General features: G+C 36.9%; 1 long non-coding RNA gene across 5 annotated transcripts; it reads left to right on the top strand.

Moving 5' to 3' along the window:
• The first annotated feature begins 47,155 nt into the window (after positions 1–47,155).
• LOC114673797 (uncharacterized) lies at positions 47,156–141,966 on the top strand. 5 transcript variants are annotated; one of them, XR_003724605.2, is made up of 5 exons: positions 47,156–47,314; positions 64,817–64,924; positions 71,346–71,470; positions 89,240–89,364; positions 92,737–95,932. It is a non-coding gene; the product is annotated as an uncharacterized LOC114673797 (long non-coding RNA). The 5 variants fall into 5 exon arrangements; XR_013408295.1 differs by lacking the exons at positions 64,817–64,924; positions 92,737–95,932 and adding an exon at positions 139,019–141,966; XR_013408296.1 differs by lacking the exon at positions 64,817–64,924 and having other exon boundaries at positions 89,244–89,364.
• Positions 141,967–144,179: the final 2,213 nt, after the last annotated feature.

The raw sequence follows: 144,179 nt of genomic DNA, 5'->3' as shown, positions 1-144,179 counted from the left end.
AGAACCTCAGTTTTAAACAATTAAGATGGGTGATAAAAATCATGGCCTGCTGAGTGTCTCTATAATCACCAGAAATGCAGCTAGTCTTCAGACCCCACGGCCAAAATTCTGTCCTCACAGGAGGAGCTAACGCTAGGCCAGCCGCTTCCTGTCTGCATGGACATTTGTTCTTTCCTCAAAAACAAGATCTTGCAAGTGTCTTTTCACTTCATTATACCCAGAGTGTCAAAGCCATCAGGAAATGCTCAGACTCACCAACCACCTGTAATGGAAGCATCTGGACTAAGGTCTGGTCCTGTTGGGTTTGTGACCACATACTGATTGCTGTGACTTGAGTTTGCTTTTTAATTATAATTAATGTTAAGAATAAACCCTTGAGGACTAGAAAGTGGGTTTTCTTGGCTTTCAACACTGCTTCTTATAACTGAGATAAAGCCTTAATTTCTTTTCTCTCCTCTAAAGCAGTGTTTCCAATTCCTGAATTTCTACATTTTTAAGTTGTCTACCCACTGCTTTTTTTCCTCACTGCTTAAGGACCTTTATCTAATGTCCCTCTCAATACATCTTGAGAGAATTTTAGAGTCACCAAACCTATGCCTTTTTGTTACCTATTTGAAACAAGTTGCCTGGGCTTATTGTAGATACTTTTTTCCCATGAATAGTCAATATAGGGAAAGCTTTTCTTAACTTTTTCTAATAATCAGTGCTATACATTTTGGCCATATTATATAGTGGGCTACCTCCAATTGTTTCAAACTTCTCAAATTATTTATGCAATTCTGTCATAGGGCGAACCGCCAAATTGAGTTTCAGCCTAGAATGCCAGTGGGTTCTTGGCTTGCGCAGGAATTCAAGAGTGATTCGACAGGGAAAAGTGAAAGCAAGTCTATTAAGAAAGTAAAGGAATAAAAAGATGGCTAGTCCAAAGGTGGAGTACCCCTGCGGGCTGTTGGTTGGCTGATTTTTTAGTTATTTCTTGATTATATGCTAAACAAGGGGTAGTTTGTTCATGAGTTTTCTGCGAAAGGGGCAGGGGATTCCCAAAACTGAGGACTCCCTTCCTTTTCAGACCATACAGGGTAACTTCCAGATCTTGTCATGGCATTTGTAAACTTTCATGGCGCTGGTGGGCGTTTTCTTTACCATGCTAATGTATTATAATTAGTGTATAATGAGCAGTGAGGACAGCTAGAGGTTGCTTTTGTCACCATCTTGGTTTTTGTGGGTTTTGGACAGCTTCTTTACCACATCCTGTTTTATCATATGGGGGTCTCTGTGACCCATTTCTCGAGAAAGAAGTACTGTGGAACTCCTATCTCAATTATAATCAAGATAAGTGGAGCTATGTAGGTTTTCATGTGTGGCTGATACTGGTTGTGACTTTAAACCTATTAGGCATATTTTTTAAATCTATAAAATGGGGATTCAAAACTGTAATGCCTTTCATCAACTGGGCCAAAGGTGTATAGAATCTGGTAGCAGCTAGCACAGGGATACAGTCCTGCCAGGACTGACTGCCTTTCCACAGCTTAGGTCAACCACTCAGGCTCTCCATCTGCTTGTTCTTTCTCCTGCTGGGTTTTGGCGCCCTCTTTCCTTAGCGTAACCACTAATTGTTGCCATTTCTTTGTCATTCATTCCTTTCTTCACTTCTTTCTAAAGAGATCCTAAGCACCAAATACAGTAGAACAGTGCTAATAACAGTAACTTATTTTCAAGATTTCCCCCTAAATGCCAGCATTTCACTAGGCCCCTTCTCCTAAAGATAAATTATTTGGTAAAAAGTGATATAGAATGGTAACTGAAGTAAAATTATAGATCCACCACATGAGATTGAAGGCATAATTTGGAACAGATTCTTTCTGGATTAGGCATGATTTTATACACTGCAAGACCGAGTCACGTTAGATTTTCATTAGGACCATGATATACTTTCTCCTTTGTTTGTGCAAAGCTTATTTTTATGACTCTTATAGTAATTGCCTCTCTATTCACATATTAGTACAAATTTAAATATTATTTGGAGCTCAAAATGTAAATGAAGCTTGTAGATAAGGGGTCCCCAACCCACTGTTCATCCATGGCCTGTTAGGAACTGGTTGCACAGCAGGTGAGCAGCAGATGAAGGAGCATTGCCGCCTGAACTCTGCCTCCTGTCAGACCAGTGCAGCATTAGACTCTCATAGCATTAGTTTCCTTATGCTAAGGAAAGAGGACGCCTTTTGTGAACTGCACATTCAAGGGATCTAGGGTGCACGCTCCTTATGAGAATCTAACTAATATGCCTGATAATCTCAGGAGGAACAGTTTCATCCCGGACACCATCCCCCCATGAAACTGGTTCCTGGTGCCAAAAATGTTGGGGACCACAACTGTAGACTATACGATAAATTTCTGACCAAGAAGGCCCTAAAGTTCCTATCAGTTTCACTAAACTTTACATGGGTTTCTTCCAGACTATACGTACCCTGGCCTTCTTTTTCTTAGAGCATTGACTTTAGACTAAACTTTTTTTTTTTTTTTTTTTTGAGACAGAGTCTCTCTCTGTCACCCAGGATGGAGTATAGTGGCGTGATCTCGGCTTACTGCAACCTCCACCTCCTGGGTTGAAGTGAGTCTCCTGCCTCAGCCTCCTGAAGAGCTGGGACTACAGGCATGCACTACCACACCTGGCTAATTTTTGTATTTTTAGTAGAGATGGGGTTTCACCATATTGGCCAGGCTGGTCTCGAACTCCTGATCCTATGATTTGCCCACCTCAGCCTCCCAAAGCACTGGGATTACAGGCATGAGCTGCTGCACCCAACCTAGAAAAAACATTTTTTTTTTTTTTTTTGGAGATGGAGTCTTAATCTGTCACCCAGGCTGGAGTGCAGTGGCACGATCTTGGCTCACTGCAAGCTTAGCCTCCCAGGTTCACGCCATTCTCCTGTCTCAGCCTCCCGAGGAGCTGGGACTACAGGTGCCTACCACCACGCCAGCTAATCTTTTTGTGTTTTTAGTAGAGATGGGGTTTCACCATGTTAGCCAGAATGGTCTCAATCTCCTGACCTCGTGATCCGCCCGCCTCGGCCTCCCAAAGTGCTGGGATTACAGAAGTGAGCCACTGCGCCCAGCCAGAATAAACTTTTAATAGTAAATTCTCTCTCTGCCTATTTAAGATGTAAATCTTCTACAACCCAAGAGTGTCTTTCTCTTGAACCTAGGAGCTAACTCTTGGAAATGTAATCATCAGAAATCATTGGGCCCCTGTCTCTGTGGGAGAATGAGTGCCCAACCTCCCTAAGTGACAATTAGCAAACCAAGGTAGCCTAATCACACTGACCAAACCACCCACTTAGGTGATCTAGTCCTTTCCTACCAGCTTACTCCAGTGCTTACAAGGACTCCTGCCTTTTCTTTTGGTGGAGCTGAGTTCAGCCTCTTTTCCCTGTTAAAACAGTATTGATCCCTCTTGCAATACCCTTGAATAAAGTCTTTTGTGCCTGTTTAATTCCATCTGGTATAATTTTTCCTTAACATGTAAAAAGGAAATAATATGGAAAAGGTTAGAATATGCTAGAATATATCATGGCTTTCTTTTCTTTGCTGTAAGTACATTTATAAGCATTTTTGTCATTGAACCAGCAAGAGGGATAATGATGATGACTGAATTAGCATTGATTTGGACATCAGGATAGACGAGGCAGACGAGCACTCACAGAACAAATGGTACTTACATGGTTTGACAAGCTTTTCTACTGGATTAAATATATGACCATTCAGGGAGTTCTCACAGCCATACCATAAGATTCTGCAGCAAGGTGCTATGCATGGCAAAGAAAATGCAGCTGTAACATGATGAGTGATTACTCCAGTCTTTGGCACAATCCCTTCCTTGAACAAAAGTGTGCTGAAGATTTTGATGAGTAGAAGAAAGGTTAAAGACTGTCTCTATTAGTTAGTTTTCACACAGCTAATGAAGACATATCCGAGACTGGGTGATTTATAATGGAAAGGGGTTTAATGCATTCACAGTTTTACATGGCTGGGGAGGCCTCACAATCATGGTGGAAGGGCAGCAAGGAGCAGAGTCATGTCTTACATGGTGGCAGGCAAGAGTGTGTGCAGGGGAACTCTCCTTTTTAAAACCATCAGATCTCATGAGAATTATCACTATCATGAGAATAGCATGGGAAAGATCCACCCCCATAATTCAATTACCTCCCACCAGGTCCCTCCCATGACACATGGGAATTATGGGAGCTACAATTCGAGATGAGATTTGGGTGGGGACACAGCCAGACAATATCATTGTCCTGTGATCCTATATAATTTTCTTAATTTTATATATGATTGGTTGCATACAGCACAATTTTCACTATCTTTTTATGTGATTTTTGTTTTAGCACATATTGATTGAAAAATACTTCAACTTCATGAAAACATGACAAATATTTTTTCGTAAATAGATTATTTTGATGTATCAGATTATGGAGGGTTATTTCTGTATTCTTACAAAATTTTATTATAGTTGCCAAAGATTTTGATTTGGGACTCTTCTGATGTCTTCGGACATTTTAGTCTAAATAAATGGTTTATCGTAGTGCACCAGATTTGTATACATATGTAACAGGACTACTTTTAAGCTTCCAGAATCCACTTTCAGAAAAAAAAAAGTTCCAACCATGTATTCACAGGATTGTCAATCCAGAGGTAAGGCCTCCCTCCACTCAGAAACACCCAGCTGGAGGAGGCACAAGGAGAGAACAAACACAAGCCCTTAGCTTTCCAAAGATAATAAAAGTGAATATTTTAAAAGGCAAGCTTTAAGCCAAGTGATAACTGATATTATCCAGAATTTCATTAGCCAACTCCTAACTTCATATAACAGTACTTTACAGAAGCTCCTGTTAGGAAAACTGATTATTGTATTTGTTTTTCTTTAAATATGCAGATGCAGTTAAGGGTCATGCACGGAGTTTATTATGCTAAATTTCTATCACTTCTAAGAATCTAAGTTTAGCCACGAGCAGTTCATAATTGGCATTGCCAAAAGACAAAATCTCACTTAGAAAAAGCGAGAAGCCCTTTGTTCCTTAAAAATTAAAGTAATATGAAATGTAAAATATCACAGTACTGTTGAGAAAAAAAAATAGCAAAATTCCTGGAATAGATCAGCCAAACATAATTGAGTTATTAAGAAACCATTTGAGAATGTATAGATGAAAAGCCATATTTTGTTCCATCTCCAAAGCTTTGCGGTGTATCTGAGACATCTAAATTGCTTTTATTAATATATATTAAATGTATTATTTTAGGAAGTATGATGGACTAATTGCCTAACAAAGTAAGTGAGTCCTATGAGCATGCTATGCAAATGATTTTATAAAAGGTCATTTTTACTAGCAACTGTGGTCAAATCAAATATGCAATTTCTGAAATGATGCGGCACATAATGTGCTGATACATTCAAATACTGTGGATATTAAACCCAAGAAAGCCTATTTTAGGAAGCTAAGTATAAATTAAATGAATCTGAGCTATGTGTAATATACTAAGCGTTCACTTCACACATGTTTATTGATGATGTACTGAGCGGTCAGCCTTGGAGAGGGCACAGTCACCTCCCTTGCTTATTCAGGACTTTTAAGCCACAGAGTGCTTTATTTCCAGACCATCCAGTGCCTGCTCAATAAGTAACTGCTACTGTGCCTGAAGAAATATTTGTAGAACATATACTAGGTACAGGACACTGTTCTACAATTTGAGAATACAATGGTGAAAGAAAAAGATAAACAAGTTTTCTACTCTCTGGAAACTATCCTCCAGTAGGAAAGACAAACCATAAACAAACAAAGAAATAAATGGGATCTCCTCAAACAGCTTTAAGCAAGGTAGGAGGGTAGAATGACCTTTGTTTCAGTGGAGTTCAGTTCAGTTTCCCTCCCCTGTTGCAATAGTCTTGACCCCTGTCACAATAACTGTGAAAACGTCTTCCTTGCCTCTGTGTGGAAAACATTTAATAGAAGGATTGAGAAAACTTCTTGGAGCTAAAACTAACCAACCAGGAGCCAAACAAAAATTTCATTTCAAACAGAAAGAGCTGATACAAAAGCCCCTTGCCCTGAGGCCATTTTTAATGTAAATATTTTCCATAGATAAATAACCATGCTGCAGACCTGAGGTGTTTCCTATTGCTCATCAAAAGATGTCCAAACCCAGTGACAAATGGACTAGAGTTGGACAGCAAATATGCTGCGTTTGGCCAGGACAACAGTTGGCTGTTGTTTTGGCTGTTAGTTTTGTTTTATTATTTCAGTCCAACAATCAAAGTTGTGAAATTTCAAACTAAAATCCAGATTTCTGACTTTTCTTTAGAAACCAGAACACCTGGAGTCTTGGGATCAGAATTGCAGCACAGCAGGCATCGGCTGGAGCTGGGGGCCATTGTGCATCTTAGATGAGGTGTGAAGCTTAGGATCACCTTGGCGGTTATTTGGTCACTTTCCTCTTTGGCACCAGCGCTGAGGCCAAAGTTCAGTTGCCATTTCTCTTCATTTTCATGCCATTGGTTTTCCCTGTCACTATATTTCCATCAAAGTAAGGAAAGAAAAGTTAGGTTTACAGAACTATGTGTTTCAAGAAAAATGGTAGCAAAATATATAAACCAGTCCTTATGTCAGCTGAATACAATTCAGCCTTTCATTTATATTTTTTCCTGGTACTATTAGGCATATGAGTTTGAGATACTTGAACTAGGGTGTTAAAAATCAAGAGCATGGCATGTTAGTGACCTTGATTGTGGTGATTGTCTCACAAGGTCTATCTGTCTATCTATCTGTCTAAAACTATTATGTTGTACACCTTAAAAGCAATTTTAAACAATCAGTTATACCTTCATAAAGTTGGGGGAAAATCGAGATGCTTTGAAATTGCTTTTTAGAAAAATAAAATAGAATAATTGCATTAGTCAGCCTGCTACTGTGGGACAAGCATGGGTGTCTGGATGATTTGAACTTGAGTCTCAGTTTCAACATTTAACTAGCATTATCATGAGCCAGTTAAATACTCCTCTCTTCTTCAGTTTCCTCATCTGTAAATAGATTGATTTGGATGCATAATAATCAGCCTTGTCACATTATTCTCAGAATAAATGAGTTAACCTACAAGTACATAGTACATGAGGGACACTCAATTTATGTAAAATACTCCTAATTACATGTACTAATTTGTGGCCTGGGAGATGAGCAATCAGCAAAATGACTCACCACACCTGAGTTGTATCAGGAGTTCTCATAAGGCTGTTAGAAAGGGAAGAGACTGGGGAAAGCATAACATCCTTCAGTGCACAGTGTCTGCTCGCTGTGAGCTGTCTTCTTTACTCTCATTATTATTAGAACAATCTTTTAATGTTGTAGGTTAGCCCCGTTTTACAGACAAGAAAGAGGAGGTATAAGACAGGTAACTTGCCAAGGTCACACAGGAATAAGAGAAAGAAAGATGCACATATGCAAGCCTTTCATAGCCCCTTCCCTTTTTATCACCTCCAGCTAGAATAAACATAGAGCTAATGTATAACCCCCTTGCACCATAGAAATAAAAGCATTTCTAGATTACTGGCTTTGTCATACTTGGGCATGCATAAGAATCATTTGCAGAGCTCATTAAAAATCTCCTACTGCCAGGGACGGTCATTCAGTGGACGGTCCATCCATTTCATTTTGAGGGGCACCAGTGAATTGTCTTTCTGGTCTCATAAACTAGTATTTAATTGAAAATAGTAGAATACGTTGAAGAATTCCAAATGGTACCTGAAGGTAAGACACTGAATAAGAATGGATAGAACATAAGCTTCTAATGTCCCGGACATTTTAAAATTGTCTCAGGTAGTCTTTTAATTAGGGTAGTGTTCAGAGGACAGACAAGATTTAGCGTGAAATTTAACTAAAATAATTAAATCTCAATGAAAAATCTGGATCATGCTTTGTTCATTGTCTGCAGTAAGACATTTTTAGGTAGTTTGCTTATTCAAGTATAGAATGAGTATGTTTAATTTCATACTAAAATATTAATACTTAGAATATTTCTTAATTACACCTTACATACATACACCATACATACAAACCATTCACATTTAAAGGTGAATAATTTTGACATACTTCAACGTGAAGTGAGAGTCTTTCCTGTATCCACTACCAGTTTCATTGTATCTTTCCTGGTGAAAACACTGAGAAGACTCATTAGAGAAAACAGAAGACACTACAAGAAATTACTGTGGATACAAAGAGAAGTAAAACTGAGTCTCTATCTTCTTCCTTATTTTTTAGATAAAATTAATTGTAGGACCTAAAATGTAAGTGCTGCCGTGACATCTTTGAGTTACATAGCACCAAAGGCTGATTCACGAGCTCCCGGCTCTTGCCAAATATTCCCATCACTCCTTGGGAAAGACTCCCACCCAGGTAGTCTCCCTGTCAGCCAGAACAGCTGTCCCGGACCTTGTCCTCGACCTCATGGGTTTTACTTCCCTGTCAGCCCACAATATTATTCAAACAACTGATTTCATTCTCCCATGAGAACCAGAAGACACCCCACCCACCAGTTACTACAAAGCCTGCCTCCCACAGCCCTGTTGTTTCCCTTTGCTTCTGAGTATGAACCCCCGTGTGGCCCTGTGTGGTGTGAAATGTCCTCCTACCTGGGGCCATTACGGGTATAGCTAATGAATGTAATGCCGCCAACATCATCTGTGCGGTGCTGGGTGTTGCGTGTTTGGCCTTCTTGTATTATTTAGCGCAAGAATCTCTCCCTCACCAACAGGGTGAATAGGGTAGACGAGACATAGCGCACCTAGAAACCTCAAAGTCTTCAAGCATTTACTTAGTGTTTAAATGTCTTTTCTCTCTGTGATTAGCCTGATGTGAAACTTTATTTTTACCTAGTGTAGAACATAAGAAATAATGATTTCTCTTTGAAGTCAAAACACCTGAATTTGAATTCCACTTCTGCTATTTTCTTACAGTGCTTGAGAAAAGTTACTAAGCTTTAGCTTTCTCATCAATAAAACGTCATTTTTCTGATGTAGTGTTGTGAAGAAAGTTATGTATGATACTGTACATTAAATATTTAGTGCACGTCTTTGGTTGGGAGGATTAGATAATAAACATCAAACACTTAGCACAGTTCCTACAACCTAGTAAGAGGTAAAAACCAGTAAGTATGTTTCCTTTTTTTTTTTTTTTTTTTTGCCTTTTTGAGACAAGGTCTCATTCTGTTGCCCAAGCTGCAGTGCAGTGGCATGATCATGGTTCACTGCAGCCTTGATCTCCCGGGCTCAAGCAATCCTCCCACCTCAGCATCCTAAGTAGCTGGCACTATAGGTATGTGCCACCACACTTGGCTAATTTTTTTTGTATTTTTTGTAGAGACAGGGTTTTGCCATGTTGCCAGGCTGGTCTCCAACTCCTGGACTCAAATCTGTCTGCCTCAGCCTCCCAAAGTGCTGGGATTACAGATGTAAGCCATGGCACTGGCCCAAAGCCAGTAATAACCTTTTCAGGACAAACAGGAAAGTGTAACCAAGATGAAAATGAATGCCAGTCATTGTGCATCACTGTCCTGGCTCAGGCAGGTGTGAGCACTACTTGGCATCTGGGCTTTCCAAAGCTCGGGGCCCATGGGAACTGGAGGAGGAAGTTCCCACCAAGCAAAGTGGTTCAGGCACCTAGGAAGACTTGGGGTTGCCAAGACAAGGAAAGCAGATGGGTAATACTGGTTGAAAAACGAGGGCCCTGGGTCAATTTCAGAAGAGTTAGATGCCAAGATGTCTAACATGGAGACCACGAAGATCATGTGCATGGCTATGAGGATCGGCACCAGGTCGACTGCAGACAATTCATCTGAAAGCTGTTGTCCCAAAAATCTTCCTACCTAATAATAAACCAACCCGTATATTCTTTAATCCATTTCGTATTTGATACATTAAATGTTTTTAAGTAGTCTTCCTTCATTGTTATTCTGTCTTTGGCTTTTTTTTTATATATAGCCATAAATGAATGTAATATATTATATCTAAAATAATCCAGAAACCTCGGGGACTATTTTCAAATTTCTACTGTGATGATTAATACTCCAGTGCTCAGCTTTGGCTATAAAGGTGCTTTTTTAATTCCTGTATTTAGAATCATTTCTTACATTCTGAGAAATGGCATTACTAGGTCAATAATTAGGAAGATTTAAATTTTTAAATTTGATTATTTTCCACAGTAGTTCAATGTGTATACCCATTAGTAATAGATAATATTACTTGCTTAACCAAATTTGAACTGGATTTCTTAATATTGCTTCAAATGTTTTTTGTTCAATTGATTTCCTTTGTTATTAATAAGTGGATGGAGTTTTAAATTTACTTTTATAATAAATGTACTTTCTCATTTATGAATTGGCTGCCCAGGTCGTTTGATTCTTTATTAGCTTAAAGGGTCTTAGTGTTTTGGCATCAATAGGAATAGGCTCTTTTTATAGTGAAAGATATGATATTTGTTGCAAAGAGTTTCTTCAGTCTGTAGTTTATCTTTTGTTTTCAATTCTGTATTTTTGTCTTTTTGAAATAAAAATCATACACAAGTTTTAAAGGGTTATGGAACCAAATAGTCCACTTTTTTCTATGTGTGCTTGCAGTACTTTTAAACTAAGAAAGTCTACCATCCGGAGATCGGACAAATACTTGATGTATTATTCAGTTTTTTAGGATTTAGTTTTTAAACTTCTTATAATGCATTAGCAATCTATTTTTTCATGTTGTGTGAGGTTGAGGGTTCTAATTTCTGGCTTGGTATTTATCAGATAAAGGATCTTAATTTATAACTCTAAATTCTTTTATCTTTTTAATCCCTAGAGTCTTCACTTTCCCCATGGCTAAGTAGGAAAAGAGATAAAAGGTTACAGATATGAATGTGAAAGACTGATTGTTGTTTTCCTAATTAACGTGGACCGAGAGTCTGTGAGAGAGAATGACTTTCTTTGAATGTTTTCACAGTCCCCTTAATAACATGACTTTTGGTTGTTTGTATCAAATTAAGGCAGAAATGACTTAGACAAATTGGCCCAAACATACTTAAAGTACTCATAATTAGGCAAAATAGTAAATAAATAAATAAATAAATAAAGGAACATAGAGACTCTCAAGGTTTACTAGAATCTATCACCTGTGAAAGGTAAATATGAATATATGGCTTTTAGATTATTAGAAAAAGTAGAAGCACACTTCTTTTTAAGAGAAATTGTGTATGGAATTTTGGCAGAAAACAGACTTTATCTGGCCAAATGTGGGGCATTTGGCTGTGAGACTGGACAGAAAGTGATCTTAACAAAGGGTTTTGGCATGAATTAAACAGAGCTGGAAGGAACAGGTTTCTGTGGCCATTCTTTGTAAGGTCAACAGGACTGCAGTTCTAGGCAAAACAATCCATCAGAACCAATGAGGGAGGACTCATGCAGAAGCTCAAGTTCAGAGGGGTCTCAAATGCCTTCACGGTGTATGGAGAAGATACAGAAGGCCAGGGCCTTGACCATAAACCACACTAGTTCCCCAAGCTCTTTCTCCAGTGGCTTCTGCTTGTATCTTTTGGCAGAAAAGTACATGAGGGTTGAGAGCAGAGAGGGAGATAGCAGAACTGGGAAGCCAAGACACAAACAGCGTTGCTAAGTGGTATAAAAGGAGCAGAAAGAGGGCAAGAATGAGGCTGGGACACTTAGGGAGACTTGTATAGCATTTCAAACATGTTTTTGTTCATCTACTTGTTTTCTTGCTTATTTGCTTGTATATTTGTTTATCTGTACCTAGGTAGCAAGCATTATGTTCAGAACCAAAGATAAATAAGCCTAAATATTCTGAACCTTCATCCATTCACCGAATATTCACTTAGGTTCTATTATGGGCCATCACCCTTTTTAGGAGTTTGAGATACATGCAGGAACAAAACAGACAAGGTCCTCTCCCTTATAGGAACTCTACTTCTCTCTCTCTCTCTCTCAAAATAATTAAAACATAGAAACATAAATGAAAACATATTACATATTCCTGTATTCTCTCCAGGTTTCACAAATGTTAAAATTTTGCATATTTGTTTCAAGTTTTATTTTTAAAAGTTAAATCTTTTATTATAGTTACAGTTAGAGCTGCTTTAACCACTCTCTAATTTCATGTTCCTTCCACTCTTCAGAGAAGTAATTAATTGTCTTGACATTGGCAGTCTTCCAATTTTTAAGAAGTATATTACTACACACATACTTGTTCACGAAAAACTTGTAGTGCAGTTTTATAATTTGAAGATTTTGAAATGATGTTTTAGGTATAAAGTGACAAATTTTTTATACTTCACATCAGGATTTCAGATAATTCATACACACTTATTAAATACCCTCTATGCCACAGGAAATAAACTCTAAGTGCTAGAAAAAAAGTGAAGAAAACAAACTAAAGTCTTTGCACTCATGAAGCTGATATTCTAATAGGATAATAGACGTTGAACAACAAAATATGAAATATTCAATTAAGGCTGCTGTTACAAACTGAATTTTGTACCTCCCAATATACATATGTTGAAGGTCTAACCCTCAAAGTGACAAATATTTAGAGAGATAACTTTTAGGGAGGGAATAAAATTAAGAGAGGTTGTTAGGGTAGGGTTTTGATCCCACAGGACATGTGTGCTTATAAAGAGACACCACCAGATCGTTCTCTCAGACTGAGAGGCCTTGTGAGGACACAGCTAGATGCCACTCATCTGCAAGCCAGGAAGACAGCTCTCACCAGGAATCCAATCTGCCAACACCTTGAGAGGGACTTAGAACCTCCGGATGAGTGAAGGTGTGTATTTCTGTTGTTTAAGCCACCATCCTGTGGTGTTTTGTTATGGCAGTCCAAGCTGACTAATGCAGCTGCTTTATCATTGATAAGTGATAACAAGAAAAATTAAGTTAGGAAAGGGAGAGGAAGTAATAGGGTTCAGATCAGAAGCTGAGATGAAGCATCCAAGGAGGATCCAGGAAGCATCCAAGAAGCTAATCGTGAGGAAAGCTCTGAAGAAAACGAAGGAGCTGGTCATTTGGCTACATGAGCAAACACAGAACTACAAGTTCAAAGACTGAGGCAGAAGCATCCCTGGTACATTCTAGGAAGAGGAGGAGGTCAGGATGGCTGGAGTAGAGGGAAAGAGGGGCAGGGAGGGAAGAGACGGGGCCTGAGAGTAACAGAAGCCAAATCATGTAGAAACCAAGGGAGAGTATTTAAGCAGAAGAATGACAGCATCCAACATTCATTTGAACAAATTGCTGTGAACAGTCCTGTTGAGAAAAGACAGAAAGAACCAAGGGCAGTAGCAGGGAAACCTCTTGTAAAAACTCATTTCAGTAACAAAAGCAAAAGATAATGGTGGCTTCAATCAGACGGGTGGCAGTGGCAGTGGGGCGATGGGAAGTGATCTATTTGGAGATCAATTTTGAAAGATCTAAGCAACTGTCAGAATCGTCTTGGCAGTAAAAGAAGTGAGGAAGACTGCATGGGGAACAGCTTTGAGCTCCCAGGACCCAAAATCCAAGACTTGCAGATGAGATGCTGACTAGATGGGTTGTGAGACAGAGGGGTCTGGAATTTAGGGGGAAGATCTGGCCTGGAGGTGTAACTTTAAGGTCATTAGCACACGGTTGACATTTAGAGCCACAAAAATTGATGAGGTTACTTAAAAAGCAAATGTTGCTTGAAAAGAGAAGTCCAAGGGAAATTTTAGAGATGACCATCAACCAGCAAAGAAGACAGAGACTGGCCAGAAATTTAGGATGAGAACCAGGTGTCACAGCTGGATGTTAAATGAAGAAAAAAGTTTCAAAGGGAAGTCATCAGATGGATAAAATTTATCAATGTTGATACATGTAGATCAAGGCGGTTCTTTTATTTCCCATATATTCTATCATATGAATATAGTCATTTTTATTTATAATATATATTACATAATAATACATGCTTCAGTTATTTATGAGGTTTCACTTTTATCCGTAATGTAGCAATGACCATCTGTGTTCATGAATGATACATGCTTTAGGGTATAAGTAGATGAAAAAATGCTGAGTTGTGGAATACACATCCTCAGCTTTTCTAGGTGTTGTCAAATTGCTTTTCAAAGGGATTGTGCCAATGTATACAGCTACCCGTAGTGTTTGAGAGCTCACATTCTCTCTCATGCTTGTTGTTTTCAATTTATTTTTGACAGATGAATGTGAATTTGTAAAACACCTTTTAACATTTTTAACAGCTTTATTGAGGTATGATTGATATGCAAAGAACTGTCCATATGTAAAGTGTACAATTTGATGAGTTTGGACATATGCAAACACTCATGATACTGTCACCACAATCAAGGTAATAAGCATATCCATCCGCTCCCAAAGCTTCCCTGTGTTCCTTTATTTTTGATTTTTGTTTTTAATTTTTCTTTCTGTGGTAAGAACACTTGAAATCTATCCTTAACACATTTTGAAGTACACTAAGCAGTATTGTTGGTGATAGGCGCAACATTATACAGTAGCTCTCTGGAATATATTCATCTTGCATAATTGAAACTTTATACACACTAAACAATTCCCTATTTTCCTCACCTCTCAGCCGGTGGTAACCACTACTGCATTCTCTGGTTAAGTTTGAGTACTTTAGACACTTCATATTAGTGGAATCGTGCAGTATTTGTCTTTCTGTGACTGACTTATTTCATTTAGTGTAATGTCTGCCAGGCCCATCCATGTTGTCACAAACTGCCTTCATAGCAAAGGAATTAGCAGAATAAAAAGCAACATATGAAAAGGGCAAAAATATTTACAAACCATATATTGCTAAGGAGTTATATTTCCAAAATATATAAGGCATTTAAACAACTCAATAGCTGGAAAAAAAATAAATAAAACAAAACAAATAACCCAAATAAAAATGGGCCAAAGAACTTGAACCAGACATTTCTTTAAAGAAGACATATAAATGGTCAACAGGTATATTTTTAAAATATTAAGCACTACTAATTACAAGGAAAATGCAAATCAAAACTACAATGAGCTATCATTTCACATCCGTTAGGATTGCTACTATATAAAAGAAAGACAAGCATTGACAAAGATGCGAAACAATTTGAACTCTTGTACACTGTTGGTGGGAATGTAAAATGGTGTGGCAGCTATGGATAACAGGATGGAGATTTCTCAAAAAATTAAAATAGAAATATCATATGACCCCGCAATCCCGCTTCTGGTTACATATCCAAAAGAACTGAAGTCTGTGTGTAAGAGAGATATCTGTATTCCCATGTTCATTGAAGTATTATTCACAGAGAGAAATTAGTTGTATAAGGAGAAGATGGAAGATTCGTAGATAAATTTTAAATTTGACAAGAAGTAGAGTGAGTTTTCTACTTGTTAAGCCATTATGTCAAATAATCAATTATTCAGTGCAAATAATCAATTCATGAAAAGAGCATTCTGACCAGCTGTATTTTGACTATAGAAGGCTAGTGGGTAAAGTCCTTTTGTGGAGAGAGGAAAATAAAAAAACACCCAGTAACTTGAAGGAATTCGGAATACCATTGAGCATGCAGTAGAGGTGGTAGCATGTGGCTTTACAGTAGCACTTGTTTGATTTTTCCAAGCTAGTCTCAGCATCCCAAATGAAAGCATGGAAATAGCACACAAAGATTTCCATAGTACTGACGTTTCCTAGGAGGCTCTGAATAGCCGAGGCCCAAAAGAACAAGGAAGTTTACAGGGAAGTGGAGAAGGGATATCCCGGAAATAGCACAAACAAGTAAGGGTATTGCTGCCCCACCAGACTGAATTGTATCCTCCCAAAATGCATATGTTGAAGCTCTAGCACCCAGTGTGACTTATTTGAAGATAGGGCCTAAAAGGATGTAATTAATGTTAAATGAGGTCATAGCATGGTAGGGCCCTGATATGACAGTGTTCTTAGAAGAAAAAGAAGAGACGCAAGGGAGCACTCCTCCCCAACCTCTAGCCCTGCAACGCAAGAAGACAGCCCTCTCCAGACACAGATCCTGCTGGCACCTTGATCCTGGAATTCCAGTCTCCAGAACTATTAGAAAATAAATTTATGTTATTTAGGCCATGCAGTCTATGGCATTTTTTTTAAGGCAGCCTGAATGCACCAAGACATGGGGTAAGGGAAAATGAGGCACCTCCATCTGAGAGGCCTCAGCAAGAATTGTATATCAAAGGAACAGTGAGGTTTCTGTAAAGGGAAAGAGAGAGGCAGTTTTCTCTAAGAAGCTGAAGATGTAGGTCAGTTTGCTTCCCAGGAAAATGAAACTGAGATAACATAGTTTTCTTTACAAAATGTCTCACAATTACTGTTAATATATTTTTATTTTGGAACCCCATGTTATTAAAATATAACTCATAATATTTATAACAGCAATGCTAAAAAGTTTTCCTGTTTGGAATTTTTGTATTTCTAGTAGTTTTTTGTTTTTCCACGGGGTTTCTTAAAATGATTTTTTACATTGTATTTCTACATGACAACATGTGAGCATTTCTGGATGTCATTTCTGCTATTTTCAAGTATGTAACATATTGTGGAAATAGATTTTGGGGGGGTTCCAATAAATGGAAAGTCTCATTCAATTAAAAATGTTACCATATTTTGTTTTCTTGTCACTAATTTTTGGCAGCTTATGTGTTATATAGTAATTTTAATAGAATGAACATCTCTTATAAATCTGGTGATTATTATATCTTGAAGAAAATGTATAGACTTATTTTAGGTCCTTGTTTAACTTTTATTTCAACATAAATATTCATTTTGCTTTTTAAAACAATGGTGATACATGCATAAAAATAAACATACAATAAAAATCTATATAAAATTCAAAACTATCACAACTACCATATTAGCTATCAGTGTTCCAGAAAATGTTTAACTGAGTTGTATGTATGCTGCTGTGATACATGCTAGCTGCCAAGAATGCTAACTCATTACATACTCAGTGGTTCTACAGATATGTTTAAAAGAGAAAATAATCGTGTACACTACTTTTTGTCAACACAGAAATTGAAAGAGATGACATTACTGTCTATGCCAAACCAATCTGAGAATAATCCTTCAACTTACAGAGGTCACAAAACAGCTTTATTCACTGATTTAAATTTTCATCAGCATTCCCATTATTTCTGACCTAGACACATATCTCGAGATGTTTCTAAAAGTTAGTTTTACTACGTTTTCTTTACTCTTAGCAATGATACTCCTGCAACGCTATTCATCTCTTCATAATAAGATAACTTCTATTATTTTTACCGTAATTACAATATTATAGTTTCGAAAGAGCAACTAGTATAAGATCTAGAGAAGAAATATGCATACAACCTCCGAGCATGTATCAGGAATATTTCACTTTGCTAGTGGTTTTAGAACAAGAAATTTCAGTGGTAGATCATCCTACAATGGCCTCTAATGTGATCCATGGCTATAAAAGTATAATAAGTTCTCATAATTTTATGTAGATATGTTTTTCTCATTTAGGAGTTTGGCTTTTACTATCAATCACAATGTAAATACATCCTGTGCGATAAATCTAGTTGCTCTTGAAGAGTTTTAATATTTATCTGCCTGCCTTGTAAATACCTTATCAGAAGCAAGAGCAATAAGATGATCTTGGAAATAAATCTATTTTAATGTGATTTTTTTCGTAATATAAAAATTCGAGAACTTTAAACTCCAAATAAGTAAAGACTGAAGAAAAAGTAATTTAGAATACAGTAATAGCAAATAGGTCACACTAATCATATAAGCAATATTAATTTTAAAAATTTGGGATGTATTTATTTATTCATTTATTTTTTTTAATTTTTTTCTGAGACAGGTTCTCTTCTTTCTCCCAGGCTGGAGTACAGTGGTATGATCATGGCTCACTGTAGCCTTTTCCTCGACCTCCGGGGTTCAAGTGATTCTCCCGCCTCAGCCTCCTGAGTAACTGGCACCAGAAGTGAAAGCCACTACGCTCAGCTAACTTTTTGTATGTTTTGTAGAGATAGGGTTTTGCCATGTTGCCCAAACTGGTCTGGAACTCCAGGGCTCAACTGATCCTCCCACCTTGCACTACCAAAGCGTTAGTATTATAGGAGTGAGCCACTATGCCTGGCCAGAATTTCTCTTTATAAAAAAATAAGAGAGTAAAGACTGATTAAACATTAATTGAATTGTATATCCACAAGCATCCCAAATGGAACACAATTCAAAGTTTTCAGTATTCGTGTTTTTTGTTTTTGTTTTTCTCATATCTTCATTTCAGGCTTTTTCTCTTGTTCTCTTTCAATGAACTAGTACTGATGTAATTAGTGCTCACGGCTTTTTATCAGCAACAGGAATTCCTTTTCACTCCTTTTTGCTTATGTTTCATTTTGCAGGTTGCAGCAAGGTTTTTTGGCTCTTTGCAAAGGGCCTGTCAAAAGCCAAGAGAGCAAAAGACAATGTGGAGATTACAGGCAGGAGACAAGGGCCAAATTTGTTAATAGAACATTTGTATCTTGCTGAGCTGGCTGCCCTTGGAGTGGATGTAGCTAGTGAACCTTGGGTCTACAAAGCAGATGTTCCCTCTCCAGAGAGAAAAGACCACATACCTCCTACTGTTCTGAAAATGAAGATGGGGGATGTCAGAAGACAAGCTCAACAAGCTTTCATATGTTTCCCTTTGCCTTTTCCCACATCTTAAATATCCTAGAGGGCCCAAGGGACATGCCCTTTTATTTCACCACCCCCTACAGAACTGAGATAAATATGGCTACATGAACCTAACTTTAGTGTTAGAGTTCATTTTGTAACATCACTCAGTAATTATAACCTCAAGGGCAGTCCTTCAAGTTAAGAAAGAGCAAACGCTAATCTCGATTTTAAAATTGACAATGATCTTCCCGTTAATATTATTATCATTCTAAAAAGCATGAGGATATAACTCTGCAGTACCCAACTAGATTTAAGGTGCTTAAGTAATGAGGATGCTGAAATGATTACTTTTTTAGTACATATAAAAAGTAGTGTTCTCATGGTCGGTGTTAATTTCTTTATTGCTTTGGGACTACCAGTGAGATATTTCCAGAACTTTCCAGCCCAAGCTAAATAACCTGTCATTTTTATGCAATTGAGGAGAATTTTACACTATGTTTTCTATAAATATATTTTCCTGAATTTTATTATTCTAAGGTGAAAGTCCAATATTTTTAATGATTCTAAATGTAATTTAAAAAAACATTTAAAGCACGATGTTTATCTTAAATTTGTAGTTATCTTACTTTCACTGAGAAGCAACATTTTATTATCCTAAGAAAAGAAATTGTAGGCATTTACTTTGATACAGTTCAAGGCCAGAAAAGAAAGGAAAGTGGTCTGGCTTCCTACACTGTAGGACATAGACCAACAGAGCTACCCACAACCATATTTCCCAAAATATTGGTCAACTCACAAAAATTATTCAACTCATCAACAAAAGTGCTCACCAACTCACAACTGAGACATTTGTCATGTGAGAAAAATCACTGGGAGCACCTTTCCTCCTGGTGCATTGTGAGTTTTTCCCTAGGATTTTAGAAAGTACCCTCTTCAAGTACTCATAGAATTATCATACAACAAAAGTAGACATTAATTAAAATCTCATAAATATATTCCATTTTTGGCATGACTTTTTAAATAAAAGATTAATAAAGCTACCCGTAAGTATCCAGAAAAACTAGCTCTGTATGTTTTCCAAACTTAGCTTATTTTCTTTGTTTCTTTTATTTTAATTATATTTTTAAATATGTCATTTACTGACAGTATTCAAGAAAAAGTAGCGACCAGTTTTAGTATAAAATTTTTTTGTGTATTTTATACTAAATACAAGTACCATCTTTAAAATATGTTATTTGGTAATCATTTGGTAGCTACAGGGTAAAATTAAGTGTAATTTTCCCAGCTCAGCTTTTCACAACTTGCTACTAAGATAAGAGAATTGGCAAAGCATGGAAAGTGATTACCAGCATTTCCATGATTGGCAGGATGTGACAGCTCTGTTCAGTGTTCATCGGGTGACTGGCTTTTGGTTTAACCCAACTGATGGAGTGAGTGCTCATGCTCTATTTCCCCACTGTTGCCACCAGGCTTACTCTTCTTTAGGAAGTCAAGTTCTCTGCCAAGCAGAAAATGAGGAATCCATCTTGCTCTGTGTGGGTACAGCTACTTCTCCACACCCATCAGCACTTTCCCTTTACTCTCAGTTGAAGAGTAAAACTTCCAGAGAGTAAATTTTTATGAAGTAAGCATAGGAGGTAATATTGACTATTGCATTGCAATAATTGTCTCATAAGTAATGAGCTTTTGGTGGTGACAAGAATAAGAGAAGCTCTGAGAAGAATGCCTGTTTTTCCTTTTTTTTTTTTTATTCCCCTGTTCAGAATAAAAAAGATTTAGAAACTGGGAACTGACAATCTTATCATAATCCAGTAGAGCTTACACTTGATAAAATCCTAATAATAGACATTAAAATTATGCTAATAACTGTGCATATTAACTGGATGTCTGGCCAAACCTCTGCCAGGGGATTTTCATTCATCAATGAAATGTCTAGAAAAAGAGATGAAAGCCAAAGTAAATACTTTGTCCACTGGCATGTGCTGAGTCTCGACAAAAGCACCTATCTGGAGATGAGAAAACAAAACAACAATAACCACAAAATAAACAAGAAAGGAACCTGTGTAAGGACACAGGAGAAAAGAAGTGGCAATCATCATCCTAAAAGTAGAGAATACCAAGAACAAGAAATAACAACATTAAAGGGAAAGTACAATCACTTTTGTAGATACATAGGGTGCAAAAAATGCATGAATTCGGTGACGCACATGTGAAAGGAGCATGACAACAGTCTGGTGTGGGTATAAAACAGGATGAATTGAAATGGGCAACTGCTGAGAAAAGTAGGATTAGCAGAAAACTCAAATGCAATGAAAGTCTTAAATGCATATTAAGAGCAGCAGACAGTAAAATTGATTAAAAAATCAAATCAGTGATGAAACAAAAACTTCAATTATTTTTCCAGAATGCAACAAAAATGACCAAGAGATTTAAGGAAGGGGACAGAAGGAAAAAAATAAGATAATAAATGTGGAAGACAAAGTATAGAAGAATAACTTAGGTGCCTTAAGGGGGGGAAACCAATTTGTACATAAGTAAGATCTGAAACAAACAAGCAAACAAAAATCTGAATAAGTCAACTGAAAAGTCACAGTACCATGCTACACATTAAATCAATGAAGAGTCCCACACCTAGACACCCTTTGCAAAATTTTTAATTAAATGGTGAAAGAAAATATTAAAAGAACACCCAGAAAAATGGCTGCCTTCATATTTTTCCTCTGCACTAAAGTGCCAGAAAATGTTGGCATATTATCTAAAATGTTTATAAAGAAAAAGGCTATAACCAAAGAATTTCTTAAGTAGCTGAATTGTCTTTCATTTGTGAAGCTAACAGAAAGACATTATCTGATAGGCGAAATGTGCAAAACATATGAATCACCTGCCCATCTTAGAAACAAATAATGTAAAGATATATTTCAGATCAGACAATGATCAGAATTAGGAATTTAAGAAGGTGTAAATATCAGTAGATACAGTAGAGATGAATTTGCATTTATTTTCCCTTTCTATGAAAAATGACAAGAGAAACTTATTTGAAATATGGACAAATATTTAAGCATAAAGAAATGCATTACAGTATAATTATAGCATAACTTAAAATTGCTGAATATTCAGCAATAGAATAACATGCAACAGGGTAAGTTGATGCTTAATTCTAACGGTAGTGTTTAATTTTATGATGAAATATTTAGAAAGAAGCAGAGTATGAAAGAAATAATCCATGAATTAACAGTGTAAAGAAAAAGCCCATGTAACTTTTATCTATAATACTTCATATCTTTAAAAAGAGATCTGAAGTAAATAATAGAAATAGTGGTTTTTTGAAATTTGGGAGTAATGGATACATAAGTCTGATTGTTATTTTACTATATGTAGTTTCTCTCATTTGTTTTTCAAAAGAAAAAAGATCATAGGCAATAGATGGTAAGAAAAATTTACGAAACTTGTTACATTTGGATTCTGATAGTATGGTTCTTTTTTTCTCTCACTACTTTATACTTTTCATTAGCTTTTCATACTCCCTACAGAAAGAAATACAGTAGGCAAGTGAAAGGAAAATCACCCATCATAGTATATTAGAAAAAAACATAGGCTTAGAAATAAGAGCATTTCAAAACATCCTAATACCCACCAATTATTAGTTAAATGAAACTTAATCTCCTTACCTATTAATTTTTTCATTTATAAAATAAAAGCATTAATTTCTGCTTTCTACAATTATTATGAGGATTAAGTAATAAAATGCTTTGAAGCAATACATCTGTATGAGAAAGATTTCTTTGAATGACTATCTTTTTTTTGAGAGAGAAATTACTTTAACTGTAGATTGGTTTGGTCTGTGGCTCAGAAGCAGAGCAATTGTTCTTTCAGTTATAGTTGTGGTTAAGCCGATGAATGAAGCTCTCCTTAACAGACAGCATTGCCATTTTACTGGGAAGACAGAGTAAAACATCAATTTCATTCTGTGACTTTGGCCATATTAAGGAGAACAATAAGGGCAGAAGCTGAAATTTTGTTGTAGAGGAGGGAGCCCTGGCTTATTCATTAAGGTAGGACAGGGTCGAGAAGAAAGGAAAGGAGAGGACAGGGGAGGGGAGGGGAGGGGAGGAGAGGAGAGGAGAGGAGAAGGGAGGGGAGGGGAGAGGGAGCAGTGAGGTGTTCTAACTTGTCCGGGCAGGCAAGTGGCCAGATCCAGGGGGGCAGCAAGTAACCATCTAGTCATCCGAAGCGGGTCTTCTTTGTCCCCAAAACACAGCTGGACTATATTTCCCAGCCTTTCTGGCAGTGGGATTTGCCAACTCAGCTCAGTTGGACTGAGCTCTGGCTAATAGAATATACGTAGAATGATGTGCATTTTAAAATGATGTGCCCAACGTATAAAACACTCCCAAGCATGATCCTTTATTATCTTTCCTTTCACTAACTTAATACAGATATCCAAGGCAACCCTTGAAGGCAAATGTTGATAAAGGGAGAGCCACAGATGGAAGCAGCCTGGCCCTGATTATTGCAGAAACAAGGTATTTCTACCAAGGAACACTCACTTTGGGTTTTCCATGAGCACAAAATGAACTTTTACATTATAATGGCTGAAACTGCCCTAACGAATCCAGGTTTCCTCATACCTGAAAGCAGCAAGGTGAGTGTGATATTGTGTGTGTGTGTGTGTGTGTGTGTGTGTTTTCGCCCACAATTCTTGGCTTGTAACTCCCATAGACCTTGCTACAGTAAACAGAATGGCTCAGACATTCTCCCACCCTCCTTCACCTGCCCATAACAGGACTCTAATCATAATATGCGTCATACGACCTTTATCGAAGACAGCGTTTCACCCCATACCCTGGAGGAAAAAATGCTACTCAATGAGACCAAGAAGGAACGAAACAGATAAACCTGGCTGGGTTTGGATCAAACCCTTTTTGTCTAATCACATTTCTACATGGCTATCCATGCTTCAATCATGCCTATCCAATTAAGTCTCCATAAAAAGACCCAAGAAGGCTCAGGAGAGCTGAGCATGTGGGTTCTCATAGGACACTGAATAGGAACTCATCCACATGTGGGGAGGGTGGCGTACCCCGACTCCATGAGGAAAGACACTCCTGCGCTTGGAACCCTTCCTGATCTCACCCTATGGATCTCTTCATCTGGCGGTTTATTTGTATCCTTAAAATATCCTTTCTAATAAATCAGTAAAGTATTTCCCTGAGTTCTGTGAGCTCCTCTAGCAAATTAATCAAACCCAAAGAGGGGGTCGTGGGAAACTCAATTTGAAGATGGTTGGTCAGAATTTCCAGAGACCTGGAGCTGTGACCAATGTCTAATGATGTCTACAGGGGTCAGTTTTGGAGACTGAGCCCCGTCTGTGGGATCTGGCAGTATCCTCAGGTAGACAGTGTTGGAACTGAATTGGGGGACACCCAGCTGGTGTCCACTGCAGAATTAATTGCTCACTTGATAGTGGGGAGAAACTTCCCTCCCAGATTCAGTCACAGAAATCTTGTGTTGACTACCACGTTGAGTAAAGTAATAGGGAAAAGCACTTTCGAATTCATCTGAGTTTCTCCAGTGAGGATACAAAGAATGAGGGCCAAAAACCCGTGAGTACAATTATCGAGATGAAACACAATGGGAGCCCTCACAAAGGGCCTCAGAAACAAACGATTTTGAATCAAGGCAGTAGAATGTGAGCAAGGTTTTGGTGCATAGCAGCAGGCATGGAGTGAAGATTTGTTGCTTTAATTGCCTTGCATTGATCCTAAGACAGCATTAGCAGCAAAGACAGAACTGGAAATCAAAATAAGTGTTATGTGATATCTTATTTCATTGGCATAGAAATATGTCCGCATGGTCCCCATTATATGGGAAACAAAATGAAGAAGCTACACAACACAGCCTTTGATTCCCTATTTCCCTTATAGTTACCACTCAGTTCCACTGCTCTTCTCTCCAACCAAACCTCAGGTAGAGGGAATGGTTTACAAATGCCATTTCCCATCATTCCTCCAGGAGTCCTCATCACATGCCTACATAGTATCTGCTGTTACCGTTCCACTACAACCTTGCCTGCAAAGGTGACCAATGACCTTTATAAAGGCAAATCCAGGAGAAAACGTTTAGGCCTCACATTTCTTTCTGTCTCTTTTTTTTTTTTTTTTTTTTTGTAAAATGGAGAGAATTGTAGTGCATTCTTGATAGATTTGCTATAAGGATCAAATGAGATAATGCAGAATTGGTTAGACTGATGCCTGGCACATACTAAAACTCTATTACTATTATTACATTTTCATGCTTTTGCCCTTTTTGCTATTTTTGTTTTGTTCTTTTTGTGTTATGCTTTTTGTTAAAAGATATTTAACAAAATATCTTTTGGCCACACTGGATTTCTCTCTGCTCCTTGATGGGCAAAGTTTTGTTCATTCCCATTGCGCCCACCTTGACACTGTCTGCATGTTCTTTTTTCAGCTTGAAGTGCTTATTCCAATCTCCCTGTTTTCTTTTTATCCTTCTCTTTGAAGAGGTTTTCTTTTATGACTACTTTATCTAAAGTATATCCTCATTTTAATTTTTTATGGTGTCCCATTTTTCTTTTCCTTCATGGCACATAAAACAATTTGTAATTGTTTTGAAACACACACACTCACATCCTTCTATTTAGTGCTTTTCTCTCTCCTTGAACTACATGCTTTATGAAGTTAAGATCTATGGAGGTTTTGTTCACCTAGTACCTAACACAATGCCGGGAACATATTAGGTTGTCAATAAATATTTATTTATGAAGAATGAATACATTAAATAATGTAAGTGCTTTTAGTTCTGGGTTACATTTCAAAGACTATATAGTCAGAGGTGTAGAGAGGGAGAAGTAGGCACTAGACAGCACTTCATATGAACGCATTAATAGAATGTAAATAATTAATATTTAGGTATGATACTTTTTGTAGTAGTTAATAGCTAATTCATATTCAGATAATTATAACGTTTTTAATGTAACAAAGTGTATGCATATAATATTAAATCATCCTATAGTCTTCACAGAATCTTGCTCTAGAAATGATTTCTGCTTAAATGATAAAAGCTCCTTGAAGCCACATCTTAAAATGGTGCCTAGGACAAAGAAATGAAAAAGTAGATGTTCCACACACTGATTAATTAATTAATTAATTAGTTAACAGTTTCCTTGAAGTGGTTAGGTAGCCGTAATTGCTACAATTCTAAGTGACTTTTCTCTAATTCCACAGTTTGATGGAAGCAATTCTGCCAAGTGAAATTGGCTGCAGTTTCTGGCTAAGCTCAGCTTACTTTGATATTTTTGGCTTTTCCCCAAAATATTTATAGTTTCTTTTCACATCCAGTGATTTACTATTCAACCATGGTGCACAGAGGTTAAAAGCACCAACCTTAGTACATATGCAGTGCTGCTGTCACTGTCTTGAACAAAATGTTTTCATTCCATGGGTATGGCAAAGAATTGCCAAGCATCAATTACACGCCCTTTCCTACTTTCATTCCAAACCTATTTTTACTGAGAGTATATTATATACCAGACATTAGAGATGACTTTACTGGGGTCATGGAGAGAGGGATAACCAATGCATCTCCACGGCACACAAAGACTTTGCTACTTTTTAAAATGGCTTATATTACAGACACCTCCTGACTGCCTCTTGAGTTGTTGATTCTATGGCATTAAGAGAGAAGAGTCCAGAATGTTTCTGGTATATAACGTGAAAAATTAAGTAGTAGTGTGATTACCACTATTGATCACAATAGGAAATTCTCTCCCAAAGGATATACATCTGTCTTAGGGAGTATAATGGGAATTGTGGGATGAAGGATCACCTTTACCAGAGAAGAGCCTTGAGGTGAGGGATTACATTTCAACTGAACACGATATCAAGAGGTTTAGGTCTCCTATGGACATGCACAAGTAGTCCCTCAAACAAGGAATTGTAAGAATGATGAAGATTGTCTCTGTATGTGCCACCTTCCCTTTTGCAATCTTCCCTTAACCCATTTCCTTTGACCAAGAGATTCCCAGGACCCAGATACGTCTCTCTCTCTCTCTCTCTCTCTATCAAAAGCCTGAACAATCTGCCATGCAGACACTTAAACTACATCCTCCCCATTGTCGTCATCTTCTGTCTTGGGATTTTTCCATCCTGTTAAATAGTAAACAGGATGGAAAATGTTAAAAACAACCATTGACTAATCAGTTAACTGGCTTTCTAGGTTATAAGTCCTAAGTGGGGAGGGAAAAATGAAGATTCTTAATGCCAAATCTTTATTTTATTCTAATCCTTAAATTTCTCTTCTATTTTCTATCAGTACTAACAGCTTAAGTTTCTTTCGCTCATTTGTTTCATGTGTCCCACAGTAGCAACCTAGACCTTTTAAAAAATAGATTAGGAATCTATATTTTCCACTAATTTTCTAATGTCATTACCCCTTTCAAACTTATAATCTATTTATTGCTTATCTCTCTTCTCATTTTCATTTATTTTCTAATTAACCACATCCAAGCTCTTCTTATTCAATTGCTGATCCCAAACCACACTTTTCAGTTTCAAATTTTTAAAGATGGTTAAACATCTCCTCTCATTCATTTGTTCACTTAGTAATTCATTCACTTAATATTTTGGGGGCATTGGTGTGCCAGAAACTAGAGTTGGTGCTGGGGATGTCATAACTCTGATCCTATTCTAGTGAGTGAAGGAGTTCATAAAGTGTAGAGTATTAATAATAAAAAAGAGACAGCAAACATTGACCTGGTTTGAGATTTTTTTTAAAACCAAGAAAGAAGTCATTTTAAACTTAGGAATACATTTTAAACTTAAAAGAGGTGCATGGATATTTGAGCAATTGCAATGTCAGTTAATTCATATTGGTGAATTCCTGTGCAATCTGGCTTACATTCAAAGAGAAAGTTTTGTTCCGTTTTGTTTTGTTTCCCTGGTATAAGTATATAAAGGGAAGAAAGAGAAAGCAGCAACTGTAAATTTCCTGTCTCATTAAAAAAAAAAAAAAATCCAGTATCCTGCACTAACATCGTTAGATTGGTGGACTGAAGTTTAGGATTCCAAACAAAAAATCTCCACCATTGGCAAGGTGTGGTGGCTCACAGCTGTAATCCTAGCACTTTGGGAAGCCGAGGTGGGCGGATCACGAGGTCAGGAGTTCAAGACTGGCCTGGCCAATGTGGTGAAACCCCGTCTCTACTAAAAATGCAAAATTTAGATGGGCATGATGGCGTGTGCCTGTAATCCCAGCTACTCAGGAGGCTGAGGCAGGAGAATTGCTTGAACTCGGACCCGGGAGGCGGAGGTTACAATAAGCCAAGATCGCACCACTGCACTCCAGCCTGGGCAAAATAATAATAATCAACATCATCATCACCATCATCATCATCATCATCTCTACCCTTGATACTTTTATGGCTCAGATTGAATTCTGGATGACAGCAAGTTCCCAAGGTCCCAGGCAGCATGTGAAACCTCTCCCTAGAGCCCTACAGTGTAATACAGGACACCGATCTAAAGTCTTAGCCTGTCTTATGCCTGGTCTCCTGCTGACAGTAACAGCATGCCTCTGGGGGCCACAGAACTACATCTATAGAAGAAACCAGGGAGTCATTCTGAAGGGCAAGGCCAGCAAACTCACAGAAACTATTGAGGAGCCCGGTAGGGAATGATTGCAAGCTGATAGTGAGTGTGCTTTTCCAGGCATGTAGAAAGGTTTTAGTACTGCAGGTGCAATTACCACTTAGCAAAGAATCAGCACCCTCTTACTGAAATTAGAACACAAAATGAGTCAGGCTAGTGGACAAATTGCGGTATATGGCCCCGCTGTGTTAGTGACCTATATTCACTCTCCAAACTTAGTATGAAGCTCTGTTTTCTGGAGGTAGCAATTTAGTGGGAGGTGGCAAGGAAGATAATGCATTCAAGGGAAGAATAGGGAGCATTCAGCTTTATGATATCTCTTCAGATGTCAAAAAGCCATTTTGGGATACAGTACAATCAACTTCCATCTTTTAACTTTATATTATAATTGGGAGAAGTCAAGTGTGCAAGGATGTGAGTGAGGAATTGGAGACCCCATTAAGATTACAGGAAAGGCATGGCAAAGCAACACATTTAGAACTTTAAATGCCATTAAAAATGGGTGTGAAGAGCATCTAAATGTTCAACACAGAAAATGAAAATGTCTAGTATCAAGAATGCATTTTATGAATAATATGATGTTAAGTTTTTAATGGTTACACTTACAAAGCGCTTATAATTCCTGGAAATTTTTACTTTTCTTAGTCCTTATCTGAATTCCCTTATAAATGGAAATAAGCAGAAAAATTGATTACGAGAGAATTATAAAATGAACTGTAGCTAGGAAAAATGATTAAAATTTTTTTGTCAATTGACTTGTTTACTTGTCTAGACCTTACATATATGCTTCTTCTATGTATAACATTTTGATTTTATTCATTTTTATTTTGTGGGGATAGGAGGTCTTATAACTAGTATGAACATAGCTACAAAATAAATGTAAAAAGAAGATAAAGGGTGGGCATGGTTGTTCACGACTGTAATCCCAGCACTTTAGGAGGTGGAGGCAGGCGGATCACCTGAGGTCAGGAGTTCAAGACCAGCCTGGCCTACATGGTGAAACCCCATCTCTACTAAAACTACAAAAATTAGCCGAGTGTGGTAGCAGGTGGCTGTAAGCCCAGTTACTCAGGAGGCTGAGGCAGAATTGCTTGAACCTGGGAGGCAGAGGTTGCAGTGAGTCGAGAGTTCACCATTGTACTTCAGCCTGGGCAACAAGAGTGAGACTCCATCTCAAAAAAAATTTGAGGAGGTAAAAACACTGAAAAGTAAGGATACTCAAGTTCATGTGTAACTAGAAGTATTTTTGTAAAAGATTAAAAAAAAATTTTAATAATTAAAAAAAATTATTTACTACTATAGGGAAAAAATAAAGTATAAATTTCACCTCATTAAAAAAAACTGGCAGCCTAAGCACCATAGTGAGACCCCGTTTCTTAAAAAAAAACAAAAAACAAAAATATATATATCTATCGCCGGGTGCACACCTGGTAGCAGTCCCAGCTACCCAGGCAGCTGAGGTAGGAGAATCACTTGGGCCCAGCAGTTCAAGGCTGCATTGAGCTATGACTAAACTACTGAACTCCATCTTGGGTGACAGAGTGAAACCTTGTCTCTTAAAAATTAATAATAATCATAATTTATATTAACAGACATGATGATTTTTTGAAACTAGTCTATTTTTCAGAGCATGGAATAAGATTAAATTTTACCTGTTAAACTCATTCAATTCAATACAATAAATAGTCACTAAGCACCATTAAAAAACATTTTAAAGGCCCTTTAGAAATATTCTAGTCTTTCTGATACTAAAAATTTAAAAACTCTTTTGGGAACAAGGAAGTGGTGAGAAATGTGAGCAAGAGGTGTATTCAAGGGGCTATTACAGCAATTAAAAGGGTTCATTTTTATATCACATCTTTAATAATAATGTGCTCAGTTTTCACTTTAGAAATCTAGTCCTTAGGATGTTCACATCCACCAAGAAGTCCAAGTTTCAAGAAGTAAAACATGGCAGACACTGTAAAATCCTCCAGGCTTTAAGGAGCAGGGGCACCAAGAACAAATATATGTGTATATATACACACATACAATTTGGCTATGTATGACATATGAGATCAGCTAGAGTTGCAAAATTTGCATCCTAATTTAGGGATCTTAAAGAGGGCAAAATCTGTGAGAAAATTAAAGAAATAACTAGAGTTATCTCTTTTAGGATACAAGTAGTGAGAGCTGGAAGAACTAAAAGACAACAGAAGCTTGAATGGTATGGTATGGGGTGTGTGTGTGTGTGTGTATGAGAGAGAGAGAGAGAGAGATGCTCTTTTTGTTGTTTCTTTACATTTGTGGTTGAAGAGTGGGCACGTATATACATAGAGAAGATGGAGACCATGGAGGAGGAGATATTGAAAATAAAAATAAAAATGCAAATAATTAAAGTCATACAATCCTGGAGGACAAAGATGTAATGCTATCAAGACCAGGGGTTGAAACATTCATGTTGTCTTGGGGGTGGAACAGTCTGCAGGCAGAGGTTGATCTTTCCTCAGACTAAGGGAGTCATCCTTCCTCCGCTCCTGGGAAGGGGTGGTAAGTGGGTTAAGGCAGTTTGCAGGATGGGGAGGGGCCTGAAAGGAAATAGGCATAAATACAAGGGAAGATTTGGAGTAGAGAGGAATGAGTTGATGAGGTTCATGTGTGATAATCTAAATTCTCTTTTTTCAAGAAGTCAGGGATGTTGAAACTGCCTCTTATTGTGGACTGTAATAAAGAATCAATTTCCTTTTTTTTCTTTGAGATGGAGTTTCACTCTGTCCCCCAGGCTGGAGTGCAGTGGTATGATATCTCGGTTCACTGCAACTTCTACCTCCCAGGTTCAAGTGATTCTTGTGCCTCAGCCTCCTGAGTATATGGGATTATAGGCACCTGCCACCCTGCTAGGCTAATTTTTTTAATAGAGAGGGTGTTTCACCATGTTGGCCACACTGTTCTCAAACTCCTGTCCTCAAGTGCTCCGCCTACCTCGTCCTCCCAAAGTGTTGGCATTACAGGCATGAGCCACCATGACTGATCTAAAGGATCGATTTTGATCTAACTAACTCATTGGCAATATAGGAGACTTAAGCGAGAGAGAGAGAGAGGCTAGTTAAATAAACACTAGATTTGTCTTCATTATTATTTATAACACTACTCTCTTCTTTGGTACATTTCATAAACTACATTGAGTTTCAAAGTCTTCCTCAACCTTCTAATATTTTTCATGTCCCCATAATTTATTTCAGACAATACATCAGTACTTTAAGTGGAAAAAATATATTTGAGTTAATTTTTCAATGAAACATGTTCAAGGTATAAGAGAAAAGAGAAGAAACTAATGTTTATTGCCTTTTTTCAGTAGGAGAGATGAGATTATGGACTAAATTACAATGACAAAATATGATGAGAAAAAACATTAACTTGTTGGAGAATGCTTATTTTTAATAGGATATTTTAATAAATTGAAAAATAATTTCTTAAAGGTATATTGTTCAACTAACCCAAAAGTCACACGAATATATTTTACTCATAAGAACTTGCCTGTCGGCCGGGCACGGTGGCTCACGCCTGTAATCCCAGCACTTTGGGAGGCCGAGGCGGGCGGATCACGAGGTCAGGAGATCAAGACCATCCTGGCTAACACGGAGAAACCCTGTCTCTACTAAAAAATACAAAAAACTAGCCGGGCGTGGTGGGAGAATGGCATGAACCCAGGAGGCAGAGCTTGCAGTGAGCCGAGATCCCGCCACTGCACTCCAGCCTGGGCGACAGAGCGAGACTCCGTCTCAAAAAAAAAAAAAAAAAAAAGCTATGCTTTACCTCAAGAGAAGCAGACCCAGTAGTCTTTCAGAGGCCACCAGCTTGTAAGCTGTAACTGGGCCTAAGGCCAATTGACTAGGGGCTTTCATTAGTCCTGTACTGGGAACACCCATGTTTAGACATAGTGGTGTGTAGTCACGAGACCCCTGACTATATACTTGGTCTTAGTTTCCTAGGGGTCTTGTAACAAAGTACCACAAACTGAGTGACTGACAACAACAGAAATGTATTGTCTCATAGTGTTGGAGGCTAAAAGTCTGAGATCCAGGTGCTGGCAGGGTTGCTTCCTTCTGAGGGATCTGGGGGTGAGATCTGTTTTAGGCCTCTGTCCTCGGCTTGTAGATGGCCATTTCTCTACCCCTGCTCACATCACCTTTCCTTTGTGCGGGTCCCTGTGTCCAGTTCTCCTTTCTATAAAGTCGCCAGTCACACAGGATTAGAGCCCACCCTAATGACCCCTCTTTAATGTTTTCAACCTCAGTTAAAGACCTTATTTCCAAGTAAGGTTACATTCTAAAGTCAAGGCTTGAACATATTAATTTAGGGTGTGGAAAATGAAATTCAATCCACAACTTGATATTATAAGAAACACTGGCTTATGTCTATTATTCCAAGTTATCAAAGTGGCTTGAGAGGGGAAACAAAAACGCTGACATATAGAAGAGAAAGTGAGAAAGATTTTGAGATAAATCCATATTTACTGATCTATAATAAGACACTTGAAGCAGAAGATAAATCAGGAAATGGCAACACAGGCACCTTATTTGGAAATGTAAAGATAGCCAAAAGAAGAACTAAACCTGGACGCCATTAAAAGTGGTTTCCTCTGAAGTCTTGGGCCTGAGTTCTTGAGATAAGGGCACATATCAATTATTTTCATTGGAGATCTTGTTGGGTTATTTCACTTTTTAAAAGTATATATATATTATATACATACTTTTATATATATACACACTATATGTAAAAGTATATACATAATATATACTTTTATGTATATTATATATAATATATACTTTTATATATACTATACATTATACATATATTATGTATTATATACTTTTATATATATACTTAATATAAATATAAATGTATATATAGTAATTTAAAAATTAAACCAAACTTTTAAATCCCTGATGATTTTGAGATCAATTGGCAATATTAAAAAAAATAAGAATAGTCTTGGAAGATCAAGTAAGATGACTTCCCCTGATAAAAACTTCTATGATGTCCCTAGGCAGGTAGTTGGCAATTGATAGTGAAAGATGGGATATCAATAGGACCAGGGAATAAAACTGCCTTTTTTTCACTGACAAAAGTAGTTCCTTGGTAGGTAAGTCTTGTGAGACAGAGTATAAAAATGAAAATATAGTTTCAAGATCAGAGGATAGAGAATGAGGCTGGGAGTATCCTAGATTTTTTTCTCAGATACATTACTCACTTGTTTTGTGATTTTGAACAAAATGCTTAACCTTTACATCTCATTGCAAAAATTTTTCATTGTCTGTATGAGAGAAATACTCCTACCTTCTTTGATGTATAATCTGTTTTCTTCTCAACCATTTTATTTTTAAGTAGTCTATATAATATATATACACACACACATTTATATATATACATATATGTGTGTATATTTTTATATATGTATACACACATATTTTGCTATCAGATGTAATAACATTTTATTGCCATACTAAAATAAATTTTCTTTCCAAAGACTTCTAAAGATCAGAAAAACTCACCCTGCTTCTGACTCGACATGGCAAGGTTCCTGTGTTCTGAGTTGTGAATAAAAGGTGAAAACTCATGGCCCACTAGCAGGAATTAAAGAGCAACCTACTGGTTCTGGATATGAAAGTGTGGCGTAGGAAACAATGTGCAATGACTCTAATTCTAACTGCTAATCAGTTTGAGTGAGTTCCATGTTGATGATGAAGAAAAACAAAACAAACAAATAAACAAATGTGCCCATGCTCAATGAGATTCTACAAAGCCTATTCCTGCAGAGAATTCAGAAATTGAATTTGGAGAAACTCTTTTCAAGTTTTAATGAGCCACCTGCCTCCAGCTATAAAACCCAAAAAGGAAGGAGAGGGAATCTGCTAAACAGGCGATTTGTAGCATTGTATAGCAGGGTCTTTCTGGTGAGGTTATTTATTTATTTTTATAATGTCACTGGCTTTTCAGGGAACAGGAAGTTATGTCTTGAGTCAGTTAATATTTGATCATTGTTTTAAGTGTTATCACTTACTTTTTATTGCATCTTCAACTTAAATATAAAAAATAGAGTGAAACTTATATTTTTATAAAATAGTCATTAAATATTTACTAAATCTTAGTCACCATGGTAGGTGTTGTAGACACCCCCCTCAAAAAAAAGGCAGTTAAGATACAGTGGAAGGTCTTTTCAGGCAGAGAAAACCATCACTATGAATCATTGAAGAGAAAAAAGAAACACAAGGCTTAAATACATTATCCACTTTATGAACATACGGATTGCAAATTTTGTTTTGTACTGTTTTGTTTTGCTATATGTAGGAGGAGCATTCTGACCAAACTGCCATGGGCCCTTTGGAAAGGGAAAAAGAGAAAGCAGGATGTCTATTTCCTCGACGTAAAGAGTGAGCTCGTCTTCCAGGATACAGCTATACTAGTCTTTTGCCATCCTGGTATTATTCAGCTTTCTTAATTCTCTCCATTCTCAGCATAATAGTAAGCCAACCTGTCTCTCATTAATAAGAGAAGGCAACTATCAATGTTAAAAAAATAGAGAGAAGCCTCATTAATTTGGGGAAAAATTAAAGAAAGCAAGCTAAGGTGACTTTTTATGAATTCAATTTTTAGTGGAGTTTTATGACTTTAAAGTACCTCCCAGTAAAAGTAACTTATTCTTTGCTTTGGCCTACAGCTACCACCGATGCTCCTGATAACCTCTTCTCACCAAATTAGGGAGTAAGTTCATCTCAGGAATTTTTCTTTTTGTTATTGTATTGTTTTTGTTTGTTCTGGACAAAAGAGTGACATGGAAAGATGACTCTGCAAAAGATGAGAAGAAACTGATAGCAGTGAAACTCTCAGGTAATTAGATATTTAGGCAATCTGAGCAAGTTAAGTAATTATAGCCTGATCAAATAGGAGCAAATATAGTACACATCATAGGCGAAAACTCATCAGAACCACGTTTGATTTATCCTGTTGCATTTTCTAAAGCACCTAGAAAATACATGCCCCATAAGTAGAAGTGTTACTAACACAGACTGGTTGAGTAAATGAATCCACACCCATGAGAAGAAAAATGCTTGCATACATGACTGAAGGTGTCAAAATGTATAGGACATGGTGGAGGAGCAGCAGTGAGACAATGATAAAAACCAGTTTTAAGTCTGGGTGGCTGTCAGTGTTGGAAGAAGTCATACATCAGAGAAACTATACATTCATTATCAAGACCTGTTCTCATCAATTTTACAATTTGTTGATCATCCTAGATAAGATATCCCATTCTGGGCACTCAAGACCATAGTGCATAAAGAGCCTGCTGCATAGATGAGGTACCTGAAGGATGTATGTAGTTAAATCTGGCAATGTATAGGCACAATCATGAGATTTCCTGGGGAAAGAATGAAGACAGAAGACAGGAGTGAAAGGAAGGAAACGGAAGTAAGAGGATGGGAAGAAATGGAAAGGGCAGAAACTTGAAGAACAATGTCTGTGATGGGTAAGAGTTATATGACTAGTGACTATGTTGGATATTGTCAAAAAAACTTCTTCTCTAACACATCTGAATTATTTTTAAAAATCCCAGGACTTTGGGAGGCCAAGGCAGGAGGATCACTTAAGCCCAGGAGTTGGAGACCAGCCTGGACAACACAGGAAGGCCCCATCTCTACAACAACAACAAAATCCTAGCCAGACACAGGTTGTGGTTCCAGCTACTCAGAAGGATTCCATGAGCCTGGTAGATGGAGGCTGCAGTGAGCCTTGATTGCAAAACAGCACTTCAGCCAGGGGGACAGAGCGAGATCTTGACACACACACACATACACACAGACACACACATTTAATTAATTAATTAATTGTGAGACAGAGTCTCAGTCTGTCGCCCACGCTGGAGTGCAGTGGCACCATTTTGGCTCACTACAACCTCTGCTGCCTGGGTTCAAGCAATTCTCCTGCCTCAGCCTCCTGAGCCGCTGGGATTACAGGTGCCCACCACCGCACCCGGCTAATTTTGTAACTTTAGTAGAGATGGGGTTTCACCATCTTGGCCAGGCTGGTCTGGAACTCCTGACCTCGTGATTCACCCACCTCAGCCTCCCAAAGTGCCGGAATTACAGGTGTGAGCCACCGTGCCCGGCAATAATAAATATTTTAAAAAATAAAAGACTGTTTCTCCCATGTGAAACTACAAAATTGGAATGCTTTCCTTTCCTTTCTCCTAAGAAACATCTCTCATTCTCTTGCTTTGAATAAATAAAAGGGAAATATTTGAACTAATGAGATGATTGATCATTTTAAAGGAAAATTAATGAAATTTCAATTATCAGGCAGAATGATTTTTTAAAAGTAGCATCGACCAACAATGATCTGTTCCTGAAAATTATTGAGCTGTTATGGCATATGCACTTCTTTTACAACAAGATTTTTAAAAATTATTTTTAACTTTTAAGTTCAAGGGTACATGTGCAGGTTCGTTACATAGGTAAACTTGTGTCATGAGGGTTTGTTGTACACATTATTTTATCGCCCAGGTATTAAGCCTAGTACCCATTAGCTATTGTTCCTGATCCTCTCCCTCCTCCCAATCTCCACCCTCCAAAAGGCTCCAGTGTATGTTGTTACACTCTATGTGTCCATTTGTTCTCATCAGTTAGCTCCCACTTATAAGTGAGAGCATGTACTATGTGCTTTTCTCTTTCTGTGTTAGTTTGCTAAGGATAATGGCATCCAGCTCCATCCATGTCCCTGCAAAAGACATGCTCTTGTTCTTATTTATGGTTATGTAGTATTCCATGCTGTATATGTACCCCATTTCCTTTATCCAGTCTATCATCGATGGGCATTTAGGTTGATTCCATGTCTTTGCTATTGTGAATAGTGCTGCAATGAACATACACATGCATATGTCTTTAAAATAGAATACTTTATATTCCTTTGGGTATATACCCAGTAATGTGATTGCTGGGTCAAATAATATTTCTGTCTTTAGGTCTTTGAGGTATCACCACACTGTCTTGCACAATGGGTAGGCACGGGCAAAGATTTAATGAAGATGCCAAAAGCAATTGCAACAAAAATTGACAAATGGGGCATAATTAAATTAAAGAGCTTCTGTACAGCAGAAGAAACTATCAACAGTGTGAACAGTCAACCTATGGAATAGAAGAAAGGTTTTGCAAACTGTGTGTCTGATAAAGGTCTAATATTCAAAGTCTATAAGGAACTTAAATTTACAAGAAATAACCCCATTAAATAGTGGGTAAAGGACATGAACAGATACTTTTCAGAAGAAAACATACATGTGGCCAACAATTATATATATATAAAAAAAGCTCAACATCACTGATCATAGAGAAATGCAAATCAAAACCACAATGAGATACCATCTCATACCAGTCAGAATGGTTATTATCAAAAAGTCAAAAAATCACAGATGTTGGCAAGGTTGTGGAGAAAAGGGAACACTTATACACTGTTGGTGGGTGTATAAATTAGTTCATAACTTACTTTCCTATACATTATATTTGAAACCTAAGCTATTATTTGGCAATACAAATCTTAGATCTCTCTAAAAGTCTAAGCCACCTTATTTTTTAACAGAAGGGTAAAATATTATCAATTTATTTTGGTTTAGGAGATTATTGGAATTAGAGTATTCAAGATTTTATAAATTGTTACATAATGAAGATAATATTTTATAAGATACATAATTTTCATATATTATGTATATACATAAAGATCAGCAGTTAAAAATATTACGTACACAGAATGGGGAGTAGATCTTCAAGGAACTTATATATTAAAAGGTAAAACCATCTGGGAAGTGCTGTGCCCTCGTTAGTAAAGACCAGCCATTATCACATGATAGTGCACACACACATATGAAATAATAAATACCCGTGGGAGACCGAATCCTAGTTACCACCAAGGTAGATGATAGGAAAGTGCGTTCTGTTTTTAAAAGTAGCTCAGGCACTGGCTCTTCTGTCTGATCCCATCTCCCCATAATCCTGAGGTCTGCTTGGTCACTACTGCTCTTCTGCCTTTTAGGCTTCCATATTAAAATGTTCATTTTTTATTATAATCAAGGAAATAACTTCACTGATAAGACAGATCTAATCAAGGATTAGATTTTCTACAGAGTGTCTAATCCTGGGACATGCATACTGTGTACATAATTTAAAAGGAAGAAATATAATGTGAAGCTCTAGTGTCTCATTCTTTGAACAAACAAAACAAAGCTAAATAAGGATCTTAGAACATTAGAGGAAAAAATGTGAGAGATTGGATAATGAATACTTATCTCCTCACCTCTGCCAACATATTTTGTAGCTGAGGTCTCAAAAGGCAAAGAGGCTAAAGCCACCAAGCTAGATAATGGCAAAACCAGCTTGGCATGCTTTGTAGGGGGGTGTGTTTTGGGGGACAGGCATATTTTAAGGCTGGTGAAATATGTAAGGGAAAGGAATCAAGATGTACAAGCTACAGAGCACAACTTTCAAATTATAAAAATAAAGAAAATCCAAATACTTATTTTTTCAATGCTTTAAGTCTTTTGATCTTAAGCTCACTACTATTTCAACTCAATCCTCATACTGTAAAAATATAATCAAAGAAGTATGAATTTCTGTGAGATTTATAGTCCTGCTCTGCCATTAAAATCCTAAACTGTGTAGAAAAAAGCATAGCGGAATAGCCCATATTTTTTTTGAAAGAAACAGATCAAAGAAAGGATAACTCTACACTCTCTTTAATTGCTTCTTATCTCACATGTGTTTTATGCTTTTTTTTTTTTTTCGGTGTGAGAACACTCAGCAGATAGAATCAGTATCCCTGTGACACATTGTTCATTTGCATATTGAGGAAGGAGATTTGGAACTGGAGACAAGCCATAGGGGCAAACAAGCCATTAGAACACCAGGATCCCATTTTCAGGTAAAGGACCTTGCTAATGAAGAGAACTACATGGGATGCCAACAATAACTTAAACAGAATCTTCCAAAAATCCACTCTAAATTTAACTTTCTATATAAAGCCTTCTTCAAAATTTTCCATAACCTATTAAAACATCTTAATGAATATCATATTGAGATGGAAGGAGGTCATTACACTGTGTGGAAAATTTGCATTAACAGCGAAAAAGGTATTGGTCTCTTACTCCTTAGTAACTGTGAGTGATTTCTTATAAATTTTTTTCCCAGTTTTAAGGTGACCTTGCTCTTTTTCTTCCTAATTTATAGTCCCAAGAGGAGGATAGTCCAAAAAATGGTTATAAAAAAATGCTGGTTTTATCAATGTGCTTATTGTAGAACTAGGATTCAAAAAGAGACAAACTCCTTTTACTCTGTAGACTGTTCTTAATGGGGTGATATTGACTTTGGGGGATTATTCTGTTTCAACAAAAACTACAACCATTATGTGTGACATTTGGGGAGTGCTTACAGTGTGCCAGGCTCTGTTCTAAGTGCTGTGCATAAATTAACCCACTTATAACTTGAACAACTCTGTGAGGTCAATGCTAATATTGTCCCCATGCTACATGTATTGGTCAATTCTCATGATGCTATGAAGAAATACCTAAGACTGGGTAATTTATAAAGAAAAGAGGTTTAATTGACTCACAGGTCAGCATGGCTGGGGAGGCTTTAGGAAACTTACAATCATGGTGGAAGGCACCACATCACACATCACACGGCAGTGGAACAGAGAATGAGCGCCAGCAGGGGAAATGCCAGACGCTTATACAACCATCAGATCTCGTGGGAACTCACTCACTCTCACGAGAACAGCACAGGGAAAACCGTCCCCATGATCCAGTTACCTCCCACTAGGTCCCTCCCATGACATGTAGGAATTATGAAGATTATAATTCAGCATGAGATTTGGGTGAGGACACAGCCAAACCATATCACTACACATGAGGAAACTGGGGCAAAGGGAGATCAAATAACTTGCCCATGGTCACATGACTACTGTCTGGTAAAGCAGGATTAAAACTGAGGCAATTTGACTGTTTTCATAAGAATAAGCTAGAATTTAGCTTCTCTTACTGAACAAAACGTAGGTTCCATTGTCCAAGTTGCCATTTGCTCCCAGGTAACCATGAGACATCTGTGAAGAATTTAGCAGCTCAATGGAGTTTATGAATTCTCAAGTACTGAATATTAGAGTTTAAATGTACTCTAGGAATAAGTTTGAAGACCTCATTTTGTAGCTGAAGATTCTGAGAACAGTTATGAAGTTAGCATATAAAAGAACTAAAAGTAACATGGAGAAGTAGAAGTTGTACTCAGGTCGTCTAAATGCTTTTAGTCATTTTCCTTTGAGCATGCTTTGAAGCTTAGAACACTACAAGAGAAGGCTTGAAGCATTCGTATGTTATCACATGTTTGGAAAACTCACTTTTACTGATACAAATATTTTCAATAAATGTAAAGCACTGTACACCAGGCAATAGGTTATGTATTTTTATATACAGTGACTAACTTATTATAATTTTTAATCATTTTACAGGTGACATAGCTACAACATAAATATTACAGAATGGTTTCTGATCTCGTTTAAATCAGAGACTGGCTTTTCTACTTCTCGGCAACCTGCTGTAATGGACGCTGCACTGTCCACTGAGATCCCCCTTCTGCTTCTAACTTTTCCCTCTGAGAGCTGCCTAAGCTAAATGGAGTTTTTTGTTTTGTTTTGTTTTTTTGTTTTTTTGAGACAGAGTCTCGCTCTGTCACCCAGGCTGGAGTGCAGTGGCGCGATCTCAGCTCACTGCAAGCTCCGCCTCCCGGATTCACCCCATTCTCCTGCCTTAGCCTCCTGGAGTAGAAGGGACTACAGGCGCCCGCCACCATGCCCGGCTAATTTTTTGTATTTTTAGTAGAGACGGGGTTTCATCATGTTAGCCAGGATGGTCTCAATCTCTGACCTCGTGATCCACCTGCCTCGGCCTCTCAAAGTGCTGGGATTACAGGCGTGAGCCACCGCGCCCGGCCCTAAATGGAGCTTTTACATCCAAGGCCATGTCCCCTTCCCAAGGGCAGCTCCTATTCAATGTATATACGGGCCAATTTTCAAGGGTTATCTCAACCTTCAGGTACTCAGTGTGATGGCGCGGTTGGCAAAGGCCAGTGACTACATGACCGTCCAACTTCTTGCTTGCTTATCTTGCTGCTTTTACTTTCCTTCACAGGTGTTAATCCCAGAAGCCTTCCCCAGCCAACATCCTGCAGGCTCATCTCTACCTCAGAGTCTGCTTTCATTGAAACTGGACATGTAACATTTAACTATGTGTTTCTTGGAACTAAGAAATCCTTACCAAGCTCTAAGGACAGATCTATTTATAGGTGCAGTGAACATAACTACAAATGCATATAAAGGTATATTTATAAATACGTATCTCTCTCTGCTCATCCATCCCTGGCCCCCATGGACACAGACGCTCATGATCTGAATATCGTTCCTTGGAAGAGATGTACTTGGCAATGGCATTTCATGCTTGTTGTTCTCAGATTGCAATTTGACATTGCTGGCCCCCATGTTTTAATACTTCAGCTGTATTTTGAATTGAAGTTGTGAGGGAGCTAGTTCAGTTTGAAAACATCACGTGCACAATGTTAGTTTCCTGGGGCTGCCATAACAATATATCACACATTGTGTGGCTTAAGACAATGGAAGTGTTCTGGAAACTGGAAGCCTGAAATCAAGGTGTTGAGAGGGGCATGTTCCCTCTGAAGACTCTCAGGAAGAATCCTTCCAGCTTTGGTGGCCCCAAGTGTTCCTAGACTTGTGGCAGCAAAATTCCAATATCGGCCTCCATCTTTGCATTGGCTTCCTTCTATATCTCTGTGTCTTCTTCTCTCCTTAAAAGGATACTAGTCGTTGGATTTAGGGCCCAGGCTAAATCAAGGATGGTTTCAACTCAAGATTGTTAACTAATAATGCCTGTAAAGACCCTACTTCCAAATAAGATCACATTCTGAGGTTCTAAGTAGACATGGATTTCAGGGGACACTACTTAATTCACTACATGAACAAATAAGTTATTCACTACAGCAGCCTCTCACTCTTCTCCAGTAATCCCAGCCTCCCGCACTCCCTAACTGTTCCTGTTGAGAGCATGCTCAGTTTTCCACACAGGCTTCTCCTCCAATACTATCAGAATTTGGGATTTACTTCTCATTAATTTTTGTATCCCTAAAACCCAGTTCACAGAGGTGTATTAGCCAGGGCTCTATGTGAGAACCAAACCAATAGGATGATCAAGTAGGACATAAAGAGATTTATTTCAAGAAATTGGCTTACACAACTGTGGTGGCTGGCAAGTCTGAAATTTGCAGGGCAAGCTGGTAGGCTGGAAACTCCCAGGCAGCAGTTGGCACTGTGGCGCACAGCTGTGAGTTCTTCCTCAGGGAAACCTCAGTTTTGCTCTTAAGACCTTGAACTGATTGGATAGGATTCACCCAGATTATTAATCTTCTTTTTTGTTTAAAAAAAAAAAGTCAACTGATTGTAGATTTTAACGACTTGTACAAAATATCTTCATAGCAACATCCAGGTTAGTGTCTGATTAAATGGGTACCATAGTCTGGCCAAGCTGACTCACAAAACTACCTACCACAGGTGGGGTAGTGTGGTATGGTCTTACCTACTCTATCTGACCCAAGGAAGCTTTATTCGGCAATATTAGAAATTGATCACTTTTCCTTCTAGGCTCTCATGGACATAGTATAAAATTACTTTACTCATTGAAATTTTTAAAAAATAAATATTTTTACTGTTCAAACCTTGAAACTGTGATCTTTTATAGAGCAGATTAACATAAGAATATTCTACAGAGGACAATCCTCAAAACATAAGTTGGGATATACGATATCTTTCTTTATGTTAACCAAAGTTAGGCACATACAAAGAAATCAATTCCTCATTCGACAACTTACCTGAGGTCCCAAACTGATGAACAGGAGAGCCTGGATTTGAACTCATGCCTACTTAATGGTAGAGCTAGAGCTTACTTTGACTTAAGTTCACTAAGCCATTAAGTAGACAGGCCAGGGCTGGATTTCAGTGTTCCTGATTGTCCAATGTTACTTCTCATTTATCACACTAAAGGTGTTTATAATTATGAAATGGAGACAAAAGGGCAGAGTGCCTCCTCTGAAAGAGGATAGACATTATAACCTCCAAGTTATGCTCAGCTTAAAAATGCTATTTTAATTTTAAGCCTATGTTCTTCAAATGCAGTCTATTTAGGTTTATATAGGCTGGTGTGTCTCATGTGATAAATGATAATAGCAGGACAGAAAAATTATGTTCTATGAGAAAATCTAATTACAAACTTAGTTTAAGTAAACTAAATATCAGTCTTATTATGACTGGTAAATATTTACATGAATAATTCAATAAGATACTCATTCTTCTTTTCTAATAAAGCTCAATTCCAAGATAATTTTCTTAGAAGATTTTTAGGGTTCTCTAAAGAAAAAGAATAAGTAGGGTATGTTTCTATATATATGTAATATAGATATAGATAGATTTAGTATAGATACATAGATACTGACATATGAGAGGGGGATTCATTAAGAGAATTGGCTTCCATGGTTATGGAGACCGGGAAGTCCCATAGTCAGCCATCTTTAAGCTGGAGAACCAGAAAAGTGGGTAGTGTGGCTCAGTCCAAGTCTGAAGCCCTCAGAACCAGGGAAGCTGACTGTGAAACTCTCAGTCCAAGGCCAAAGGCCTGAAAACCTAAGGAGCCACTGGGGCAAGTCCAGGAGTCTGAAGGCTGGAGAACATGGAGTTCTGATATCCAAGAAGATAGAGATAGACTATCGGGAGAAGTCTAGATAGACTAGCGGGAGAAGATAGACTCATCCACAGAGGAAAGAGATCAAGTGAGCCAATTCGCCTTTCCCCTGCCTTTTGGTTCTATGCTGGTGCTAGGCTGATTGGGTGGTTCATGCCCTCTCTGGGTAAGGACAGAACTTCCTTATGTAGTCCACTCATTCACTCTTCCCTGGAAACACCCTCACAGACCTACCCCAAAACAATGGTATACCAGCTATCAGGGTTTCCTTTAACCCAGTCAAGGTGATACCTAAAATTAACCATCACAGAAGTGAAATAAAACTATGTCTTAGAAACTAAAACACCAGAGCACCATCACTCAGGTCCTAAATATTTATACATGTGAACATATTTTTACTTGGCATAAAATTTAAAAACTTGAAATACTTCAGCAGGCTTGAACAAGAAAAACTTATTAACAAATCTCAGGCTACTGTAATGTATCTTTCATGGTCAGGTAGCTTTATGAAGCAAATTGAAGTCAACTCTTATCAGCTTGGACATATTTTCATAATTCTTATTTTGTGCCTAATATTCCTTGTTACTCTCCATACTTCTAAAGTTTGACAGCAGTTACTTGAATAATAGTATTAATTATTATCACAAAAAATATTGCCTATAATTTAGTGTAATTACTCAACTCTCTAGTTCTCTGTGAAGCCAATGGGATTTTATTTTATTTTTTAATTATTTATTTATTTTGAGACAGAGTCTCACTGTGTTCCCCAGGCTAGAGTGCAGTGGCACAATCATGGCTCATTGTAGTCTCAACTTCCCGGGCTCAAGAGATCCTATCACTTCAGCTTTTCACGTAGCTAGGAATACAGGTGGGCACCACCATGCCCAGCTAATTTTGCGTGTATGTGTATTTTTTTTGTAGAGATCAGGTTTCACCATGTTTCCCAGGCTGGTCTTGAACTCCTGGACTCAAGCAATCCACTCCCCTTGGCCTTCCAGTGTGCTGGATTATAGGCAGTAGCCACTGTGACCGGCCCAGCAATGGGAATTTCAAGGATCAGCAGGAACAGATTATATCATTCAGAAGTTCTCCCATTCCTTGTGTTCTTCTCTAGTGTACAAGAACTTAACTAATTTTCGTATTTGAAATTGGTCTCCATTGGTGAACAGTCATGTATGTCTAAGAATATTTAATAGCATTTGCTTTCCTGGCACACTTAAGCATTCCACTGAGTCTTATTTTTTTCCCAGAGGTTAACAGCGCCCCCGCCCCCACCCGCCTGCCTTTACAAAATGCTGATTTCTGCTGTGGCAACATAACAGGATAATTATGAATAGGAATGTATATGCACATTATAACAGGGCGTGACAAATTCAGAGATAAAGCATAGAGCTTATCTGAGAGAACAGCATCAGCAAGGGTAATGCATATTTTTCTGTAAGTTCATTTGAATAACGAGGGATTTGGTGCACTTGTGGAATGAATCGTGTTCTCCGCAAATTAATATGTTGAAACCCTAATCCACAATGTGACTGGATTTGGAGATAGGGCCTTTACAAAACTAATTAAGATTAAATGAGGTCAGAAGGGTAGGGCCTTCATCCAATAGGAATGGTGTCCTTATAAGAAGACGAAGAGACACCAGGGCCATGGTTGTGCACAGAGGAAAGGTCATGTGAGGACATGGCAAGAAGGCAACTCCCTGTGAGCCAAGGAGCAGCGTCGCAGGAGAAATCAACCCTTCCCACACACTGATTTTGGATTTTCAGTCTCCAGAATTATCAAAAATACATCTCTATTGTTTAAGCCACACAGCCTACGATATTTTGCTATGGAAGCCTTGGAAAACAACAGTGTATTGTTATTTCAACAGTTTTACGGGTGCACTCAACTGAGTTTGGGGGTTGGAACTGTGGGTGATCTAATAATATCACTGTACTATACTACTAAATCATAAAACCTAGCACGAGCCTAAGTCGCCTCCTCACATGTGTAACACCCATACCTTGGAAAGTGAGCCAAACAGGTATCACACGTTGAAATTCACTTCCAAGAAACAACTGGCTCTTTGTTTCAGTTTTACTTCTGCGAAAGATTTGTTGGTACTCCTTCCTGCATAGCAGTCCAGATGATACCCAAGAGGAAAGAAGTATATGATTACTAAATAGTGACCTAGGTTAAGGAGCACCTGTCTGTCTCGCCAATGCAAAGATACATGATCCAACATAGCTGATTGATGTATGCAAAAGTCAGGGCCATTCCTACAATGGGCAAGTCTGAACAAAACTTGCGAGCGTTCCTTGTCACCTCTAGCATTTTTACACAATTGAAATCCAGCTAAATTTGACAAGATTTTTTAAAATGCACTTTTTAAACTTGAGAATACTTTTATATTTACAGAAGCTGCTCTGACCACGTGTGTAGCAGAGTAAGCCCCAGTTGTCCATGTCATAATTTGTTGCATCAGGCACCTTTTATTGGCATCTTTCCATTCTCTATCTCACTTCCTTATGCTCCTCCCAGTATTCCCTGAGATCATCACTTACATAAACCGCTTGTACTCGAATACTTGTCTCATGGTCATCTGAGGGAAACTAGACTGAGAGAATCACTTAGGGGTGCTGTGAGGATTAAATTAAGTACTACATGAAAAGCATCTGCACCAGTGCTTGATGGTTAATAGTAGCAGCTCAATAAATGTTAATGATCATAATATCATCGACCCCAAGCCCTATGGAGCTGATTTAGACTCTTTCTGCTCCTCTAGCCTACATTATATACTAAAATCAGAACTTACGCATCTCTTTTTCCCTTGCTCATATCTTAATAATAGCCCTCAAGAATTATCCACTGTAACTGGGCCAAGAGCACATAATGATAAACCAAGGAGCAAAAATGTGTCAAAGGACTCAACGTGTTTCCCCAGAGTTCTGGGACTAAATGCGTGTTTCCCCAGAGTTCTGGGACTAAATGCGCATGAACAGCTCACACTGCGCTCACTCCTCTGATGTGGCTCCAGTTCATGAACTTGACAGGGTTCTCCATCAACTTGTGGGGTTGTTTACCCTCCTGAGGAGTTGAAAAGGCAACGTTGTTGAGCTGGGATTTTCAGCATTATAAACTCCGAAAACGCAAGTAAGAAATTATGATTATTCATAATAATTTAACTGTCTAGTCGATTGGTGTAGAAAGAAAGAGCTAAGAGTCCTAAATTTTAGTCTTGGCTCATATTACTGTGTTTATCTTGGGTAAGTCATTGGATTTCCTCTGAGTCTCAGGTTACTCAGGTTAAGATAATAGATAATGAATGCATTTAGCTTTTCTCAAAGCTCTGAAAGCCTATGATTTTTAAAAGACAATAAATGCTGGGAAGCCAAGGTGGGCGTATTGCCTGAGCTCAGGAGTTTGAGACCGGCCTAGGCAACACGGTGAAACCCCACCTCTACTAAAATACTAAAAAAAAAAAAAAAAAAAATTAGCTGGGCGTGGTGGTGTGCGTCTGTAATCCCAGCTACTCGGGAGGCTGAGGCGCGAGAATTGCTTGAACCGGGAGGCAGAGGTTCCAGTGAGCCGAGATTGTGCCACTGCACTCCAGCCTGGGTGACAGAGCGAGACGCCATCTCAAAAAAGTCAATAAATGAATTTTCATGATACACTAACCTGCATGTATGGAGAAGTAAGGAAAAAGAGCTGGCCCAGAGTCAAAGCGTGAGACCACTTTGCAAAAACTGAAGTACTAACTTGCAGATATGAAGTCTGGATTTTATGGAACTCCCACAATTAGGAACTTCATAGGATTCAATATAAATAAAATTTTCTAGATCATGGTACTTTTCATTTGAAAGGTAATTTTAAAAAGTCTGGTAGTTCAGTTCAGAGGCATAGACTGAGCCATTGGCCCAAGCAATGAGTCACTTGCATAGAGTCCCGAGAGCTGCAGAAAGAGGTGCTATATGCAATGATACAAAATATAATATGTTGTATGGGTTATTTGTCCAAAAAATCAATAAATTGCTCTTTTTCATGTTTGTGCATGAAAATACAAAAAGTGAAACTGACTTGAAATAAAAATGAAACACTCGCCTATTTTTGTTGACATAGATAATTAAAGAACAGAATTGACTCAAGCATATAAAATGAGAAGTAAATTGGTTTTTAAAGATTTTTTTCCAACATTTGACAACACAACATATGGCTTTTCATATGCCCTCCCCTCAACTGTGCAAAATTACTAGGTGCCTTTTCTGATCACCTAAGCCTGAAGCCTTAGAGCTAGCTATGCCAACTTCAGGGCCTTCAGAGGACATATGCACATAAGACTAAGGAAAGAAGGGGGCTTCTTATCGAAGGGAGAGTGCACACACCCTCCCCCAACACGGCCACCAACAAGCCTGGCACATTTCACCCACATCTGGCATTTTTTGTTCTCTGCCTTAGACAGTCTACTTATTTTTTTCAACTTTTCCTTCCAGATCTATTCAGTCACCAAAGCTTGTAGCTTTTTATTTCCTGTCTCTCTCTTTCATGCTTTCCTTTCTGTTTTATAGCAATCACTGTAATTATGCCCATATCCCTCAGATTTCCACAACATTCATGTATATGGAATTTTGTTTTTACTAATTTTTCTCTTTGATCAATCCAAGAATGTGTCATCAAATTAATGTTGAAATAACCCTTCAACCATAAGCTCCTGCTAAAAAAATGTGCTAAATTTTCCCATTTCCAACAGGCTGAGCATAGACTTGTTACTGGAGTATTAAGGTTAGTTGTACCCAGGAAGGAAACTGCCCCCAACCCCTCCTTACACTGTACCTTCCAACCAATTAAACTAGTCTTTCCTTCAGGAACATTAAGCTTCTCATCATTGTGGTTTGGCTTATGTTATTAGGCTTTATTTATAATGCTCTTATAGTTCCTCTATGTCACTTATTGAGCTCTTCCCAGCCTACAAGCTCTCTCATATAAAGTATCTTTTTCCAATAAATTTTCCCTTTCTAACATGGCTCAAACTAAATGTTCTCTTATATGATATTCTGCATCATATAGAACCTTTAACTATCATTAATTATCAACAGTAATAATAATATAAATAGTAAATATCGGCTGCATTTCTTATTTTGTATTGTGAATTATTTTTTGAATATGTCTTATATCCTTGTTTCCACACTTACATTATGGTCTCTGAGACTAGATTCTGTTATATTTTCAGATTAGAGAAAAATTTTAACTCAATTTTTATCAACCTGGATAATATGTATACTAACTCTCTTTGCTAGCACTATTAGCAGGCACTAGTAGACACAAATTGTTGGAATTTGTGTCCTAGCAGATTGGTTATCTCATAGATATATGTTAGTGAGATACATATATTTATCAGAAATTTTCAATAAAATATATTTTAAATCACTTTATATATATTTAGAGATTAATAAATTCTACTTATTAAAGGAAATAATATATATACTTACTGAATAATTGCATAGTAAATTTTTGTTATAATAAATAAACCTATTTCCTATTTTGGTAATGGGAATGTTTTAAAATTTACTGTGGTGATGATTGTACAACTCTGTAAATGTACTAAAAATACACACTTAAAACCTGGTGAATTTTATGCATCTAAATTATTCCTCAATAAAACTGTTAAAAATTATATTGTCATGCACACAATAATTTTGCTTCTTAAAGATATTTGTTTAAATTATTTTTAAAATCCAGCAGCCAATATCAACCATCTGAATTCCAGTTTATCATCACCCCATGAAATGTTTATCTGAATTACAGAATATCATATTCACTGCCAATATTATATTTTCCTTTGCATTTCCACAAGATTAAAGTATGCAAGAAATTTTCTATAGAGTTCACAAATTATCATTTATCATATTCTTTGCCGTGGCCATATTGAAAGGAACTGCGAAGAAAATTAGACCAAACTCATGTATATGTTTACACGTACATACATACATGCACGTAATTCAACATGTAGGTTCCATTTGCTTAACTAGGCTTTCATTTGAATCTGCTGTGAAAACACCATGGCAATTTCAGACAGAGCAAGGACAAATCTAGGCCAAAGCCCTCCTTTAACAAACAGCTGTATTGCATAGCAGGCTCATTCGGAATGCCATCCAATTAACACTGAATATTTCTCTCAGTCAATACATCGTTAACTTAATTCCTTTCAAATTGAACTTCCTCTGTTCCAATATTGGCACATTAGGAGTTATTATCATTCTGCTTCTGCTGAATGGTTCTGGTGCAGGACTGTTCAGAACACCCCACTGGTCACCCTCCTATACCCAAAGTATAGTGTCACTAACAGTGCCTCCTGCACCTTAGCAAATGTCAATGTATTCTAAAATAGCACATCATAACTCTCCATGGTTATTATGATAATATGCTGGAAGTAAACCTTTTAATCTAACTAAATAAAACAAATATACTTGTACACACAGTCTGCTTTCATCAATACTCTACATGAACAGAATCTGACTGCTCTAGTCAAGTAGTTTTCTGGGTCTCAGAGTCCTTTTCTATGCCTTTCGGTGCTTACAACTTGCAGTTTTATAATCACATAGTTCATTTAACTCTCCTTTCCCCTTCATAAAATTGTAAGTTTCAGTGCTTGACCGAAGGTGGTGCAATGAAAATGCAAAAGATGAGTTCAAAAGTTGGGTTTTCTTCTCTGATAACACAGACTTGAAACCTCAGGCTCATCACTCTGGATTCTGTTCTCCTCCCCTTTACAATCTGATCAGCAGCCTTTGCTTGCATATTTTCTTCCCAGACTAATTTGACACTGGCTGAGGGTGAATTGGCCTGGAGGGAGTGGTGAAAGAAATAAACAAAGAATAAAATCCAAAAGGAAATGAGGTTTATCTATTCAGTTCCATTTTCACTGATTTTCCTCTCAGTGTTGGACATTTAGATTAGGTCTTCATACCTGGAAGTCGCAGGGGAATAATGATTCTAGCTCAGTTTATGTTTTTTTAATTTTTGATTATTATGGATACATAATAGTAATACATATTTATGGAGTACTTGCGATATTTTGATACAAGCATCCAATCTGCATTGTATTTTGCATTGCATGTGTTTTCAAAATATCACAGTAACAGAGGTATTGGTTACCTCAAACATTTATCGTTTCTTTGTGTTAGGAAAATTCAAATTCTACTTATTTCAGTTATTTTCAAATATACAATAATTATTCTGCTTAACAGGGGTCTGAAGAATCTATTACGGCTTACAGTTAGTGTTTCCCAACATTATACCACCAGAACAGAGGTTGACTTAGGCTTCAAAGAACTTGATTATAAGTGTTTAATTATACCTTAGATAATAAATAATATTTGATGTTTTAAATTCACAGCCATTGTTAATGAAGCGCTGCCAACATTTCAGCAAAAAAGGTGTGTTCGTAGAAAAATAAGCAACATATGTAAGTTACCAATAATATCCATAAGAGCAGCATTATATAATCTAGGTATAGAGAACTTTCAGTATACCACGTATCATTTTCCAAATTACAAGATATAGTAATGAAGCACAACAAAATGATCTTTTGAAATTATTGGATATACTGAAGATTGTCTGTCAAATTAGAAAACATGTAAAAGAAAATGGATGCTTCCTTTTCTTCAATAAAGAACAAATATTTTATACTGCTATATTATTTAGATATGTGACATTGTTTTAAAAGAAAAAACATTCTACAAATTGCAATGGTGTTCACATAAAAAGAATCACGGAAAATTGCATAGTTTGATTGCCTAAAGAAATCAAGTATGAATGACAAAATGAATATACTTGTATTTAATTGGGATATTGTAAAGGTTAATGAAATCAAACAACCTTGAAGGGATATAGGTGATGATTAATATACCACACTGAATTTTTGGATTAATATTAAAAGAAAAGAACCTGATTCATTTCTGTTTTCTCCAATATTCAAACCAAGTGCAACTCCGGGGAATTATTAGAGAGACAAATTAAAACAACAGACGGACTCGCAGTTGCCAGCATAAGAATGTCTTCACAAAGCCTCCTGACAATTTCAGAGATTCTAAGGTGGTCTATTTACTTTCAAATCAAGAGTGCTGCATTTTCTCCTCTTACCAGGCTGTCAATCTCTGAGTTCCCCTTCCCACAAAATAATTTCAAAACACCATGAAAGTATTTTATTGGGATAGAAGAAAAATATGTAGGCGATTACTGTCTCCCAGAATGTGAATCTTCACTGTATTACGTAAAAGCAATTATTTTTAAGAAATACAATTTCAACATGGATTTTAAAGAGCGCATAATCAATTTACTACTCTATCCCACATAACTAAAATACTCTGTTCATTTTTTATGTATCACTGAGTTAAATTAGTCAATCGAAGAATAGCTGTGTTAACACCTGGTTTTGTATAAGTTTTGTCCCTAGAGTTTCAGGTCTACAGATGGGTAATGTTGTTTTCGATACTATTGAAGATATTTTGGATAAATAAATATTTTGATCACTCACTAGTCTAATCCTTACAAGAAAATTTATTCTTTTTTTGATAGAAGGTTTATGCAGATATCCAAAATATATAATGGGAACACTCGTGGATAAAAATGTCTAATTGTATAGCATTTAATTGCACCGATCGTACTGAAAGGTCCATGTAAAGAAGACTATATGTTTATAAAATATATTATCACATTGGGCTCTAAGGATTTCTGCTTCCAGTAATTGAGGAGGGGCTTTTGCAGATGAACCTTCCTTCTGAGAACAACCAGAAAGGATAGAATTTTAAAAAATGTCTCTGAAAGCATTACAGGGGTAAAAAGAGGCTTAAGGGATAACAATCCCAGAAACAAAACATACACAAAGAACTCAACATTTATTACTACTTTTCCCTTTGAGGTGTTTGCTGATTCTCAAGAGGCGACAGACTTTGAGAAGCTGAGCAGAGCTTTCGGCAATGCTATGTGTCTGGGAGTACGCAAAATTTTTAGTATGGCCCACAGAGAAGAAGGGATTCTGAAAAAGGGTCTAGACTCTCAATTAGAACTGATGGAAGATGAGATCTTAAGGCATGGGTAAGCAAATGGATCAGCCTGGACAGAGACTGAAATCCAACTTTAAACCACATCACTTCTTGACTGGATTAAGGAGATGTATTCTTAGCCTAAATAGTTACCAGAAGCAAAACAAAATTCCCTCTAGATAAATCTAACATTATCTCTACATTTTTTTATTAGTTATGTGAGGCACTCAATAAAACTTTTAGTGTATTCCATAAGACATGCTAACAGAATAAATAAAAAAGGAAAAACTCAATAGTAAGAATATAGAAAACATCTTTATATTCATGTTGCCAGATATTAATTTTTAAATAACTATTATTAGTATGCTCAAAATAGAGATGACGTAATAAAAATGTTCTCAGAGAACTGGAAACACTAAAAAAATCAAATGGACATTCTACAAGTATAAAATATAACCTAAATGAAAAATTTATATATGGGTTTAACAGCAAATTAGTCAAAAAACCAGAAGAGCGAATTAGTGAACTGGACAATAAGTAAAGAGAAGATAGAAATGAAACACACGGAGAAAAAAAAGGATGAGATGTAAAGGACACAGTGAAAAGATATAAAATGTGTTTGTTTAGACTCGGGGAAGAGGTGTGAAAGAGAATGGGGAAGATGCAACAGCACAAACTATCTATGATCTTAGAAATCAAGATAAGGATTACTTTGGGAGAATAGGAACTGAAAGAGAGAATGAGAAAGGCTTAGAGTTTGGGCATATTCTTTTTCTTGATCTGGGTGCTTGATCAACGGTGTGAAAATTAATTGTGCTGATACTAAAGATATATGTGTTTTTCTCTATGTATTTTTCATTTCAATTTGAAGTAAAAAATGTATAGCAACAACAATAATAATAAACTCTACAAATTTCCAAGCATAATGAACGCAATGAAAATACCCTTGTGCACAGCACATTAGAATTCCTGAAAACAAAACTCAGCTATATGATGCTTCAAAGATATACATCTTTAATAAAAGGATGAAGAAAGGTTGATTGTAAAAGGATTGAAAAAAGATAAATCAGGATCACCTTACCAAGAGAATGCTTATATAACTATTCAAATATGTAAAGTAGACATCAAGGCATAAAGCAATACTGGATATAAAGAAGGACATTTCATAATGATAAAAGAACCAATCCACCAGAAAGATGTAACACTTTTACATTTGTATGCAATCCAAAAGGTAGCTTCAACATATGGGAAGAGATATTTTAACAATCCCTCTTTATGGCTGATAAAACAAGCAGACCAAAAAATAAGTTAGACTATAGAAAATCTGCACAGCACAAGTAAATATTCAAACTGAATGTCAATTATGACATGCAAAACAAGACAGAAAACACATATTTGCAAGTACTGACAAAATACTCACCAAAATTGAACCAGTCAAAATGTACCCAGTCATTTTATAAATGAGAAAGTTGAACTAATTATCTCTGAGAGCAAGTGAAATGAAGCAATTGGCTCAAGGTTATAATGAAAGTGAGTGAGCACAGATCTGAACCAGAGCACAGATCTGGACGCAGGTCCACATTGCTGCAGCCACTTCAACTTAAATAAGTGAGACACAGAGCATATTCTAATAAAGACTTTGCAACTTCATGTCTGGTTGCCTATACAAGAGGCTGCTCTGAAGATTGTGCCACAGATATAAAAAGAAAACTCTACTGACTGTCACTTTCTATTCTAACTAATGGTAAAATAGTGTCAGAACATGGGCAAATTCAGTGCCATAAATACATTGAGGGAAGCTTTCAATTTCTATTTGACAACATGATTAGGGTGTAATGATCCCAAACACAGGTTATCATAAGTGATTGTAACTTTCTCAATCCTACTCTAGTCCTCTAGAAATTTGATAGTAACAAGGAGGTCTACAGATATTTTTGCTCTGTGCATACTGGAAAAGAGTGTGGCTCTTCCCTAAATTTCTGTAGAAATAGGAACAGGCATAGAAAAAACAGTCTATATTTTTGGTTAGTGCTCTCTATATAAAATATTAATATTAGCAATGGCTGTAAGATTGAACATTCTATGAAATTAGTATATTAGCTAACTTTATTATTATTACTATTTGAGACAAAATCTTGCTCTATCACCCAAGCTAGAGTGCAGTGGCACAATTTTGGCTCACTGCGACTTGTCTTCTGGGTTCAAGCAATTCTCGTGCCTTAGCCTCCCAAGTAGTTGGGATTATAGGCACATGCCACCATGCTCGGATAATTTTTGTATTTTTGGGGTTTCACCATGTTGGACAGGCTGGACTTGAACTCCTGACCTCAGGTGATCTGCCCACCTCAGCCTCCCAAAGTGCTGGGATTACAGGCTTGAGCCACCACGCCCGGCCTTAGCCAACATTTTTTTGGATGCTCACTATGTGTCAGGCACTGTGCTATATAATTTACATATATTACATTTAGCCTTCAAAAGAAAATTTTAAGGAGGGTATCATTCTCCCTTTTTAACTGATGAAAAATCTAGAATTCTGGGGTTAACTTGTCCAAAGTCAACAAACTGAGTTGGTTTCATATAATGCCTATCTATCTCCAATGTCTACTCTCAGTCTATTTCTACACTGAAACCTAATACAGAAAGTAAATATTCCAGGAAACACTACTATAAAAATAGGGAATAGTGTGAAATACAGAAGGGCCACAGCAGATGATATGGAACCAGGGTATTGATAGGAGAAACACTAAACAAAACCAGAGCAAGCGTGAGTCTGAGAGAAACTGACATTCCTTAGATGAACACAACCTGCATTATTCACAGTTTAGAATGAATGTGTATGTGTGGTGGGGGGTAGTTGATATGTATATGTATGTGAGAAAGATTATGTATCTTTAAAAATTATCTGTTTAACTGTAACTTATTTCACAGTTTGCTTCTCGTCTTCAATTAATCCTTTTATTATTTAATCCTCCTAGATCAGTGACTCTCAAACTTCAGCATGCATCAAAATCATCCAGCTAGAGGGCTTATTAAACATTAATTCCTGGGTCCCACAATCAGAGATTCACCCATTATATTTGGGTGAGATCCAAAATTTTTCATTTCCAACGAGTTTCCAACTGATGTTGATGATTGTCGTCCAGAGCCATGTTTTGAGAACCATCTCTTGAGATACTGCTACAGAATAGATAGAAAATTCCAACTAGGGATAAACCAGTAAAGCAAGTGGTTAGTAAAAGTAAGACTTAATGTTTACTGAGTCCTTTTTTGGTAAATTTTCAGGCACTTTGTCAATTACTTTCCATTGATGATCTCATTTAACCTTCACAACAATCCCTGAGGCAGATAATATTGGTTCCCATTTTACAGATGAGGAAATGCAAGATGAAAACAGGTAACTTGCCCAGGATCACCCTGTGAGACCCATTTGAACTCAAGTAGCCCCACCCCAAAAGGAGTCCAAATCTATGCTTCCATGATTCGCACATGGTAGTGTGAGATCATACAAAGGGATCATACAAAAAGTTTTATAAACATTCAGATTTCTGGGTTCCACATTCAGAGATTAAGACTCAATATCTTTATAATGAAGCTCAGCAATCTGCATTTCTAACTAGCAATGCATTTTTAGACATTGAATTAAGCTTTAAATTATTCTGGTTACAGAGCAGGCAGTACAGGTAAGTAGCAGAATCCATTTCATCATGTTGTAGAACAAAAGTCTTATTCTTGTATTTGAGTTTTTGTTTTCTTTTTTTTTTTTTTTTGAGATGGAGTCTGGCTCTGTCGCCCAGGCTGGAGTGCAGTGATGTGATCTTGGCTTAGTGCAAGCTCCGCCTCCCGGGTTCACGCGATTCTTCTGCCTCAGCCTCCTGAGTAGCTGGGACTACAGGTGCCCGCCACCACGCCCGGCTAATTTTTTTGTATTTTTAATAGAGACGTGGTTTCATTGTGGTCTCGATCTCCTGACCTCGTGATCTGCCCGTCTCGGTGTCCCAAAGTGCTGGGATTACAGGCTTGAGCCACCACGCCCGGCCGTATTTGGGTATTATGCAGACTTTATAGAACTTTTTCATCAATTTAGAGCATAAAAAACACTAGATTGTTTAGTTTATTATTTGACCACCAATCTAATAATTCCATAAAATTTTTAAATGCATGGACCATTATCTATGATCTCTGCATCAGTTCACATTGATTACACACATAGTCAATTGCCCATCTCAGCTTAGCAGTGTTTCCTCAACATTGAAGTATGTCAGAACCCCACAAGAGTTCCATTGGTGGGTTTTGTTTGCTTGTTTTAATGAACTTTGAAAGTTCTGATTCGGTAGGACTGGGGTGAGTTTAAATAGCCATGTTTGTCAAGATATTTTAGGTGACATATCATAAGCCAGACATGGAAACCACTGTTCCAGATCATTTTCTGATTCGTTATTTCCATCTGTAAAGATCTGAGCTACCGAGAGTGAATTTGATTCTGTTCACTTGTTTTTGAGTATGTATTCTGCTTCAGTTGTTTCACTGTGATGCCTCAGGGAGTCACAGATGGTGGTCCTGCCAGTCATATCAGCACAGCCAAAAATGAGAGTGGGAGGTGGGGGACATGGAGCTGAGTAGCAGAGGGGATCTCAGTCTTCTGACCTGTGATTCTGATACTCAGTTGGAAAAGTCACAAGTCATTACCTCACTGATTTTCTCAGGCAGTCAAATAATTTCACCTAGAAAATCTGTCCAACTGGTTTGTATAAGTAGCAGAAGGAAGAGTGTGAAGACAGTTGACAGAGCTGAGAAAAGACCAACCATTCATTCACCTAATATGTGCTGCACATCTACTCAGTGCTAGACACTGTTCCCAGCACTGATGACCTGCAGGAAACCAGAAGACAAAGCCCCTGCTCTCATGGTTTCAACTAATTAGGGGGTGTTAGAAATAAACAAGTAAGGAAATGAGCGCACATGACTGTAATAGTGATAAGCATCAGACAGAAAATAAATCAGAGTAACCTGAAAGTGAATGACTGGGGCCACGATGAGGCTACTTAAGTAAAGTGGTGACAGAAAAACACTTTCATAAGGTATCCTTTGAGCAAAATTTTAAATGATAAAAAGTCATTAGCCATGTGAAGAAAAAGGATTACAGATAAAGGAGAGAGCATCTGTAACTTTCTGAGACTGGAACAGCCTGGAGTGCAACAGGAAAGAACGATGAATAGGTCGAAGAGGAAGGCGGGTCGGATGCTGAGAGCTTTGGCAACTGACATGAGGTCATAGACAAAAATGAAGACTTAAATAAAATAAAGGGAAATCATATTCCAAGACAGAACAAACATCATACAGATGAAAACTTTCTTCCAAGAAGTACAAAGACATGTTTTGTAACTTGGCAAAATAATTCTAAAATTGATAGGGAAAATAAAAGGCAACAAATAAAAAAGAAGATCCATGGTAGGAAACTTGCCCCTCGCTGGACACAGTGGCTTGTGTCTGTAATCCCTGCACTTTGGGAGGTCAAGGAGGGAGCACTGCTTGAGCCCTGGAGCTTGAGACCAACCTGGGCAACATGGTGAAAGCCTGTCACTACAAAATGTGCAAAAATGAGCCAGCCATGGTGGCGCTTACCTGTAGTCCCAGCTACTTGGGAGGCTGAGGTGGGAGGATTACCTGAGCCCAGGATGTTCAGGACGTCCAGGCTGCAGTGAGCTATGATCATGCCACTGTACTTCAGCCTGGGCCGCAGAGTGAGACCCTGTCAAAATGCTGCTGCTGCTGCTGCTACTACTACTACTACTACTACTACTACTACTACTACTACTACTACTACTACTACTGAGAATAATAATAAAAGAGAGAGAAAGAGAAGAGAAAGAAAACTTGCCCTTCTATATTTTAAAATATAAAGCCTCAATAATTTTAAAAGTATGGTACTGAAACATGAATTATTTGTCATCCATCATATTGAGCTATCAGCGGAGCAGAATAAGAGGTCAAAATTAAAGGCAAATAGATACAGAACTTTAGAATTTGATAAAGATGGCTTTTTAAATCAGTAGGGGACAGATGTATATCAATAAATTCGGACGGGACAACTGGAAAACCATCTGGAATACAAAAGTTGGACTCATATCTCATCCATAGGCTGGAGCAAATTAATTTCAAATACAAAATGTGTGTATGTTATATGTTAATATGGAAATGCAAAATAGTACAGCTATTTTAGAAAGCCACTTGGCAGTCTCTTACGAAGATAAACATATACTTACCATGTGACCCAGATATTACATTTCTATTCTCTAGAGAAATGAAAACATATGTCCATACAAAAAACATGAATTTCTATATTGGCTTTATTTATATTCACCAAAAACTGGAAGCAACCAAAATGGTGAGTGGATAAACAAACCGTAATGTGGCCATACTATGAAACACTATACAAAAACAAAAAGAGACCAATTACTGCTACATGTTTTAATATGGATAAATCTCAAATGCATTATGCTAAGTGAAAAAGGTTCACAAGTCTCCTTATTATATGATTCATTTTCTATGACATCCTGGAAAAGGCAAAACTATTGAGCATAGAAAACAGATCAGGGATTGCCCAGGGATGGAGGTGGGTAGAAGAAATTCATTACTATGTTTTGTTTGCCAAAAATTATTCATAAATTGCACGTGCAAATAGGGAGAATTTAACTGTATGTAAATTATAGCCCAATAAATATGACTTAAAATGTAATATGGTTATTAAGTCACAAAAATATTAGAAGAAAACTTGGAAGAATTGTTTCATGACTTCTGAGTGAAAATACCTTTTTAATAATCATATAAAACTTAAGAGTTCTAAGAGAAGACACTGGTATACTTTACTACCTAAAAAAAATGCAAGGGAAAAATATTGTTTAAAGGTCAAAAGACAAATAACACATGTGAAAAAAATATATATATATTTGAGATGGAGTCTCGCTCTGTCGCCCAGGCTGGAGTGCAGTGGTGCTGTCTCGGCTCACTGCAAGCTCGGCCTCCCAGGTTCACGCCATTCTCCCGCCTCAGCCTCCCGAGTAAATGGGACTACAGGTGCCCGCCACCTCGCCCGGCTAATTTTGTTTTTGAATTTTTAGTAGAGATGGGGTTTGACCGTGTTAGCCAGGATGGTCTCGATCTCCTGACCTCATAATCCGCCTGCCTCGACCTCCCAAAGTGCTGGGATTACAGGCGTGAGCCACTGAGCCCAGCCGAAAAGAAATTTTTAACTCCTATCACAGAAAAAAATGTTATTCTTCCTAACACAGAACAAAGTCTACAAATTGTTTTAAAAGCAGTCCAATAGAAACGTTGATAAATAATATACACAGATATTTCACAAAAATATGAATTAAAATTATACAATTGAAAAGATAACCTCGGGAAAAATAAAGAGAATGGAAATTAAAACTTCATTCTGATTGAAATTTTCACTTACAGAAATTGACAAAAAATGCAAAATACAGCCTGTGAGTAAGGTTCTGAAGAACTATGAATGCACACATTTCATGTAGGAGAGACAACTAGTACAACGCTATGGAGAGTAATTTTTAATATGTCAGAATTACAAATCAATCCTAATATACATGTGACTAGCCAATCTAACTTACCTTCTAGGAATTTTTAAAACAAATATACATTTGTGAGATGAAGTATATATAAGGCATTGAGACAATGTTTGTAATGACAGCAACTAATATTTATTTAGTAATTATCATATAATATAGTCCCATGTTAAGTATGACAGCTTTAACTCATTAAGTTCTTGTAACTTCTCTATTGGGTAGGTGCTATTATTGCATTTTACAAATGAGGAAACAGAAAAGTTAATTAACTTGTCCTAGACTTACTTAGTAAATGATTGGTTGGAATTAACAACCAGGTGCTCCAGCTCCCAGGTCCCTTATCTTAACACCTACACTTCATTACACAGCAATTGAAAACCACATACATTTCCATCAGTAAAAGGCTAGTTAATATAGTACATACATACAGTGAAATAGTATACGACTGTAAGAAAGGATGAGGAACACTTTATGTACAAGTATAGAAAGACATTTAAAATATACCTGACAGTGAAAAATGAAAGCGCATAACCATTGGACATATTATGTTACTATCTGCAGAAAAGGAAACAGAGAGAAGACTGTATCTGCATTTTTTAACATGCATTAAAATATTCCTCAAGGGAATATAATAAACTTATAACAATTGTTACCTTTAGGGAGGAGGTGGAGGGAAGTTGTATAAACAGGCAGGCTTCTGCTGCCTGGGTTATACGGCAGGAAACTTTTCATTATATACCTTTGCATGTTTTTTAGATTGAGTTAAATAATGTAAATGGTGTGACTATTGTACAACTGAATAAAAGAAATATAAAAAATTAAGATCTATGTATCAAAAGACATTATGAAATTGAATGAAAATTACAACAGAAGATGCATCTCTTATAATCAACAATGGATTACTTTCCAGAATAAAGACATAATTTTTTTTAATTCTAGGAGGAAAAGATCAAATAACATGATAGAAATATGACGAGGCATTTCATAGAAGAAACAAAGTAATGAAACATTGGAAAAGTGCCTCAGTTTTCCTGGCAATTAGGGAAATGCGACTAAAACTAAAATGGCATGCCCTTCTGGTTGCATACATTTAAAAAGAAACTAAAATAGCAGTCAAAAATGTCAGCGAGAATGTAGAGAAACAGGGAATAACACACCCTGTTAGTAGGAATCTAAATCGATACTTAGAAGAGAGATTCCCAAATATCTAGTAAGGTTGAAGATGCACTTCCCATGTTGCATATATACCTAGGAATACTCTTACAAACTAAACAAGGAAACATCCAAGAATGGACAGAGTAGGATTGTTTACAACCACAAAAAAATCTAAATGTCCATCAATAGGGGTGAGAATAAACTGATATATACATATCCAATAGAAGATTATATGATTGTGAAAATAACTGATAGCTACAAGTATCGACCTCATAAATGTCACCCATATAATATTCAGCAAAAAAGTTAATTGCAGCAGGATACAAGGAGTATATGATATCTACAAATATTCAGTTGTAGATATATACATATATGTAGATATCTAAAGAGATGTATGGGCCCGATAAACTTCTAGTTCAGGTTTGTGACCATCTCTGATGTGAAAGGAAAAGAACGGAATTAGGGTAGGGTGTCTGGGAGCTACAACTCTATTAGTAATATTTTTTTAAGTTCGGAAAAACGGACATGGTTTTTTATATTACCCTTTATATAGTTTTGCGTGTCTGAAACAATGTAAAAATAAGATAAAAAATAAAAAATAATTTGTGTTATCCTTCAGAGGGATTGTTGCTTCAAGATGTAAGTTAATTTAATAATCATACCTGCAGTAGGGGTGAACAGTGAGAGTTAAATTCACTAATAAAAAAATCTTAAAGTGAAACTCAGTACATTCTAAATATACAAAGTATACTAGCATTATAAATGCTCAATAAATATTGTCATTTTTATCATTATTAATGTATTCAGAATATTATTACCAAAATAGGGTAAATATAAATAAAAAGTCTGATTTTAGCAAATGGATTGCTCTAAGAGCTGAGGATAAAGCAGTTCTGTGTCTTTTAGGAAACTTTAGTTCTTTAAATGTTTCCAAGTAAGCATGTGATTAAGAAAATAGTAAGGTGCTACAGCAACTATTTGTATTTGTTCTGGCTGGTAATCCAAAACCCTTTGCTCTGTGGAGAGAATTGGTCCCCTGTGATGTGAATCTTGGCTGAGTCTTGTCTCCTTGAAAGCCAAAAATCATCAGAAACTTTCTCTTTCTTCACCTTGGCACTTGTAATGGACACATGATCCAAGTTCAGTCCATTGGAACCTTCCACTCAGGACTCCTAAACTTGGAGTATAGGCACAGTGGCTCACACCTGTAATCCTGGCATTTTGGGAGGCTAAGGCAGGCAGCTCACCTGAGGCCAGGTCAGGCTGGCCAACATGGTGAAACCCCATCTCTACTAAAAATACAAATGTTAGCCAGGCATGGTGACGGGCGCCTGTAATCCCAGCTATTCAGGAGGCCAAGGTAGGAGAATTGCTTGAACCCAGGAGGCGGAGGTTGCAGTGAACTGAGATCGTGCGCCACTGCACTCCAGCCTGGGTGATGGAGTGAGACTTTGTTGCAATTAAAATTAAAAAAATATATATATATGCAATAAAATTCATAAAAAGGTAACATATTTTACACCAATTTCAAACCAATACCCTATAACTACTATTGTCTATTGGTGGATTCATTGACTTAACTATGTAAATATTAGGAAGCCAAAGATTAATTACATACTTGTCCTACCATGAAGGAATTAAAAGTCTAATCAGGAATAAGGACATATAAATACAAATAGAGCAATGGTGGCAGCAGTAACCCCCACCACGATTATAGCCCAGTGTAAGAAGGGCTCTAATAGAGGCATATATCGGAGTTGTACAGAAGCATAAAGAAGAAATCAAGTCCGTCTGGCTGCAAGGGAGAGGAAGGAGGCAGAGAAACCTCCAGGAGAGCACTGGACATTGGGTAGGAATTTACTACACAGTCAAAACAAGAAAGTCATTTAGGAAGAGGAATACTAGAAGCAGGCAGCCACGAAAATGTAGCACATTTAAGAAAATATGAGTAGTTTTCCCAGCAGTCAGCACAGTGCTTTTACATGGAAGGTATTCAAATGTTAGGTTGACACAGGACCCAGTGAATAGATGCATTAATACAGCTAAGCTTTAGGCAAATTTTTGGTAATAGTGTAAGTCAATAATTTACCACATGATTTGTTAGTCTATGAGGTTGAATCAGTCTAATTCACTTACCAGCTTAGTTTTTGAGACAATTCATAACTCATTTGTTTTCAGTTGTCTAAGGAATCTATTAATAACACTCTTACTTATGAATGTTTTATTGCCAATTAAAATATAAGTCTATAATCTTAAGTTTAAAACATACCTCTCTTGAAATTAATAGAAAATAGTTAAAATACCATAAATATTAGATTATTTGGCACAATCATTGTAAAAGCTGAGTAATTATGAATTTAATAAGTATCATGATATTATATTAAGAGGTAATTAACACTGAAAAACAAAGTAATTAGTTTTGGAGAGACTAATGAGAAATAAGATTAGATAAAGTTTTTAATATTTCTTTGACAAATTTGGATAGAAATAAACATGGGAAATGCCTAAACAATTTTTAAATGCTCTCAATGGTTTATCCTTTGTTTTGTTTATAAAAGTCTTTTAAAATTAAACACACATAAATTTTATAAACAAAATTAAAATATGGCTTACATTTTTTTCTAATGTGTCTTAAATGAATAATCAGTTGACTCACTGAATATTTTTATATAGCCAGTTCTTGTAGCACTTCAACTCTGTGTAAACTGCTAAAGTAAACTTTTAAATTCATTAGATTGATCCTTAAATTTAAGCCCAATTACTAAAGTATTTATAGTTTCTTATTTTTCTACTATCGGATTATTGCTACACCTTAGTGAGCATGTATGTGTCCCTATTTTGTTTATAATTTAACATTGGTCTTCTATTTCCAGAATCAAGAAGATCCAATGATGTCTCGTGAGTAAACATAGTATAATATGCGACAAAATAGTTACTCAACATATTCAAGTGCATTTATGTGGTCATCATAATGCAATGAGGTAAACCTTGTCAAACTTTCCACCTATTATCCTCGTATCTGAATTTTCACACTTCCCCTTACAATTGAAGTCTTTCTTTCAGTTTAAGACACACTCTTTCTCATCACTTTACTTCTTCAATTTCTTAATGTTTTTAATTAGATTTTAAATCCCATCCCTTCTTATGTTTTTGCAAATATGCAACTTCAGGCATCAACTGGATTTCAGTGGCAGTCTGCTCTAATGAGACTTGCACTGTTTCATGATGTGGCTTGTGGACTTGGAGGTTGCTCTAATTCACAGGATTGAAAAGAAGTGTTGAGCTCTCTCTCTCTCTCTGCTTCAATAGTAGCTACGGTTTATGGGCATATGTGATTTTATTTGCTCTATAATACTTATGAGCAAACACACTTCCCTACTGATAAAATTCATTTTTCTTTACTACTATGACTTTGTATCTTCCTTACCCTAGTCTTATTTTTCAATACATCTGCCCTTGTTATGCCAAGGGTACTTCTTTTATGTGGTATTTTCAACATACTGATTGAACACTCTCCTGCTTGAGTGAGATTAAAGGTATCACCAAATAATATTTTCATCTTGATAATGGGGCCTTAGGAGCAGTGGCAGCATAGGGTGGGAGTGCATCGACTTTCAGGCCACCTTGCCTGCTACAGAAACTCACCTGCAGAAGTTGCAATAGAAATTACAGTTGTCAAATACCACTGTTCTACTTTTCTCCTATTTTACACTTTACAACAGTTCACACCATGTCTCCTGCCTCTACATCTTTGCTCTTTGGAATGCCTTTCCCACCTTTCTTGGTTTGGCCACCTCTTATTCATCTTTCTTAAACAGCTCCAGTTTGGCCTAAGTGGGTCTTTTTTTATTTTACTTTATTTTATTTTTATTTATTTATTTTTTTTGAGACGGAGTCTCGCTCTGTCGCCCAGGCTGGAGTGCAGTGGCCGAATCTCAGCTCACTGCAAGCTCCGCCTCCCAGGTTTACGCCATTCTCCTGCCTCAGCCTCCCTAGTAGCTGGGACTACACGCGCCCACCACCTCGCCCGGCTAGTTTTTTGTATTTTTTAGTAGAGACGGGGTTTCACCGTGTTAGCCAGGATGGTCTCGATCTTTTCTTTTACTCTCTACAACTATGTTTCTTAACCTTTACCAACGATCTATTTTTATCTGTCTCACAAGACAGTAAGCTGGTTGAGAGTAAGATATAGGTCTCCTGTCTTCCATGATTATTTTAGGACTTGATACCTAGTAGATGCTCAATAAATGTTTGAAAATAATTTGTTTGCTTAGTTTAACTATCTTTATTTCACTTTATTTGTCTACAGCACTTGACATTGACCACTATGCCTTTTGTTTTAGCAAGAGTCTTTCTCCTGTGGCCTCTTGAACACTCATCTTTGTTTATCCCATTTCTATCTGCCTAAAAACACCTCTGTGATTTCTTAACATCCATCTAATGATCCTCTTTATTTTCTCTCTTTTCCCCTTACTCTCCTCCTTTTCTCCCCTTTGGCCCACTTTCCTTCCCTTCCTCTTTACCTTCCTCTCACAGTGAGTTTTATTCACTGAGCACTTCAACTTTATCTTGTAGGATGTTTGACTCCTTGTCTTTACATCTGCAAATTGAGTTCTGTGTTTCCTTCTCATTGCAAGACATTCTCACACGCAGAGTCCTCAAGATCAGCAAGACTAAAATGACTCGTTAAAACATCTGTAGCAGTTTTTTAGCTGGGCGCTATTGAATAATAGAATCTCTGTCCATTCACACGCTCAATTTACGTATCTAAGATTCATCTTTGGATGGGGGAATTTAAGACAAGCATACCAGTCGAGTTGACTCTGTCTCACAGATGTCACTCAAACTCATTTACTCAATTTCTATGGCCTCTACCTTAGTTCAGGCTTCCACTTGCTTTTGCCCAGATTATGGTAGCAGCTGCTACCTAATCTCTCTGCCTCTAGAATCCTGTTCCATCCCACCTTCTCAGATGAAAACTAGAATCGTCTCTGCTAAGGAATGTTTGATCAATATTTTATGTTCTTTTTAATTAAAGTTATCTGATATCTACTCTGGTGCTATTACCACACTCAACTATTGAAAATTCCTTAGAATTGTGACATAACCTCATGTCACTGTATCTTAGCTCTATCTGCAATATCCTTCCAATATACATGTAAAATATATGTAAACAGTGCCTAGCCCACAGTATTCATTCAGACAGTGTTTAGGATGATGAATGGTAATAATAATCATATCTTTCCCGCAACTATCTCTGACTTCCTAAAGAAGTAATTGCCATTCCTCTACATTTCTATAGTGTTTTTAAATAACTGTGTTATAGTTGTGAAAGGAAAATAAAAACTGGGGACCACAATTCATTCTGCAAAAAGGAAAAAAAATAAGCTGAAAGCTGAAACATGCAAGAAGCTGCCTTTTATTTTATTCCTAAGCAGATAGCTACAGATGAAAGGTTAAATATCTTCACAGGTAGCTACTCTATGTTCACCTTATCTTATGTAAAGTGCTGATTAAGGAGTGAAAGAAAACATAACTCTACCTTCCCTTTTTCTCTTGCAACATGTGGATTCAGTAATGTGACCACACCCTCCCTTTTTCCCTTTAAATATTAAAGACTTCAAAGTCATCTTTGGAGAAGGGCACAGACCACAGGCTTTTTCTGTGATTCCATTTTTGTTTTTGTTTTTTCTCCCAGGCATTGTCTTTAACCTTGGCAAAATAAACATCTAAATTGATTAAGACCCGATGCAGACACTTTTTGGTTTACATAGCAGTTACTGCATTATTTTACATTCAATTGTTTTATTTCTTACTTAAATTGTAATATTTCTAGAGAGTTGTTAAATTGTTGGGGATTTTCTGTCTTTTCTGAGCTTGAAGAAATACTTATTAATAAATACTTAAATAATTAATAAATGAATCGGTTAACTAACTCAATTTTATAAACAAACAAACAAGAAAGCAGCTTTAAATTTGTAGTTTCTTCCCAAGGTTGAACAAAAATAGTTGAGTGAAGAACTAAATTGAAGCTCTAAATCTAAGGCTAATATTCAATGTTTAAGCTATTAATAAGTGTATTATGGTAATCTCCTCAGAAAACAATACAATGTATGATTCCTAGTAGCCATTTAAAAATTATGAAGGTGGATTATTTTCAGGTTTATACCTTTCATCACATTTCAGTTTTATACCTTATATACCTTTCATAATTTATTTGTACAACCTAAACCAGGTTAGTGAGGACCATAGCAAACATTTGTGTTATACACACAATGTGCCAGGTAGTTCTAAGTGTTTCACCTACATGAATTCATTTACCCCCACATTTCCTGAAATTGTTATTATCTTCTGGCTTCTACAGTTGCCTTGGAGAAGACTGTTCTCAGTTTACGTTGTCTTTCTATCGTAGATAATCTGGCATATCTGTCTTGTTTTCTAGATCTTCTCTTTGTCTTTGGTGTTCTGCATTTCACCATAATGTGATTAGATACAGGTTTATTTGTATTATGTTAGGGATGTTATAATAGCTAAAAGGAAGAATTTACATGTTTCATTAAATCTCTATGTTTTGATCATCACGTCTTTGGGTGTTAGCCTCCCTGAATTATTTTTTTTTCTCTGAAATTTCTTTTGGATATAAATTGAACCTTCTTTTTTTTTCTCATTCCTCTTACTATATTTCCTAACATTTTATTCTTTATGCTGAATTCTAATTATATAACATCAGTGTTTTGATTCACCATTTCTCTCATCAAATGTGTATATGTTGATGTTCAGTCTGTTCACTAGGTTTTTAGTTTCAGTTTTTATATTTTTAATTTTTAGAGGTTCCATTGTGTCCTTTAAAATTGACTTTTATCATTGTGTTTTTCTCACGTTTTCAACACATTCTTTCAGATTATTAATATAAAACATACTTACTTTATTTTCTAGCTCAACAGTTCATAAACAGTGGTGGCTCTTCTCCTCAGAGGCTGTTTAGAACTGTGCAGGGGCACTTTTGATTGTCCCAGGATCTGGGGGTGAGGGTGGGGTGGGTTGTTATTGGCCTTTAGTGCCAGAGTAGAGCAGGAACACTAAACACTCTGCAACACACAAGTTAATCCTGCACAACAAAATAAATTCTCCTGCTCCAAATGGAAAGAGTGTTATTAAGAAAAACAGATTTAGTCAGAAATTATAGTTCTTTTATCTGTAGGTCCTCTTGGGTCTCTTAACCCTTGGACATGGTGAGTCTTTTCTTTATTTTGACATTTTAATTGTGAGCTCATCTTCAAAAATTGACGCTGTCTCTCCAGACTGATTTCATCTTCATTTATGTTAGGTGTCCCAGGAGTATTAATAGATTAGGACCATATTTTATATTAATTTGTAAGCCCATGTCACACATGGATCACATGGATTTGAATACAACCCTGTGTGATGGTGGGAAGGTCTGTGGCTATGAGATCTTAAGGGAGAGGTTTTTGTTACCCGCTCAGAACAGAAACAAGGATATTTCCTATTTCTCCACATCCTCTCCAGCACCTGTTGTTTCCTGACTTTTTAATGATTGCCATTCTAACTGGTGTGAGATGGTATCTCATTGTGGTTTTGATTTGCAGCACACCAACATGGCACAAGTATGCATATGTAACAAACACGTTATGCACATGTACCCTAGAAATTAAAGTATAATAATAATAATAATAATAAATAATAATAATAATAAGAAACAAGGATATTTCAATGTCCTTTCTCTTGGGTAGGAAAAATTTTGACTGGCCCATCTTTTTACTGATGGTAGCCTTTTGAGGGTCCTGATTTTATGTCTGCAGATATCAATTACAACTTACCACCCTGAATGGAACAGAGACCCTATCTGTGCTATTCATATGGGCATGAAGCCCACCCTCCTCAATTATCAAGACTGGCAATCCCTCTCTGCCCCCAAGGGCAGCCACAGTAAACCGTTGTTATAACCCTGAGTTTCAGATGTTCCCTATGTTTTTTACTCCAAATTCAGCAAAGTATTAAGAAAGGAAGATGGTGATATTTTATCCAGTACTTTAAGTTTTTGTTTTCAGTTTTTCCAAAAGGTAACGTCAGGTTAACTAGTTTTCCATATTGCCCTGTTCTCCACATTCTGAAACATGATCTTTTTCTGTTCTTACATTAGAGCAAAACACACACACACACACACACACACACACACACACACACACACGCACACACAGAAATGCCGCATATAGTAGTTACGGCATATGCTAGCCATTTCAACATTAAATATTTAAACTTTAATAAAGCTTTGAAGTTCAGATGACATAGCCTAAAGTTGGCTTCATTTACAACAACACTTAATATTTATGGCCATTTTTAATCTAATGGTTAAAACTGTGTTACAGTAGATTTCTCAGAGCTTGATAGTAGTACAGCTAATTGAAGTTACAGAGCTAATGCACTGACCCATTCACAAGATGATTACCCAAGATTTATGGCTGTCCATAGAGCAGCAAAAACATGCTGATTTACTTAAGAAATTTCTAACACATGGAAATGCGAAATGGTTCAATAGGAAACCATTACTGCTGTCTTCATTTCTTGCCTCTTTGCATGGTAATACACAAAACTGATCAATGCACATTTCCTCATCTACTTTTAAAAAATAACAGCTTTTCAAATTCTTGTTAACAATGCACTCTCCTTTGCCTTTTCAATTTCTGAATATGCCAAAGAACCATAGAATTTCAGAGGCAAACTGTTATTTATTTTCCAAGTTTGATTTTTTAATTGTCCTACACAGAACAGTCACATTCAAGAGAGAGGAAAATAAGCAGAAATTGTGGTTTAATTCATTGAGTCTAACATAAGCAGAAGTTACAAGGAGAGAACATCAAGCTGCAAATTAGGACACAGTTTTTGTAATGAATTGTAAACCCACAGTTGAAATGTAAAGCCATTCCTTGATTGTCAACTAAGTTCCACTTTCTCATAAAGCGCTGATAAATATAAGTGCCACAGCATGTGTGAAATTCTGTGGATCATTACAGAAAAAGTGACTAAATGATGACACTTTTAGTTGTTGCTGACTATTAAACATATTAACAATGCAAAGTGTACAACAGGCTCTTCCATAGCCATGGTTTTGCTTTCCAAGGTTTCGGTTACCTGTAGTCAACCAGGATCAGAAAATAGGTGACTATAGTACAATAAGAATAAAACAGGTGAAAATTGATGACTACAGTACAATAAGAATAAAATAGGTGAAAAACAGTGAATAAAGTAAAATAAGATGTTTTGAGAGAGCCCACATTCACATAGCCTTCATTATAATATATTGGTCTAATTGTTATATTTTATTCTTAGTTGCTGTTGCTGATCTCTTACTATGCCTAATTTACAAATTAAATTTTATCACAGGTATGCATGTATAGGAAAACACATAGTATATATGGGGTTCGAGACTATCTGAGGATTCAGGCATCCACTGAGGGGCTTGACACATAACTTCCACTAATAAGGGGGAACTACTGTATATAAGTCGTGTAAGTATATCTTTATTTATTTATTTATTTATTTATTTATTTATTTAAGACAGAGTCTTGCTGTGTCCCCCAGGCTAGAATATAGTGGCAAGATCTCGGCTCACTGTAACCCCCACCTCTCACGTTCAAGGGATTCTTGTGCCTCAGCTTCCCAAGTAGCTGGGATTACAGGTGTGTGCCTCCATGCTTGGCTAATTTTTTTTTTTTTTTTGTCTTTTTTAGTAGACAGTGAGTTTCACTGTGTTCACCAACTGGTCTCAAACTCCTGACCTCAGGTGATCTGCCTGCTTCAGCCTCCCAAAGTGCTGGGGTTACCACCGTGAGCCACTGCACCCACCAGATTAAGATGATTGGTAGATAGATAGATAGATAGATAGATAGATAGATAGATAGATAAGCAGACTATATATACATATACATATTTAAATAAGTTTAAAATAAACTTATTTATTTTATAAATGTAAATAAGTTTAAATAAATGTTTATATATGTTTATATATATATGACTTAATCCGATAACATATACTTACACAAATACATATTTGCCACATAATAACCATATTAATGGAGATTAGTAATGTAAGGTGATCTCATAAGAAGAAATCGAGTTGGTGCTGCTGAAGAACCAGGGGTTTCTGGGTTCCTATCCTGGTCCAGGGGCCGATAGTACAAGAAACACAAAAGATTCACAGAAGCTGAGAGAATGGCAGCATCTCCCCCTGGCATGGCACAGGCAGTTCTATGACCTGTTGAATACAAAGGTGACTCCAAGGACCCAACTTAACTCCCTGAATGTCTAATCAGCATCGGCCAACGCAAGCAAAAATCTAGTGATGGAAATGCAGTTCTTTTATTTCTTTAAAGTAAAGACCAAAATTGTGTTGCTAAATAAAGCCAAGGAAACCTGTTTTCCATTGCTATATACGTTAAGAATTCTCTGGTTGCTGCCTTTGTAATGAAGTTGGCTTTCATATCAATTACCAATGCTTGGGCTATCAGGCTCAAATATAATTAAAGTTAAAATCAAACTTTGATCCTCCAGCATTTAGTGCAGTTTCCAAGACCTGAATTTCAGGCATTAGTGTGAAACTGAAGTGTAGTGTTAATTACTTGTATATTTCATGGTTAAAAGGGATCAGTGTTGAGTTCCACTTTAATCACTGAGGGCCTATTTGACACTCAGATAAAAGAGAGTTGAGAATTTCCCATGGTGAATTTAAAACTGATTTTATAACCCCACCTGTTTGAATACTTAGTCCACAAGTACTTTCTACTTGGTTGGGTTTTGTGGTCTACTCTCAGTGTCAATTTTCATAAAGAATTGCATGTTGTAATGTTTCAGTTGCTCCAGTTTTTATTGACATCCGCTGAAATAAAAATGATTCCTTTGTTGCAATATCACAAAACTCAAGAATTATAACTATAATTTTTGTAAAATTTGTGTTTTGAATAATAGTGAGTTCTATGTGGAAGAATTATATAAAACATGCATGCAATTCTGTAAAGCAGTCCTTAGGGTAGAATTTCAGATCTGTTTGACTGGGATATGGAAAGAAAATGCACTGACCCATCACCAAGCAAAGGACATAGCAAATGTGTGTGTGTGTGCACACTCCTGTTGTATGTACGTATATGTCATCGTGTGAAAATAAGCTGTTTATTTTTGAAATAATAATCCAAGGCAATATGGGGCCATTTCAATTAGATGCACTTATGGCTCTAAATTAGATTGATTAGGGGCATTACTGCAAAGAAGGAGGAATACTTTTGCATCGGTGAGTGTATCTAACCAAAGAACTGTCAGAGAAGGTAGTGACCATCTCGAGTGAATAATTAATTAGATTTAATTCAGAAACATGCACTTTAAAAAGATAGCAACTCCGCATTATTAATATTATAAATATACTCTACAAGCTATATGATCCATTTTATTTTAATCTTATTTTTATGTGTTTGGTAAAGAAATAAGTCAACTTCTAACTGATTAATAATAAGGCTCCAGAATCTTTCACCATTATCAATTTGTTCAATTTGCCATGCAGCTTACTCTTTTCTGCCTAATCACAGGGACCTTCTATTAACAGAAAGCTGCAAATCCTGAGTGCCAACCTGAATTTATTACGCTACAATTTTAAACATTGCTTCATGGTCATAAAATTGACATTTAAGTATTACTCTTAGGCATCTTCAGTTGCTTATATTTATCATTATCATTAGACTTTCCAGTTATTTAGACCTTAATAATTTTGCAAAAAAGAATTTTAAAAACTACATAAATATATATATTCTCTCTTCCATATTTGAGGGACTGACAACATTTGGATAAATTCTTAATATGATTCACAATTCCCTGGACCCTACTGGTCCAATCCTCGTAGTACCACTCTTCTTCGTATATAATAAGTGTTCAGTAAATATCAGTGAATGACTGATTGACTGCAAGGTATATTAAAAAGAGAATAGTGTCAAATAGACCTAGTCTTACATATTTTAGCTATATGACTTCAGGCCAATTATTTAACCTCTCTGGGCTTCCAATCCACCCTCTATTAATAATACTTACCTGACAGCACTGCTGTGAAAATAAAATAAGACAACATAAATAAAGCAAATAGAGCATTGCTCAGATATAGTAAGGGTTCAATAAATATTAATTTCTTTCATCAGATAGTTTTGCAGTGTTGCACATGCTGATAAGTGAGCAGCTGCATCTCAGTCAGAATGGTATTTCTAGAACAGTTTAGCCTCACCTCATTAATAAATATGTGTGTTATAAAAATAACTATTGTGTGTAACATCACAATAAAAATAGTAGGTTGGTACGTAATGAAAAAATGCATTGAACCATCACTAATATGACTTGCTTGATACAAAATTGAAATGAAAAAAAAGAATGTCTTAGACTTGGATTGTTAGTAATTTTTGCATAAATATTTTGTCTAAAATAGGGTGACAGCAATTGGTTACAAACAACAGAACTGATATAAGCTGGCTAAAACAAACAAAAAAGACTATGATTACAACACTCTTTTAGGAAACATGTGAGCCACTAGAGGCCCTGGATCTTTTAGGAAACAAGCCATTCAAGCCTCCTCTTAGTCTCCTTCAGCCTCCTCTCCCCTCTATATTCCTTCTCATACTTCACATCCTAGCTTTTCCCCTTTGACTAACTCATTCCTTAGGCATGCCTGCTCCAGTCCCAACTGTCTATAACTTCCATTTTCATATATCCAACAGTGGTTGACTAGAAAGGCTGTCAATTACAGATTTTGCAGGGAGCAATTTTCCTGGTTCACTAGACACAATCAGGGCTCCCTCTGCAGCATCTGATCATTCAGGCTCCTAAAAGGATGGCTCTCAGAAAGCTGAAAAGCATAGATTCAAATCAAAGCCGAGGCGGAACATGGCAGACACGTTTAAAAGTTATACCTTGAGTCAGTCTAAAGACAATGATTGTATTGAAACCATAGAGTCTGTATTCTAGATACTATTCTAGAGTATCTAGTGTCTAGTGGTCATTGAATTTTCTCAGTTATGCTGTGAGGAAACTCGTGTTTGAAACCTTTGTTTCAGATGATGGAATGGAAGCAATGAAAGATTAAGCAATGTCCCAAGACCACACAGTTGGGAAGTGGCAGGGCTGGACTCTAACGCTAGTCGTCTAGTTGCAGATCCATGCTTTGAACACCATGCTATTCTCCACCTCCATGAAATGGCTTTTACCTCTCAAACAATTTTGATTTTAGTGCTCTGGTCACTACCATAAAACACAAGTTTCTAGGATTTTCTGGCTTAGAAGGAATGCAAGGACAGAACTGTGTTTTCCTGACAGCCCAGATCCCTGTGAGTAACAACTACTAACTCAAAGACAGCTAGTTGGAGTCAAAGAATAATTGCCTGTTCCATGGGTTATCAACAGAAATGAAGTCCAATCTGTGCATTGCCAATGGTTAGCTGTGAAAATGTAAAAGAAATTAATCCTTTTACTCATTCATTCACCAATAAATTTACCTTTAAGAAGGTCATTTTCTCTATGAATCATACATGGAAGAAGCTAGTTTTTTTCCCTGCAAAGCTGTAATACAGCCCACAGATTTCCACTCTTCAGAAAGGTGAAAGGAATGTTACCTATCAATCTCATCAAAATTATGAGTCAATTACCTAATATTAGCATGAGAATGCAGAGGTATCATGCTGTTGGACATAATTTGTCTAGCCAAGGTTTATCTAGTAATGAAGACAAAGTCCTGGTGTGAAGCATGTAGTTCTCTTGCCTACTTTATTCAAAATGTATTTATCCCTGATACGACTTAAAATAGTACTTTTAAATAAGAAAAGACCTTCAGAATATAGCAAACATCAAATCAATTTTAGCATAAAGTTAAAATATAATTTTCAGTGTTTCAGATAATTAAATTGATAGGATATTATTAGAGTAAGTCTACTGTGCAAAACAAAGGGGATGTTTATATCTGCTAATGGATTCTCCACAAGTCATGTGTAACACAATTCAAAATGTATTTGAGCAATCTTTGAGAGGTATATAACAAAACTCCCATCTAACAGATGTGCCTGTGACAGTAAAAGAAAAATAAATGTCCAAATATTCATGGGCATGTTTGCCCGTCTTCCAAACCCACTGTGCAATTGCTGTATGCTAGAAAATCAAGCACCTGCAAAGTGGAATAATTGATTGACTGTGACTAAGGGCTGTGCCAAAGTTTCTGAAGCCTTCTTGAGGCTCCATAACAAAACACATATAACAATGGTTGGTCACAAAGCTAACGCTGACAATTAAATTTCATGAACTAACTGAGATTTGCAACCTTCTGGTTTCAATTTTACAGTTCAGTTCTGCCAGATGGAGTAGGGAGAAAATAACATACATAATTAAAATCAATAAAGTTACACCAACCCCAAACACCAAAAAATAAAATAAAAGGAAGAAAGCAAGAAAAAAGTATACCAATCATATGTTTTCCCACATCTGTAAGCAAAGTTAAAAATCAGAGTTAAAAATCTACAAGTCAGGACTTGGAAGCCTTTAAGAATAAATCTAAATTGTGATGCAAAAAGCTTCAAATAAAACACTCAGAACAGAATAATACATAAGAATATATGTATAAATCTCTACTGAGGAAAGAGTCATATATAATATGGATGAAGAAAAAAATGCAGTAGTAATGTGGCTGTTTAAAATAATTAATAATAAGTAAGAATGTGCTACGAGAGCAAGAATAGACATACTGGCCAGTAGAAAGAAGAGAAAATGAGTAGCACAGTAGTGGTATATAGTGAGCCTTTAATAATTTTTAGTTATTTGTTGGATTTATTGATGCCATAAAAGACCCTACTTGGCATGAGCATTTAATCCTTGATAAGGCATCACAAATGAGTAGGTAACAGACAACTAGATAGCTACTGGGGACTAGGGAAAATCAAGTTATCACAATATTTTCTGACATATGTAAGATAATAAATTAAGCTGAGGGTGAGAGAAATAAACATATAAATGAATACATCTTACCACTACATGGAATATGACATTATTATTTTTTTCACTTTTAAAGTTAAAAAGGGGAATATACATCTTATTCAGCTTGCTGATTGCACATGCAGTGTTTTTGTCTCCCCCGACACTCCACTGAAATTACAAAATAATTATATATTTAAAACTCTAACAATCAGGCAAGTATCCATGCTTGATGGCAATTTTAAGGAATTTAGGGAAAATATGGAAGTAAAAAAACAGGTGACATATCAACAACAGAGCTAAGGGAATCACAAACTGACATCCAAAACAAATGATTATGAAAACAGAGACCCAGGAACAATCCCAAGATAAGAGGGCATATGCTACTTTTGTTTGTAAACATTGCAGAAACCAAACATTGAGAAAGATGACACTAGGAGAGAAATTTACAAGCTAAAAAAAGAACAAATGGAATGAAACTAACAAAACAAAACTGAGATGTGAAGCAAACGAAAACGTGTAACATTAGATAATACCTTCAGTAAGAGTCAAGAAACCACACACACACATTATGTATATATATTGTATACATAACCAACCTATATATACATATCAATATATACTTATAAAACTACTAGCATTTTAAAAATTAAAAACATTTAAAGAAATAATTTGAAAAGTCTTAATTCCTATTTAGAAAACCCAAAACATTTAAGTCTAGTGAAATAAAAATTCTGCCAAACTATTCTTTTAGAACACATTCCCAAAAATACAGATATAGAAATGTCTGTAAGACTTCCAGAAGGAAAGAATAGTAAGGGACAGAACATTCATGGAAATAACAGAAACCTAAATTTCTGGGCAGGGGAAAGTATGTCTTCAGACATGCAATACCCATTTATTAAGGAAGATAAACAAACAAACAAACAAAAAAGAAAAGAAAATTTAGACCTAGACACAATGACACGCTTTCTCTCTCTCAAACAAACACACATGCATGTGGGTTAAATTTCACAATTCAAAGGAAGAGAAAAATCATTACAACCTCAAGATAGTAGAATAACAAGGGGTTACTTACAAAGCTGTAGGATTCAGATTGGTTTGATGCTTCAGCAATTTCAAAGGTAAATGTCAATTGATAGATGTCAATAAGGTTAGGCTAGGTTGTGTAGCATGAACAAGGGTAAAATAAATTAGTAGCTTAACAGTTTGCTTCTGCTCATACTACATGTGCAAAAGAGGCCGGTGCTTGGGGATGGTGTTCCAACACTATGGAACTCGGTGGCTCAGGCTAACGGCCACTGCACCTTGGTGCATGCATGAACATTCACTGCAGAAGTTGCAAGACAATGTAGCAGGAAAAACTGATGCTTTCAGCTTCCACCTGAAAATGACATACATCACCTTTGCTCACATTTGCTGGCCAAAGCAAATCACACTGCCATATCTAGCTTTAAAGAGGGTGGGAAGGTGCAGTCTTACCATGTGTCTACAATGCAGAAAGCTGAATATATTTGATTAGTTGAGCATCTGGTGAACACATGCTTTTGTCAGTTTCACTCTAGCACCTTCTCACTAAGGAAGACAACCAAAAAGTCACATCCTGTCAAGGTATCAAGCCAAAGTCTAGAATCTCTAGGTAACACCTAGTAGATTCTTCAGTGAGAATGATAATAATTTCCATGTCTATTGGCATACCTAATGTATTTAACACACGGTAGATCTTTAAAAACAAACAAACAAAAAAACAAAACAAAACAAAAAAACTCCCAGCAGGGTGCAGTAGCTCACGCCTGTAATACCAGAACTTTGGGAGGCCAAGGCGGGCAGATCATGAGGTCAGGAGATTGAGACCATCCTGGCTAAAAGTTGAAACCACATCTCTATTAAAACTACAACGAAAAATTAGCAGAGCGTGGTGGCGGGCGCCTGTACTCCCAGCTACTCAGGAGGCTGGGGCAGGAGAATGGCGCGAACCCAGGAGGCAGAGCTTCCAGTGAGCCGAGATCCCACTGCTGCACTCCAGTCTGGGTGACGGAGTGAAACTCCGTCTCAAAAAAAGAAAGCGGGGTGGGGGGGTATTGGGGGGCGCGCCCGAGATGGCCAAATAGGAACAGCTTCAGCCTCCAGCTCCCAGTGTGAGTGACTCAGAGGACGGGTGATTTCTGCATTTTCAACTGAGTTAGTACCGGGTTCATCTCACTGGCGCATGTCAGTCAGTGCTGGTCAGTGGGTGCAGCCCAAACAGCAAGAGCTGAAGCAGGGTGAGGTATAGCCTCACCTGGGAAGAGCAAGGGGGAAGGGAATTCCTTTTCCTAGCCAAGGGAAACTGAGACACACAACACCTGGAAAATCTGGTAACTCCCACCCTAATACTGTGTTGGAAGTTCTGGCTAGGGCAATCAGGCAAGAGAAAGAAATCAAGAGTATTCAGTTAGGAAAAGAAGTCAAATTGTCCCTGTTTGCAGATGACATGATTGTATATTTAGAAAACCCCATTGTCTCAGCCCAAAATCTCCTTAAGCTGATAAGAAACTTCAGCAAAGTCTCAGGATACAAAATCAATGTGCAAAAATCACAAGCATTCGTATACACCAGTAACAGACACACAGAGCCAAATCATGAATGAACTCCCATTCACAATAGCTTCAAAGAGAATAAAATACCTAGGAATCCAACTTACAAGGGATGTAAAGGACCTCTTCAAGGAGAACTACAAACCACTGCTCAGTGAAATAAAAGAGGACACAAACAAATGAAAGAACATACCATGCTCATGGATAGGAAGAATCAACATCGTGAAAATGGCCATACTGCCCAAAGTAATTTATAGATTCAATGCCATCCCCATCAAGCTACCAATGAGTTTCTTCACAGAATTGGAAAAAACTGCTTTAAAGTTCATATGGAACCAAAAAAGAGCCCGCATTGCCAAGACAATCCTAAGCCAAAAGAACAAAGCTGGAGGCATCACGCTACCTGACTTCAAACTATACTACAAGGCGGGAGGCGGAGCAAGATGGCCGAATAGGAACAGCTCCAGTCTCCAACTCCCAGCGCGAGTGACACAGAAGACCGGTGATTTCTGCATTTTCAACTGAGCCTCTGCTTCTGATACCCAGGCAAACAGGGTCTGGAGTGGACCTCAAGCAATCTCCAACAGACCTACAGCTGAGGGTCCTGACTGGTAGAAGGAAAACTATCAAACAGGAAGGACACCTACACCAAAACCCCATCAGTACATCACCATCATCATCAAAGACCAGAGGCAGATAAAACCACAAAGATGGGGAAAAAGCAGGGCAGAAAAGCTGGAAATTCAAAAAATAAGAGCGCATCTCCCCCGGCAAAGGAGCGCAGCTCATCGCCAGCAACGGATCAAAGCTGGACAGAGAATGACTTTGACGAGATGAGAGAAGAAGGCTTCAGTCCATCAAACTTCTCAGAGCTAAAGGAGGAATTACGTACCCAGCGCAAAGAAACTAAAAATCTTGAAAAAAAAGTGGAAGAATTGATGGCTAGAGTAATTAATGCAGAGAAGGTCATAAACGAAATGAAAGAGATGAAAACCATGACAGGAGAAATACGTGACAAATGCACAAGCTTCAGTAACCGACTCGATCAACTGGAAGAAAGAGTATCAGCAATTGAGGATCAATTGAATGAAATGAAGCGAGAAGAGAAACCAAAAGAAAAAAGAAGAAAAAGAAATGAACAAAGCCTGCAAGAAGTGTGGGATTATGTAAAAAGACCAAATCTACATCTGATTGGGGTGCCTGAAAGTGAGGGGGAAGATGGAACCAAGTTGGAAAACACTCTTCAGGATATCATCCAGGAGAACTTCTCCGACCTAGTAGGGCAGGCCAACATTCAAATCCAGGAAATACAGAGAACGCCACAAAGATACTCCTCGAGAAGAGCAACTCCAAGACACATAATTGCCAGATTCACCAAAGTTGAAATGAAGGAAAAAATCTTAAGGGCAGCCAGAGAGAAAGGTCGGGTTACCCACAAAGGGAAGCCCATCAGACTAACAGCAGATCTCTCTGCAGAAACTCTACAAGCCAGAAGAGAGTGGGGGCCAATATTCAACATTCTTAAAGAAAAGAATTTTCAACCCAGAATTTCATATCCAGCCAAACTAAGTTTCATAAGTGAAGGAGAAATAAAATCCTTTACAGATAAGCAAATGCTTAGAGATTTTGTCACCACTAGGCCTGCCTTACAAGAGACCCTGAAGGAAGCACTAAACATGGAAAAGAACAACCGGTACCAGCCATTGCAAAAACATGCCAAAATGTCAAGACCATCGAGGCTAGGAAGAAACTGCATCAACTAACGAGCAAAATAACCAGTTAATATCATAATGGCAGGATCAAGTTCACACATAACAATCTTAACCTTAAATGTAAATGGACTAAATGCTCCAATTAAAAGACACAGACTGGCAAACTGGATAAAGAGTCAAGACCCATCAGTCTGCTGTATTCAGGAGACCCATCTCACATGCAGAGACATACATAGGCTCAAAATAAAGGGATGGAGGAAGATTTACCAAGCAAATGGAGAACAAAAAAAAGCAGGGGTTGCAATACTAGTCTCTGATAAAACAGACTTTAAACCATCAAAGATCAAAAGAGACAAAGAAGGCCATTACATAATGGTAAAGGGATCAATTCAACAGGAAGAGCTAACTATCCTAAATATATATGCACCCAATACAGGAGCACCCAGATTCATAAAGCAAGTCCTTAGAGACTTACAAAGAGACTTAGACTCCCATACAATAATAATGGGAGACTTCAACACTCCACTGTCAACATTAGACAGATCAACGAGACAGAAAGTTAACAAGGATATCCAGGAATTGAACTCATCTCTGCAGCAAGCAGACCTAATAGACATCTATAGAACTCTCCACCCCAAATCAACAGAATATACATTCTTCTCAGCACCACATTGTACTTACTCCAAAATCGACCACGTAATTGGAAGTAAAGCACTCCTCAGCAAATGTACAAGAACAGAAATTATAACAAACTGTCTCTCAGACCACAGTGCAATCAAACTAGAACTCAGGACTAAGAAACTCAATCAAAACCACTCAACTACATGGAAACTGAACAACCTGCTCCTGAATGACTACGGGGTACATAACGAAATGAAGGCAGAAATAAAGATGTTCTTTGAAACCAATGAGAACAAAGATACAACATACCAGAATCTCTGGGACACATTTAAAGCAGTGTGTAGAGGGAAATTTATAGCACTAAATGCCCACAAGAGAAAGCAGGAAAGATCTAAAATTGACACTCTAACATCACAATTAAAAGAACTAGAGAAGCAAGAGCAAACACATTCGAAAGCTAGCAGAAGGCAAGAAATAACTAAGATCAGAGCAGAACTGAAGGAGATAGAGACACAAAAAACCCTCCAAAAAATCAATGAATCCAGGAGTTGGTTTTTTGAAAAGATCAACAAAATTCAAAGACCGCTAGCAAGACTAATAAAGAAGAAAAGAGAGAAGAATCAAATCGATGCAATAAAAAATGATAAAGGGGATATCACCACCGACCCCACAGAAATACAAACTACCATCAGAGAATACTATAAACACCTCTACGCAAATAAACTGGAAAATCTAGAAGAAATGGATAATTTCCTGGACACTTACACTCTTCCAAGACTAAACCAGGAAGAAGTTGAATCCCTGAATAGACCAATAGCAGGCTCTGAAATTGAGGCAATAATTAATAGCCTACCAACCAAAAAAAGTCCAGGACCAGATGGATTCACAGCTGAATTCTACCAGAGGTACAAGGAGGAGCTGGTACCATTCCTTCTGAAACTATTCCAATCAATAGAAAAAGAGGGAATCCTCCCTAACTCATTTTATGAGGCCAACATCATCCTGATACCAAAGCCTGGCAGAGACACAACAGAAAAAGAGAATTTTAGACCAATATCCCTGATGAACATCGATGCAAAAATCCTCAATAAAATAGTGGCAAACCGGATTCAGCAACACATCAAAAAGCTTATCCACCATGATCAAGTGGGCTTCATCCCTGGGATGCAAGAAATAGGAACACTTTTACACTGTTGGTGGGATTGTAAACTAGTTCAACCATTATGGAAAACAGTATGGCGATTCCTCAAGGATCTAGAACTAGATGTACCATATGACCCAGCCATCCCATTACTGGGTATATACCCAAAGGATTATAAATTATGCTGCTATAAAGACACATGCACACGCATGTTTATTGCGGCACTATTCACAATAGCAAAGACTTGGAATCAACCCAAATGTCCATCAGTGACAGATTGGATTAAGAAAATGTGGCACATATACACCATGGAATACTATGCAGCCATAAAAAAGGATGAGTTTGCGTCCTTTGTAGGGACATGGATGCAGCTGGAAACCATCATTCTTAGCAAACTATCACAAGAACAGAAAACCAAACACCGCATGTTCTCACTCATAGGTGGGAACTGAACAATGAGATCACTTGGACTCGGGAAGGGGAACATCACACACCGGGGCCTATCATGGGGAGGGGGGAAGGGGGAGGGATTGCATTGGGAGTTATACCTGATGTAAATGACGAGTTAATGGGTGCTGACGAGTTGATGGGTGCAGCACACCAACATGGCACAAGTATACATATGTAACAAACCTGCACGTTATGCACATGTACCCTAGAACTTAAAGTATAATAATAATAAATAAATTAAAAAAAAAAAACTATACTACAAGACTACAGTGACCAAAACAGCATGGTACTGGTACCAAAACAGAGATACAGAGCAATGGAACAGAACAGAGCCCTTAGAAATAATACCATACATCTACAACCATCTGATCTTTGACAAACCTGACAAAAACAAGAAATGGTTAAAAAATCAGGAAACAACAGGTGCTGGAAAGGATGTGGAGAAATAAGAACACTTTTACACTGTTGGTGGGATTGTAAACTAGTTCAATCATTGTGGAAAACAGTGTGGCGATTCCTCAAGGATCTAGAACTAGAAATACCATTTGACTCAGCCATTCCATTACTGGGGATATACCCGAAGGATTATAAGTCATGCTGCTATAAAGACACATGCACACGTATGTTTATTGCGGCACTATTCACAATAGCAAAGACTTGGAATCAACCCAAATGTCCATCAGTGACAGACTGGATTAAGAAAATGTGGCACATATACAACATGGAATACTATGCTGCCATAAAAAAGGATGAGTTCGTGTCCTTTGTAGGGACATGGATGCAGGTAGAAACCATCATTCTCAGCAAATTATCGCAAGAACAGAAAACCAAATACCGCATGTTCTTACTCATAGGTGGGAATTGAACAATGAGATCACTTGGACACAGGAAGGGGAGCATCAAACACTTGGTCCTATTGTGGGGAGGGGGTAGAGGGGAGGGATAGCATTAGGAGACATACCTAATATAAATGATGAGTTAATGGGTGCAGTACACCAACAAGGCACATGTATACATATGTAACAGACCTGCACATTGTGCACATGTACCCTAGAACTTAAAGTATAATAAAAATAAATAAATAAATAAATAATAAATACAACTCCAAGTGGTCACACAGTATGACAGAATTAAAGTAAAGCCACATTGTTTCATCTCTATAATCACTATTCCGTGAGTTTATCTCGCATCTACTGTTGAAATGCAGGATAGTGTAGTAGTACCACAGACGGTAGAAACAGAAATTGTACCCAAGATAGCATGAAGAAATCCAAACTGTTACAAACTCATTCTTCAAAGAGATCCAAGCAGGAGAGTTCATGTATATAGGGGGAAATTAGTACATCCAGGGAATTTTCCCACTTGACTTACATGTAGAATACAATGTCTACTAAAGAATAAGCAACAAAATTGTGCTAATTTGAAGCTTACAAATATATTAAAACTCAACAGTAATTGTTGTAATTGTTTAGAAATAAGATCAACACAATACTTTTGGGGAGAAGAGTATTTTATCACTGACATTGTCATCAGCTCATAGTGGTAATTTTAAAAAAGTTTTATGAGCAGAGTATATAAGAAATGGTGTAACAAGATTTGCATTTTTTAAATGATCTCTGTCTACATATTGGAGTACAGCAAGGGAGAATGAGGCAGACAGACCAATGGAACAGAAAACTCAGAAATAAAACCACAAACCTTCAACCATCTGCTCTCCAACAAGACCAATGAAAACAAGCAATGAGGAAAGGACTCCCTATTCAATGAATGGTGCTGGGATAACTGGCCATTCATATGCAGAAGAATGATACTGACCCCTACATTTTGCCATATACAAAAATTAACTCAAGATGGATTAAAGATTTAAATGTAAGACCTCAAACTATAAAAATCTGAAAAGAAAACCTAGGAAACCTGGGAAATTTGACGTCAGTCTTGGCAAATAATATTTGAGTAAGTTCCCAAAAACAATTGCAACAAAAACAATACTTGACAAGTGGTGTCTAGTTAAACTAAAAAGCTTCTACAGAGCAAAAGAAACTATGAACAATCCGAAATCCACAGAATGGGAGAAAACATTCACAAATTATGCATCTGACAAAGGTCTAATATCCAGAATCCATAAAGAACTTAAACAAATCAACAAGCTAAAATCAAATAACTCCACTGGAAAAAAAAATGGGCAAAGGACATAAACAGACAATTCTCAAAAGAAAACACATGAAGGCTGGCAACACACATGAAAAATGCACATCATCACTGATCATCAGAGAAATGCAAATCAAAACCACAATGAGACACAATCTCATATCAGTCAGAATGGCCATGATTGAAATGTCAAAAAAACAACAGATGCTGACAAGTCTTGGGAGAGAAGAAGATGCTTATACACTGTTGGTGGGAATGTAAATTAGTTTAGCCACGTGGAAGGCAGTTTTGAGATTTCTCAAAAACACAGCTACCATTCGACCCAGGAATCCCAATCCTTGGCATATAACCAAAGGAAAACAGATAATCATAACAAAAATGCACTTGTATCTTCATCACCACACTATTCACAATAGCAAACACATAGAAGTGGACTAGATAAAGAAAATGTGGCACATATACACCATGAAACAGTATGCAGCCATAAAAAAGAATGAAATCATATCCTTTGCAGTGAAATAAATAAAGCTGGAGGCCATAATCCTAAGCAAATTAACAGAGGATCAGACAACCAAATACTGCATATTCTCACTTTTAAGTAGGAGCTAATCATTGAGCACACATGGACACAAACCTAAACTACTTTATTTAATTGTCTTTCCCTCAGGTGCGAAAAACTATTTAAAAGCTGAGAAAAATATTTAAATGACTCAGGTGTGTAAAAATAATTGCCATGAGAAGGCAAGAAAAATAATAATTTGAAACATTAAAAAAATTTCAGAAGCCTCCTTTTAAAAGAAAATTGGACAAAGATTCAAATTATAAACTAAGTAAAAATTCAAATAAATTCTAGACAGCTTTCAAACAGTATTTTGGAATAGACCAAGAGCTAAAATAAAGGGACACTAACTCTCTTTATAAATGGGCTCAAATTTGAATTAAGAGACAGTTAAAAATTGAAATGTACAATTACCAATTAGAAAATATCTGATAGGTGGTAGATGTTTCCTGAGAGCCTTAAAAAGTTAATGGACTAGAAATCAATACAAACTAAGTCCTTTTTGATGAAAGAACCAAAAGCTTCCCTCCATAAAGTACCTGTGTACATATTGCAAACAGAAGAGCCAGGGGAAGAATCAAAGTTCAATTTTGGGTAAAATGTAAAAGGACAACCTGACAAAGTCTGCCAAAGTTGTCACCAGGAGGAAGGCGTTAGTATTCCAATACATCCTATTCTTTCTTTACTCCCAATAATAAAGTATAAATGGACAACATTACAGATTTATTATCTGCATGACTGAAAATATCTACCATTAAGCCCACTAGGACTGCCCATCAGAGCAAAGTTTTAAAGATACTTGAAAAATAAGAAGGAAGACTAATTGACTTGTAATTAAAGAATAAAAAGAGAGAGAAGGTGAAAGAGAGAAACTGTCCTGAAGTAAAAATGACTGGCTGTGGTACATTGTGTGTGTGTTGGGGGAGGAGGGGGGGCGGGAACTAAAAAAAAGTTGAGCTTGATGGTAAATTATCAGCTTTAAAAAGCTTGAGGTCAAATGAACTTTATTTGCTTTATTTACTAAAGCTACTCAAGTAATAGAAATTTCTACCAATTGTTAAGTTCTTTCCCAAATCTCAATCTGTAACTTTTTTCAGGATCCTTTTTAGACAAATACTTATTTCTCTACCATGACATAATTTCTATAGATTTAATAGATAGAAGCTACATTACAAATGGAACTTTCAGATAAAGCATATTGCAGAGAGATTATTTTAGAAGTTCTTATAAATTTTCTCACACATATCTAAAGTAAAACTAGACTTCTAAATGCCTACACCATTTATGAATCAAGAAATTATCAAAGAATAAGCTATGGTCCCAGTATCTCTATGGACAAAAGAATTTGTAAACATAGGTAGTTTAATTATAGCAGGGTCATTGATAGTTCCTGGTGGTCATTATTGTAGTGTCCCTCCAAAATTCATATCCACCCAGAACTTCAGGATGTCACCTTATTTGGAAATAGGGTCATTGCATATGTAATTAGTTAAGTTGAGGTTATATTGGATTTGGGTCCACCCTAAATCTGATAACTGACTCCTTATAAAAAGAGGAGAGGATATGCAGTGATGCAGAGAGGGGAACGCCATGTGCAAATGAAGGAGGAGATTGCAGTGATGCAGCTATAAGCCAAGGCATGCCAAGGACTGAAAGCAACCACCGAAAGCCAGGTGACAGGTGTGGAATACTCGGTCAGAACCACTGGAAAGAACCAGCTTGGCTAACACGATTTTGGACTTCTAGACCCTAGAACCATGAGAGAATAAATGTCTTTGTCTTAAGCCTCTGTTTGTGGTAGTTTGTTGCCACAGCCCTAGGAAACTAATACAATCATACATCTTTCTTTCCGTATGTGTATAAACATTTAGGCTATGTTCAACAGCAGGCCAAGGCTGAGACTCAGCCTCAGAGCAATTATAGATCTCAAATAAATTAGTCACACCACCTTCAGATCTTGTATAAGGATCATTAAATCTCATGTTACTACATAGAGTGAATATCTATTGCTAAAGGAAAACACCAACAGTTTTCTACTAGTTGATTAACTTCTTATGAATTGGTGTTGTATTCTTCTTAAGACCATCCAGTTGCATAACACCCTTAAAGGAGCAACTTTATAACATTTATCCAGTATAGAATACTGGTTTTTAGTTCATGCGTGTTCTGGGAATGGCAATGAACTGTTTTCTGGAATGCTCTTACACCATATCCTGCCTGGACGTTTTTTGTTCATGGTTCTAAGCTTAAAAATAAAAAAGGATACGAGGATGGTATGCAATATCTAGTCTCTTGTAAGTTCCAAAAAAAAACAAAAACAAAAACAAAAACAAAAACGAAAACAAAAACGGAAGCCAAAAACGTTCAAATGGCAAATGTGGTCCATTCTAGGGCATGTCAGATTACTAACAGGGTAAATATATATAGTAACGACAGTACATTTTTAGAATAATGCATTATTCGAGATAGCATAGAAATAAAGAGGTCTTTTAACCTTCGCAGACACTCTTTAAAAATGAAAAACAAATGTGAAGTATTTTTTTCTATCTTCAGTAATTGCTGTTGTTAAATTAAGACTCACAATAAAAGGTACAATACAAGGTAGCATACTGCAGAGCAGATACTATGAAAATATCATTAAAATACATTATGTATACCTTAGAAAGACTATAGAAATGTTACAGTAGTTTGCTCCACTAAACAGTCTGCTTTGACTTTTTACAGACCAATAATAACAAAAAATTTATCAACATTTCCATGGAGAAATTAACATCTTCTGTTTTGGGCACAAAAATGTGGCTTTGTGAATTCTTAGGAAAAGCCCTGGAATAATTGAGCTATAAGATCCATGAAGACAAGACTTGGCACCAACCATAATGGTTATTAGGTAGCACCAGAAAAAAACAAACGAAAAACCTCTCAAATTTACTAGCCAAAATCCTCCATGAAGGAAACCATCACAGTAGTGGTAAATTGGCTGTAATATTAAATAAACATGGGTGGGAAAACATTTTTTGAATAGCAGAGGATGGGTAATTCTTGCCTTCTCTGTAGCTAATATAATTTTTTTTTTTTTTTTTTTTTGAAAGGAAGTCTTGCTCTGTCGCCCAGGCTGGAGTGGAGTGCAGCGGTGTGATCTCTGCTCACTGCAACCTGCGCCTCCCGGGTTCAAGCAATTCTCCTGGCTCAGCCTCCTGAGCAGCTGGGATTACAGGTGCGCACCACCACGCCCAGCTAATTTATGTGCTTTTAGTGAAGGCAGGTTTTTACCATATTGGCCAGGCTGGTCTTGAAATCCTGACCTCAAATGATCCACCCACCTCGGCCTCCCAAAGTGCTGGGATTACAGGTGAGAGCCACAGCGCCCAGCCCTGTAACTAATACACTTATGGGAAAATAATAAAAGTGAGATGAACAGGAACCCTGCCCTTAAGGAATCTCTGAGCATCTATCTACAAATAGATTTCATACAATTGGTTCTTTTTGTGGACTATAAATATGTACTAAAAATAGTATGCATACTTTGTGGATGGTTTGAATCATTTTCCTTTCAAAAAAGTCACAGCATCCACAGAGCTATAAATAAATACATACACATACATACACACACACACACACACACACACACACATACATGAAGTTTGTCTTTCCTGTCTGGGACATTGCAACTTTTCTATCCAGTCAAATGGGAACATAGTTAACTGGAATAGTTATTATTATTATTATTTTGAGACGAAGTCTCACTCTTGTCCCCCAGGCTAGAGTGCAATGGCACGATCTCGGCTCACTGCAACCTCTGCCTCCCAGGTTCAAGCTATTCTTCTGCCTCAGCCTCCCGAGTAGCTGGGATTACAGGCACCTGCCACCACACCCAGCTAATTTTTGTATTTTTAGTAGAGATGGGGTTTCACCATGTTGGCCAGGCTGGTCTTGAACTCCTGACCTCAGGTGATCTGCCTGCCTTGGCACCCCAAAGTGCTGGGATTATAGGCGTGAGCCATTGCTCCCGGCCGGAATAGTTATTCTTGAATTATTCTAGGGTTTGCTGTTCTTCAGAAACTTCACTCACCTAGTCACTCCGAACTTTTGAACAAATAGAAGGAATCTTAGCGGAACTAGAAAGCTCTATTTTAACAAAGATCTTTAACTGAAGTTGTACAGGTTAGTAAGATGATCCAGTAAATCTGCCAGGAAATGCCAAGATCTTCAAACAGGCCAATGGCAGTACGAAGTAGATAACTTCTGCTCAAAACCTTTGGAATAAGAGTATCTGTGAGTTTCATGCTAGTGTTTATGACCTTTTTACCAGACTTTTCCTCTTTATTGATTAAGCATTTGCACTTCTGACTTAGCCTACTAATCCAATGACTTAAGTTTTATCAGAGACAATCATCACCTTAACTCTATACTTCAGTTCTCCCAGCAGGTTTAGTGCAACCAATTAAAACAATTAATATAAAATATGGCACACCTATCTCATCAATGATGATACACTTTTAGACAATACACAAATGAAACAATAATGACACAATTTTAGACAATACATAAATGAAAGAAAGATTTTTGTTTTCCCTTGCACTGGAAAAAATACAAACTGCAAAAATAACTATCACAATATACCTGAAGTGCCCGAAGTTTCTTCCCTTCCCCTATGTGGGCTCATGCTTTTCTGTGCCAAACCAGATGGAAGGCTAATTATTCTACAGGGCGACTGGTTAGATTTTCCTACAACTTAAGACCCTCTAATGCCCTCAGTGAATATCGTCTTCATTCAAAATGTCCAAAGGAATAAAACCCTTGACGAGTTAAACAAACAAACAAACAAACGAAAACCCTCATATCTGATGAAACAAGACTCGTAGGAAATCAATCCCAGTAATAAATTTGAAGAAATGGAGTTGGTCTTCAAAAACTGTGACACTGAATTGTGATGGTGTGGTTAATAATACAGCACAAGCCCCATGGGCACAATAAACTAGTTAAATATTCTTAGTTCAAGAAGTATGGGTAATAGAAAAGTATTGCATTATCTTTGGGCCAATGAGTATGTACTTCATCATTTCTAAACTTTATGTTAATCTGTATTAACATCAAAAAGGGGATAAAATGGTGTTTGTGTTTGTGAGGCAGGAGTATACTCAGTGGAAACTACAAAGCTTAAGAGACATTGGCTAGAAATTAACAAAGATTAAAAAACGAATACATTTAGAGAACAACACAAGAAGCCAGAACAAGAACCAAAAAATATATTAAGAAAATAAAAACAAAACAAAAGGAAAATTCAATAAAACGTGCCTTCACTTATTTTTTCTATATACTTTGTATAACAATAAGAGTGATGGATTCAAGTACCTAATTAAAATTGGTTTCATTTATATCAATTTCTATCAAATACTTTTGCTCACTGAATTGTTTTAATTTCTACATGAGTTCTTTTGTGTGGTTGAGATCAAACTTTATTAGATTTTGAACAAGAATTAAAGGGATCAGATAAACAAGAAGCATATTAAAGAAGACAAATGACATAACACTATAAAAATAAGATCACACATATAGTTTTTTGATGCTTTGTTGATTCTTAATGCCTATGGTCCTGGAGGTAAGTTTTGCTTTTAGGAGAGCATTACTCCAAAAGTTGGTTCAAATAAGAGAAGCTGACATGTAACTAACCTTAGAGCTACAGGGGAGAACAACAACGCCTAACTGCAGCATGAGATTTAAAATCCTAGTTGTTCTTGGAGTATTTAGACAATTGAATCCTCAGAATATATTTCACCAAGATAAGATGATGCTGCATTTAAAAATCACTTTAAATGACATGAAAATTTTACCTGATTTTAAACTGTTGAGATAAACATTTAAAAAGTGAACAATCTCTTAGGAAAATATGCTTTGTTATTAAACTCTCCCCAGATTTATCTGTAGGCTACTTACATCATCTGTTGATGCCAAATACTCTGGGTCTTATCAACTTCCTCAGAAACCCATGCCCTAAAATTTAACCCACAGTCCTAGAAACGGTTGAATCCTAATTCTACCTTGGAAAATAAACATATGCATAAAATTTAATTCATTTGTTTTTTCTCTCTCTCTTTTTGGAGTATTTGAAACTGTCTATGCCATTCAGGGTGTTTAGAAGACAATGCCCCATGCTGGTCATGGTCAATATTCAAAATGTCCCTTTTGCTCTCAGAAAAGCTCTGGAGGGAAACCAAGGGTCTTTCAAAGTCTAATGTTCTCTTGTAGGGTTTATCACCCACAAAGCAGACTATAAAGTAACAACTTGCTAATGGGAAGATAAATTTTAGCTGAAGGAGAAATTGAAGTGCAGAACAAAGGACCCAAATCTATCACAGGGAAACATATTAGGGACATGAAGAAAACCTTGGACAACTTGTTTTGGAAAATGTTCAGGGAATGTCATTAGAAAACATTTTCAACAAACTAAGGTTAGAAAGGATGGCGGAGAGCCATTACTTCAACTCACTTGGCAAACTAATGACTTTGGAAAAGACAGTTCTTTAATTTTGAAACAACTGCAATAAAGAACTCGATCCAAATTGACATATTGATCAATCTATTCCAGAACTGATGCTTCAGGAAGATGCCCTGAATGTCACTGGTGTGAATCACAATGAGGTATTTAAAACGCAGCAGTTCATTGGGATTTATTTTACAAAAATAACATTGAAGATGAGTAAGAATTACTGTTTCAATTTGAAGAATAAACCCCTGTCAACCAAAGCATGGCAACAGTATGTTTTTTTCAAAAAAAAATCCATCTTGACTATGTAATTTTCCACCCAAAATATGACAGATGGCTTTACTTAAATAAATGACTGCACTATGTAAGATCATAGTTGGAATGCTATTTCTCCTGGTGCAACTACACAGTTCTGCAGCTCTACATATCAAAGGATTTCACCTTCAGAGGGACATGAGAATGAATTGACTAACAGTCATTATGTTTTCAAGATATACACAATACTGCTGAGGACTTTATACGGATGAATAAAACCATTAAGGCGAAGGTTTACGGTAGTCACAGACAGAGGCATTTCTAAGTCAGGCTCAAATTTCCGTTGTCGAACCTTACCATGTTCAGGGTGAAGCTGCAAGAAATAAGATACACATAGAGAAAAAAGGCCAAGTCAGAGATTTTAGTCTATTCCTTTCTCTCTCTCTCTCTCTCTCCCCCTCACTCGCTCTCTTTTTTTTTTTCCTTTGAGTTTGGTTCCTTATCAGCTCGTGAAAAGCTGCTGGAAAGCAGGAAAGATTCTGCTGCCAGGTCTGAACTGCAGGGGTGGAATTGGCAGCAGTAAAACCAAAAAGATTGAGCAAATAAAAGATAATATAGATTGTTTCCTGTTGTGTCTGTTTTCAAATGACTGTGTTTAAATGAACTTCTTCTTTAGCAAACTGTTTTTAGTCTCTCTCTTTCTGGCCTCCGGTGACCTTTTACTGCTTCTTTTCCTCTTGTGTCTGAAAGCCTCTGAAACTTTGGTCTTTGTCTCAAAGAATTCATGAGAATAAATATAACATCAACAGTTTGGATAAGCAGTTTGATCCGGATTTATGAAATATTTGGCCAACAAAAGTTAATCTTATATTTTGCACCGACTTAATGCGTTTATAAACATTTTTTATATGTTTGAAAGGCAAACTGTAAATCTAGTGCACTTCATCTATAAAGAGATTTGATAGCCGGGCGCGGTGGCTCAAGCCTGTAATCCCAGCACTTTGGGAGGCCGAGACGGGTGGATCACGAGGTCAGGAGATCGAGACCATCCTGGCTAACATGATGAAACCCCGTCTCTACTAAAAAATACAAAAAACTAGCCGGGCGAGGTGGCAGGCGCCTGTAGTCCCAGCTACTCGGGAGGCTGAGGCAGGAGAATGGTGTGAACCTGGGAGGCGGAGCTTGCAGTGAGCTGAGATCCGGCCACTGCACTCCAGCCTGGGCGACAGAGCGAGACTCCGTCTCAAAAAAAAAAAAAAAAAAAAAGAGATTTGATAATACTAGAACAAGCTTGGATTTTCATGTTGTCCATAATATAAATTTCAGCTTCTTAGAGTCACTTTTAAGTTTAATAGGACTTCCCCCCACATTTGTTTGATACAGAACAATGTGCTTTCAAATGAAGAGGAAACCAGCTCTCAGGAAGGAGGAAACACTCAACCACGGCAATCCTTCTACTAAGTCAGACAGTGTGGACGGCCAATTATTTTATCATTTTCATAAACTAAGAATGGTAATTTCAACCTAATAGGTGCCTATGAGATAAGAGGCAGACAAACGTAACAAATCTATTACACAACCTGACTTTGGTAGGTGCTATTTTCTAACTTTGATTCAGTCTGCTCTTTACCTGGATTGTCAATAAAAAAGACCAATAAATCATAAAGTATTGCAGTTGAATAATTACGATAACATTTGTTCTCTCACATTGCTATAAAGAAATACCTGAGACTGGTTCATTTATGTAGAAAAGAGGTTGACTTGGCTCACGTTTCTGCAGGCTGTTAAGGAAGCATAGCAGCTTCTGCTTCTGGGGAGGACTCAGGAGACTTATACCCATGGTGGAAGGTGAAAGGGAAGCAGGCGCATCTTATGTGGCTGGAGCAGGAGGAAGAGGCAGGAGACGGTGCTACACACTTTTAAACAACCAGATCTTGTGATAACTCACTCACTTACTATAAGAACAGGACTGAGGGGATGGTGCCAAGCCATTCGTGAAGGATACGTCTCCATGATCCAATCATCTATCACCAGGCCCTACCTCCAACACTGGAGATTACCACCTGAGATTTGGGTGGGGACACGAATCCAAACTATGTCAAGGCCCCTGTAAGAAACTTTTGTTTAGGCCTATATTCCCTATTTCATAAACAATTCTGTGTATGAAACACTTCAGAGAAAATGGAGACCACCATTATTCAATAATTAATGCCAATAATTTGTCACTTTTTATCTGATTTTAAGATATTAAAATATTACAAATATATTTGAAACCTTCTTCATATATCTTTCACCACTCTCCTTTCTTACCTTCATTCTAAGCAGTAAACACTAATATAAGTTGATTTACATTTTTTCCTACCATTATCTTATAATGTTATGCATTTATATACTATTTTGTTTGTTAATATTACAGGCAAATGGTATCCTGAATGTACCATACTATGATTAACTGATGATTTTAAGAAATGTTCATGTTGAAATGAGACTGTGTAACTCTTCTGCTCTCAATGCAATCACTGCAGAAACCAGAGTCCCTCCAGAACATGCAAGGCCCCAGGGTGATTTTTTTAACCAATTCTTCAGTCCCCTTCCCCTCCATTTTCCCTCATCCTTCCTGAGCTTTAGCCATGCTAGCCTATTGGTATTTTTTGCCTTCCTGAAATTCATTTCTTTAAAAATAAATTTTAACATATGCTTTTAAGGTATCAAACATGACATCATGGTATACGTAAGAGAAAGTAAAAGGTTTGATACAGTGAAGCAAATGAACATACCTATTATCCCATAATTACCATATTTTTTTGGTGGAAAGAGCAGCTAAAATCTACCAGAATGCTTTTTAAACAGATTCATAACACTTCTCAGTACCTGTCATACGTTTGCTTGATTGATTGCATCCTCAAAAGGATATAAATCTCAAGAAAATGGAACATTTTGGGGGAAAGTGGAAGCACTCTTCTATATATGCTTATAGCAATAACTGGCTCAATAAGATTAAGTAAATAAATTAATTTTATCAGTATTGGATAGTTTTGTTGGATATAAACTATTTTTGCTTTCAGCATTTGAGAATGTCATTCCATTGCCTTCTGCCATTCGTTTTTTCAAAAGCAAAGTCATCAAAATTTTATAAATTCATTAAACATACACAATAAAATTTAACAAAATGTAATGTACTCTTCTATCTCATGAGTCAAGTTTCTCTTGTTGCTTTCAAGATTATCTGTTTGTCTCTGGCTTTCATGGGTTTGGTTATGATGTACCTAGGTGAACATCTTTTGTGTTTATTATACTTAAAGTTTGTTGAGCTCCTAGATCTTCAGATTAACTTTCTTTCTATCAATTTCAGGAAAGTCTTGATCATTATTTATTCCATTTTCTTTTCCCTTTGTCTCCCTTATGTCCTTTTGGGACCATGATTACACATAAATTGGTATGCCTGGCATTGTGCCACAAGTCCCTGAAGCTCAGCTAACTTTAATTTTGTTTCCTGTATATTCTTCAAATTGCATAATTGCTATTACTTATCTTCAAATTAACCAATTAATTTTTCTGCAATCTCAAATCTGCTGTCAGGCACATCTAGTGAATTTTTCATTTTGATTGTTCTTTTGAATTATAGTTCCTTTTGATTTTTTTTCTTTATAGTTTCCATTTCTCTGTTGGGAGTTAGTATTTGGCAAACCATTGACATCTTTCTCTCCCTTGCATATAGTTTTTAAAAATTTCTTGAAGATATTTAAAACAGATATTTATGTACAAGCCCAATATTAGAAAAACACCTTAAACTAATGAAGTAGTAATGGTGACTCAATGCAATAGATGAAGAGTAAACAAAAATCTCACCTCTTACTGTGCCAATTTGATTGGTCGGACCTAACAACAAGTGTAGAACCTTGCGTAGGAAAAGGTTTGCAATCTCTCCTTTTCATTGTCATTTATATGTATTTAATTCAATGTATGTGTTTAAATATACATAAGGACATTACTTCACTGTGCTTTTTCTACCTACTTAAATCTGCAGAAAATCAGAGTCATAAGTAAATTAAAAACGAATGCTTCATGAGGAAAAATTCATACTAAATCAGGAGAAAAGAACACAAAGCTGCTAGATCCCGTGGCCTCATTGGTAATTACTAAATATGAATATAAACTTCCCAATAGATTCCGGGGTTTAGCCAAAATGGACAGATAAATAGAGCCATACTATCTGCTAGCCACTGTGTTATTCATATGATCAGAAGTGTAGAGAATGAAACTAACTTTCTGCTTTGATAAAACTTGGTCTACCAAAAGTACTGGAAATATAGAACAGTGGACTTGTCAATTATTGTTACATTATCTAACATCATTTTGTGTAGTAAATGTAATCTTTTGGCTAATATTTCAGCCATCTTCATTTTTAGAAAGAATTAAACAAATAACATTTAGAAATAATTATAAGTTCTGTAAAGAAGTTAAAAAGCCAGAGATCACATATTTATTCCTGCTGTTTTGTATTTTTCTTTTCTACTTGATAGAAAAGATCTTAATACTTCAAGGTTATGTGATATATAAATAGTAAATAATAACATAATAATGTACACTCAATATTAAGTATAAATACATGCACAAATGGGGCCGGGCACGAGGGCTCATACCTGTAATCCCAGCACTCTGGGAGACCGAGGCAGATGGAACACTTGAGGTCAGGAGTTTGAGACCAGCCTGGCCAATGTGGTAAAACCCCTTCTCGACTAAAAATAGAAAAATAGCTGGGCGTGCTAGCGCACGCCTGTAATCCCAGCTACTCAGGAGGCTGAGGCACGGGAATCACTTGAACCCAGGAGGCAGAGGCTGCAGTGAGCTGAGATCGCACCAGTGCACTCCAGCCTGGGCGACAGAGCAAGACTCTGTCTCAAATATAAATAAATGAATAAGCAAACAAACAAATAAATAAAAATACTTGCACAATTACCTGTTACTCGAACACAAAATCATTCAACAGGAAGGAGGGAGAGAGAAAATTTATATAAATATGTGTTTCTTAATCCAGGGTATGAATTCTATCAGTAATATGCTGAACTAAACATTTATGTTTACTTTTGGAACTCTTTGCAAACCACTCTTGCTCTAGTGAACTGTCACTCTCAGGATTTTTCTTAAGTACCTATTGAGACAACAACTAAGAAATTAGGCAATGTGCATCTTTAGACTTGCCAGTCATGTTGCAGGGGAAATGCTTTACTCACCTTTAATATACAAGATGAAAAGCATTCAGAACAAGAGTGGCAGACAGGCTTACACATCAGGAGAGAAGAAAGAGATGATTTGGCCAAAGTTCAGTCCCTTGGCTCATCTCTGGACTCGAAGCATCATAAAGGGAGCCCACTGCATCCCTAATGTGTTGCTTCTGTACATCCAGCCCCGCACTAATTGACACTGACGCGGAACACCTGTTCCTGATGATGAAAATTACACTGTCGCTTTGCAGCTATCTTTCTCTCCAATTTTGCATTGGATAAAAAAGCTGCAGTGTGAGTTCCAATGTCACTTTGGTGTTAGGCTGAGTTGTTGATTAATAGGCTTGCCCCAAAGTTTACATCTTTAAGTAATTTTTATCTCTCCTAAGAAAACCAGATACATTTTCTTTTTTAACAGCCTTATTGAGTAGAAATGAGTAAAAACCCTGCACATATTTAATGTATACATTTTGACAGGTTTGGACATATGTATACACCCAAGACTCCATAATCATAATTAAGGTCATAGACATATCCAACACCTCCAGAAGTTTACTTGTGTCCCTTTTGTGTGTGCGCGTGGTAAGGACACCTAACAAGAGCTCTACATTTTGAACAAATGTATAAGTGCAAATGATGGTATTGTTACACATAAGGTACTGTGCTGTTCAGTAGACCTCATCTTATATAACTGAAACTGTCCCAGTTGAGCAACATCCCATTTTCCCCTCTCCTCAGACACTGGCAACCACTGTTCTATTCAAACCAGAGGTAGGTTCAATTGCTGCTGTTGCAAACTGTGACAAAGTTGAAAATTATAAAACCATGTTGGATTCCAAGACATTTGAGGACCATCTATAACATACTGTGCTGATACAGAAATAGATGAAGTATAGTCCATTGTGCCAGACACACACCACACTCCATACTTGTTAGCTGCTATTCTTACCACCAATAAACCATTTTTAGGCTTTAAAGTTTCTTCAAGTACTGCCCACAGTACATCTTGTACTTCTAAACAAAAAGGTATTATTGTGCTCTGACTGCTCCACATCGCTGATCTCTAATAGAATGTTTTCAGGTAAACACTGTGGGTGCTGCCTCACACAGAATGCACAGTAAAGAAACTATGTTCCTTTATTCATGTCCACAGCAGTTACTGTGAGCTTGAGACTACCATTACTTTTCAGCCTTTTTTTTTTAACTACAGCACAACTGACATAAAATTTTCTTAAATACTGAAATTAGTTTGTAAGTTATGTGCAATTAGTAGCATGAGTTGTGTCTCTCATTTGCATTTACTTTTTTAAAATTATTCACCAGTAAAATCTTGACTTATCAGGATAATGTCATAATTACTTGGAGTGTATTCACCAAATGTGTGTTTATACATATATAATGTGATAGGTATATAATTTAATAAATAACATATGAGGTAGATATGGAAATTTGGGCTTTTCCAGCTTTTACTGAATATAATAACATTAATTATGTGCTTTGAGTATAGAGAATGAGTTTTGTTATTTTTATTTTCATTTTTTATCTTGGAGAAAGTAGCGGAGTACTTGCACAAAGCATATTCCCCCAGAAATACTGGTTCACAGAATAATGAATTAGTACATGAATATATACATATTCACTACTGATAAAGATGTAAAGTAGATTTTACCATGAGCTTAGACATTTGAAAACACATATTTTAATTTAGAAAAGAATTCAAAGCTAACAACACACACACGCGTATATGTGTGTGTGTGTGTATATATATATATATATATATATTTTTTTTTTTCTTTTTTAAGTCTAGGTGACAGGTCAGACACAGTGGCTCACACCTGTAATCCTAGCACTTTGGGAGACTGAGGTGGGCGGATCACCTGAGGTCAGGAGTTCAAAACCAGCCTGGCCAAAATGGTGAAACCCTGTCTCTACTAAGAACACAAAAGTTAGCCAGGCATGGTGGTGCATGCCTGTAATCCCTGCTATTCAGGAGGCTGAGGCAGGGGATCACTTGAATTCAGGAGACGGAGTTTGCAGTGACCCAAGATTGCCCCATCTTAAAAAAAAAAAAAGAAAAGAAAAGAAAAAAAAAGTCTAGGTGACAGCAGAAATACCTGATGAAATTATTCAAAACAATCCACTATCATGTACTCAAATTTACTTTGAAATTATCCTTAGGTAAGTAACAGATTATTTCATCTTTATTCATGGATTAGATAAACATGTGATAGAATCAGTGAGCTAAAAACAGAAATAGATTTTCTTTGATAACTGTCTTGATGTAAAAGATTTTTGACCAGGTTAAAAAAGTAGCTTGCCAATATCCCTTAGCTACAGGTAGAGCTAGAGACCCTCCACAGGGCATGAAATTAATTCTTATCATGTCAATACTCTAATAAGAGGGTTAGCATAACCACTTATTGCTCTTCCTTCCCTCTTTCATCCACTGAATCTTTAATTTCTTCCCTTAGACATTCGTTTAATAATTAATTTATTTAACAAATATTTATCAGGTATTTATCATAGGCACTAAAGATTCAGAAGGGAATAAGATAGAGTTCCTGCCCTCAAGAGGCCTATAGTGAGGAGAAATATATATATAAACATCAGTTACAACTCAAAATAGAAATGCAACTATAATATACATAACATATTTTCAAAGCCAAAAAGAAAATGAAACTAGCTTTGGGGAAAGTGTAAGAGACGAGAATGGGTGGTAGGTGAAACCTTCCTTGAGGTTATTCAACTCTATTTAAAAGTCACAATCCCTTTCCAAAGGGTCCTCAAGAGGAGGGTATAACTAACCTGGTGAACTTGAAGAGATCACTAATCTTCTCCACACTCCAGTTTCTGCATCAGTAAAGTATCCAAGTCAGACACGAACTCCAAGTTTGCTGCTATTGCAACGTCCTATCATTCTAGAACGGCAGGGAGCCAGGACACATCACCCTTCCACTCCTGACAGTCTCCAAGCCGTCACACACACAGTTTTGCAGCCACAGGTGGCTGGAGAAGGCTTCTCCGAAAGCTTGAGTTCCCAAGGTATTTAGAAAATTTTAAAGAGGTAGCACACTGTTTGTACATACACTTGTGAAATAATTATAACAACGAGCACAGCTGAAATCAAATGAGAGAGGTGGGGAGATCATCAAAATGTGCACAGAGATAAATCTTGCACAGAGGGAAGAGGCTATTCTGTCAGCAAGCGCATCTCTGGTGGTGCAGCTGAAAGAACTGAGCTGACAATCTACAGGTGCACACCGTGGGAGTCATTGGGGGTGAAACCAGGAGGGGGTGTAATCACAGCTCGGAATCCACGTGAGGTCCATCCTCCAGCACACTTACCCATCTGCTAGGCTGTGGCGTATCTATTTCATTAGTGCTTTCTAAGAGCACAGGCTTTACCCCTTTCTCCAAGAGCCACTGGAAGAAAACCAATGATGAAAAGAAAACAAAGACACAAAGAAGTTAACAAGGCATATGTACGTTGAATTGGAAACTCAGTCCTTTTCTCTTATTGACAACATTGATTCAGTGTTTGTGTAAGGAGTTAAAATATATATGTGTGTCTGATCTATCAATCATCTATCCCCTTATAAAAATGGAAATTAAGCAAACTTTCAAGATCAGATTAATTTTGTTACCTTCCCTTTTACCAATGGTGCTTTTAAAAAAACATTCATGTACCCTGTACTAAAAAAAACTTGGCTCCAAATCAGGTGGCAAAATTGCCCCACTTAATAATTTTAAGCTAATTTTGAGTGCACCATGAATCAGAGTGATGTCGCATAGCTTATTTCAATAAAACAACTGAGGGCAAACTAAGCTACAGGGAATCAAAGAACTTTGTGTCTTAGTTCATCAATATTTGCACTTTCTGGAATTCAAAGGATAGCTACCAGAAATATGTGTTATTTCTGGTATTTGTGTTAAAGACACTGATACCCATTAGTAGAAATCTCGTTTGTCTTCTGTGGTGGTAATGACAGAATCTTTTTTAAAAATATATTCATTCATTCATTTGATTATAATTTACCAATTGGTTATTGAAGGCCTACTATGTTTCAGGCACGACCTGAATCATTGATCACTTGAATGTAAAGACGAAGTTCTTTGCTTCAAGGATTTTATTATCTAATGGGGAAAATAAACACATTTTTCAGACCATTACATCATAATCTAATAAGTGCTAAAATGAAGAGGTGTATACGTTGGAGTAAAAGGGAAAGAAGAGAGAGTACTTGGGACTGTGCTGGGGTTGGAGGAGGTCAAGGAAAACTTGAATCCAACGTCACTTGGATTAATACTTCAAAGTGAGTGTTTCCAGGTGGTTGCATTCAGAAATGGAGCTCACATGTCTGATAGACGGATCACCATGTGCAAAGAAATGGCAGGGTGAGAACATGGGTCAAAATCACAGAATTTCAAATGGTTTGATATAAACAAGAGAGAGAAGAGAGGGGCCTGATAAAATAGGTAGGACACAAAAATGGAAGGAACTAGAATATCTTTCTAGAGAGCTCATATTTATATTACAGACTGTAGGAGCCTCTTGGATAATTCTGAGAAAAGAAATGAGTTTTAGAAAGACTGCAATATTAGTTTTCCAGTGTTGTTGTAACAAAATACCCCAAATGCAGTGGCTTAAAATAACAGATATTTATTCTTTCACAATTCAGGCAAACAGAACTCTGAAATCAAGGTGTCAGGGTTGCTTCCTTCTAGGAGGTTCAGTAGGCAAATGCCTCTCCCCTAGCTTCTTGTGGTTGCCAGAAACCTTGAAGTCCCTTGACTTATGCAAGCATAACTACAGACTCTACCTCTGCCATCACATGGCATTCTCCCTGTGTGTCTCTGGCTCTATGTCCAAATTTCCCTCTTCTCGTAAGGACAACAGTCACATTGGAGTAGGGCCTACCTCAATCCATTATTACCTAATTTAACTTGATTACATCTGCAAAGACCCTATTTTCAGGTCACGTTCACAAGTAATGGGGATTGCATCTTTTTTTCAACTCACAACCACCTCTGTTGAGGCAGGCGAATAGGATCTGGAGGCAGGGAACCTAAGGCCTATTCATGCTGATTTCCTAGAACTGAATCAAGAGGAAAACCCCACCTCTCCACACCCAAGTAACAAAAGGATCAGAGGCTGCTCCCTTTGCACTGTGGTTGCAGATGAAACACGCACGGAAAGCACCTCTGATTGGTTCCCCCCAACCAGTCAGACTAGTTGCTGGCCAAGTATTTATGTGTAATTTTGTAACTTCACTTCAGCCTATGATTGGTCACCTCCTGGTTGCCACTCCTTTATTTACACAGGGTAAAACCAAGTAACCAATGGGATACATCTAGAGGGTACTAAAACCCCAGAAAATGCTGTAACCAGCACTCTTGAACCACTCCCTTGAGCCACACCCACTCTGTGGAGCATATTTTCATTTCAATAAATCAGTGCTTTCCTTATACAACAAACTACTGGAATAATGAAGGGAAGGAAAGACTAGAGTCAGGTATACCAGTAAGGAAGCTATTGTAGTTGTCTGGATAAGAATTTCCAGAGAAACTGAGAGTTTCAACTAAAACGAGAACCATAGGAATGTAAATATAGATATTTGGAGTTACAATCAAGAAGATAATTAATTTAACGTGTAGAGTAAGTAGAACAGTTATTGCTTCTGGGTATACCAGAGCCAAAAATAAATATTTGTCTTATCAAGACCCATTTTTAAAAATCCTCTATATTTACCACCCTGTTATAATCGGGGTTTTCTATTAAAATCTCCACTAATTGCATGATTCTCACATCCCTTTATGTCACCTTTCTTAAAAGGCACCTTCTCACTTGAGTTATCTTTCACCTTCCCTTTCATCCCTACAGTTTTTTACCCTGAATTAGTTCTCCTAAAACAGTGAAGTGCATAAAATCATCTGGGAAATTTGTTAAAATACATTTTTGTCCCACCTCCAAATATCCTAAATAATTAATTCTAGAGTAGCAATCAGGAATTGGCCTTATAATCAAAATGCATATGGTCCCTAGTGACACTTGGAAAAACAGTCACATCATTTCAGTATTAGAGTGTGGCTCTCTTATTTTCCAAATGCATGTATTATTTTTTCAGTCAACATGAGGACACTGGGTAATGTCATTCATTATAAGGAATTCAGTCAGTATTAATTCTGAGATATCATTCAGTTCTGCTGAACTCTTATCTACTACAATGCCCAGTCTTACTTCCCAAATTTAATAGGTATTAAGTCCAACACTCTCAACTTCCTCTTACCCCATCTTATTTAGTTTACGTCATACACTTCAGGCGGTTTCAAGTAATGTTCAGCAATTTAGGAGACGTTGGCAATTTCAGGTCTTGTCATCATAGTTTCCCCCAGTGGCTTTCCTCAAACATCATCATTGTCCTGAAACATATCTAACACATTGTTCTCCTTCCATATTTAACATCTGCTGGGAACTGAATGATTTCTCCCATCCTCACCCCCCATTACCCCACTGATATGTTGAAGCCCCAACCCCACTGCGATTGTATAAATAGGGCTTTATAAAAAGATAATTAAGGATATTGAGGACACAAGGGTGGAACTGTAGTCTGATAGGATTGGTGTCCTTACAAGAAGAAGAGAAACCAGAGCACCAATTCCCTTTTCTTCTCTTGTCTCTCTCTCTCTCAGAGAAACCAGAGCACTATTTCCCTCCCCTCCCCTCCCCTCCCCTCCCCTCCCCTCCCCTCCCCTCCCTTCCCCTTCCCTACCCACTCTTCGCCTCCCCTCCTCTCTCTCCATACATGCCCAGGAAAAGCCAGGTGGGGACCTAGCAATCCAGACTGTAAGACTGTTGTATTTTGTTATGGTGGTCTAAGCTTACTAATACAGCATCGGATTTTCATTATCCTCATGGCTTTTGTAAGCTTTCCCAGAATTATCCCATGGCCAGACCTGCTTTTTTCTTTTTTTCCTGTCACCCAGGCTGGAGTGCAGTGGCATGATCTCAGCTCACTGCAACCTCTGCCTCCTGGGTTCAAGCGATTCTCCTCCCCTCAGCCTCCCCAGTAGCTGGAATTACAGGCGCAAGCCACCACGCCGAGCTAATTTTTGTATTTTTAGTAGAGATGGGGTTTCACCATGTTGGTCAGGATGGTCTTGATCTTTTCGCCCACCTCGGCCTCCCAAAGTGCTGAGATTACAGGGGTGAGGCACCATGCCTGGCCCAGACCTGCTATTAACCTGCTTCTATCTAAATCTATAGTGTCATTGATAACCTTTGTTAAGCGCTTCTAGAAGGCACTACATTTTCCACGTATATGGGATGCATACATGCCTACAATATAAATGTATATATAAACCTGTATATAAAATGTGCATTTGGCTGGACACAGCAAATCATGCCTATAATCCCAGCACCTTGGGAGGCCGAGGCACATTGATCACTTGTGGTCAGGAGTTTGAGACCAGCCTGACCAACATGGTGAAGCCGTGTCTCTACTAAAAATGCGAAAATTAGCCAGGCAAGCAGTCCCAGCTACTCGGGAGGCTTGAGGCAGGAGAATTGCTTGAACCTGGGAGGTGGAGGTTGTAGTGAGCCGAGATTGTGCCACTGCACCCCAGCCTGGGTGACAGAGCAAGACTTTGTCTCAAATGTGTGTGTGTGTGTGTGTATAATGGTTTGATAATTGTATATTATTGTATGCACCATCTCAGTCTGTCAGGGCTGTTATAACTTAGACTTGGTAATTTATAAACAACAGAGCTTCTCAGAGTTCTGGAGACTTGGAAGTCCAAAATCTAGGTGCCAGCAGATTCAGTGTCTGCTGAGGGCCTCTCCCTCATAGGTGGCACCTTCTATGTGTCCTCACATGGGAGAGGTGAACAAGCTCCCTTGGGCCTCCTGTGTAAGGCCACTACTCACATTTATGAGGTCAGAGCCCTGCGACCTCATCACTTCCCAAAGCACCCCTCTTCATACTACCACACTGGGGATTAAACTTCAACAAATGAATTTTGTGAGGATACAAATTTAGATCATAGTACGTATCCACTGTCATATAAAACTGATGAATTACTAAACATCAACAATGAAAGCAACTGTTGCTCTTACTAGATATTAGATAACTTGCATGTTTTATCTCTTTTTCTTCACAACAAACAGGCAGGTAGATTTCATGATATTACAGACATGAAAACTGAGAATCATACCTTCCCCGGGTTGAAATTCCTGCTAGAGTCAGTACCTGAAAACACAGATCTGTCTGCTTCTAACATCGTTTTTTTTATCCAGCAGATTATTTATCTTCCACAGTTAAAAGTTATAATCATCTAAATCTCGGTGTTCATTCTCTAGCATGAGTGCCATGCAAACACAATTTCTTATTTATTCTGGGATGAAAAAGATTATTGCCAATAACATACTGATTGGCCAACAATAGTTTCTGAAAATTTAATTGCAGAAACAAAACAATGGAACATTCATACTACTCAGTTGTATATTTACAAAATCCCCAAGTCTCCTATAGCTATACCGATATATAAGTGTAACAACTTTATTGTTACAAATAAAAATATCAAGAAGTTTCATGTTTTACAACAATATATGTTTTGATATGCGAATGTTGAATTCCTTTTTGCTATTTGACAACGACCTTAAAATTGACTGATAGCTGGCTTCAAGCATTACATGGACCTGTTAAAACTGGCATTTAAAGAACAGATTTATTGTTTACTGATGAGATATTTCCTTTCATGTGAGTGCGGTACCTAGTTGTTCATTTTTGGCTTTTTGTCTAAGGTCAAATGCAGGATCAATTTAAAATTTTATAAGACCTTGTCTAAAACTCTTTCCTTCTGTAACCATGATGATCTACAAGGCTGCTTCCATCTCTCATTTCAATATGTGAAAGTTCTATTAGAATTTGAGGTGACAAATTGCTTGCAGCATGAAGCTGAAAAAAACAAATTAGAGAACTCCGTAGCAATGTTGTTAGGGCATTTTGCCTACCTATCAAATGGCAGAGTTTAAAATCAATTGGATTATATAAAATGCATTTTTCAGCTCCAGTTCATGTTTCTCCTTTTTATGAAAAATAAGAAAACTGACTGCAGCATGGGTATGAAACAAGGCTAGAAATAAAAAATTGTTAAAGTATGAAGAACTGAAGACTTCATCTTTAAGATGAAACATGTCAGAAATTTCTTAGTGCCATAGGTTCCGTGGCGGTTAACATGTATGGGAAATGCCTCCCTTTTACAAATGGGATGAAAATTTATGAAAAAAATGAGTCATATTTGCCAGTACACAAAGTAGGTACTATTGTAACGAATGCAGTTTTCACAGCAGCATTAACTCTTTGTAAGTAAAAGATTTCCCTTTTCTGTTCTTTCACTCTCTTACTTTCTAAAGTCTAAGTTCCTGATTTTCTACTCTTCTTGCTCTTCCTACTCACTCACCTCACCCTGTTGTTGCCCTGAATCGCTCGCAGAGCTTCAGCTCTGAAATCCTTATAGATTATCCACACAACTCCAGCTCTAACTATCCACTTTATTATTAGTCTCACTTCTCTTATTACCTGCTGCTCATGATTTCCTGGACTCCCTATGTTATGTGAAATTCAATACATCTAAAACCAACATTATTATGTTTTACAAGATTAGTAGTTCTTCCAAGAGATCAAATGTTAGTCCTTTGTACCATTATGCTTCCAGTCTTCCAGTAATACCTGGGAGTCATACTTGACTGTTTAATTAAAAATAATTGGTAAATATTGTCCATATTTATGGGTATATGTGATATTTTGTTGCATGCATAGAATGTGTAATGATCAAGTCAGTGTATTTAGGGCATCCATCATCTCAAGCATTTATCACTTATATGTGTGGGGAACACTTCAAGTTCTCTCTTCTCCTTACTTTGAAATATACCATACATTGTTGTTAACTGTAGTCCTTCTACTATCAAACATTACAATGTATTCCTTCTATCTAAATGTATGGTGGTTAATGTTCTATCTAACTGTATGTTATCTAACTGTATGAAGAGTGGATAGAACATTCAGTTAGAGCATTAGCTAACCTTTCTTCATTCCCCTCTCCCAACACATCCATATCCTTTCAAGCCTCTGCTATCATTCTACTCTCTACCCCCATGAGATCAACTTTTTAAAAATCCTCCTTCTACATCAGTTATTTACTAAACTTCATTGAATTTTTTAGTGTAAAGTCCTTCTCTCTTTCTTTCATTTTCAATATCACTAGCACATTCCAAAGTTTCAACATCTCTTATACAGATTATTGTTGTCACTTTTTCTTTTATACTTTGGTTTTACCACTCCAACCCATTCTACATATTAATTATATCTTTATCTTGCTGGAAAATATTACCTTGTTCCAATTGCTCTCTTGCTGCAAAGTCATTAATGTCACTCTACTTCCTAATGATAAAGCTTACACTAACTATTAATACTTGGCCTTCAAGTCTGTGAAAACTTCATTTCCTAGTCTTCTTTCCAACCTTGTGTTTCACTACTCCCCTACATAATTCTGTTAGTTGATTCATTATTTTCTGGACATATTATAAAGCAAAGACTTCATTTGTGTTATTTCCACTTCCTTGAAATATTTTTTCTTGTTTTCATAAGGCCCCAGCTCCTGCAATTCTCCATAATGACCTATCTCTAGCCCCTCTGTGAATGATTCCTTATTTTTAACTTCTAAACCACTTACCATCTGTCATATGTCTTCAGCATATGGGAGATCAATGACAATTTATATAAGCTTCTGTCTGTCCATGTGTGTTGTAATGTTCTTGAGAAAATGCCTTTTTCCCCCTGATTATCTAACACAGTGTTCCATATTCTACATATAGAAATCATAATAAATATTTCCTTGCTGTTATTAAAGGTGATGATAAGGATGGTGTTGACTAAGCACATGGCCATCATTAGAAACAATTTTATGGTATACGGTCTTGGGTCCCTTCCCTGCTCATCCCTCACATTTGGCCCCAACCTGAGTGGAACTTGGCATCACTTAAGATTTTAATAATCAGAAGAAAGAAGGGAGATATTCTTAGAAAATAAACCAGCATATGAAAAGGCAAGGGGGTACAGACAGTGATCAGCGAATGGAGAATCAGCATGTTGTGAGTGGAGAATATTGTTCACTTAGAAGTCTGGCCAGATTGGAATTGAGTAATGAATATACTAAATGTAATGGCTCAAGACTGGAAACAACCCAAATGTCCATCAGGTAGATAAAATAATTGTATACTCATGCAATGGAACACTTCATAGCCATATAAAAGAGTAAACCCAACAATGAACACAACATAAATAAATCTTATAGACAAAATTAATACACATTGTGTGGTTCCATTTCTGTTAAATTCAAAAATAGGCAAGATTAGGCCAGATGCAGTGGCTCACGTCTGTAATTCCAGCACTTTGGGAGGCTGAGGTGGGAGGAACATCTGAGGTCAGGAGTTTGAGACCAGCCTGGCCAACAGGGTGAAACCCTGTCTCTACTAAAAATACCAAACAAATTAGCCAGGCATCGTGGAGGGTGCCTTTAGTCCCAGTTACTCAGGAGGCTGAGGCAGGAGAATCGCTTGAACAAGGAGGTGGAGATTGCAGCGAGCGGAGATGGCACCGCTGCACTGCAGCTTGGTCAACAGAGCAAGACTCTGTCTCAAATAAATAAATAAATAAATAAATAAATAAAATAGGCGAAATTAATGTATCACTGGAAGCAAAAAAGCATTGTTACCTTTAGGGGCATTGACTGGGAGAAGGCATGAAAAAAACCTTTTTTTTTTTTTTTTTGAGATGGCGTCTCGCTCTGTCGCCCTGGTTGGAATGCAGCGACAGGATCTTGACTCACTGCAAGCTCCGCCTCCCGGGTTCATGCCATTCTCCTGCCTCAGCCTCCCGAGCAGCTGGGACCACAGGGGCCCGCCACTATGCCCGCCCGCGCAGCTAATTATTTTGTGTGTGTGTGTGTGTGTTTTTTTTTTTTTTTTTTTTTTAGTAGAGACGGGGTTTCATCGTGTTAGCCAGGATGGTCTCGATCTCCTGACCTCATGAACTGCCCGCCTCTGCCTCCCAAACTGCTGGGATTACAGGCGTAAGCTACCGCGCCCGGCCGAATAAACGTTCTTATATGCTGAAAATGTCCTATATTTTGATCTACATCATACACAAAAGTAGAAACATTGAGCTATACACTTAATATTGTTTCTTTTAACTGTTGATTTTATCTTAATAAAGAAGCAAAACAAAAAAAGAGAATGCAGTAAGAGATTACATTATATACCAGTAAAATATTATTGTCATTTCTCACTCTTGTAAACAGAATTCAAACATTATCAGCAAAACCATAACTTAAAGTATAGCTGTTTTGTAGACTACATATACTCAAGTGAATGTAGGAATGAATACGCCATTGTATGGCTGGAGTTCAAGACGGACTTGTCTTTCCCTAAATTTTCTACCACGAGCACAGAAAACAATGGGAACCACACACACATGCCTCAGGAAATTTAATTATACTATAGGTATGGTAAAGTAGGATCACTAATGTTCCAGGGAATTAAATCTTTGATGATATAGAAGGACATTTTATATCAGCATCATCATAATAAGCACTCAATAAATGGGAGCTATTTTCTGCCAAGTACTGTGAAACACACATTCTGAATACATTATCTCTTTTACCAATCACTAATGTTCTAAGTTTGGTACTACTGTCTGCATTTTAAACGTAAGGTAAGTGAATCTGGGAAGTCAAGAAACTTCTCCATTAACACAAATTGTAAGTGCTAGAGCCAATATTCAAAATAGGTCTGTCTGAGGGCAAAACCTGTGTCCTGTTCATTACTGTACTTCACTGTCTCAAGACACTTGGAAATTAAATGTAAATGTGGATGAAAGTACTTTGGGAATAAATGTTGAAATAATAGTAATTTACATTTCTCTCCTACCTCTGCCCTTTTCACATAATAAAGAATAAAATATAGAATGAAAAGTCAGTTGTATTTAGGAAGAAAAGGACACACACAGTTAATGCATAACAGTTAAAAATTAGAGACAGTTAAAATAAAAATTAGAGACAGTTAAAAATTAAAGGGTGAACTTCAGTAAATCAGACACTGAAGGAAATTTTTAAAAGTGAACTTTGCCTGGGAGTGTTGGCTCACACCTGTAATCCTAGCATGTTGGGAGACCAAGGCAGGAGGATCACTGGAGCTCAGGTGCTTGACATCAGCCTGGGCAGCATAGTAAGACCTGGTCTCTGTTAAAAAAATATATATATATGGAATATATATGATATATATTTATAAAAAATATAATACATAAATAATAAATAATGTATATTCCATATATATATATGTGAAAGAAGATACAGCCCCCAAGGCGATGGTCTGAGAAACAAACAAAAAAGATAAACAAAGAAATGTTTAAAATGTGGGTAAATACTTTCCAAGTATTTCTCAAAGCAAATAATCATTATGTTGAATTTGATAGTGAAAATATAAGATAAAATAAAGATTCTAGATAATGATCACTTATAATATGGGGATAACTAGATTTAAAACTTTCTATGATCATAAAATTGTTTGGGAGAAGAGCAAAAATGTTTAATACAATTAGATATATAAAGTATTAATATACAGTGATAAACTAAAATAATAGAATAAGAGTACCTAATTTCCAAAGTAATGAGAAAAAATAAACACAAGAATAAAAAAAACATAAAAATAACAAAATAAATAAAATGCAAAATGTCAGTAGAGGAATGAAGCCAAATACACCAATAACCATAATAAATACATACGGATTAAAATTGTAAATTAAAAGAACAAGATTATCACTATGGAAGAGACGGTTAAATACTCACCAAGATCTGTTTCTGTTTCTTCTTGGGCCCGAAATGACTCCACATCCCGTACTTCCTTAGGTATCTGTTATTGATTATGTTTTAGCCAATGAACTGTGAGAATAAGTACCTTTTCCAAGTCTTCTCCATCAAAACTTCCCACATGGGTGCTTCCACACTCTTTTACCTTCTACTATCTGTTACAAAAGACAAGAAAGCACCTATGAAATGGCATTGTGGAGGACAGCCAAGACTCATGTATGAGGAATACAAAAGATTCTATCACATCCACTATTATATGCATGTAATATATAATTATGTGATATATTAATTATATATAATATACATTATATATTTGTGTGTACATGTACACAAAAATATATAAATATTCACCAAATTAAAATTATCCTAAGAATGAAGGAGGGATTTCAAAGTAGAAAACCTATTGAAAGTCTATTAAGATAATTTCTCACATTAAGAGATTAAGAGAAAAATAGAAAAAAAATGAGATTACCTAAAACCAAACAGCTTCTACACAGCAAATGCAACAATCAACAGCCTGCAGAATGGAAGAGAATATTTGCAAACATCTTGTAAGGGGTTAATATCCAAAGTATATAAGGAACCCATAGAAGTCAATAGCGAGAAAATAAATAACCTGATTTTAAAATGGGCAAAGCATCTCAGTAGATAATTCTCAAAAGAAGAAATAAAAATAATCAACAAGTATACTACAAAAGCCCCAAATCATGAATCATCAGGGAAATGCAAATTAAAATCACAATTAGATATCATCTCATACTCATTAGAATGGCTACTACCACAAAATCGAGAGCTATGTGTTGGAAAGGATATAGAGGAAAAGGAAGCCTTGTACACTATTGGTGAGAATGTAAATTAGTAGAGAAATTATAGAAAAAGCATAGAAATTCCTCAAAAAGTCAGTAAGAGAACTACCGTACAGTCCAGCAATCCCGCATCTGGTTATATGTCCAAAGGAAATAAAATCAGTATGTTGAAGAGACAGCAATGTTCCCATGTTAGTTACAACACTATTCACAACAGCCAAGATACAGAATCAACCTAAGTATCCATCAACAGATAAATGGATAGAGAGAGTGTTGTATATATACACAATGAAATACCATTTGGCTTTAAAAAGGAAAGAAATCCTGTCATCTGAGACAACAGGAATGAACTTGTAAGACATTTTTCTAAGCAAAATAAGCCGGGCACAGAAAGACAAACACTGCATCATCTCACTTTTACTGATGCTCCCCGACTTAAGGTGGGATTATGTCCTGATAAACCCTGTGTTAAGTTGAAAATATCATGAGTCAAAAAATCATTTAATCCACCTAACTTGCCAAACATTATAGTTTAGCCTAGCCTACCTTAAATGTTACATTAGCCTACATTTGGGAAAAATCATCTAACGAAGCCTATTTTATAAGAAAGTATTGAATATCACACGTAATTTATTGAATACTACACTGAAAGTGAAACAAGGAATGGTTGTATGGGTACTTAAAGTACAATAGGACTCTAACTGAATGTGTATCCTTTTTGCAGCACCATCTTAAAGTCAAAAAACAGTAACTCAACCTGTTGTAAACCAGGGAATGTCTGTATGTGGAATCTAAACAGTTGAACACTTAGAAGCAAAGACTAGAGTGATGGTGACCGGGTCTGGGGCTGTTGGAGGGAAGATATTAGTTAAAGAATACAAAATTTCAGCTAGATAGGAGTAGTAAGCTTAAGAGTCCTATTGTACAAGACGGTCACTATAGTTCATAACAACGTATTGTATTTCTGAAAATTACCACGGGAATAGATTTTAAGTGTTCTCACTACAAAAAATGATAAGTGTGTTAGGTAAAGCATGTGCTACTTAGTTTGATTTATTCATCCCAGGATGTATATATATTTCAAAATACCATGCTACACACAATAAATATATATACAATAAATATATTTGTCATATATAGAAACTGATAAATTTTTGAAATTAAATAATTTTTCAAAGATTAGAGGAAAATAACACAACAAAGATGATATCATGCAATTCATGATAGTTTAATACCTGTTCTCCACAATATAGAAAAAAGTAGTAAACCACAAATCTGAAAAAGCCATATTCCAAATAGTAAAGCAAACTTCGATTAAACCTTTGAAACACTTATTTTAAAATGTGAATTTCAGCAGGAATTTTACTGTCTGTTTATATAAATCCCCAAACTGAAGGTCTTACCCAGTGAATTACAATAATAAAAAAAAACCATTATAAACATTAGAAAACATTAAAGTAACTTCCATAAGAGGTAGTGTTATTGTCTCAGGAAGGGAATCTAGAAATAAAGTGTTACAATTAATAATAGAATTAAGCAGATATACTACATATTAGATCCACACTCAAAAATCAGATGCATTTTATACACTAGAAATTGACAGCTAAAAGTATACTATTTAGAAAAGATAGAATTTGCAACAGCAAAAACAATTTTTTAATATGTCCAAATATATATGTCTTAAAAGTATAAGTCATAGCACCAAAGGATGACAGCAAAGAAGGGGTAAATCTACTATGACATGTTTCTCTCGCTAATTACAACTGAAAATTTTGGACAAAATACAAAAAAAAAAAAAAAAAGCAATCATCTGGGAACTTTGAAATAGTAACAGTAACAGCATAGGAAAAGGAGCCAAACACGAGGAATGACCTCTAACAGGGGCGAGTTTCTCAGATTTTATTACCACAAATGTGACCTTTGCTTCACTGCAGCAGATACCTGCAGTCAGATCTCCAAGAACCATTTAATTCTGGCCAGAGGAACCGGAAAAAAGGACCCTGGTAGTTGTAGTGTATAGATAGGACAGCCCAGTTCTCTTTTTAATTTTTTTCTTTTCTTTTGTCTCCTCAGGCCTGCCCTGGGAGTTGTCCCAATAAGGAATCTGTACTGTGGTGGAGGTGAGGTGGAGGTAGAGTAATGGCACTTAAAACCTGAGAGGAAACCCCTCTCTTTAGACAAAAATATAAGAAAAAAGGCAATCCTATAGTTGAAAGACTATGAGAAATATCCACATTGTTTTTTCCTTTCTCTTTTCTCTCATCATTTTTCCTTGAGTGTGACCTGAGTTATGTGGAATCGCAAAGCAGTGTGAGCAGATACAACTATAAGAAAAACTTCAAATTTCTCTAGCCTCTGGAAACTGAATAGTGAATGCAAAATCCCATAGAATTGAGAACTGGAGGAGACTCTTTAATTCTACACATAGAAACAAATAAAAACTTCAGCCCCAAGCTGGGCATGCACAAAACAGATCAAAAGCAGTATATCATAGCTACGAGAGTGGCATTACAACATAAGACAGATCAATCTATAAGCATCTATGTTTGGGACAGGAAATGAAATTGGACTTCCGGTTCAGTGTTGAATGGAGTGGCAGAAGTGGGTATCCTAGTCTTGTTCCTGATCTTAGGACAGAAATAAACAGACTTTCACCATTGAGTATAATGTTAGCTGTGAGTTTCTCATTCACGGCTTTTAGCAGTTTGAGGAAATTCCCTCCTATTTTTTGTTTGTGTTGTTAACTGTTTTTACAGTGAAAGGGTGTTGAATTTTGTCAAAAGCTTTCACATCTATTGAACTGAGCATGCTTTTCCCCTTCATTTGATTAATATAATGTATTACATTGATTAATCTCTTGCATTCTTATGATAAATCCCATGGGTCATGGTGTATAAATCTTTCAAGATGCTGTTTGATACAGTCTGATAGTATGTTGTGAGGATTTTTTGCACCAATATTTATAAACAGATTGTTTACAGTTTTGTTTTATTGGGGTCCCTTTGTCTGGTTTTGGTATCAGAGTAATGCTGGCTTCATAGAATGAGTTAAAGAGTTTTACCTCTGCTTCCATTTTTTTTTTTTAAGAGTTTAAGGATTGGTGTTAATTATTTAAATAATTGGCAAAACTGGCCATTGAAGCCATCTGGTCTTTGGGTTCTCTTTATTGGAAAGTTTATGGGTACTAATTCAATATCTATACTTTTTATATGTCTGTTCAGATTTTCTGTCTTTTCTTGAGTCAGTTTTGTAGTTTGTGTGCCTTTAGGATTTTGTCCACTTCATCTAGTTTACCAAACTTGTTGTGATAATACTGTTCATACTACTTTCAGTCCTTTTATTATTTCTGTAAAATTATTAGCAATATCCCCACTTCAACCTCTGATTTTGGTTATTTGATTCTTCTCTCTTTTCTCTTAATCTACCTAAAGGTTTGCCAATTTTATTGATCTTTCTGAAGAACCAAGTTTTGGTTTCATTGATTTTTCTCTATTGTTTTTCTATTTTGTTTATCTTAACTGTCATCTTCATTATTTCCTTCCTTTTGATGGCTTTGGATTTAGTTTGTGCTTTTGAATAAAAAAGGAAGTAGAATAATACTTCCTTAATGTAAAAAAAAAACATGTTCTCAATTGAAGATTTTTATTTTTATTGTAGGCTTTTAAAACTATAATGTATTTTAAGCACAGTTTTGCTTTTCTGTTTTCATTTTCATTCATCTCAAAGTATTTTCTAATTTCTTTTGATGTTTCTCCTTTGATCCATTGGTTATTTAATTTTTACATATTTGCGAATTTTCTAGTTTTCCTTTAGTTATTGATTTCTAGTTTCATTCAGTTATGGTTGACAAATATTATTTGATTTCAATCTTTTAAAATTTGTTGACTTGTTTTGTGGCCTAATGCGTAGTGTATACTGGAGTATATGAATGCTTGAGAAAGCTATTTGCACTTGAGAAATCCATATACACTATAGGGAGTCTCTTGTAGACAACATGTAGTTGAATCGTTATTTTATTGATTCTGCCAATCTCTGTTTTTCAACTGGAGAGTTGGATTGTCAAAATGTATACTACGCTGTTTTGGAGTGGCATGTTCTATGTACTCCTATTATGTATAAGAGGAAATTAGTTGTTTTCTTACAAAATGTGAAGCAGTCTAGTATATGGTAGATAACAGAGATGAAAAACAAACAAAAACCTGCCTTCTAGTTGATGCTCATAGTTTAATCATCTGTGTGACTCTAACTTAGCCTTCTGTTTCTTAGATTCTTCATCTGTAAAAATAAAATTATTGGATTAGTTGATCAAAGACATCCTTATTAGCTCTGAATTTCCATGATGAGTGTCAGAGGGGGAGTGTAATTCATAGTTTTTAGCTGAATATGGTATACAACATATGACTTTTTAAAGTGAAGATTGGGTATTTTTACATCCATATACAACGCAGCAATCTGGAGAGAGAGGTTTCCTCAATCTGCTTCAGAAACCAGTTGAATGCTTCACATTGCCTTGAGTCCATTTGACATATTTTCTCAGAGTTGAAAATGAATATTTAATTTGAAAAATGTCAATATTAATTGAAACAGGCCAAAGTTTGCATTTCCAAGTATAAACAATATATAAATAGCAAGTTTTGAAAGATTTAAATAGGACACTGATTGTTTTTAATAAAGACAGCATTGAATCACTTGTAAAAGTAGCTTAATTAAAACACATTGATATACAATTGAAAAAACATCAAATGCCTAATGACTTCCAAAATTCTTTCTACTTAAAATTGAACATTTTATTCAGTTTCAAGAAGACCAAACTGATGCCTCTCAGACTTGTGCAGATCTGTAAAACTCCGTATGTTTTTCTTTGGTACTAATACTTTATCAAAGAAACATGTATCCATCTAGAAACAGCTCTGATTTCACCATACTCCACAAAGAAATGAGAGCTACAAGCTTGACAACAATCTGCCAAGTAATGTAGAAGTTATAGAATTTCGTGATTAAAATGTTTATTTTCAGCATAGCTTCTGAAAGTACTTGGCTCTTACATAGGTAAGTTTATATCTAAAGAGACCTTCTTAATGAAAATGAAGAATTAGTCCACATCAATTTTTCTCACAATTGATATTAAAAATCATATAGCACTAAAATGTGTCCATCTGTTACTACTCCAATATAAAATAAAAACTTGACTAATCACTGCAAAATGTAGCCAAATGTAAGAATTTTTGAAAGCACTAAGTGGCTTATACCTTATTCAAATAATATGATTATCCTTGGAAGGTAATGATAGAGCAACCAGGGTTTTAGAATATCTACTATTGAAGGGCTTTGTAGTAAGTTCTTTGGACACTTTTAAAATCATAGCTGATAGCAATCACGCAAAGCAAGTAGTATCTTTAACATGTTACAAATGAAGAAACTAACATTTAATGAGACAGGTTACATTTTATGAGCGTTAGCATACAGTCTGATAGGAATCACAATAACAAAATGCAAGAAGAGCCAGTTTGTGATCCAGATCACACCAGGTGCTTTGCTTTTACAAAGTTACTATTGAAAAAAAAAAAAAATTGTCTGGGCTTGGTGGCTCACGCCTGTAATCCCAGCACTTTGGGAGGTGAGGGGGGCAGATCACCTGAGGTAGGGTGTTCACAACCAACATGGAGAAACCTTGTCTCTACTAAAAATAAAAAATTGGCCCGGCGCGGTGGCTCACGCCTATAATCCCAGCACTTTCGGAGGCTGACACAGGCGGATTACCTGAGGTCAGGAGTTCGAGACTAGCCTGGACAACATTGTGAAACCCCATCTCTACTAAAAATACAAAAAATTAATCGGGCATGATGGCACATGCCTGTAATCCCAGCTACTCAGGAGGCTGAGGCAGGAGAATTGCTTGAACCTGGGAGGCGGAGGTTGCAGTGAGTCGGGATTGCGCCATTGCACTCCAGCCTGGAGGACAAGAGCAAAACTCTGTTTCAAAAAAAAAAAAAAAAAATTAGCCGGGTGCGGTGGCACATGCCTGTAATCCTAGTTACTCAGGAAGCTGAGGCAGGAGAATCCCTTGGAGAGGGAGGTTGTGGTGAGCCGAGATCGCGCCATCGCACTCCAGCCTGGACAACAAGAGCAAAACTCCGTCTCAAAAAAAAAAAAAAAAAAAAAAAAAAAAAACTCTTGAGGATCAGTTTATTTCCCCCATCTGTAAAATGTGAGCGTCAACAGCATTTTCATTGTTGAATTGTTTCAAAAATCAGCTAAACTTTTAATGAGTTACCTCACTTGTAAGGGGTAATCAGTAGGTGATCATAATTATTACTGCAGTAGCAAAGAGATCATTTAATACCAGGTCTCGTTTCCCCAAAAGCTCTTCTCATTATACCATTTTTCTTTTTCACTTATAAACAAAACAAATAAACAGAAATTCCTGCTTTGCTGCACCATTATAAGGTGAGCCAGGTGGTAGAAAGATCACTAGATGTGTCATTGGAAGATATGTACTATTTTCTTAGCTGGGTCCTAAAGGACAAAAAAAAAAAATCATGTATACTTGAATAACTCATTTAAATTTTTCAAAATTCCAAACCTTACAAAATCCTGTAGATTCCAGTTCAACAGAAAAAAAAAGCCATAATACAATTTTCCTTGCCCACCTAACAGGGTTATTGTAAGTGTAAAATAAATTTCAGAAATCTTAAAGTATAAGGTATATTATAAAATTATAGTGTATAGTATATAAAATCATGATATTATAAAATTATATTAATTATATTATTATGTTTCCAATTTGTAAAACGTTCACATTCTCACTTAAAAACTGACTGGCTTAATATTAACTAACTAAATAAGAGAACCAAAATGAAAAGTATTTATTTCACTAAAGTGACCATTTTTAAGTGTGTCAAACTAATAATAGTACCCACATTTATTGACTGCTTACTTGTGCAGACACTGTTTCAAATGTTTGACATGTATTTGTTCATTTGATTCTATATATGCAATCCTTCTAAACATTTATGTTCAGTTTTCTCTTATAACATATTAATGAAGCTTGGTAGGAGCCGTGTATTGCAGCATGCATTGCCACGGTGAAGTTAGGTAGGCAATTCAAAGAACCAGAGTTGGGTCTGATTTACTAGCTGTATTGAGGTTACCCTACAATTTGACTTCAAAGGGGCACCCTTCTTTACATGAGCCAAGGATTCTTTTCACTGTCTTTCTCATCTGTCAAGATAGATGCTTACGGGTCAACAGAGGTTTTCCAAACATGTGAACCATCCATTTGATACCTCTGCCAACATCTCCATTCTCAATTTATTTTAGTGGCAACCTTTTGGCTGAGAGACAATGAATGCCCAATCACAGCTATATTTGTCTTCAGGGTAACAACCACATGCTTACAATTTTGAGTCACTTTAGTTCCTCCAATTTGACTGAAACTTAGATTATCAGAGCTAGGGTATTAACATTGGCTATGAAATAGGATGTTTTAATGTTATAAGGCAGTTTCAGAAAATGCTGTACATTTACTTATACTGTAATAGAGGACAGACCTACTTATTCATATTTATACAGCTTATTGAGGAGCATATCAGTTATCTTGCCAATTCTTTTTTTTTTTTTTTTTTTTTTGAGACGGAGTCTTGCTCTGTTGCCCAGGCTGGAGTGCAGTGGCCAGATCTCAGCTCACTGCAAGCTCTGCCTCCCGGGTTCACGCCATTCTCCTGCCTCAGCCTCCCGAGTAGCTGGGACTACAGGCGCCCACCACCTCGCCCGGCTAGTTTTTTATATATATTTTTTATTTTTAGTAGAGGCAGGGTTTCACCGTGTTAGCCAGGATGGTCTCGATCTCCTGACCTCGTGATCCGCCAGTCTCGGCCTCCCAAAGTGCTGGGATTACAGGCTTGAGCCACCGCACCTGGCCCTATCTTGCCAATTCTATGAGAATAAGGCCTGTCTTTTAAAAATTGCTGCCTGGAAAATGAAAACCAGGATTTATTCTGCCATAGTCCTAGAACAGGGTATGAGTTAGTAAGTTTTTATTGGGGGGAAAACATGATGGGACATCTTTTCTAATTGTGCTGATTAAGGCTATACTGTCTTCATTTTGCCTTATTAATTTCCTCTTATTCCAATTTTTTCCGTTCACTCATTCATTGCTTCATTTATGCTTTGGATTTCTATTATGTGCAAGATACATACAAAGATCTAAATGCTGAGGGGTTTAAGCAAGGAAAAATTCAATGCCCTGCCTCTTAAAGATCTGGTGAGACATGGAAACAATCAGCTATAATATTAATGACATGATTTTTCATTTCTTCAATATAAGTTCAGTGTTCAGAATTCTAGTCTCCTAGGAAGCATGGTACATTAATATTAAATCATTTTGTCTAATTAATAAAATATATCAGTACTTCTCTTATGGCTCCTAACATTTTCTCACATGTTTAGTATTTTCTTATTTACATATATTAGTTCATGTATTAGACTGCAAGCACATGCTGATTCCTTTTTGTGTCTCGCAAAACAATTATCCACGTGTGCACTGGTGATGCTAAGAGATGATTTACTCAATGAAAGAAAGAACAAGGAAAACAACTGAATTTCAGGTTGAATTTGTTGCTAGTGCTAGAATATTTCTTACGCCTTCCATTTACTTCTTCAGAGCTCATTCATTTTTCAAAAGATACTGTTAGATCCACACCACTGTGGATGAGAGAAGGATGGGCATAGCACTTGCTGCACGTGTATGTCGATGCCCTGGCAAGTGTGGTGGGCACTAAGATGAGGTCTCATGAGGAGTGATCCCCAGGATCTTGAGTTCTCAGCTTTGTAGATTCAGGAACAAAAGAAGCCAATGATAAAGCATTCCTCTGGGTGACTGAGGAACTTATTTTATTTAATTCTTCCCAAGAAACCTGTAAAGGAGATGTTATCTCTGTTTGTACAGATTAAGAACCTGAGATTCCTGCAATGCCCAGAGCCAGCCAAGCAGTTAGGGAAGTGGAAGATTTAGGATACAAACTTGGATTTATCTGACACTAAAGCCACTGCTTTTTCAAAAAGCTGTACATATGTGATTTTTCTGGGGTTTATTGGGCTCCGGGGGACTGATGTCTTTGACCCAGCAAAAGGAAAAAAAACAAGTAAGAGAAGGCAAGCAAGCACCATTCTAGGTAACTGTGGATGCCTCCTCAATCTGAGTTCTGTATCTCATATTCACTCAGTTTATGTGTACGACGCAGTTCTTCCCTGGTGCTCTTCCCTGTTTAACTAACATTGGGACTTCATATCAGGCTCCCTCCGATTCTACCAGCTATCATGAGTCTAGCGTTCCTAATTCCATGCACATGGATCAGCTATCCTTTCTGACTGGAATTTTAAAACACATACAAACAAGGTTCGCTTTTACTTATTAATTTTTAAAATCTGAGAGAGTTTAACCTTTCTCTCCACTCATATTTGGAGAACTTCACAAATGCAATCAGAGGAGCTTCCATGGATGTTCCCAGGATCAAAATTACTTCTATAAAATCGGCCAAAACTTAATCTACAGCAATTTCTCAGCAATTTCAAGGAGACTTTCCTGATTTAAATGGTAAGAATAATTGGGTTGCAGAGAATTATGGTCTACCGCATCTTGTCAATGTTTGACAGGCATTTTTTTTTCAGCCCGTACAGAGCTTTGGCATCTAAAGAATGAAATTGAGATTTTGAAAAGCACTGTGATGCCCAACATAGATAGAACTAAAATAAAAATTAGTTGAAAGATTTTTAGCATATTATACTGCATCTCAACCCCAAAAGAAAAAAAAAGAAATATGGTCATCATAACTGCATATATGGGTGCACACTAAATCCACCAATAGGGACAGAAAGGGAGAGTAATGATTGAAGTGGACTGAAGAAATACAAAGATGCATTATGAAATTAACACTCACCTACTATGTTTTGCCTTATTCTACTAAGTCTAATCTCTGCCGCCTAAAGCAATGTGTATTGCTGGCTTCCCACTTCTTTAAATAGCACTTGCAGTGAGTGATAATATAACAACACAGGGCACAGTGTGAACAGCCAAAAAGAGAATCATTTAAACAAATGGATTTGTAAAACATGATTGCTTTAAGCCTGTCCATGTCAGGACTGCAATTTGAATTAAACATAAGGTGACTTCTTTCACTGAATCAATAAGTGCAAATAACATCGCTCGCAACCATGTTTTATTTCACAGACAAAAATGGTTCTTAACAGCTTTCTGAAGGCTATGCTTCAGCCACCTGCTGTTAAAGTTGTTTGCTTTTTCTTACAAAAATTGTTCTTTTGCAACATTAAAACAGACAAGCTTGCAGTCAGTTCACTGGAGGCTAGAGTCTAGAGAGATTTGAAAGGCACTTTTCTTAATGAACACCATAACTTCCTGCACCCTTCCTACTGGCAAGTCAGGACAATAGAAACATCAGAGGGCTTTGCCTGAAGCCAGTTACTTCTAGAAGTCTTACTATCATTAGCCGACTTGAATCAGGAGCAATTTCTACCACTTTGGCAAAGGGAGACTTCTAGCTGTCCACCTGAGTTTTTGACTTCCAAAGACATTGGTTTTACTGGCAAATATTAGATTCTATTGCAATTCTAGCTGGTGATAAATTAAGAACCTGGATAGCATATATTCTGTTCTTGTCTCTCGCTTCCATTCTTAAAATATGATAAAGAACATTATAAAAGTTTTTATTCATGCATTTATTAGGTGTCTAAAAAGACAAGTAGTAATTCAGCTTATAATGTTGAATGATTCTTGAAGCACAATATGGGAAAGGGAAGGCAAACTTATTAAAAAAGTAGTTTATCATCTTTCCTCTGCTTGTCAAAGTTCATACAAATATTTCTGATTTTCATATCTTATCCTAATTGTCTATTCTCATTTCTCAAAATTTCAAAATAAGTATATAAAAGAATAGTCAATGACCCAGTAGAGTCACAGGTAAAAACAAATAAACCAAAATCAAACAACAGAAAAACCCAACATACTTAGATAAACTATTTTTTAGAAATTAATGCATAGACCAGGTGTGGTGGCTCATGCCTGTAATCCCAACACTTTGCAAGGCCAAGGTGGTAGGATCGCTTGGGCCCAGGAGTTCAAGACCAGCCTGGGCAACATAGGGAGACCTCATCTTGACAACAACCAAGAAAATCTAGCTGGGTATGGTGGTATGCACATGTGGTTCCAGCTACTTAAAAGGTTGAGGTAAGATAGCTGTTTGAGACTGGGAGGTTGAGGCTGCAGTGAGTTGTGATCATACCACTGCACTCCAGCCTGGTGACAGAGTGAGATACGGAAAGAAAGAAAGGAAAAGAAAGAAAGAGGAAAAAAGGAGGAAGGAAGGAAGGAAGGAAGGAAGGAAGGAAGGAAGGAAGGAAGGAAGGAAGGAAGGAAGAAGGAAGGAAGGAGGGAGGGAGGCAGGCAGGCAAATCTGCAATGGATCATTTTTTTAGCGCTGTGTTTTTACGCTCTGGAAAATAATGTGTGTTTTGAGGAGCATGGAGACAGTGTACTTGGAATTTAGCCTGAAAAAATAAGTTAGATGATGAAACTGTCAGAGTACTAAAGAAATAAAACTAGAATAGTTCATAACTATTTCATGGAAGTTGATGAGTATATTTTCAATAAAATGTTTTATTTTAGAAAGCTGAGTGAAGTTTTGAAAAGCATACATAATTATTAACTTTTGCTATGGAAAATAAGCTGATCTCCTCTTAAAATATTTTCCACTATTTAACTTAAAATTAAATTTTAATTTTAGATATATGAAATAATACATATATTTTAAGATCTATCTGGGGACAATTGTGGGTTGATGTGGTAGGATGAATTCTAAGTCCCCTACTATTTCTTTCTCTGGTATTTATGTCTTAAAAAATGCCCTCCTTTAAGTGGAGATGGGAACTGTGAATTCCTTCTGGCCAATAGAAGATGGCAAAGATAAAGAGATTTTAAAGACAGATGAAGTCTACAAATCAGTTTATTTGCAATTAATCAAAAGGGACATTTTTTCTGGATAAGCCTTATTAGATGAAGGTCCTTGAGAAAAGATTTGGCCTCCCTCGAGAGCAGAGATTCATCTTGTAGCCTTAATGAAGTAGGCAGCCACACTTCCCATATCAAGAAACTATGGGAAGCCTCTAGGACCTGACTTTGGCATAAAGATAACAACCACTAAAGAGCTGGTGCCCTCACACAGTCACAAGACAATGAATTCTTCCAACAATTTGAATAAGCTTAGAAGCAACTCTTCCCCAATCAAGCTACTAGATGAGAATGCAGCCTAATAAAAATCTTGATTACAGCTTTACAGGACACAAAGCAGCTAAGAGGACCCAGCCAAGCTGTGCCCAGATTTGCAACTTATGGAAACTCTAAAATAATAAATGTGTTGCTCTAAGCCGCTAAAATAATGTTGATATGTTATGCTGCAATAGAAAACTAATACAAACTTTTATATGAATGCCTAACTATCCTTATATTGCTTTATCTACCACCCTCCATCCCTCTACACATACACACATTCATACAACAGAATTCAACTTAAGCATCTAAATGATATTGCTGTGAACTTTGGAAGATACCATCCAGAAAACACAAAATTCAAGAATAAACATTACACAAGCTTTAAGAGTTCTTCCCACAATTATAGAAAACACTAAAAGCCATTTTTTTGCTCTTCCTCCTTTGAAGGAAGTACAATGACATTGGAAATGAAGAAAGTAAATTTAAACATAGCTCTTAATTTGAATGACCAAGTGAAGAAAGAATATGGAGTGAGGGTTGAGGAGATTGCTTTGTCGCAACAGCAGTTACTGGCCACACCAAACCTGGGAATAATAGGGTTGTCCTCAGACACAGCTTATCCCTCATGCTACTGAAGGTATTTCCTAAGGCAGACAACAAGACCTGGAAAGAGAAACATCTCACCATGCAACATAATTCCAGGCTGGACCCAAATGGAAAGTTGGTCCTTGGTACAGTGCGTCCATAAAAACAGTGAAGAAACTGCCATGTAGAGGTAAACACTTGGGTTGATTCATGGTTCTAGCTCCTATCACATTCCTTTTAGTCTGATGATTTATCAGTGCTCCAGCTTAAGATTTAAGAGAGAATTCCAGTAGCATTTTGAAAATTTTTGAGGGAAAACAAGGAGAATTCACATGCACTATTTTAGAATGAGTATCACATCTAATTTACCTTTCAAGAGTGAGTGACAGGTAGGGACAGAGAGAGATAGCTAGATGGCTAGATAGCTGCATTCTTACTGTGCTTTAGAAAGCCCTACACAGTCGCATCTCTGTTACTCTTTGTTCTCATATTACTCTTACCTTTGGTCTTTCTGCTCCAGAATCCCTGGCCTCCCTGCTATCACTGGAACAAGTTAGACACCATCCCATCTTCAAACATTTTTCCTTGTTCCTCTATCTGCAATGCTCTTTATTTAGATATTGTTATCACACTGTTTGCTCAACTCCTTCAAGTTTTTGCTCAAAATTTACCTTTGGGATGAAGCTAATCTCCAGTCATAACATTCCCCAGCTTTCTTACCTACTTTTTTCTCTCCTAAATACTACCGTCTGATATATTACACATTTATGTTTTTTAAAATCTCTCTCTAGCCACAGAATATAAGTTCCCTCAGTGCAAGGATGTTTGACCATTTTGTTAACTGGTGTTCCTAGGGCAATAGAATGCACTCAAACATTTGTTGAAGAAAAAAAAATAGTTTGAGATTAAAAAGAAAAACAACTAGACAATACTAGTCCTTAGCAAGAAATAGCAGAAAAAATAAAACCATGTTATGGATGAAATGCTTGAAAAAAATCCTGCAGAATATAGATTATGAAGAACAAATCACACAAATAATAAAGGCTATAATAGATAAGGTGGATAGCCCAACCAAAAACATACAGATGGATCCTTGGTGTTCCTCGGGCAAAACCATTTTTTTAAAAAAAGATAATAATAAAATATAATAGAAGAAAATATTCCTATGTGGGGGCCTAAATTAATACAAGCTAAGAGGGTTTACTATGCTCTAGAGACTTTCACTGGTACATACACCAAGTGTTAAAATCAGTTTATTCACAAAAGAAGACACTTTGACCTCTTATCAGACTTTTTCCCATAATGTAAGATCCCAGTAATGGTTCAAAGTCTATAGAACTTCAATGAGAAAAAGTTATTGCCAGAAATTATATGTTGAGCTAATTTGTGGTTCATGCAACTTGGCACCTGAAGAAAAAATTATCACATAAGAAAGTCTTCATTACTATTTACCAACTATGTATTAGTAAAGTACTCAAAATATATTACAGAAATGAGATTTATTAGATAAAAATAAAATGTAATGGGTTACTGCAACATAAAGCAACTGAAAGAAAGCATTAAAACCATTGAAATATAGATTTAATCATCAGGAAATATAGTTAATGTGGGCCAGGTGTGGTGGCTCATGCCTGTAATCCCAGCACTTTGGGAGGCCTAGGTGGGCAGATCATTTGAGATGAGGCGTTTGAGACCAGCCTGGCCAACATGATGAAACCCTGTCTCTACTAAAATTCAAAATTAGCCCGGTGTGGTGTCGCATGTTTGTAATCTCAGCTACTCAGGAGGCTTGAGGCAGGAGAATGGCTTGAACCCTTGATCAAATGGCTTGATCAAAAGGTTGTAGTGAGCCAAGATCCACCACTGCACTCCAGCCTGGGCAACAGGGCAAGACTCCATCTCAAGAAAAAATCCAAGTGTTGTAAGTATTTCTTTAAAGAAATAAGACAGAAAGTATAATTTAACAATAATTACACAAAAAATTAAAATTATATCATAAAACAAGAAGGCAATAAGCAGTTAAACTATGCTACTGTTATGACTCTGAGAATTAAATATTACACCTAATTAGTTGTAGCAATATTTAATGAACAAAGATAGTGAGATAATTAAAAATGTGATGAAAATTCCAAATAATTAAATACAACCAAGGGAAAGAAAACAGTTTACATAGCATAACACACAAATCTAAGGAATCAATTGCAGATACATATTAAAGTTTAAAAAGTGACAAAATAAGACTATATAATTAGTTATGACAGCAAATTTGAATAGCTAAACAATTTAGCTTATTCAGTAAAATAGGAAAATAATGAGATTAAGATAGAAACCAATCAGTCAAAACCAATTGCATAGGATCTAAAAAGGAATAAGTGAAAGAAGAAATGATCCAGAAAGTTTGAAAATAAAAAAGCAAGCTTAGATATTAGAGAATAATCAAATAATAGCAAAGTAGAAGTTGCTACGTTACTTCCAACAAAGAAAAATTCAAACCTAGATTGTGTCACTAGTGTATACTGCCAAACGTTTAAGGAACAAATAATCCAATTCTACACAAACCCTTCCAGAAAGTGTGAGAAGGGGGAATGCTTACCAACTCTTGTTATGAGACCAAAATTGCCCAGAAAGCAAAAGAGCCATTGAAAACAATAAAACTGTAGATGAATATCCCTCAGGAACGTCAACATAAAATTCCCACAAAATATCAGCAAATTAAATCCAGCGATATAAAATCTTGGGATGAAGACAGAAAAACTTAAAAACTGCAAAAAACAAAACAAAACAAAAAACAAGAAAATATAAATTCAGAAAAGTAAAATTAAAATATTGTGAATATAACCAAAAGGTTATTATTTGAGGGACAAACAAGAAAAGAGAACAAATCAGGCAAAAATAGAAAAATCTTAATTTAAAAATTAATGTTAATGGGGGAAATAAACATACATTTGTAGAAGTAACTTATGACTTCATACTATATATGTGACTATATCGATGAAATTCATAATATACAACTAAAATTAAATTAAGAGTAATTAGAAACATGAATAGGAAAATAAATGTTAGATATTGAAAAAATTAGTTGTCAAAGAATATATCTAAAATAAATGTCAATATCAATTTTAAAATAAATTCTTGCATTACTCATGTCCATTTATAATACCCATGCTATATAATGATTCATAAGGCGTAAATATTGGGAGTTTCAAATCATATTTATAATCGATCGCAACCGCAACCAGTATATTAGAAATTTATAGCACCAAAACATAGAAAACTGTGAACAATCTAATGTGAATAAATGTAAAATACTATCAGAGTTTACCAACAATATTACTACCTGGACCCATGATCAAAAAAGCATATTTAGAGTAATGCAAAGATAATTTATTACAATAAATCCAAAACTATAATTTATTACACCATTAGGTAAAGAATAAATTATTTTTTAGAATATACACATAATTCTTGAATAACTAGAGAAAAAAATTACTATGAGTTGCAGGAAATTTTCCAATATAATCTGAGTTTATTTTAAAAAATAAATGTACAAGTTTAGCTAAAAAAAAAAAAAAAAAAAGGCCGGGCGCGGTGGCTCAAGCCTGTAATCCCAGCACTTTGGGAGGCCGAGGCGGGCGGATCACAAGGTCAGGAGATCGAGACCACAGTGAAACCCCGTCTCTACTAAAAATACAAAAAAATATTAGCCGGGCGCGGTGGCGGGCGCCTGTAGTCCCAGCTACTCAGGAGGCTGAGGCAGGAGAATGGCGGGAACCCGGGAGGCGGAGCTTGCAGTGAGCCGAGATCGCGCCACTGCACTCCAGCCTGGGCAACAGCGTGAGACTCCGTCTCAAAAAAAAAAAAAAAAAAAAAAAATGTACTGGGAGGACGAGGCCAGCAGATCAGGAGGTCAAGAGATGAAGACCATCCTGGCTGACATGGTGAAACCCCGTCTCTACGGAAAATACAAAAATTAGCCAGGTGTGGTGGTGCGTGCCTGTAGTCCCAGCTACTTGGGAGGCTGATGCAGGAGACTTGTTTAAACCCGGGAGGTGGAGGTTGCAGTGAGCTGATATTGCACCACTGCATTCCAGCCTGGGTGACAGAGCAAGACTCTGTCTCAAAAAAAAAGAGTGGGGATTATTTTACATAAAATATATATGCACAATATATATATAATATATATAGCAGGACTATTTACTATTCAATAAATCAATAAATATACAAATAGAATAATAAGCTTATGTCTCCTGGTGAACAATTGGGAAAAAAGATAAAATGATTTCTGCATAGTAAATGTTAAATGTAAAATACGAAACCCTAAAAGAAATACAAGAACACATAGATGACTCTTTAACAAATTTAAAGCCAGAAATCATAATTAGTAACATAAAATAACCTTACATTTTAGAGCTTCCTTACTTTTATTTACTCAAGTGGGTTAAATATGTAAAGAAACCAAAAAGCAAATTATAATTTGATATAAATATTTACAACCTGTGACACAAATGGCAAAGTAGAGCTTTGTCAAATGAAAAGAAACAGGACATGAATCCCAATAGTGGGAAAACATTTGACAAAATGAATTGACAGAAAATACACAAAAGAAGAAATACAAATTATAAATTACTATTTGAAGAACATTTTTACTCATTAAGAGCAAAATGAGCATTTAAAGTGACTCAAGATCAGACAGCTTCTTGTATATTTGTAAAAATAATAACTCTCCATATTTCCTCCATCCTATAAAATATTATTATTTGCCTGGGGCCAAATGTTTAATATATTTAGAAACGATATTTGCACATGGCTTTTTGCAAATCAAAACCTTACATACACTGTGCCTTCCTTTATAAATGCATTTTCCTCTCAAAAACAATAGTGCCAGTAACAATTACTTGTTGTGGGGATTATTTTACATGAAATATATATGCATAATACATATATAATATGTATAGCAGGACTATTTACTATTCAATAAATCAATAAATACACAAATATACAAATAGAATAATAAGCTTATGTTTAAAACAGAGAACAATGTGACATAGAATTTTACACTGGAATGCAATTTTGTGTACTTTTTTATGACAATTGTGTGAGATCTAGTATATAGATAGATAGACAGGTAGATCTTGAAATGTGCTTTAATCTATGTTCTTTTACCCTTTTTAAAAAATGTATACTAAAGTATGATTTCAACTTAATCAGGGCCACATGATGAATGATAAATGACATGAGCACACAGGGCAAACAGAAATATTTTTGCTATGACCAATCATTTAAAAAGCTCAATTAGCAGGGCATGGTGGCAGGCGCCTGTAATCCTAGCTGCCTGGGAGGGTCAGATGGGAGGATCACTTGAGCCTGTTAATTCAGCTCTAGCCTGGGCAACATAGTGAAACCCCAACTCTTATTTTTTTTTTCTTAAAGGCTCTGTTAGGTACCCGTTCAAATGATTAATTTTCTCTGCGATAAACATATGTTTCCATGTAAATTTAATTTCACATGTCAATTTAAAAATTAAGGCAGCATTTGTCCCCATTGAACAAGGCAGAATAAAAAATATTCCCTAAATAGAACTATTACTTCTCATCTTCAGGTGAAGCAGACACTTCATCTACTTAGTACACATTTGTGTCAAACAATTTTCTGAACCTCCTCATGCTCTTACGCTTGATCTGAGGCCATCAGCCAGCATGGTGAGGTTTTCTGTACCCAGTCATTAGGAAACAGCTGCTTGAGTATCAGCATCAGGAAGAAGTGGACTAATTCAAGAGCAAAATTAAAACATCGTTTTCAAAGAACATTCCTGAATCTGGAGATATTTTCCATGTCCACCAGTCTGAAGTAACCCACCAGAAACATAATTTGTATTCATAACTTTTTTTTTTTTTTTTGAAGGAAAAGTGCAGGAAGTCGGGAGAGCACAGGCTAAGGGGACTTCACCCAGAATTAGAAAATCCACAAAAGAAAATTCATCATGTAAAGACATGGGGCACTGCAAGTACCCTGCTGTGAGTGGTTCTTGCCCAAAAATCAGTAGTGGAAAGGCAAAATGAACCCAGTCACTGCTAATACCCTAAGATGTGGATTTTGAAGCTCCTCCGGCTCACTGAAGCCCTGTCAGATAGGAGCAGGGAAATTTTCTCACTGCTAAGATCAGGCAGCCTTGATTTAGGCAAGTGACTCTCTAAGGGTCATAATGGCTCATCAGCTGAAAATCATTCTTAGCAAACTATTACTTTTTAAAATTTTTATATTTTCCTATTTATTGTCTATTTATTGGAGCATATGAGCTCCAAGAAGGGAGCATAAACTGTCCTGTTTATTACTAACAGTGCTTAAGACGTCACAGGAGCTCAATTAATATTTAACTGAATAAATGAATTTTCAGTTATAGTGTGGAATGAAAATTCACTTGTGGATGATGTCCCACAGTCGGTCAGAAGCATTTGAAAAAATTGAGCCACCATGATACAGGCTATCCATTGGAATTTAATAGATTGCTAGACTAGATCCAGTTCAGATTGCTGACTAAGTTGTTTCACTCTCTTTCCATGTAATTTGATGGGCAATATTTAGGCAACTATTGATACACTTGATACGGAAATACTGGCACTGCCAGAACATTAGATCCAAAGTTTGTCAATTAAGTTCACAGCTTTGAAAAGGTCTCTTCGCTTCCTAGTTTCTATTGCCTCATTAAAAACTTCCAATGAAATCCAGTCACTTCACTTGAGATGTCCCACAAAACAACTTTTCATGACAAAATTAGTTTGGGAAACTTATATTAAAAAGCTACATCTTAAAGATACTCAATTCATGCTAACATATTAAAGACCTTTAGAAACTCAGAAAAAAATGATTTTTAATTTTTGTTAACCTCAAATCATTAAAAAATTATTTGGACACCAATCCTTTTTCTTTCAAAACCTCTTAAAATCTTTAGAGTGCTGACAAGTATTCTTCAGTGGTCCTGGACTGTGTAGTCTTTTGATTCTTCCAAAGAGTTTCCATATACCTTGAGCATATACCACAGGCAGGTCAAAAGTACTTGAAAATTTTGACAAAATGAGGTAGTTTTATTTATACTACTAAATAGTAAGTAGAACAAAATAGCACATTTAATAAAGAAGATATTGGCCTTTTATGAATGTCATTAAAACATTTTCTAAATTAGGCAATATAACAAACCTTGCAATAAATTCAAATAAGTCATAGTGAAACAGTCCGTAATTTATAATAATATGAAACAACACTACAAATTCGTGACAGAAATTGAGACGAAAACACTTTAACCTGAAACTTGGAAATATACGTGGAGAATCATCGACAGATGGGGAAAAATAAAAGACTGTGAGGCGGTTTCTCCCAACTCTGCTTCCCTGGTGGCCCCACCCACCCATGCCTCTTTCACACGGGACAGACTGCCTGCCTGAAGAGTCATCGTCCCCACCCTGGGCTCAGCTAGGACCCCTCCCTTTACCCCCAGTGAGCCAGTGAGGCTGCAGATTACCTACTGTAAGGAGAGGGCCATGCTGGCCAATTTGAACCATCAGAATATCAGCAATATTGATGAGAATGAACCAATGCTTTTATAACAGCAAAAAATAAATATAAATTAAAAATTTTGAATAAAAGTATAAAAATTACACAATATGGAAAATGGCTACAACTATGCTCACAAAAGAATCTGGAGGCTTAAAAAGAATTTTTTTTCTTTTTTAAAAAAAGGAAATAAGTACTCCACATAAGAAGTTTGAAAACACATAAGCAAAATCAACCAAAATATACTGGCAGGAGAGAAATAACAAATATACAAGCAGAAATTAATAAAACAAAACAATAACTTTTATAAATATATGCAGAATTTTGTTATTTGAAAAAATAAACATATGAACTTAAAAATACAGGGAAAAGCACAAAATCACAAAATTATAATTGGTAATGAGAATGAATCATAGCAAGGAAATCAAAATAATCTGTCTCAACTCTATGGAAATGTATTTTAAAACCTGAAGTGCATGATGGTTCAGGAAAATAGAAGCTACCAGAAAAGGGAAAGGATGATTATATTAAAACAATTGATGTCTTTTGTTAGATATTCTAAGTTTATAGGCATACTATAGATTTCCTGATATAGTTTGGGTGATTTTCAAAGTTTAAAAAATTTGGAAAGTCACAGAAAATAAACTATGGTATCAACAATGTTTCTTCAACTGGTAAATGAATACAATCACATCAGAATGCATTTTAACGCCATGGCTTAACTCCTAGCCAATATGTTAGCCTACAAAAGCAACTGACAGACATAACATAGAAATAATTTGAAAGTAATGATATGGTGAAATTAGTGTTGCCTTAATTAAAAGACCAAATGCCAGGTCAAAGTTTCCTTCCTGATTCATTATTTCCTGATTCACTGGGCTATTACTTTTACTCTTCAGTGCTCTACAGTCAGCTTCTATTTTAACACCGATCACTCTGTACTGCAATTATGCATTTTTATGTGTGTCTCAATCACTTTCCCTTGATGTTGGTGACTGTCTTCTTTAATTCTATATTCCAGGGACCTGCCACAAAATCTGACTCATTATAATCAATGGCTACCGAATTCATTAATTCATTTATTCATTTAACCAATATCCTTTAAAAAATATTTAACAGCTTATTGGGGTATAAATAATGCACAAAGAACTTCATGTATTTAATGTGTATAATTTGATGAGTTTGGACTTATGGCAATTCCTATGATGTCATCACTGCAATCAAGGTAATAGACGTATCTGACACCTCCAAAAGTTTCTGTTCATTTGTATTTGTTTTTCTTTTACTTTGTGGTAAGAACACTTAACATGAGATCTACCCTCTTAACACACTCTTTGAAGTACACAATACCATGATGTTAACTATAGGCACTATTTTGCACAGCAGATACTTTGAACGTATTCATCTAGAACAACTGAAACTTTATACCTATTGACCAACTCCCTATTTTCACCACCCCCAATCCCTGGCAACTTCAATGTGTGTGACTATTTTAGATACCTCATGTAAGTGGAATCACATAGTATTTGTCCTTCTGTGACTGGGTTTTATTTCACTTGACATAACGTGCTCCAGGTTTCCCCATGCCATCTGTGACAACAAACCCCTTTTGAATTTCAACTTTGGCTAATGAAAAAACCACTAGCCAAAGCTTCATTTCCAGTTAACACATGTCTGGGCAGTTCTCCTGGTCACCTGACAAATGGAGCTCAGACTTATTTGGGGAAAGGCGTTCATCAGAACTCCAAAAAGATTAGAAGATTATCACATCTATCATGATGTTTTGGTTAACATACAAGGGAAAGGAACGTGGTCTAGTCTCTTGTCAAGACCACCTCCAAGGAATGGCCAACATCTGAAGGTGATAGAACGGCCTCAGAAGAAATCTCCTCAAGATCATCAATGCTTATTTTTCCACCAGGAGTTTTGCCCTTTTGCATAATAACTAATATCTTTTTTAAAAACAAAATGCCATTTTCAATATGGCTCACTTAGTCTGTCAAGAAGCGGGATGAACCCAAAAGTCCAATTTGCTTTTTCAGGGGAGGATTTTACAGGGAGATGAGCAGTGCAATGCCAATGTAACTCCCTTAGCCCTCCAGTTACGATTTCCTACAGCCCCAGGATTAGAAATAATTTTAAAAAATGTATCACCTAGATTGTGCACAGATTGAATACGTTTCTACAAGTCTATAGCCTCACTTATGAGGAATGTCTCTGATTCCTCAAACTCCTTTATCCAACTGGTCCAATATCCTTCCTAATTGGGGGCCCTCTAACCATAAGAGAGTTCCATGTGATTCATTGGCAAAACGACTAAACCCTACAAGAAATGTTCTTTCCAAAGTTCTGCTTAAAGCTGGAGCTGAGCCCAATGACTCACTGTTATTCTAAGTGAAAGGAACACAAGGAAGCCATCAATCTTGAGACTGCAGAGCTATTTGAGCTACCCAGGAAGCTGATGCCAGCTGAACAACATGGCATTTCCACAAAGATCTAGTCAATGCCCCCTTACCATTGCTTTCATCCTTCCTTTTATTCTTCAATTCCTGCCATCTCCTGGGTTTATCAGAAAGTTCCTCATGCAAAAAAAAAAAAAAAATTAAATGTATAATACTTTTCTTATTTTATCCATTTCATCCTAAAATACTTCCTGAGATATAAGTTTAATTTTAAAAAAGGAAAAGTAACCCTAATATAGAAATATATTATATCTTGGACAATCACAGTTCTGGAAAAAAAAGTACTCACTAAATATTAATGTATATTAATTTTTTTGGGAATTCATCTGAGCCCTTTCTTCAGCCTTAAATAAGTAAACAAAAACAAATTTCTCTAAACTTGCCTGATATTTAAATGCGATATTTATTTGTTTGAATGAAAAAAAGAAGATAATGACACTTGTAATCACCAACTAAGCTAGATTTGTATGGCATATTGCCCAGAGACTACTTTATTTCACTTTGGGAATTAACCCCAGGTCAGCTGCTACCAGGAGGCATCATTGAGGGTAGCATAAAACTCTAACAGAACCTTTCTCTATGAAGATTAACTGAGAAAACTATGAAAATATACTATCCAGCTGTGGGGCTTGATTTTTTTCAGAAAAATAAACTCTCTAATTACTAAATTATGTAATATATATAAAAATTCAGTATATACATTTACACCTATTATTTTAAAAATGTCATTTGAAGCAAAATAATAAGAAAAGCTAATATCAAAGTTGAAAACTGTCATTTTGAAACTTGTACTATGGGTAAAACTATCTAGAGTATGTTATAAAGAGATCACTGTGGGCTCCTGGGAACTCCAGGATTGTTCCTTTTGTCAAATTTTTTCTTTCCACCCATTGGAGAAAACTCCTGTCTCTGCCCAGACCCACACTGCATACTGGTTTCTGGCTCTCTTCTCAGAACTTGTCCCAGGGTATATGAGGTGTGTGGAGGTTTATTGGTTCAGCCCACTCCAAATTTCTACAAATCCAGGATTCTGTTCACCAATCAGACACCACTGAGGACTTTGCTTGGCAGCTCATCTAATTACAATGCAGGCTTTATCTATTGCAGAACTCTACATTTGATTCTGAGCTGATAAAGACGCCTGGATACATTGAGAATAAAATATCCTAAGTTGAGTTTTACCTCACAAAAACTAGGTAAAGGATCTATAGAGACCATAACACTAAATGCCATTTATTTTTCTGGGACTTCCTTTTTCTTAATAAGGGCTTCATAGACTGGATACAGCCAGCCCTCCTGTCATTTGTAAGCAACCCTGAACCCCTATACTCTTTATTAACCTCTCCAGCCTGATCAGGCAATAACTTCATTATCTGACAAGCATTCAGAAAACATCAAAGGGCCATTGCTTTTTAACACTAGAACTTTTAAGTGTTTGACCATTTGTACATTTTTAACACAAAAACAGTTTTATGCAAATGGTTTTCTTACCGTGTGAGGGAGCTTATCTGATAGACAAGGGAAAAAGCTCATCCCCAAAGAAAGTCCTTGTGTTCTGTTTTAGTACGTTTTTTGTTCTTATAACAGAATGGCTGAGGTTGAGCAATTTATTAAAAAGGGCAATTTATTTATCACGGTTTTGGAGGCTGAGAAGTCCAAAACCAAGTGGCCAGCCTTGGGTGAGGGCCTTCTTTTTATGTCATCCCATAATGGAAATTGAGTGTGTGTGTGTGTGTGTGTGTATGTGTGTGTGTGTGACAGAGATAGAGAGAAGGGGGCTGAAGTCCACTTTTACAAGGAAGCCCCTCTCACAAAAACAGCATTAATCAACTCAATAGTGGATCACCTCTATGACCCAAACACCTGCCATTCGTCTCCATCACCTGAACATTTCCACACTGCGGATCAAGTTTCTAACACATGAACTTTAGGAGACACATTTAAGCCCTAGTATGCTCCATAATAGTGAGCAACTGTAGCTTAGAGAGACTCACTTTGCAGTTCAAAAACTTTTCAAATTTCAGTGTTTTGTCTCAAATCATGTATTGTTTGCTCCCTTTGTAGTTTTGTGACTTTTTCCATTACACAAGGCTTAAGGGGTTAACATCTCCATAATTTGTTTCTTGATAGAGTCTCACTTCGTCACCCAGGGTGGGGTACAGTAATGCGAACACGGCTTATCACAGCCTCAACCTCCCTCACTCAAGCGATCCTCCTGCCTCAGCCCTTAAGTAGCTAGCATAATAGACGCATGCCACCACACCTGGCTAATTTTTGTATTTTTTGTAGAGATGGGGTTTCAGCATGTTGCCTAGGTTGGTCTCAAACTCCCGAGCTCAAGCAATCCACTTGCCTCAGCCTCCCAAAGTGTTGAGATTACAGGCATCAGCCACTGCATTCTGCCTTCATAGTTTCTCTATTAGTGTATTTTGCTTAAAGAAAAATAAGTGCTTAAACTATATGGTATAAAATTTGTCTGTCTTGCAATTGCAATTGTCTTTTTAGGATAGCAAATTATAAAAGCATGTGTAAGAGGCAAAACATTTGCTAGCCAAGTTCTAAGAGATGGGGCTCAAGTCCTGATTTTCTAGTGCCTTAACTTTTGGTATTACTCCAACCATTTACTTGCTAATTTTTGTCCCATTTTTCTTCTGTAATGTTAGACTAGGTTATCACTAAAAAAATCCTTAATCATAATAGTCTATGAAACTCTAATATTTAGCAAATACCTTTATAGTAAAAGAAAATTATTTGTTAAGTTGTATTAACTTTTTCACACTACTATTTAATCTAGTGGTGTTGAGAGGTGAAGCCAGCTGGGCTTCTGGGTCGGGTGGGGACTTGGAGAACTTTTCTGTCTAGCTAAAGGATTGTAAACACACCAATCAGCACTCTGTGTCTAGCTAAGAGTTTGTAAATGCACCAATCAGCACTCTGTAAAAACGCACCAATCAGCACTCTGTGTCTAGCTAAAGGTTTGTAAACGCACCAGTCAGCACTCTGTAAAAACACACCAATCAGCGCTCTGTGTCTAGCTAAAGGTTTGTAAATGCACCAAGCAGCACTCTGTTAAAATGGACCAATCAGCACTCTGTAAAAACGGACCAATCAGCACTCTGTAAAATGGACCAATCAGTGCTCTGTAAAATGGACCAATCAGCAGGACATGGGCAGGGCCAAATAAGGGAATAAAAGCTGGCCACCTAAGCCAGCAGTGGCAACCCACTCCCAGTGTTCCACTCTGTGGAAGCTTTGTTCTTTCACTCTTGGTAATAAATTTTGCTGCTTACTCTTTAGGTCTGCACTACCTTTATGAGCTGTAATACTCACCGGGAAGGTCTGCAGCTTCACTCCTGAAGCCAACAAGACCACCAACCCACTGGGAGGAACGAACAACTCCAGACCCGCCACCTTTAAGAGCTGTAACACTCCCTGTGAAGGTCTACAGCTTCACTCCTGAAGTCAGCGAGACCACGAACCCACCAGAGGTAAGAAACTCAGGGCACATCTGAACATTGGAAGGAACAAACTCTGGACACACCATCTTTAAGAACTGTAACAGCCACCACAAAGGTCCGCAGCTTCATTCTTAAAGTCAGCCAGACCAAGAACCCAGCGGAAGGAACCACAGTGTGATGGGCTTATTCTTTGCTGTTACACTGAAAACTTTGGCCTCTCGTTGGTCCACTACGGAATGCATGTATTAGACATTCAATAACTAAGTTAATGAAAGAGAAGAAGAGAGAGAAAGAGAAGAATGCAAGAAAGTATGTAAACCAGCAGGCTTTCTCTCCAAAGTTGCCGGGATCTCCTAACTCATTAAACTGCAAGGCACAGACTAAATTATGTTCTGCCCCAGGAAACTCATAACTTTACAACTTGTTTTCATTGGCGCAGAATAGTCCCCACACTCTTCATCTTAGTATTTCTTTTCTCTCTTAAAATTATGGGAGTAATGTTTTCCTTCCAATACGGGTTCTCCTCTGTGCTCTTAAGCCCTGCAGTTATTCAGTATAATTGACTGCATGACAACTTGAGATAGAAGTAATGTGAGGTCAGCAATCTTGAGTCACATATTAAACTAAGAAGGTATTATGGGACAAATCACATTTTAATCAGTTGGAGCTTAGATAAATGCAGAAATATTGATAGCATTTATGGTCGGTATAACAGCCTGTGGTGTGACAGAGCAATAGCAGTTTGAAATATAGGCAGTGGATGTTAATTAATGGTAGATCATAATGGAACTCCTGTGGTATTACATGATGTCCATGTGAAATCTCTAATAATTTATAATGCTTGATGTGATCCCACAGCATGTGACAAGAAGTGTGATTATTTGTAGCTCTGCTTGATCTGCAGCATAAAATTGACTTTAGAAGCAATGGACAATGTTGCTAATACACACCCCTTCTTGCTAATACAGGCGTGTTCCTTCAAAGATGCATTTCAGCTCTTCCAGAATCAAGATATGGCTTCAAGTGCTTAAATGAAACATAATTCTACAGTGAATAAATACTATCTCACAGGAAATACATACTTTTTTTCCAGGAAACAGTAAGTTTCTTAATTACTAGTTCATAGCTGTGTGGTCTCAGATGCTATGATTCTGAGTCCCTAATGTGCTAATTTTAGACTAATTGCATCCTTGACATCTAATTGTTCTGTTCCAAACCTGACAACCATACTGTTCTTTCAGATGCTTCCTGGGGAAGTATGAGAAGAAAGACATAAAAAGAGACTTTTACTAGCAAACTAAACAATTTAAGGATACTTAGCTCCACTGTCAAAATTTATCCAAGCCTTTAAATTTCAAGAGTAGAAGCAGCGTGCCACACATTAATGATACATTTCCTCTGCATTATTAAAGTGTTTCCACCAGTGTTATGTTAGGTGAGTGACAAATGAGTCAAAAAATGCTAATTGGATTCAACTAGTCTTGTTTTTCCCGCTAATTTGTACCCACAAATCAACTCTTCTTAATCTACTTGTAAATATCAGTTGCAAAAATATGAGAAGTAAATGAACAGCCCTCAAGCAAATGATGCAGGCTTTTTCCAGAACCATCTTTCCATTTCCTGGCCCACTTATCCTTCTGCTGAAATAGGAGCCTGAGAATGAGGGACAGAGAATTTCAGCTGGAGTGAAGGGCTTCATTTGTCTCTTTCTATGCAAAACCAACAGACCCTTAGACCATGAAGCCAAATACAAATTTCTTTCTTTTGAAAATATCACAGGAGCAGCTGCTCCTCAGCTATTTTGAGTGGATTTTCTGAGAACAGCTTGTAGCTGCAATATTGTATATGGTAGATGGTTGGCAAGAACCTGGCTGTGGGAGGGGAGTAAGTAAAACCTAACAACCAGTGTAAGCTACAGTAACTAACAAATGAGGGCCAGGGATGGGGATAAGGGACATGCCCCCAAAGGGAAAGAGATGGATAAAGAGGTGCAATTACCCCAATGACAAAAAAAGGGTAGCATTATTTTATTTATCTAATTCGAGCCTAATCTTCCTAATTTGTTAGCACAATTTTAAGGGACAAAAGGAAGAGATTGGAGGTAAGGACAAAAGAACCACAAAGAGTAAAGGAAGAGAAATAATTTCAGATGTAAGTGAAAATTCAGGCTGCAGTGAGGCAGCAGGTAACAGCCTCTTTGCCTTCCCACTGGGTTTGATGACAGCTCAGCAGAGCAGGAGTCTGCTTATTGGTTCCACGCTGGCTTGCACATCATATCTCTGGCTGAGAGCTAATGTGTTTTGGGGCCCCTGATCGGGGTCACAGAATATCATTCCTGTGTGCAACAAGGAAGCATGGTCAGCCTGTGGATTCTGAGGGAATAGCCAGAGTGTCATCAGAAGAGCATCAGCATCTGAAGTCAAGCTGAGACAACAGAGATTCTAGAACTAAAGAGGTTCCCAGCAGAAGCGATTTGACATATCCCAAAAGATCCTTGATGTATCACACACTGGAGTAGCCAAGACCTCCCCACTCAGTCATTCCTACATTGTCAAAGTCCTGGACCTTGGGCTACTAGAAAACATGTTCATGACAACCTTATGTGTTAGTCCCCAAATCCTGTGTTTTCATTCAAATACCCACTCTCCAGATCTCAGACACTTGTCACCTCCATGTCTCAAATCTAGCTTTGACCCGGATCTTCTTATAAAGAGGGCTTGGTGCTTATAATTGTTTCACCTCCTTTCATCTCAAAAATTTAGAAATAAATAACTCTCTGGCTCATGACTGTATTTGCTTTTTATTAACTCCTCACTCCTATCCTTATCTGTGTCTTTGGCCACATGTAGAAATTAAATTTTAAAAAATAATTTGGTAAGTTTCATAGTGCAAATAAGAGTACTCCAGTTTTCTAAAAATTTTTGAAACAGTTATGTATAGCTTACCCCAAATTAATGCATTTCCAAAATGCATAGAAAACTTGTTTCTAGGCCGGGCGTGGTGGCTCAAGCCTGTAATCCCAGCACTTTGGGAGGCCGAGACGGGTGGATCACGAGGTCAGGAGATCGAGACCATCCTGGCTAACATGGTGAAACCCCGTCTCTACTAAGAAATACAAAAAACTAGCCGGGCAAGGTGGCGGGGGCCTGTAGTCCCAGCTACTTGGGAGGCTGAGGCCGGAGAATGGCCTGAACCCGGGAGGCGGAGCTTGCAGTGAGCTGAGATCCGGCCACTGCACTCCAGCCTGGGCTACAGAGTGAGACTCCGTCTCAAAAAAAAAAAAAAAAACTTGTTTCTAGTGACCTCTTAGTGACTTCTCGTGCTTTGGAAATTTGAAGGTGAGAGGGTGTTTTGGTTATCATAATGGTTATGGCCACTCCGATAATTTAATTTAAGAGTCATGTAGGGACATGGATGTAGCTGGAAACCATCATTCTCAGCAAACTATCGCAAGAACAGAAAACCAAACACCGCATGTTCTCACTCATAGGTGGGAACTGAACAATGAGATCACTTGGACTCGGTAAGGGGGACATCACACACCGGGGCCTATCATGGGGAGCGGGGAGTGGGGAGGGATTGCATTGGGAGTTATACCTGATGTAACTGACGAGTTGATGGGTGCTGACGAGTTGATGGGTGCAGCACAGCAACATGGCACAAGTATACATATGTAACAAACCTGCACGTTATGCACATGTATCCTAGAACTTAAAAGTATAATAATAAAAAACAAAAATAAAAATAAAAATCTCAAAATAAATTATAGGACATATATGATGAATTAAAAAAAAAAAAAAAAGAGTCATGGATACTTGACGTCCTGAAATAAACTTGCAGTCCTGCCCAACTGAAGCATTGCCCCTAACTCTTCAAGATATCCAGATATTTTACAGGACATTCTTAGCGATGAAATGCTTGTTTATAATTTACTAAAACTATAATGTGACTGTTTTAAGTGCAAGCACAAGATTTTCTTGTGTGGGTTTAACACAAATTGGCTACTCTAGGAATGCAACATTTGTGTAAATAGAGAAAAGATCGTGCTTTCTCTGGACATTTACCAGGAGTTGATTACCATTTTGTAAAACCACAACATCCCTGGAAATGCCACTCATAAAATCTGAGTTGCAATACAGTGCATCTATACCCAGCTGCATCCGTAGCAATCACATTCACGGTAAACACTTGACCGCTTCCTCGGCTCTCTCAGTGTAGTCATGTCCATGCATTTGCACCTTTGAAACATATGTGATGCTATTACAAATTACTTTGATTTCTATTTTAAATAGAATTCCAATTAAAATTTAAAATAAAATATTATGGAGATCAACTGTATAGGTTATGCTATCTATGAATTGCATATCAGGATTAAATAAGACATATTAAAATAATAAATTTTTATTTTTTTACAAAAAAGAGGAATTAGGTGTGGCAATGTTGAGAAGCACCAGAACAATCTCTGAACAAATTAAGGAGTCAAGCATATTGTTACAAGTTTGTTGTTTCAGATCTAATCTTTTCTCTGCAATCTATATGTAGATATTCTACCTGTTGCATCACTAAATTTGTTGACTTCCAGTCTACTTCCCCTGACACACTTTCCAGGTGACAGGAAGTTAAAGGAGGGCACTCCAGAAAGAAGGCCATGTAAGCTGCTCTAAACAGGAAAGTGGGTATTCACCTTTCTCAGTCCTAAGTTCCCGATTTTAGGATTTTTTTTTTCTCCCCAAACAGCAAGGGCTAATGAAAGGACTAGAAGGCAATATGAATCTATGGCTCCATCATTCATGAATATAGATGGGACCAGATTAGAGCTTGGACTTGAATTAGTTGGCGAATCAGCAGATCAGCAGTCCCCACAAGGATCTCCCCTTCTTTAACTCCCGAGTGCAGAGATTCCTGCCAACACTTTCATACCTGAGACTTATTCTTCCTCCTGTGACTTGATTCTTGGTCTGCAACACAAATATTTCCCTCCTGCCTCTTTCGATTCTTCC

Source organism: Macaca mulatta, chromosome 18, assembly GCF_049350105.2.
Source record: "Macaca mulatta isolate MMU2019108-1 chromosome 18, T2T-MMU8v2.0, whole genome shotgun sequence".
Lineage (NCBI taxonomy): Eukaryota > Metazoa > Chordata > Mammalia > Primates > Cercopithecidae > Macaca > Macaca mulatta.
Note: the sequence above shows the minus strand (reverse complement) of the source record. Positions and strands in the feature narration are given on the sequence as shown.